At 38.3% G+C, this 115484-nt stretch overlaps 9 protein-coding genes across 11 annotated transcripts; 3 read left to right on the top strand and 6 right to left on the bottom strand.

Annotated features, from left to right (window-relative positions):
- Positions 1-13015: 13015 nt before the first annotated feature.
- On the bottom strand, positions 13016-39682 carry usp36 (ubiquitin specific peptidase 36). Its single transcript, XM_060891922.1, has 21 exons — positions 39557-39682; positions 33015-33273; positions 32375-32596; positions 31795-31905; positions 31334-31436; positions 31164-31231; positions 28802-28872; positions 28606-28688; positions 28362-28473; positions 28136-28276; positions 27699-27799; positions 27480-27615; positions 26323-26661; positions 25147-25368; positions 23835-23989; positions 18665-19372; positions 18364-18551; positions 16839-17024; positions 16360-16475; positions 16128-16264; positions 13016-14963 (listed from the first exon to the last, which is right to left on the bottom strand). The coding sequence occupies exons 2-20, from the start codon at positions 33262-33264 to the stop codon at positions 16136-16138; spliced, it is 3441 nt and encodes a 1146-aa protein (XP_060747905.1). The 5' UTR covers positions 33265-33273; positions 39557-39682; the 3' UTR covers positions 13016-14963; positions 16128-16135.
- A 1287-nt stretch (positions 39683-40969) lies between these two features.
- On the bottom strand, positions 40970-49015 carry timp2b (TIMP metallopeptidase inhibitor 2b). Its single transcript, XM_060892154.1, has 5 exons — positions 48674-49015; positions 44000-44100; positions 42665-42773; positions 42429-42553; positions 40970-42258 (listed from the first exon to the last, which is right to left on the bottom strand). Exons 1-5 carry the CDS (start codon positions 48798-48800, stop codon positions 42061-42063), a joined length of 660 nt encoding a protein of 219 aa, XP_060748137.1. The 5' UTR covers positions 48801-49015; the 3' UTR covers positions 40970-42060.
- A 15280-nt stretch (positions 49016-64295) lies between these two features.
- On the bottom strand, positions 64296-67755 carry LOC132861024 (galectin-3-binding protein A-like). Its single transcript, XM_060892360.1, has 6 exons — positions 67633-67755; positions 67412-67501; positions 66217-66423; positions 65947-66078; positions 65578-65845; positions 64296-65500 (listed from the first exon to the last, which is right to left on the bottom strand). The coding sequence occupies exons 2-6, from the start codon at positions 67488-67490 to the stop codon at positions 64462-64464; spliced, it is 1725 nt and encodes a 574-aa protein (XP_060748343.1). The 5' UTR covers positions 67491-67501; positions 67633-67755; the 3' UTR covers positions 64296-64461.
- Positions 67756-70566: 2811 nt separating this feature from the next.
- On the top strand, positions 70567-72194 carry pde6ga (phosphodiesterase 6G, cGMP-specific, rod, gamma, paralog a). Of its 3 annotated transcripts, none has more exons than XM_060892597.1 (4): positions 70567-70755; positions 71422-71462; positions 71569-71682; positions 71850-72194. In XM_060892597.1, the coding sequence occupies exons 1-3, from the start codon at positions 70574-70576 to the stop codon at positions 71643-71645; spliced, it is 300 nt and encodes a 99-aa protein (XP_060748580.1). In that variant the 5' UTR covers positions 70567-70573; the 3' UTR covers positions 71646-71682; positions 71850-72194. The 3 variants fall into 3 exon arrangements, with proteins under 3 accessions (XP_060748580.1, XP_060748581.1, XP_060748579.1); XM_060892598.1 differs by having other exon boundaries at positions 71569-71692; XM_060892596.1 differs by having other exon boundaries at positions 71569-72194.
- Positions 72195-72629: 435 nt separating this feature from the next.
- Positions 72630-74529, bottom strand: tspan10 (tetraspanin 10). Its single transcript, XM_060893096.1, has 3 exons — positions 74443-74529; positions 73469-74073; positions 72630-72951 (listed from the first exon to the last, which is right to left on the bottom strand). The coding sequence occupies exons 1-3, from the start codon at positions 74527-74529 to the stop codon at positions 72630-72632; spliced, it is 1014 nt and encodes a 337-aa protein (XP_060749079.1).
- A 9222-nt stretch (positions 74530-83751) lies between these two features.
- On the top strand, positions 83752-87680 carry si:dkey-282h22.5 (uncharacterized protein LOC107988040 homolog). The gene is made up of 4 exons (XM_060892915.1): positions 83752-83882; positions 84360-84454; positions 84788-84914; positions 86832-87680. The coding sequence occupies exons 2-4, from the start codon at positions 84361-84363 to the stop codon at positions 87091-87093; spliced, it is 483 nt and encodes a 160-aa protein (XP_060748898.1). The 5' UTR covers positions 83752-83882; position 84360; the 3' UTR covers positions 87094-87680.
- A 355-nt stretch (positions 87681-88035) lies between these two features.
- On the bottom strand, positions 88036-92228 carry LOC132861406 (protein NATD1-like). Its single transcript, XM_060892916.1, has 3 exons — positions 92005-92228; positions 91776-91894; positions 88036-88208 (listed from the first exon to the last, which is right to left on the bottom strand). The coding sequence occupies exons 1-3, from the start codon at positions 92150-92152 to the stop codon at positions 88092-88094; spliced, it is 384 nt and encodes a 127-aa protein (XP_060748899.1). The 5' UTR covers positions 92153-92228; the 3' UTR covers positions 88036-88091.
- Positions 92229-93316: 1088 nt separating this feature from the next.
- On the bottom strand, positions 93317-99092 carry dhrs7ca (dehydrogenase/reductase (SDR family) member 7Ca). The gene is made up of 8 exons (XM_060892837.1): positions 98964-99092; positions 97499-97548; positions 97221-97377; positions 97025-97137; positions 95428-95638; positions 95240-95332; positions 94184-94336; positions 93317-94070 (listed from the first exon to the last, which is right to left on the bottom strand). Exons 2-8 carry the CDS (start codon positions 97517-97519, stop codon positions 93862-93864), a joined length of 957 nt encoding a protein of 318 aa, XP_060748820.1. The 5' UTR covers positions 97520-97548; positions 98964-99092; the 3' UTR covers positions 93317-93861.
- A 1335-nt stretch (positions 99093-100427) lies between these two features.
- Positions 100428-114380, top strand: LOC132861350 (splicing factor U2AF 65 kDa subunit-like). The gene is made up of 11 exons (XM_060892836.1): positions 100428-100585; positions 101433-101547; positions 102252-102355; positions 104252-104403; positions 105223-105339; positions 107162-107300; positions 107509-107588; positions 109780-109902; positions 110098-110184; positions 110512-110754; positions 112929-114380. The coding sequence occupies exons 1-11, from the start codon at positions 100537-100539 to the stop codon at positions 113058-113060; spliced, it is 1341 nt and encodes a 446-aa protein (XP_060748819.1). The 5' UTR covers positions 100428-100536; the 3' UTR covers positions 113061-114380.
- Positions 114381-115484: the final 1104 nt, after the last annotated feature.

Below are 115484 nucleotides of genomic sequence, written 5' to 3'. Positions count from 1 at the left end.
GTAGAAAAACGAATTGTGTTAAAAATTGTCTTACTTAAGTTAATCAGTGGAACCGAAGTATGCATTTGAATTATTCATTGAGCTTTTTTCTGTGTATACACTGCTTATTTTACTGCTACCTCAGATAACATCACATTGTGTGATGTGTTAATGTACGCTACAATAATGAGACTGAGAATGAAGGACCTATTAGTGTTAGTGGTGGTGTGATAGTAAAACCATCATAATATTATGTATATTATGTTATATATAAATGGTCAGAGATTTAAATTCTCATGATAGACTAGAACTCACTAAAAATAACTAGAAATCACTAGAAATGAATAGGAACCAGTAGAACTGACAAAAATCAATAGTAACCTCTAGGACTGACTAGAAATAAATAAAAACACTGAAATCCACTGCTGATTTTGTAAGTTTATCCCCTTACAAAGAAATTCTAGAAAGAAGGTATAGAATTTTTATGCTAGATTTATTTTAACAGAGAGACAGAATATCAACAAAAACATTAAAGAAGGGTTATAAATTAACTTGTGTTTGATTGAGTAAAATAAGTATTTGATCCCCTACCAACTAGCAAGAATTCTGACCCCCACAGACCGGTTCTGCACACAAATTAGTCTGGTTCCTTTAGGAAAGTTCTCCTAAACTTAACTCATTATGCGTATAAAAGACACCTGTCACAGATTTAATATCTACTATTCAAACTTCTCCACTACCATGGGCAAGACCAAAGAGCTGTTAAAGGACATCAGGAACAAGACTGTAGACCTGTAAAAGGCTGTAATGGGCTTCAAGGCCATCAGCAAGAAGCTTGGTGAGAAAGAGGCGTGCAATAATTTGAAAATGGAAGAAATACAAGATGTCATTCACCCTCGCTCTGGAGCTCCATGCAAGATCTCGCCTCATGGGGTAAGGATAATTCTGAGAATTACGCAGGAGGGGCTTTCAAGGGAGCTGGGACCACAGTCACCAAGAAAAACCTTGATAACACACATCGCCGTAATGGACTGAGATCCTGCAGTGCCCACAATATCCCAATGAACACCAGGATGATTCTGAGAAGGCTTGAGAAATGTAATGTGGTCAGATGAGACCAAATTTGAGCTCTTTGGCATCAACTCGTTTTGCCATTTCTGGAGGCAGAGAAATGCTGAATATGACAAAAGAACACCATCCCTACTGTCAATCATGGAGGTGGAAACATTCTGCTTTGGGGCTGTTTCTCTGCTAAGGGTACAGGAAGACTTCACCTTATTCAGGGACATATGAACGTGGCCATGTACCATAGAATCTTGGATGAGAACCTCCTGACCTCAGCCAGAACACTGAAGATAGGTCTTCAAGCATGATAATGACCCAGAACCTACAGGCAAGGCAACTATGGAGTGGCTCAAGAAGAAGCACATTAAGCTCCTGGAGTGGCCTAGCCAGTTATCAAACCTTAAGTCTTTAGAAAATCTGTGGAAGGAGCTAAACTTTGAGTTGCCAAGAGAAAAAAACTCAAAACCTTCAGGATTTTGAGAGTATCTGTAAAAAGGAGTGGACCAAAATCTACAAGAAATGTCTGATCACTGTGCTTGCCAACAAGGGTTTCTCAACCAAGTATTTAGTCATGTTTTGCTTGAGGACCAAATACTTATTTAACTCAATCAAATAAAAATTCATTTCAACCTTTATGTAATGTTTTTTCCTGGATTTTTTGTCTCTTATTTTCTGTTAAAATAAACATACCATAAAAAATATGGACTGTTTATTACTTTGTAAGGGATTAAACTTACAAAATCAGCAGGGGATCAAACAATTATATCCCCCACTGTACTGTAGATGATGTGAAAGGCAGCAAGAGACAGATGCCATGTTCAGAAGAAAATAGGAGAAAGATGCTTAAGCACAGGCAGAATGAAATAAAAAGTCTGTAAAACACCAAGAAATAAAGATAAAAGATTCGATTAAAACCCTGCCATGGCACATGCACTGGAGCAGTCTCAGCAAACGCTGCAGCTGCACATCAAGTTAAGAAAAAGGTATCAGAGGAAACCATGACCATTTCCCACTGACTCAGCCAGGCTGTCACGCTTCACACGCTGTGTTTTTTCGCCTACACTTCCAGTTTTAGGTGACTCTGAAACCCTGAGTGTGTACTTCCACACTGATATCTGACATCTTGTAGATCTCACAGTGCACTAAATGTGCACTAAAAGCTCAGATCAGCTTCTATTTCTAATGATGAATATACTGAACATGTTGTCAGTCTATATGCCTTAATCTAGTGGTTCTTAAACCTTTAAAAACCAGGACACATGAACGCTATATAAATGTACTATAATATTTCACCTAGAAACAGCATGCTAAACCTAATTTAGCTTTGATACCAAGCATGATTTAATCTATGACAGTTAAATATGATAGTTAAAATTCCCATCAACCACATCCTCGTGAGATTTTACAATATAGTAAATTGTATAAATAGTTAACATTTATTCTATGTGAATTGATCACACTAACTCTACATCATTTAATCTGGTAATTAGAAACTAGTTTTAATTTTGTTTAGTAAAAAAAAAATATATGTTCTGCTTTTCCCCACCTGTCCTCAATCACCTCACAAAATGGTAACGAAATACTCCAAGTTTAAAATGTCTATTTTAGTAAAATATCAAGTTCTAAATCAATAATATCAGATAGAATCAAGTACCAAAAATAAAGAAAATTAAAGTGCAGTTGTGGTATCACTTGTTGACACAAAACACAAATGGGTCCCTCCTTTGCCACACTATATCCACCGTGAATCCAAGAACAAGACAGGCTTCATCATATTTATCACAGTAGATTGGTCCTACTATCTGTCTCCTGGCACTGAATCAAAGTTGTTGTTTTTTTCTGTGGTCCATGTCACAAATGTGACATTTGTTTGTTTGTGGGTGCTTTGATTGTATGAGCTTTTTCAGTAAAGAGAAGCATTAATGTAGATAGGCACAAAAAAAAACAACAAAAAAAAAAACAAAAAACAAAACAATCCTGCCGTTCATTAAGCCCGACCTGTCCTGCCTTTATTTACCCCCACACTTTGAGAACCGCGGTATAAACATTAAAATTAGGTTGAAAAAACTAATCTTTTTTATGTAAACTATACAGTACACAATCTTTTTTCTTATATCTTACTGACCATTTTTTTGCATTGGACTTATTAAAGCCATATAGTTTTTATCCCTTTATTACTTACCTTAAATGACACATTGATTCAATTCGGTTCAATTCTATTTGTCTAGCACTTTTAACAATGGACATCATCACAAAGCAACTTTCAAGGAATATAGAAATTCAGAATAAAAATGTTTCAAAACTGAATTTATATACAGTATATTCCTAATGAGTAAGCCATAGGCAATGGTGGCAAGGAAAAAGTGTGATTATAAATAATGTCCTTTCACAGCTGTACAGTACAGTATACAGGCAAGTGCAATCACAATTTCACTCAACTGTGAACTGTTGTAGAAAGAACATTATTTATATTTAGATTATTTACTGTCAAGTGTCACCCAAATGAGGATGGGTTTCCTTCTGAGTCTGGTTCCTCTCAAGGTTTCTTCCTTATATCCTCTCAGGGAGTTTTTATTAACCAGGCAAACAGGCTAATAAGCGCTCAGAAATAAACATCATACTGCATAATAAGAGTTTGTGATTTCCATCATTGAAATCATTTGAATCTAAAATCCTCACAAGCCGCCTGGTTTCACAGACCCCAAGCTACCCTCGTTGTCCCCAAGCTACCTCAGTGGTGTCCACTATCCTCAACTGTATCTTACAGTATATACACAAATTATTCTTAGTTCCTATTCTGGTGTCTGTAACAAGAATCTTAACCAGGAAGCATTACACATGAAACCTAGTTAGAGGTTAGACACAAAGTTGGCTCAATAAGGAGAAATCCAGCATTTTGTTAACACGTTGAAATGGGTTTTGAAGAAAACATGAGCACAGACTAACATGTGGCAAAATAATATTCTTGTATTCATACATCCAGGCGAGATAAACACTTACATTACTCTTATAACAAATAAGACTTCATTTACAGCCCTAACACATCTCTATCTCTTTAAACTAACTCTCTAAACTTGATCTAGGACACCTACTGTACTGAAGCACAGTGATGCTCCAGAGCATCTATAGAGCATCTAATATGCGGCTCGCATGGCAGTAAATAAACGATGATATGGTCATGTGGTTAAAATTTATTTTTCATTTAAATAACATTAAAAACAATCAGGGAAGCATAGAAAAACGAATGTGCTCTATTACAAATAATAATATATATTTATATATATTATTTGACTCGTCACTGACTCACTGCGTTCTGCGCAATAGCCAGTTTTTGTCGGCCTGCCAGAAGCTAGTTTGTGTTTCATGCTAGTTAACAACTTGTGTTTACTGTACACACGGACTAAAAAATGGATCGATTTCTTATCAAACAATCCCGCGCACAAAAAGAACAGCAACAAAGCAATGTGACAGTGACAAAAGAGGTAACTGATGGGAAGCATGCATCATCCGCAACTCGAGTAATTATTGTATTGCAATATTGTACATTGTATTTAAGCAGATAAGCTATTTAAGACTGAATAACTTGGCATACTTTGCGGTGAAAGTGGCTCTCCTATTGACTTTGTCCTATCAGTGTGGCTCACATGAAAAAAATAGTGAAGACCACTGCTCCAGAGAGAGTCATGGCCATGAAATTTTTGGCTCTTTATTTGCAAAAATGTTGCCTCCTGGTGGCCACTAAATGTATTACAAAGAGATCTGGCTAAACATCTGGGATCTTCCAGGTAACTCTTACAGAATTGGGCAAACTCATCAAGGGTGGACAAGCACCTGAAAAAAAGTAAAAAAAAAAAAAAAAAAGCTGCTACTTTTAAATTTTCTCAAGTAAATAAATGATTTTGTTTAAATGAAATTTAGTTAATGCCATGTTTTTGCACACACACACAATATTTAATTTTTAATATGTGTTTATATCGTGGATTACTTTGTTATGGTTAAGGTTACTTGTTACATCACGTCTTGTGATTATAAATGTATGGAGCTTTATCCTGCATTTGGGTCTAGTGTGCAATGTTTCCCATGACTGTATTATTCAATAACAAACTCTTTAATTTGACCACGTTTTGATATTCGCGATTTCTGATCTTCCCTGTCATTGTTTATTCTGCTTTATCATCACCTGCCCCTTGCCTGTTGTTTGACTACATTTTTGCATTACATCATTATCTTGTTTACTTTGATAATAAAGATCGCCAAGTGTCTTCACTTGTGTCCTCATATGTATCCTGACACATTTTAAATGATTTTTACCAAACGCTATATCGCCCGAAATCATAATTCAGTCTTGTTCAGTTTGCTAATCTCATGCATGACTAATGCTACACAGCTTGATCATGAATTAATCAGAAATGTAAATAACTAATATTTACCAATTTAAGCTCAAATTTGCCAAATCAGTCAATTATAGTCAACCCTGGCATTAGTAAAGAAAATAGATATTCAGTTGACATCAACAAATGAGCTAAATTTCAACAGACGTAGCTTATGCTTTCTAGGGAGACACTGGAGACTCCTCATTATATATGCATCTTTGTGTATTCCAGCCAACTGAAAAAGGTTTTACTGAGGTATAGCCACAAAGCTGTAGTGCTAACTTTATCACTGCTGAAGACAAATTGAAACAATTCTTAATAGTTTTTTTTATTGATGAGCTTGATTGGATGAGGGCGTGTTTAGCAGGCAGTGGTGGCTCAAGTGGTTAAGGCTCTGGGTTGTTGATTGGAAGGGCAATTGAACAAGGCCCTTAACGCTTAATAGCTGTCCCTGTGCTCTGATCCCGTCCTCCTTGGTCGGGATATGAAAAGAAAAGTATTCCACTGTGCTGTAATGTATATATGATGATGATAATAAAGGCTTCTATGCACCGATTTCATCAACTAGTAGCTCCAAGGTTGGGGGTTTAATTGCTGCTTCAAAAAATAATAGTAACTGAAACTGGTGTATGGAGTTAAAAAGTGACCTAGTGGGAGATATCGCACATCCATTACTCTATATTATGTCAAATTACTATGAGAGTAAAAGATGATAATTGGACCTAAGGATTACGTGCTAAACTGCTCCCAAGCAAATGTCATATTACCCTGATCAGGATAATGATATGAAATAATGATATGATACAATAGGATATGAGGGTTTTCCTTTAGGTTGTAAAAATTCTTGCTAAGATGAGCCACTAACTAATAAACAAGGCCTCCTTGACATCAAAGTCTGGCTACATCACTGATGAAAACACACACCTACACCCACCTACACAGTAAAGCTATGCAGAAAACATGTGCTCAGAAAAAACTGCTGGCTCTCACATCAATACAAGCTTATTCTCAAATATAATCACCTTTCCTAGAGACTTCTAGGATCTATATCAACACCCAGTTATAGAGGCTGATGGAGCCTCAATACATTAGACACTTTTCCTTTAATTTGTCATTTATTAAGCTTTATCTCTATCTTCTGGCTCACAAAATTGTGGCTTACTGCAGTCCTGAAAGCTTGTCTCATAATCCTGTGCCTAGACCCAGATCTAAAGCGACACTTAATCCCTTAGCAATTGCTGAACTATTTAAAATACAGATACATAAAACTGGCTAAAAACAACCAATTTTGTATGAACTGTTCCTTCCAAAAAGGATGATAAAGGTTAGGCTGAGGAAGTGAGACAGCCAGAGAAGAGCATGCTCTCATGGATATGGAGTAAAACTGATTAGAGCTTGAATTTCAGGGCTTAATGTCAATTATAAGATTACATAATGCTGTAATGGAGAGCCATCTCAGGGAGATAGGGGCAGGGAGACGACTGCAAAACGTTCGGGGGATAAAACGGACACAGGAAGTCAAAGATAGGATGAAGGAGATAAACAGTGTTTGTTGCATTTGGTGAGGTCAGCAAACTTGCAATGTACATAGCATGAAGTACTCAGAGTGAACTCATGCGTGTTAGGGGATTAACTGCATTTAGTGCACTTGAATTTGACTCCCACTCAGTAGTATTGGAGAGTGTTTTGTGTATTTTGGTGAACCGAAGACCAAAACTGTTGATTAGTATTCATTATAATAAACAGGAAGTTTATATAGCGGTGTTTTGTTAATAAACGAATCAGGGTTTCTGACTGAATCCTTGAAGTAAACGAATCATTTCAGTTCACTTCCATGTACAGACTCATGCATGTATAATACTTCTGACTTTTTCAATGCTATTTAAAGTCTGCATTAGTCTAGAGTGTGGGCTTTAAACGGCATGCCACTGGTTGGACCTAAAAAAAAAAGAATACACTTTTTACTGAAGAAGATTTGGTGTCGAGTCTGAACGAGCAGAGCACTGATTCCGTATGTGGCTCCTGTATGTGTCTAAAGGAACTAGTTTGTGAGCAATATAATTGCACCCTTACTTGTCAGCCATGAAGGAAAAGAAAGAACAAGAAACGCCATTCGTTCAGTTCGGATGCGAGTCTTCAGCTCTAGTGGATCAATGAGAAAAGAAGGAGGTGGGAGACATGCTATGAAGAGAATGAAGCACTCGAGCACTGGAGAGGTTTTATGTCTGTGCACGATGAATATGTAACAACTGATGATGGCTGAAAGTTGATTTGCAAATTGCATATATATGAAAATAAAATAGATCTGCTGCTGTCATTTGAGGTGATAAACATTTGGAGACATTTTATATAACAAAAAAATAACAACATTCTATGAAACTCGAAAGGGATTCTGTTAAAATATTATAAAATGATTTTTAGATTTTTGGGGGATTTTTTTTTTCTAAATAATTAAAACCAAATAAACAAAAATTTGCATGTTTTTTTTCCAAAAAACGTCTAATAACCTGCCACTTTATTAGGAACACTTGTGCACCTGCTCATTCATGCAGTTATCTAATCATGTAGAAGCAGCACAATTACATAAGATCAAACAGACACAGATGACTGTTAATGTTCACAACAAACATCAGAATTATGGGGAATATAAGTGTGATCTCTGTGATTTTAGGCCATGGCATGGTTGTTGATGACAGATGGATTAGTGTGAGTATTTCAGAAACTGCTGATCTCCGGAGATTTTTACACGTAACAGTTTTTAGTGTTTGCACAGAATGGTGTGAAAAATTCTGGTTCTAGCTGACAGAAAAGATACAAACTTTGAATCGTAAGGCAGAATGTCTACAAAAACATACAGACTACATTGGGTTACACTCTTGTGAGCCAAGAACATGTATCTGAGGCTACAGTGAGCAAAGGCTCACTGAAGCTGGAGAATGGACTACAGACTTAAATTGCCATGCGTTCAAAGATCAGGCTGGTTGTGGAGCATGTATTTTTGGCACACTTTGCAATTGCACCTCTAAATACCATGAGTGTACGGCTAATAAACGTGCAGCAATTATGTCACACAATCATGTCAAAACGTTTCCAACACCTTGTAGATTTCATCAATTTTGACAAGAAACACCGCATTTTGAGCATTACGCCGTGTATGGTTATGTAAAAATTTGAATCTGAAAATTAAAAATTCACAACGTTTTGATTCTTCCTGGACAAATGATCTTTCTTTTTTCCAAAGTGCGTTCAAATTACTGTTGTCATCATTTTAAGATCACACAAAATCACAAATCAAATTTTAGACCCATTAACATGCAGAAATCTTTAAGGCACTATGAGAGATGATCTCCTGCAATGGACTACTGCAGCCACAGTCTCTATTCTGAGATGCGCTATTCTGAGATGCATCATGCACTTTGCAAGCTGACCAATGAATAATTAAGATCTTTCCATCTTTAAAATAGCAGAGCAATGCAGTTTGGGCAATATGACAGACTGAGCATTTTCAGAAAGAAAAAAAAAATAAATTATACTGTAAACCACCGTGGATTTTAACAGTAACAGTAAAAAATTATGGATTAAGAGTCAACTGAAGAGCATAAAGGTTGTGGCATCGACTGAAAACGACTCTGCAACAGAGTTACACAAAGTTCTAGGCCACAGGTTCTGGTTTTGGAGTACCTTATGTCTTGCTCATGTTAATGATTTCCCTGCTCTCAGGAAGTGCTGTTGATTAGCTGAATAAGATATACAGTATCAAAAGCAGGAAAAAACGATGGAGAGGTACTCCAAGACCAGGACCTGATTTAAGAACCTAAATAAAAAAAAGGATCATGGTTATAGAACTTGATTATGAAACAGGACCAGGGTTGGGCACGGTCTTGAGGAAAAGCCTCGACGCAGCATCAGTTCAGTTAATAATTAACACCTCCGGGCTTTTCTAACCTCCATGAAGATATTAAACATGCTCTCTCCTCCGAAACTTGGCGCGCGCCTCGAGCACTTCGTACGCATTTAGATAAGCAAATAAAGAAACAATCCGCAGAGGAACGAAAGTGTGTGTGCACAAATAAAAGACGATACGCACTGCTACAAAAGACGATTCATTCAGTCACGACTCAAGTACGAATGTGCCGTAAAGGATGCGCTCTTACCGTGGCTTTCCGCCTCCATGCCGGCTGTGGGAGACTGGGACAGTGGAGAGAGTGGGAGGCGATGCTGGCGCAGTGCTGATGCTCTCTCTCTCTCTCTCTCTCTCTCTATCTCTCTCTCTCTCTCTCTGAGAGACTTCCCTGCACCACTGCTTCTATACTTGCATGATTTGATATGCTCTATCTATATATGACTCTTCCTTTCCAGAATGATGTCATGCCCTAAATACTATGTACAAGTGAAATACCTATTTCTTTATTTATCGTTGTCACAACAATAATATTACGTTCACACATTCAGCGACCGAAGACCATTAATTTTCAATAAGAGTTGGAGGCTATTAAAAGTGGGCGTGTCCGACGACGTGGGAAAGTTGAGCAAAGTTTCACTACAGTAGAGAGCAGAGCGCACGTGATCCACACACTGCTTCTCCTTCGTCTCATATATGATGCATATTCACACTTGTGAATATTATATACTAACGCTCTTCCACCATGAAGTTTCAAGAAACCTGATTTGTTGTCAAGTGAAATGCTAATTGCACCACCCACCGATGAACGTTAGTACTACGCAACCGGCTGTCCAAATACGTGTCAATATGTGGACGGTGTCAAGAAGTCTGGCTTTTACCTAAACGTTATTTTATAACAAGATAAAAATGTGTTTTAGAAGAATTATTTATGAAAAATTTGTTGCTATTTGTGGGGAGCACGTTCGCCTCACACCTCCAGGGTCGGGGTTCGATTCCCGCCTCCACCTTGTGTGTGTGGAGTTTGCATGTTCTCCCCGTGCCTCGGGGGTTTCCTCCGGGTACTCCAGTTTCCTCTCCCGGTCCAAAGACATGCATGGTAGGGTGATTGGCATCTCTGGAAAATTGTCCCTAGTGTGTGATTGTGTGAGTGAATGAGAGTGTGAGTGTGTGCCCTGCGATGGGTTGGCACTCCGTCCAGGGTGTATCCTGCCTTGATGCCCGATGACGCCTGAGATAGGCACAGGCTCCCCGTGACCCGAGGTAGTTCGGATAAGCGGTAGAAGATGAATGAATGAATGAATGAATGTTGCTATTTGTCAGATTGACTTGTTAGCCTTTTTAGTTGTCGTACACCTATGTAACTGCTTAGCTTCTGTAGTTGTTGCACCTACTGGTCAAAATGGGTATTGCAACACGAGCTAATAAAGGTCCAGTATGGACAATAATCTATATGTCCCATACTTGCTTTTTATTATAGGAGGAGCAACAGACAGGAGACATAGTGAGAGGGTTGCTAGATTAGGGTAGTTAAAAAATTATTAGTCACTAGGATTCATATCTTTTGTGTGGGATTTGAGATGTGGTTAAAACATGTCAACCGTGGCTAATGATGACAATGTTGTCTCTCAGTCTCTATATAGCCTATAGCATAAGTCAAGTGTAATAGCCCTTCGATGTCAAGTCATTTGTTGAAGTCATTATTGATGGCATCCTTCTGCACCAACAAACTCTATGGACACAAGCCACTGCTGGGGTATGTAGAAAGTATCCAACATTAACAATACAAGTATTTTAGGTTTTTAACAAATTAAATTGCACTTAGCTTAAGCATGAGTGGTGAAAGACTACTCAACTAAATGATTTTGAAACAAAACCTGAAATTGAATACAAGACTGGTAATACAATACAATACAATACACAATGAGTTCATTGGCATGAACTCCATCCTTATTACACCTATCCCACAAGCTCTCTTCATACCATTGTGTTTTTCTTACGATTACTGGTGGTGCTGTTGCACTCTGTGTGAAAAACTTTCTTGATCCTGTGTACTTCTTTTTGTACTCGTATCCCTACAGGATCCAGGCTGAGGGACATGCAGTTGGAGATTTTCCCTATGTGAGTGTTGCCTCTGTGAGATCTGAAATCTCAGAAATAAAAACTGACTGTTAAGCAGCAGGTTGGAGTATTCAGCCTTTCTGAAGGAGGTGGACGATGAGACATCTCAGGTCTGAACCAAGGTTGTGAAATGTTGACTTTTGTCCAAGCCAGGGATTGTCAATAACAGACTTAATACTAGAACACCTTGCTCAACGGTCAACAAATGATTGCAGTTGCATCCCTAGACTGATTTGCCGAGCTGTCAACTGATTACCACTTGGTGGTGAGTTTAATTCATTGCACAGATCTCCAGTCAACTGTGTGTGGCGAACCCACGAGAGCCTTCAAGGTTGCTTGGGAGATAGCTGCAAGATGTTATGCCCATCATGGCTGTAAACACAAGCTGCTCTAATGGACACAAGAGGTGATGGTAAATGTCATGTTGAACAAAAAGACCTTCCAATTAATGTTAACAGAAGGTTTTCCTGATTCAGATAGGAGGTATAGGTAAGGCTTAAGGGCTGCTACCTATGCAGTTGCAGAAGCAAAAGCTAAGACATACACAGTTTATAGGGCCATAGAAACCTGGCCCCAAACCCCACAAAATTCCAAAGATGTTTTACGAAGCAATCTCAATGGAGAATAAATCTATGTTAGATATTTCTAAGTAATGAATTTGCAATTAGAGGAATTGCTTAACCTAGGGGACATGCCCTCCTCTTCAACAGCCAGTGCCAGAAAACATCTGGGAATCCAGCTCTGTGGCTGAGATTATTATGGCAGTAATCTTCAAGAAATCTTTATAGTGGCAAGGGGTGGATAAGATTCACTGGACAAGGTTGGGGTTGTGTCACTAACATGCCGTGGAGTTGCACACCATGTTGAATGGAGATCTGAGGCAGTGATTCCTAATAATCCCATAATTGATCCCATAATTCCTTAATTTTAATTGTTTTGTGCAACCGTTTGTTGTAACTATTCAAGATCATGTAATCTTGTCGAAAAAGTGGTTGCGTTTTTTTTTGTTTTTTTTTTTACCATTTACATGAAATTACTATTTTAAACAGCAGACAATCTGATTGAATTCAGGAATTGATTCAAAAAGCGTCAAGTTCACACCAAGGTAAAATGACTAAGATTGATTTTCTCCAATAACTTTCTTCATGTTTGAAGTATATTTAAATGGACTTCAGGCAATCAAATTTATTCAAAGCAGAATCAGACGGTGCTGAAGGGCATTCCTGCTGACCCAGTTGGCATGGATTTCTAAATATTAAAAAAAAAAAAAGAAGAAGAAGAAGAAACAGCCCAAAGGCTGTGTTCCATTTTATAGGAAAATCACACTCCTCAAAAAAAAAAAAAAAAAAAAAGACGACACTCGCACAGTCATTTCTCAAGTTACTACCGAAGCTTACATTTCATCTAAATCCTTTAAAATACTGTGAATAATTGAAAATTTTACTTGTAACTGAACTGATAAGAGGTAGTCAGTTCTGCAATGATCACTTAAAGACAAGGGCTGAGAAAAGCTTCTTAATGGAGAAATAAATCAGTACTCCATTTTATAATTTATAAATGCTGGAGACTAACATGATTAAGATTTTCATTGTGTTTATTACAACTTATGCATTTTCCTGATTTGGACCATTACATTACAAATCCAACTATTGTCAATGTCTGTAATTTACTTGAACTACCTTATATAAGCCCAAACATGGAAAACTAACTAAAATCTTAATACATCAGTTAAAATAACTGGAACAGTTCAATGAAAAACATTTTTTTTGCTATTTGTTCACAAATACATTTGTAGGAGTAGCCTAGGAATCAAGGCCAAAGGAATTTTTTTTCCTCCTCCTCAAAAAAAAAAAAAGAAAAATTGAAAAAATAAAAGTGAAAAATTAAAAATAAAATAAAACCCACTTTATTGCACCTGTATATTTATATTCATATAGTCTCGATATTAAACATTTTTTCTTAGTCTTGAAAGGGCATCATAAAGGTATAGAACCAGTGGTGTAAATGATCATGAATTAAAGATCAGTGTATTCTTCAGCATTGGTTCTACTATAAAAGTTCAGAGTAACATTTCTAACACTAACACATTCAACAGTGTTCACAGTCCTTATGTTCCTCCAGACGCCGAGATCTGTGCAGCACTCGCGCGTCTGTCCGCTGAGAAAATTCTACACAGTCCAAAAACCCTTTAATATATTAGGCATTATTTGTGAAATACATGCGCATTTAAATATGCGTCTCACTTTTAAATGTTAAAGTAGATCTTTTTTTTAGGATCGTCTATTCGTTTTGTTTTTTTTAATTAATTCAAGGCAACTTTTTCTAAAATGGAAGTATCTGGGGGGAATAAACTTTTGACTACAAGGATGTTTAAGGAAGTCACACATAGCACAAGTGGGACTGTACAATGTTCTATTCCAGAAAGCTTCACATCTTACTCACTATTAATCTGTGGCTAGGTCTCTGGAGTAAAATAAATCTTTTTGTTCTAAAGCATTATACTACAATTCCAGAGAAAGGTTTACACTCTGGATTACGAATGAGCAGTGAAAATGAGGGATGAAGAGGTTGTTTGCACTGTAGGAAAGAAATGGAGAAAACATTTTTATAAGACCTGTCGGACTTGCATAGAGAGTAGAAACAGTGGCATTGGCATGTATAATGTAAAATACACACTAGAACCTTCCCTGCGGATTTCTAATGGACGGAGCTCTGCCGTCGCAGACCTCCGGTGATGAAATGGATGGTTATGTTTTTATATTAAAGCAGCCTTCGATAACCTTTAAGACAGGTAACAGATAGACAGTTTGTCCATCCATCCATTCTAATGGTGAAATATTAAGGGTGCATCAAGCTTGGAATTTTTGGATACAAGGTTATAATAACAGATATAATAGGAACCACATTTTCTTCAACAATATTTGTGGCAATCAGCAGGCAATATGGAGGATTCAGGGAGGATTCAATGACGCTCATATAATCATAATCAGTAAAGGAATCCATACTGAGCAAGAATGCAGGCCTTACATAAGCTTATATGTAGTAAACCACTGGCCAATGGGACAATATTATATTTAATACGTAATAAAACGAAACATCTTTAAGAACAGAGGGGAAAAAAGCAGATTCATTAATTGTCATTAGTCTAGGCAGTAGTGTAGGCCCAGTCTCTCAATAACCCAATAATAACAGCACCATTATCCACCATTTTATCTTAAATGCCTCCTTTTCCTGATGCAGCAGGATACAGTACAGTATTTCACCATAGACTCAATTTATATGTAGCTAAAATAGTTTATTATGGTGGTTTGAACCAGACACCACGACACAGTGGTTTGCTCAAACCCAGGCCCGATTGATTCAGACTTCACATACTGGACTTCAGCCCTTGCAGGTGGCTTTGGTCTCACCGGGTTATTTTACTTCCCACACGAGCCTCTTGCATTTCTGGAACATTCTCAGAGAGTTTCTTCTCCAATAAGGCGGTCAAGCCAGAGTGTGTGAACAGGATCTCTATCTCGAATCTGTAACAGATACAGAGACAATGTTCTATTCTCAGACATGCCCTTGATACAAACTTTGACAGCCGAACTTTAATCAGTTGAAAGTTTTAAGAGAAAACGGAGCTGTGTGCGCTTTTTTTTTCCCTTAAACATTTGACAAAATGTTTGCAATTTTAGACAGTCTATCTCTTTGTATTCATTCAAACAAAGCCTAAAAAAAACCATCTCACCATTAACTGTTTCAAGATTGATTTATCTGTTGTGTATCGAGTTTTTGTAGAGGAATGTTTAGGTGCACTCTCCAGTGTGCCATGATGGCACACGTTGGCACTTCTGTACTATACAAGGTTTCTCGAGGTGTATTTGAATAATTCGGGTACCAAAATAAAGGCAACACGTGTGCGATTGCTTCAGAAGTGTATACAGATATTACCAGCTCAGAGTAAGAGAAGATGGATCTATGGAAAAAGATGGAACAAAAAATAAAAAAACATAACCTCTGCCTGACAAAAGTTTATAATTTTTAGACAGTATATCTCTCTTTGAATTCATGCAGTAAAAGCCTAAAAACTCAAGATGTCTATTTTATAAAGTCTCACAATTAACTGTTTAAAGATTGATTTATCTATTGTGTATGAGATATTATAGAGAGGATTTTGTAGAGGAATGTTTAGGCGCACTCTCCAGTGCCATGTTAAACACCTCTGTATCTGAGTTTTCTCAGCTACCAAACTATGAAACTTAATTTATTCATATTTATGTCACTATAGGTGTTCATTCCACCCAAATATAACTATTTAGGGTTTGTTTCAGAATCTCTTCAGCCCGCGTCATGCCACAGCTGAACACGCTTCCCGGGTTGAAGAGACCTCAGAGAGCAACGCAACACTCCTGCTTGGTGCTGGAATTGGGATTTGTTTAGGTGGAAATGGAGGTTGGAGGAAATGGAGGAAATGGAGTCACATAGCTGAGTTTCTTCCTGTTTCTTTGGTATGCTGCATAGATACATTCAGGATTTGTTTGTTTTGGAACATGATTTACAATTTTAGCCCCGCCCCCGGAACCAGGGGAATCTCGGGTGGAAGAAGTTAAAGTGGATTACACCAGAGGGCCAAAACCCAAAACAAACAAAGACAGAAATTCACACTTTCTAGATTCTTTTTTCAGTCTCCACCGTATACTCACCCTTCATGTCAGTAGCGATGGCCCCAACTGTTCCTTCTGCCTCCTGGTGTGACAGACCAGATGCTGCGCCGATCTTGGATCTTCTGGAAGACGTTAAAACTTCTCCTTTCTTTTTTAAACTTCTTTACCTTCTTTACCTTTTCATTTGAAATGTGAAAGGAGATGATCAGATCAGCATAACTAATTGAAACATCAATAAATAAACTACAGGTTAAAAAAAATAAACCCTCACCTTGCCACTGTCAAACTCTTCATCCCATTCGTCGATTACCGTGTCATGTTTGGCATCAAAGGTGTCCTGCATGGCATCTCTACTGATGGCAGAGCACGCTCCATCCCAACTGAGGACTGAACACAGACAGCAACAACTCATGAATATGAATAACTGAAGGTTCCTTTTCGTCACATATCACAGAACATCTGTGATGTCATGGGAAGAACAAATACACAAATTAAGTCAGCTTAAGGTGGCGTCTCATTGGTGCCAAAGAAGACTAAGCAACTTACTTGCTTAGTTGCTGCAAGCAATGAACGAAGTGCGTTGAGGTGGACGGCATATTTGTGCCAAGAGTAAGAGGTTTCATTTGCTTAATTGCGGAGGCTGTATAACGGTCTCAAAAGGCTCGTATGAATTCACACGCTAGAGTCCCATCACTTTCAAGCTGAATGATTTGTGGGGAGTACAAACAAAAAGTGCAACATGAACCTCACCTTCAGTTCCGTACGCTTTGTCAGTGGCGTTCTTAAGCAGTTCCTCGACTACACTAGAGCTCTTTGTGCCGTCCCAGGCTGCGGCAGCGGGACGAGACTCTTTCCTGGATGCCTGCTCTAAATCAGCAGTGTGTTTACTGCGCTTATATCCGTCCTGAACCTGTCTGTCCCAGACCACCACGGCAGCTAGGACAAGTGAAAAGGAAGACTCAGCATTAGTATATAAAAATAGTAGAATAACTATTTAGTAGACGTATCCTTAATTTATGAGACGTTTCCATTTCATACAGATATCCACATGTCAAAATTAAAAACATGGAGGAAAAAAATATTGCAAGGTAATAGGCATGAACACACAATGTGATTACTGGCCACACTGGGTGTACTGGTACAGGCCCTCCACTAGACATTACTAATATGAAATAAAGTGATTCATTTTTATGAACAAGCAATCTTTCTAGTGCTATAACTTAATTTACAAAACATAAACAAACCGCAAGAACTATACCATCCTTCACTGAAGCATCATTCATGGCAGGACTATCAGAGAAAACTGATGTTCTTTGAGATTTGATTAGATTGTTATCCTCGTCTCTCTACATCTCTAGTATATAGGGGAATAGTTTTTAGGTTTTAATCATGATTGGATTCGTAGTGCTTTTGAATATTAAATTCTTTGGACAAAGACAAATTAAACAAACGGGGTTGTGGCATATTTCCCAGACGAATTATGCTCTTGTCCATTTCTCCTAACACTTCGCTTCAGAAGCCAGCTTAATTTTGTTTGACAAAGACATTTTTCAATGAGTTGTATACCGCTGGGCAGTAGGAGCCTGTATGAGCTTCTGAGATGGGGAAACTGTGAGACACTGTGTTTCAGACTCAATAAAATTGTGTTTTTGCTGCCTGTTTTGTACAGTTGTCACCTCCCACTGGAGTTTCAGGCTGACTCTCCACCCAGGTAGGCGGAGCTTGATCATGCCAGACTTCACCCTCTGGACTTTTAGTTAGTACTCCACCAGGGTAGGAGAAGCACAACCCAGTGAGCCTCTACACTCTGGCTGATTCTGCCTGTGTCATAAATCAAGAGGGTGTCTGACCAGATTAATTTGATCCCACACAGGGTAGGCGGAGCTTGATCAGGTCAGACTCCACCCTCTGGACTTTAGATTGAATCCACAAGGGTAGGCGGAGCTTTGATCAGGTCAGACTCCACCCTCTGGACTTTAGATTGACTCCACAAGGGTAGGCGGGGCTTGTTCAGGTCAGACCCCACCCTCTGGAATTTTGATTGAATCCACAAGGGTAGGCGGAGCTTTGATCAGGTCAGACTCCTCCCTCTGGACTTTTGGTTTTGCAGTGAGGAGTACAAACAAGGAATATGGGAAAAAAAAAATTGTGTTTTGAGACTTACTTCAAAAGCATATCAATACTTTAAAAAAAAAAAAAAAAAGGGGGAATTAAAACAGCTAACAAGTCTCAGTGCTATGTTTGTGGGAGCTGTGTACGGCGCTACAATTGGTACCTGTGCTGGGTTCGCAGGTCTTCTCAGGCACCACATGGTTGGTCCGACTAAGTGACTCGTCTCCAGCACTGTCCCCCAAAGCATCCTCAGCCTCTCTCTGGCATGCTTCTCTTTTCCTCTTTTTGGCTTTTTTCTTTGAAATGCTTGAATCCGGCGACTCTGTGTCTACGTGTGTCATCTCAGACTTTCTATAAAGGGAAAAGTGGATAGAAAGTGTTGCATCATGTAATGTTTAAAAAGTATATCATGTCTGGTTAGGGAAATAACAGAGTTGGGAATTACTGTAGTAAACACCACAAACCTTTCAGAAGTCTCATGCTTTATGTTCTCATCATCCAGCTTCTCTTTGTGCTTTTTCTTCTTCTTTTTCTTTTTAATAGTGTCAGAGTCATGATGGTTCTGTGGAGTCCCACACAACACTGGCTGAATTTGCTCTTGGGTCTCAGATGGTTTTGGCTCTGTGCTCCGTTGTGGTTGCTGTTTTGGCCTTTCTGAACTTCCATCTGGGTTTATTCTCCACGACTCTCCGAGGCACCAGTCTTCATCCTGACCTGCTGGCTCTGGACGGCACTGCACGACTTCTCTCTGCACTGTCAGGCTGTTTGGCCCTTCTTCTCGTTTCTGTTTCTTGCGCTTTTTTACCTTTCTCTTTTCAGCTGTGAGCTCTGGCATATCTTGCTCCTTTTTGGCAGGAAGCTCGGCAATGGGGTTTTCCATTTCGGAATGGCGCCTCTTTTTCTTCTTCTTCTTTTTCTTCTTCTTCAAGGTTGGACTGGTGAGGCCGTCGGCAAACCCTGTGGCAGATTCGGTGGTTTTTTGGCTCTGGATTGGTCCCCAGTTGCTGGCAGGACAGGGGTGAAGCCTGCTGACTGGAGAAGAAAGTGTGGGATTCTTCAAAAACGAGGAGGAGGAGGGAGAGGAGAAGGAGGAGGACGGCTCTTTAAACAGGCTTGCATTTTTAAAGAGATGAGGTACATGCTGAGGCTGCTTGGCAGAATGGAATGGAATCCTAGGAGAAGATAAAGAACCAGAATAACATGAGAAAAGGCCCTACGGATCATCAAGAAAAAAATCCTTCTGTAGACATGAAATCTAGCTACACTGGGATACAGCATGTGTCCGGATACGTTTTATCCATGATGGAGGAGCTTCTAATCACATTTGCTCTAACAGGAGCTGCAGTAATAGAAGAGAATAAGGACTTCACAGACCATGCACATAGATAACTAAAGTCTACACAGGGGACTCATGCTTACAGCAACCGTCTCAGGGTTGTTCCAACATAAAGAAGAGAAAAAGCAGATTATTACTGAAAACACCAGCTGATGCCCGCGGATTTATGTGATACTGTTACTCTGAATGGAAAAAAGCAACAGTGGAAACTAGTGAATTTGAGCTCACCTATAATTATGGTTGTGGTCTGTGTTCAAGTAAACATGCTATGTGTATTACTCACACTAAACTGCACACAAACAGCACACAGTAAGCAGTATATCAGCTCAGAGATTTCCAGCACACCAAAATAGTGCAATTGAGCCAAAATTCCAATTTTTCCTCAGAGCTACTGCTGGGATCTCACATGCCCCTTTTCCACCGAGGCAGTTTGAGTGCTGGTTCAGAGCCAGAGCCTAATTTAGAACCAGGAAAAGTGGTTCTTAAGTAGCACCAAAACGTTGCTGGTCTAGACTTAAGAACCGCTTACGTCAGGGGCTGTGGGCAGGGCTGTGGGGCGGGGCTACTGTTAGCGCATTTGATAATGTACCTTAAGTATACTAATGTTTAATACACTTTTACTTTACCATGATATGATACATTATCAGCACACATGATAGTAGGTCGCTACATGCTAAGGCTAAATTTTTTCTGTGTTAATAATAAAATAAATGTTATGTACTTTCTCGATAACAACCTCCATTTATACAGATTACATGGAGCTGCATGTACATGTTGGATTCGCCGCGTTTGGATGCCAATGTAGATTCACAAAGCCATGAGTATTAACAGTAAAGCAACATCCGCCATTGTTGATGCTGTGTTTGCCGCTGCTGCGCTAAAGTTGCTGGGACACGTGACACGTATACAGTGACGTCAGACTCGGCTCTGTGTTTGCTGCTGACAGCTTTCTAGGAAAGACAAACCGGTTCTTAGAATGTTCGCCAGTGGAACTTTGAAGCAGCACCGAACCAGCACCCGGTTCTTTTTTGGTGGAAAAGGGGCAACAATGCAATACAGTCATTATCTTCCAATTTAACACCAGAAAAGTGTGTGTGTGTGTATATGTATATGTACATACATACATACGTACATATACATATATATATATATATATATACATACACACACACACACACACACACACACACACACACACACACACATATACATATACATACACATATATAAGATTAATATTAATGCATCATGATTTTGTATTTATTAAACAACAGGCTAATTCAGGCTAAGAATGAATGATATAAATGAAGTTAAAGAGCACGATCGTCTCCAAATGGAGCACACTGCTGGGTTCGTGTCTGATCGAAGGCACTGATCTGTTTAAATCAAGGCCTTTATATGTGGTTGAGCTCCAGAAACTAGTTTAGGTATCCAAACTATTCATTTAAGCAGGAATTTGAGAATAAGGTCATACGAGTTAACATTTAAAAACACACGCGCATACACGCCCCGTCACGCACACGCACACAAAAACGCGCCCCGTCACGCACACGCACACAAAAACGCGCCCCGTCACGCACACGCACACAAAAACGCGCCCCGTCACGCACACACACACACACCCAGTCGCACACACACACACACCCAGTCACACACACACACACACCCAGTCACACACACACACACACACACACACACACCCAGTCTCACACACACACACACCCAGTCTCACACACACATACACCCAGTCTCACACACACATACACCCAGTCTCACACACACACACACACACCCAGTCTCACACACACACACACACACCCAGTCTCACACACACACACACACACCCAGTCTCACACACACACACACACACCCAGTCTCACACACACACCCACCCACCCAGTCTCACACACACACCCACCCACCCAGTCACACACACACACCCACCCACCCAGTCACACACACACACCCACCCACCCAGTCACACACACACACCCACCCACCCAGTCACACACACACACACACACCCACCCACCCACCCACCCACCCACCCAGTCACACACACACACACACCCACCCACCCACCCACACACCCACCCACCCACTCACACACACACCCACCCACCCACCCAGTCACACACACACACACACACCCACTCACACACACACACACACCCACCCAGTCACACACACACACACCCACCCACCCAGTCACACACACACACACACCCACCCACCCAGTCACACACACACCCACCCACCCAGTCACACACACACACACCCACCCAGTCACACACACACACCCACCCACCCAGTCACACACACACACACACACCCACCCAGACACACACACACACACACACCCACCCAGACACACACACACACACACCCACCCACCCAGTCACACACACACACCCACCCACCCACCCACCCAGTCACACACACACACACCCACCCACCCACCCAGTCACACACACACACCCACCCACCCAGTCACACACACACACACACACCCACCCACCCAGACACACACACACACCCACCCACCCAGTCACACACACACACCCACCCACCCAGTCACACACACACACCCACCCACCCACTCACACACACACACACACCCACCCACCCAGTCACACACACACACACACCCCCCCACCCACCCAGTCACACACACACACACCCACCCACCCACCCAGTCACACACACACCCACCCACCCACCCACCCAGTCACACACACCCACCCACCCACCCAGACACACACACCCACACACCCACCCACCCAGTCACACACACACACACACACACACACCCAGTCACACACACACACACACCCACCCAGTCACACACACACACACACCCACCCACCCAGTCACACACACACACCCACCCACCCAGTCACACACACACCCCCACACCCAGTCACACACAAGTGTCCCCAACCCACCCAGTCACACACACCCACCCACCCAGTCACACACACACCCAGTCACACCCACACCCAGTCACACACCCCCATGCCTAAATGTAAAGATATGAGTACCTGTGGATTTGCACACAAAAACGCGCCCCGTCACGCACACGCACACAAAAACGCGCCCCGTCACGCACACGCACACACACCCAGTCGCACACACACACACACCCAGTCACACACACACCCAGTCACACACACACCCAGTCACACACACACACACACACACACACACACACAGTCACACACACACACACACCCAGTCACACACACACACACCCACCCAGTCACACACACACACACACCCACCCAGTCACACACACACACACACCCACCCAGTCACACACACACACACACACACACACACACCCAGTCTCACACACACCCAGTCTCACACACACCCAGTCTCACACACACCCAGTCTCACACACACACACACCCAGTCTCACACACACACACACCCAGTCTCACACACACCCAGTCTCACACACACCCACCCACCCAGTCTCACACACACACCCACCCACCCAGTCTCACACACACACCCACCCACCCAGTCACACACACACACCCACCCACCCAGTCACACACACACACCCACCCACCCACTCACACACACACACACACACCCACTCACACACACACACACCCACCCACCCACCCAGTCACACACACACACCCACCCACCCACCCAGTCACACACACACACAACCACCCACCCACCCAGTCACACACACACACACCCACCCACCCACCCAGTCACACACACACACACCCACCCACCCAGTCACACACACACACACCCACCCACCCAGTCACACACCCACCCACACACCCACACACACACACACACACACCCACCCAGACACACACACACACACCCACCCACCCAGACACACACACACACACCCACCCACCCAGACACACACACACACACCCACCCACCCAGACACACACACACACACCCACCCACCCAGTCACACACACACACACCCACCCACCCAGTCACACACACACACACCCACCCACCCAGTCACACACACACACACCCACCCACCCAGTCACACACACACACACTAGTCACACACCCACCCAGTCACACACACACACACACCCACCCACCCAGTCATACACACACACACACACACACACACACCCACCCAGTCACACACACACACACAATGTCACACACACACACCCACCCACCCAGTCACACACACGCACCCACACACCCACCCACCCAGTCACACACACACCCCCACCCAGTCACACACACCCACCCACCCAGTCACACACCCCCATGCCTAAATGTAAAGATATGAGTACCTGTGGATTTGGGAACGTGAGTTGGGGGTCAGAGGGTGAAGTAGAGCTGAATGCGTAGGGTCACGAGACTGATGAGGCAATGATGAGGATGGAGCCTCAATGCTGCTGCTGCTGCTGCTGTTCAGGCTCAGGCTGAGGCTGGGACTGGGACTGGCCTGCAGTTATTGACATAAATAAAAACTTGGTGGTCGAAAAAAAAACAAACAAATTAAAAAAATAAATAAATAAATAAAAAATGAACCGTAGCCAAACAAATGTGACGAAGATAAAGGGATCAAACCGTGGCCGAGAAATCAGGAGCAAAACACAAAATAAAAATGGGGAGAGGGGAAAAAAATGGAAAGGGGACGATGGCAGAGAAGAATTACAAATGGTTAGAAAGAAAGAATCTGAAAGCAAAGGAAGACAACGAAATTCTGAAAATGGACAGTAGTGCCAACAATATCAACACACAAGAAGACATCAAAAGAGATTTACTGCTGCACAGCTACACAATCAAACAGAAGAACTCGGTCACAAATAATTGCTGAAAAAAAAAAGAATGAAGGGGCAGGCAGCAGGCGCAAGACAAAGAAATATACAATACATGGCTGAGCAACGACGTGACCTAACAAACTGTCATGGTATGAATCCTATTCCTGTTATTTGTTTTTCAGTTTCTCTCGGCCTCAGAAGAAATTGTTACTCTCTGAATCAACTGCAGCTTAGAAAATGATGCTTTTTGTCCTAGCAAAGGAAACATGAGGTCTAAATTTCATTATTTTGTTTTCTCCTAAATGCTTAAACTTGCTTTAAAAGCAAACAGCTACTAACAGGACAAACTATTAAACTAGTCTTTTAATTGCAAGTTGCATTACTATGTTTTTTTTTTAAAATAACAGAAGAAAGGCTACATTGCTAGAGAACTGGAGTCGCTCTCAGCAGGAAGTTGAACAGCGTTGTGGGTTTCACAAAAGTGAAAACAGATCAATGTTCCTACAAAAGAAATTTAAACAAAAAACAACACTCAACTAAGCAAACTAAGGCTAGCACGCCATTGAGTAAAATGTGAATTATATTAAATCAAGTCATTCAGTAGTTGAAGTTCCTTGCAATTTTTGACTGATATCAGATATATAAAAATTAAAGCAGAAAACAGGAGAATATGAGGTGCGAGTGCAGGAAGCAAGAGTCTAATTTATTAAAACTCTGTTTATCTTACAAGCTTGTGATGTTAGAAGCTGCAGCATTCAGGCCGCGTCGCCCGGGTCAATGCACACCTGTACTAAACATCTGGCTATGGGAGAGAAGAAGCAGAGCGAGTGGCTCTCACCTTCTTGGCAGACAGCGCCAGTCTCTTGGCAGGAGGGGGCGACATGGTGCTGGTTTGTTCGGATGCAATGTTGTTGAGGGCGGGAGGTTTCAGCTTGGCCGATTTCTGATCCTCGGCAGCAAGCCGCTCGGCGCTTTTAGCTGGAGAGGACGTTCTGTTTACGATGCTCTTGGCAGGAGTAGTCATGTCTCCTGCGGGAGCACTTCTGGTGCCAATCGATTCCTGAGTGAGGGTCAGAGGAGCAGAGCTTATTAGAAATACTAAGGATTAAATTTAAAAATAAAAAAAAAAGACCCACACTGCTTCATATGGGCTTTTGCTAGTTATGATTATTAGCTGCCATGCCCCAATGATAGATTAATATAAAAACAAAAATCCGATTTAAATCAACAGCAACAGCATATGTACTGCAGGTTTTCTGTTTTTTTGTTATTAAGAGTTTTTTAAAGATAAATGAACATTAAAGAAATTCCTTTTCAATTAGATTTTAAATTAAATTTAGTCTCTGCAAATTTGACAGAATAGGAACAGTCACGCTATCTTTTAACTCCGTTACTTATGTGGATTAACAGAGACAATATAAACATGTCATGTCCTCCCAGGCTTTCTATGACTGTGTACTGTTGTACCAAATGGTGGCGATGTCTCTGCTCTTCAGGTGCTGTTTTTGGAGTCTGTCTAGCATCTTCACGTGTAAGTGTGATGGGGCTGTGTGTTATGTTAGCACTGCACTGTCCTGTGTTCATATTCCCGATTGTCCAGTGTTAATGCAAGCCAATAAATATAGTACTACTGATGGCCAGACAATGTGCTCAGTTCATGCTTGTAGTGCAGCATGTGGCAGCGAGGTACCTTTCGCTAACGAGAGCTTTATTAGCCGACTGGAATGTATCACAAAACAACAGAGAAAGGGAAGAATAACAATTGAAGGGGGAAAAAAAAAAGCTGTGACATCCCTACTTAATCACCTTACTTAAGTTACTTGTCCATATGGCATGTACAATTTAAAAATAACCCAGAAACAGAATGTGCTTGTTCCAGACTCTGGTTATAAATACTGATATCTTGTTTATGTGCCTGGAAGTGCAAAGACACAGCTCCAGAAAGTCAAGCTCAGCAGAACAAACACCTCGGTGAAAGGCAGGTCTAATTCGAACACGCTCAGGGTGGAAATACCTTGGACTCAGACGAGGTGTCCGCTGACGAGGACTCTGACGCAAGGGACTTGAGTGAGGTAGACACTGCCAGGCTCCGCCCCTCGCCGCTGCTCCCCTTGTCCTGCTCGGACTTGGCGACGCCGTTAGAGGAGACAGGAATGTTGTTGCGGCTCTGTGGCTGAACAGGAGGCTTCTTTAGCTTCTTGATGGGTTCCTCGATGAGCGTTGGGCCACCCGGCACCCTCGGGGTACCGTTGGTCAGTTTGGGCGACTGGATGCCTGAGCCGTTACGGGCCAACGGCACGCCCAGTCCTCCGTCCACAGACTGGATCTTCCTCAGCTGAGCGGTGTCCACCTTCTGCAGAGACAGGAACGAAGAACAAAATCAAAAGGTTACAATCAGACCAGAGATCAGCTGCTTTTTGTTAACCGGAGGGCGTGTATTAAATAGGCTACACATGCTCGAAATGAGCATACAGTCGCAGGGATGAAGTCGTCACGAAGGAAGCGTAATAACTACCTAAAGCATGTGTCGGTCACATCCCTCATCCTTTTTCTCCTTAATATCAATACAAGATATTTTTCCCCCACATTAATTCGCATCCGCTGCTTTAGCTCCTGTCTCACTGTACTAAGCACTCAAAACACCTGAACATCAATAAATCTGTATTGTGCTACATCTACTAGGAACCATTTAAATTCAAATGTTTTTCATTTCTGATAAAAAAAAAAAAATGTATGTAGACTTCCGGCATGTAGACACCGATCCTAGACTGTTTTTCCGGTAAAAACAGTACTTTTTCCCCTCGGGTGCAGGAAGATGTTCTTGCAACACAGTGTTTCGTCATTCTACAGTGTGAGTCAGCATGAAGAATTAAAGGTTGCCCTTCCTCTACTATTCCAGTCATTAGAAAAGGCATTTAGTAATACATATATAATTCGTAATTACACTTACAGAAAAAAGTCCAATAAACATGTTAGCTCCTGTGACGATATAGCAGCGTAGTAGTTATCTCACCAGACTCTACTGTTTATCTCCATCATGAAGTTCATGAGAGAGAGAAAATGAAAGCACAAACTCACTTCTCACGTGTTGTTACACTTACTGAGGTTACAGTAGATTCTTACCATACTGAATACTGCAATATTCTACTGGTCCTAATGATGATCTTGTACCTTGGTGATCTGTGGCGAGGACAAGGGCCCGTTAAGTGGGATTTTCTTCAGCTGCTCGGGGGTCATGTTACTCCTTCCGGAATGCACCAAGTTCTGCTTAACACCTGAACTGTCCGTGTTCTTCTTTTCAGGAATCCTACAGCACAGGGGCTCGAAGGTTAGCCTCAAACATCTCTTAAGTGAACAGGTACGGTCAGTGCACCAAAGGTGTTGTTTTACCTCAGGTAAAAGAGGACGTAAGCCTGCTGATTGAGAACAACCTTGATGTTACTAGAATGTACCATCGAATCGTTCATCTGGTACCACTGCCCGTTGCTGGCCTAGGGACGATGGTCGACATGGAGGAAAAGGGGGGTGGGGGGGAGGGGTGGGAATAATGCACAGATGTAGGTTTTAGCAAATTTTAACCAAAATGAAGACGCATCGATTCCCAGCTTTGCACTTACTCCCAAATTTTGCTTAACTGCACCAAATGACTATGACATACAGTCAAACGGTGGCAGAAAGCAGACAGAATAGTGACTGGTGGTGAAGTCAAAAAATGACTTCAGTGTCCGATGACTATAAAGCTAATAAAAATGATTTCAGTAGCTCTGAGAAGCAAAATTAAGAAGTAAATAAATAACTTCAATAAAAAAGCTAGTGCAGTGACTTACCTTTACATAACAGTAGTAATGACCAGCATGACAGCTGTACCCAGAGTGCACCAGGACTGCATAAAGGCCATACATCACTGGGTCTCCTGAGTTTTGAGACATGTATGGACGAATGTTCAGGAACTCTGGATAGCCAACATCCTGAAGGAGAAAACAAAAAATAAATAAATAAAAATAAATTTGCAACAATTCAAATGCGAACGTGTTTTACTGGGATTCGTCTTACCTTGGTAATCTTTCCTCCACTGAAGTTGGCAAAGCGTTTGAGGGACAGTGTGAGAACGTTCGACGTCCGATGGACCGTGAATCGTTTTGTAGCCGGCACTTTCTTCTTACACCTGGAAAATGACCAGTTACTGTTAGGAAATTAAGCAAAAGCTTAAAGATTTAGAAATAAATGTTAGGCTTTTATCCAATGAGCATGTGTTTGTGTATGGTGGGGGTGGGATTAGTGAGGACAGACAACTAACTTGGCACACATGTAGGCGTTCTCGCCGCTCAAGACATCCGGCTTGACAAACAACTCCAGGGCACGAACAATGTTGGCTGCTTGCTGACAGTGAAACCACACACAGGGACAGGAGTGAGAGAACGTTTAAAAGGTGCTTCTTCAACTTCATTGTAGTTCACATTAAAAACATTAAAGCACGTCTACAGGAAACTCACCCGGATCTCGACAGCTATATCCAGGTAGGGGTCGTATGTATCGGACACACTTTTACAAATAGAACATTTCACTACGGAAAGAGAGAGAGAGAGAGAGAGAGAGAGAGAGAGAGAGAGGGAGAGAGAGAGAGAGAGAAAACGTCATTCATCATATCCTGAATATTTTATCTTGAAATAAAATAAAGGTTGCCTGAATTGCACTTAAGTCCCAAGACTGTATATAGGGAGACTATAACGCCCTCTCATGAGGAAAACACACTTCATCTAGATTTAGATCATAAATTTTAGAAACTAGAAAAGCCTGCCCAGATTAATATCGATAAAACCCTGCTTATTAACCGTATAAACGGATCAGAGTTACCTTTAAAAACACCTGACTAACATTGTGTACAGCTCTGGCCCATCGAGGCATGGACACCACCAGACCTCTGAAGGTGTGCTGTGGAATCTGGAACGCAGCCGTTAAGAGCAGATGCTTTACAGAAAGCTGTGATGCACAGTGTGACACCTTCCCATCACAGCCAGAGTGAACTTTTTCAGCAGTTTGTGTAAAGTAGGATCAGACCAGACAGGCTAACATTCACTCCCCATGAACATCGGAGAGTCCCACATGACCTGCTGTTTTAGAGATGCACTGACCCAGTGGTCTAGCCATCACAATTTGGTCCTTGACAAAGTCACTCAGATCCTTATGCTTGCACATTTTCCAACTCTGAGAGCTGACAGTTCACTTTGCTGCCTAATTTATCCCACTCCTTGACAGGTGGCGCTGTAATGGGATAATCAATGTCATTTATCCCACCTGTCAGTAGCTCTAAGCTGATCCGTGTAGTGTGATGGTGATGGTGTGGGGAAAAGCATTTTACCAGATGCAAGAACCTAAACTTTCTACAATCTGGATTAATGTTTGAATTCCTAAGCAACCAGCAAAGTGTGGAGAGCGAAGACGGATAAAAACACACATCAGGGCTAACATTAGCTACTTGTTTTATTTATTTATTTTTTTCCCTGACCAGAGAGAGTTTAGAGATTTCAGGTCTCATAGAAAATATTGACTTTTCGGCCAGAAGAATTTTATTCGCATTGTCTGCTGATTTATATCCTGTATCGCTGTACCAAGCACTCAAAGAATAATCATCTATGACACAGCTAACCAGTTCTGGTACAGGTTGTAGGTATCTATTGGGCTTTTTACACCTGGTCACTTCATGCGTTTTCCGTGATCGGATAGCTATAATCCGATCATTCAAACCACTTCAGGAGGTGGTCTGGGACGCATTTCAGATGAAACTGGACAAGTGTAAATGAATGTGGTTATTCAAGCCACATACGTCAGCGCTATACTCCTCCCAAACTGAAGTACGTCACTCGCAGGTGACTCACGAGTCGTGCATCGCACCAGAAACAAACAGTAAATGCTGTTTTTTGTAGCATAACCGTCATAAGTTTTTCCACCTTCTTTTTGATTGCATTCTGAAAACTGCATACACCAAAGCGTGTTCCATTTCAGTTACCCCGGAAATGAGGTAAAATATATATGCATTTTGGGCGGGAGCAGAAAGATCGGATTGATATCCGATTCGCCAAAACGCATTTATGTGGCCTAATGTAAATGGAACAGTTTTAACAAATCAGATCAGAGAAAACACATGAAGTGACCAGGTGTAAAAAGGCCCTATGAAATGAATGTATTGCCACATCTGGTTGGAAAAAATCAAGTTCAGTTTAGAAAGGGAAAAAACCCCCCCCCAAAAAAAAAAACCCCACAAACCACTCAGTTCTGATCATTTGAAAGGAGAACCTTAGACCAACGTAGCAGCTTTACCCACCCACATGAGTCATGACTGTTATGTTAATGACTGGAATGTTTGCACGAGTCTTCCTGTCTTCCAGCATGTAGACGCTAACCAGAGACCACTTTACGGGTAAAAACAGGACTTTTCCGCTTCGGGTGGGGGAGGGGGATTTCACCACGAGACTTCGTGTTACGTCATTCTATAGTGCGAGTCAGCATAAAGAATCAAAGGCTGCCTTTCCTCTATAATTATTGGAATTACTGCTTACCGTCCATCAGAATCCAAATACATTTATTTGTCTTGCTTTATGAACTCTTAATTTTATTATAAGGTTATAATAATAATAATAATAATAATAATAATAGTAATCATGCTACCAACAGAGGAAATCGATTTACAGATGTGCCTTTACAAATTGGGAACCTATCAGATGAAGCTAAGAATATTTTTCTTCTCTTTACAGGGTTCAGATGCTACTCTACTATATTTATCGGCACCCCCCCATATGCTCACGTCAGTAACATGAGTGTAATACAAACCACATCACAGAGGGAGTCATGCTTTACCTCTTGACCTCAGGTAACCCCCAAAGATCTGGTGAACCAGCGTGGTGGCCTGTGTCTGTCTGTCCAACCTGAAGAGCAAAGAACAGCAGGTTCACTTCTGTGCTCAGAGTCGAGAGAAAGCACAGAATGGACAGAAACGCAGGATAGGATGCTACTGGTGTGGGTCTTACTTTGGGTAACCGTTAAGGCAGGCTTTCTGCATGGCATCGATGGTGTAGCGCAAAAACTCGTGAGCGTCCTCCTGGCTGCCGAACCGGAAGTGGCGGGCGATTTCTGCAGCGAGAGCACATTTTGTATTGGACTGGTCACGTGTACAAGGCTCTAATAACAAAATCTCATGGTATGTGAACGTAGCTTATGTTAAAGTATTTTGAAGGGCAAAGATTCTTGCATAATCACAAGAGACATGGCACAGAGTGTGAGAGTGAGAGAGAGAGAGAGAGAGAAAGGAGATGGAGCTTATGACTAAACCTTTAATCACAGACTAGAGTCAGTGAGAACCATCCAAAGTCTGCACACACACTTCTTGATATAGCTGAGTCAGTGAGATGAATCATGCTTTTTTTGCAACCCAACAATAACATCAGTTTACAGCACATGCACCTGTCACACAGCACAGCTATAATCTTACTTTTCAAGTCACGGATAAATGACACGGGCTTGATGGCGTTGCCGGTGTTGGCAAAGGCTTGGATGATATGGTTCTGCATGATGCAGATCATACAGAAACCTGTCTGGTGGCCTAGTGAAGAAAGGAGAAAATCAGATTCAATCCTTTTCAGTTTATTTTTATATAATATATATCACCTTTATGAGGAGAATTTGTTTTCTAGATGAGCACGAATGCTATGGTCACCAAATGTTATTGCACCAAAAAGAATTAAGGCTTTTATGTTTCGATGAGTTATAAGGAATATCAATCCTTTACGTATATGAATCCTTTATGTAGGGTTAATAACGCTGGTGTGTTTAAGTAACGTGTAGATAATTACAGGCACATCACTTTGGTATACACCTCCACTTCGAAAGATTTCAAGAGATTTATTTTAGAAATATAATTCAACTATTATACAGATTATACAACTTTGCGTACAGCCTGATAAGGTTTTGGCTACACTGAATACTTATGCATTTAACCAGGACGCTGAAGCTCTAAAACTGAAAGCTGTGACTCGGTGTATATCTGGTGTTTGCCTGACTGCTGTACTTACAGGAGCGGCTGTGCTCCTTGGACAGCAGGTAGTTGGCGAGCGGCGGTGTGTATGTCAAACACTGCACGGTGGAGTTCAGGAAGCACGTGTTGCCCAGGTTGTGGAGGCCCGCTCCCACCCGGTACACTCGCTCCCACTTCATGGAGAGTTTGTTCCCTGGAAAGAGCAGCTTCTGAGGTGCGGGGATGCCATCACCCTGACCTCCACTGAGGCCTTCAGAGCCTGCGCAAAAACACCAGGTTAGGACCTGTTTTACAATCTGTCTGTTACAGTGTTATTTAAGGTTCTTTATTAGAGAGTAGCATAGAAATGAGTTCATATATCCCTATTTAAAGTACATAAGTAATAACCTCCTCTCTTTTGTTGCTGTCTTTCCCAGTTGAAACTGGTTTAGTTCAGATTTGGCATAGATAGATAGACCAATAAGTTCATAACTGGGTACAAGAGTGTATTTTTATGTCTCTCTCCCCCTGTATATGTATATATATATATATATATATATATATATATATATATATATATATATATATATATATATATATATATATTAATATATATTAATATTCCCAATATTCTATTAGCTGGACCACTCACATGCATTTAGCCTATCCTGAGCACACACTGATGGTGATGGCCTCACCTTGCCTCTTGATTGGTGTGGGCTCTGCCGCTCTCTGTACCACACCCTCGTTCTTGGGGTTCAAGATCACATACTTGGTCTTGAGCGTCTCCAGCTGGTAGCTGAAGCCTTTGGTGGCCGGCTCGAACTCGATCTTCTGCAGTAGCACCTTCTTGGCCGAGGAGGAGAGCAGCTTATTAAGGTCTCCCTCATCGGTAGAGTCCTTTCGGCCTGGCTTCAAGGCCTCCTTCAGCTTGTCCACTATGGGCATTGTGCATCACTGAAAGATCACATGCCGACAGTTAATGTCTAGCTTCCCATTCCATTAGTAAGATAAAACATGACTAATGTGCAATTCAAATGACATACTACATCCCACGCATTTTATATACTACCGTTTAGAAGGTTATCATCATCTCAAACAGAACACTGGAAGTTTAAGCGATTTCCATGATGGTAAATGATGTCAAACTAAAGTAATGCGATGCTGTTAGCTTTAGCAGCTAGTTTTGTAAGATGTCTTATCTTCCGGAGTCTTTTCAGCCTTCTTGAAAATATTTTCTCATCCTTGTTTTGTTGTGGGAATTTTCAGTGTGAACACACTACTAACTATTTCAACTACAATGCAGTGTAGACTTAGACACCGAGTGCATGATTTGGGTCTCATCTGAAGTCCAGTACATCTTTAAATTCATTTTAATCACTGGGAAATTAGATTGAGTCCATTTTAGAGAGATGATATGGGTCTTCTTTCTATACTTGTCGGAAGTGGCTGAATTTCTGTATGTATAGCATATCATATGCCAGCTCAAAGTCCTGCTCCAACATGCCCCATCCTGAAGTACAAAAACAGCCCGCTGGCACGGTGACGGACAGAAAACACAGTAAAACACAGTCAAGTCCTGTATTTACACGTACGAGTGAGGAAACTCTTTGAAGTTTCCAAGTTAGCGGCATGTCAGTCAGAAAACATGGATGTGACGTTGTATGATGCGGAACCATAAAGCTTACAGTGGATTCAGAGGTTAATTAAAAGCAAAACAACCTGATGTGCATTCTTTGGTCTTCATTGTCTTTTAGTTGATTGTATTTTAGTTTTTCAGTAGTGAGTAATTTTAGCTTTTATTTCTTGTAGGAAGGATAAAATCTGATTTACACTTCCCCCAGCGTGTAGGTGTGAGCATGACAGAGCGAAGGGTCATGTTTTATTGTAGGAATAATAAGGCCTCTGCAACATAGAAATTACTTTGGTGGGGGAAAAACCCTGCGTGTTCAATTATAAACCAAATCTATTCAAAGCGTTTTTTTCACACGAGGTGAAGCATTTCATGAATTAGTGCTTAAATCCACAAAAAAAATGCCACAGGAACTGATGGTAGACTTTATCATCATTGAGTTGCTGTGGTGAGAGAGCGCGAGAGAGAGCGAGAGAGGAGATTGTTTACAACTTCTAATGCAGCTAGGCTTTCAGCAAGACGCAATCTTGTGTCTCTACATGCCACCTTTAATCCTAACATGGGTAAATCCTCAGGAGTATAAATCTGGCCAATGGCATTTCTCTCTAATTATGGTAGAAAGCCGATTTAGCAAACGCACTCACGGATGTATCCTTGTTTGTGGAATTTGCATCATTACCCAGTTGCACAATTGTTTTAAAACGCGTAGCTAGCTAGAGTAGAAGCAACGCCGTTTGTGCGTTTATTATAGCAGAGCCACCGTTTTTCTTCATCCCGAGGGTAGATTTTAGATTGCTGATTACCAGGAATAAAAAATACCACTTGTCTTCTTAGACCCAAGAGACAAGACCTTAATGTATTAAAGGTGCTTTACGTCAAAGAACCTTCAGCCAGGCGCAGAAGCACTCTGCAGTATGGCATTCGGATGTATTTTAGATCAGCTTCATCCCTCGAACCATCCAAACACGCTCGAGTTAAACGTCTTGTGGGGGACGGAGGGGTGATCTGCAGTGTGCTAGAAAACACAGGCTTACTCATCATCAGCTGTGCTGCTGACGCACACCGGCAGGCCACACATGCATCAATGCACACAAGGACAGTCTAACCTTCATACGCTCTCCCAGATGCAAGTTATTAACACGCAGGGCCACCGATGAACAGCACAACAGAGTTCTACCAGGCAACCCGCTCTGCAAATCCTGTTTTCTACATTGCCAGAGTTTGGATAGATTCAGCAAATCGAGCTGAGTGAAGGTCATGGAGTCTAAACGTGAACATCAGGTGCAAAACAGGACTCCAGAAAGAGCAGTTTGCAGTGTCGATATCTGTCCACATGCGCTTTAGTACATCCTTCAAAATCAGAAGTGTGACACTGAAAGTGTCGCCTGGTCTTTTTGTCCAGTATAGCCACAGATTCCTGTTCTTGGTTGACAGGAGTGGAACCTGATGCGCTCGTGTGCTTTGTAACCGCTCTGAGATGCATTTTATGCTCACTGTGGTTTTATAGACTGGACATTTGTGGTCTGTGTAGCCGGTGGAGGTAGAAACAGGATGCTGTATTTGCAAGTAGCTTTATGCAAAAAGTTCCACCTCTAGAATCATAAACCTCAAAGAAATATTTCTTTGCTTTTTTTTTTTTTTTTTAATAAAAACTTTTACATTTAATTATAATAGTGAAAATGGAGAGAAAAAAATGTGATAGAAAATGTCTCATATGATGCTTTTCCCCCTAAGAAGAGAACGACGAGCTTTTCAGCTCATGTTCCGGAGGCTTGTGAATTTGTGTAACTGTATCTTTTGAATGAAAAGTGATGAATTGCTGCCTGAAGCAAACTGTTTTGTTTTTTTTATATGCAGCACTGCATCTTTCCTTGTTCAGGTTAATGAGCTTTTTCACCAGAGGGTCTGTTCACGTTCAGTCTGACTGCTCCGATCCTGTGAGCTGCTTTTGCTACTGAATCGATCCTGTTTTCTTAAGTTCATTAAAACAATCTTTTTACAGAATGTAAAGGATTAATTTGTTCATATCAGGTAGAATTTGACAAGAAACAACCAATGGAAGTATTTTAATATGTGACACGTGAACATGTGAATGAATGCTTTTGCTACTTTCAAGTTTATTAAACACTACACTAAATATATTCTGATAACTTGCTGTATGTGGATGGCTGTATTTGCGTCGCTCGTCTGACTGCTTCTTCGTCGTGCAAAACTTTTGCTTGTATTTCCAACGTTCTGAGGACGCATGGAGGCTTAGTGGTTAGGGCGTTTGCCTGGCACATCAGAAGTTGGGGGATTGATTTCCACCTCTGCCCCTGTGTGCACAGAGATTGAATGCCGTCCCTGTGCTGCAGGGGGTTCCCCAGAGTACTCTGGTTTCCTCCCACAGTCCAAAGACATGTGTTTTACACAGACTGTCATCTCCATTTTGTCTAGTGTGAGAGGTTAGGGTAACCCATCTAGGGTGTCCCCCTACTTCTGCTCCTTCAGGTTTCCTGCCTTGACAAACAGCACAAAACGTATGGACAGACGCGCACACAGAGAGACAGACGGACAGACAGATGCGCGCGCAGTGAGACGCGCACTGAGAGGCGCACTGAGAGGCAGACATGTGCTCACATCACAACACACTCAGCCCAAACTTTCTATGACTCGTGTTATTAACATGGGTACAGCCATCATAGACAGTCAGAACATGTGTATCTTCATTGGTAGAAGTTTACAAGAAGTAGCCAAAAAAAAAAAAAAAACCCTTCCATCCACCAAACCACCCCCACACGCCCCCGCAAACACCAAAAAAACGCCCACCCACAGTAAGCAAGTTTCATTACAAATTTTGAGAGAGACAGAGAAAAAAAAGCTGCATTATGAGCAACAATCACAAAAAACCTCAGACATCCTGTAGGGCCTGAATGCTGATTCGGTCCGTGTGTGCGCCACTACATCTGCATTAACTGTTTGCTGCAATAGTTGAACAATCTGTAATGGAAAATTGCACACAGTTAATAGATAAACAGTCCTATTCATAAATACAGAAATCATGTAGCTCTAGCCAGGAGTAAACCATCCGGTTCCAGTCCAATTTCCAACACAGTCAAATCAACCTCCCTGCTCAACTAATCTTCATTCGCCTGAAACACAGCATCAGATTCACACGAGCTTTTGAGAGGTGTACATGTGTCCTACATGAGCTTACCCATGATTCCTTTTTACTGTGCTAAGATGTAGAAATCAGCCTTAAGACGTTCGGGTCTGTCTCAACATGTTTGGAGTTTAGAATGCAGCATGTTGCCATGTATCTATTAAATCATTACACAAAAGGACTGTGGGCCCTCCACACTGGATCTGAACTTTTTACTCAGTGTTCCAGAGATAAGTTTCTCCAGATACACAGCTACCAAAGTAATATCACGTAGCTTATTGAGAAACTCTGTAACATGAAACTCTGAGAAACACGGAGCCAGCCACAAAAATCATTTCCAACCGCTGTATCAAAGAGCGGCACAATTCTTACAGTCGATTGTTGCTGCTTTTGATTCGTGCTTGTAGATGAGACTTGAGGTAGTAAAACCAAACGTGTTTGGAAACTAAAGTTGTACAATCTTTAAATAGCTTAAATGTTGTATCCGTTATCATTGTAGACTTTGGAATCGAATACTCAAAAAAAAAAAGGATTACGTTCAGCATAAAGAGGTTGTTGATTTATGCACCGTCATTTTACTCCATACCCAGTGTGCATGCACGAGCTCACAGACGCTTATGACTAACATTACTTTGATAAATAGACAAGAGATCGTGAGAACGCCAACCCTCCCACTCAGATCGCTACAAATTTTGCGGTATCATAACGCAACCATAGTGATGTAGAGTTCCTACAACTGTATAAAAATTTGTTTAGCAATAAAAAATAAATAAATAAATAAATAAATAAAATGCAGGTGGAATTAGTTCCCTCAGGAAATGTAAGCTTTTACATCTTTCCCCAGTTAAACTAATTAAAAGCACATCTCCCAAGCTCCAAAACAATCTTTTTAAATACACATTTAGATTGTTGCATAAAAACAGTTCATTCAGACAAACAATTTCTCTATACTCAATTCAACTTTACAAAGAATTAAGGACATGTGGAGTACAAAAAATAAATAAAAATAAATGCACAATTTTTGGCACTGTACACAAGACTAAGTACGGAAACATCACACACACAATTAGGCCAAATAAATAGAAACGCATTGTACATATTTCCACATCATTGATAACAGAATGGTCAAGAAGTGGAAGGAAAAGTTGACCATTACAAAAAGCAATATAGGAGCTGCGTGTATTGCATTTTCCCCCTCAACCTGTGTTTCACCGTTACCTGATTTCCTGTATTATTCCACTGATGTGGCGTTTACCAGCGTGCATTTGTGTCACACTGAATGATGGACGTTATCAGCGTTATGATGAAATAAGCACGTGCACCAGTTCCATCTGACGTCAATGTCCTCCGATCAACATTATTTTAATGACTATTTCGTAATATACGCTCGTAATAAAGCATGCATTTTGTTTAATTTTAAATAAAAGAAACAAACAAACAAAAACAATGTAAAAAGAAAATTATACGTTTGTTACGTTTTCACGACAAGACTGGAGTTGCTTTTTGAAGAGCACGTGCTAACAAAACGAGGCCTTCTGCCAAATATTGAGGACAAAATGAAAGCAATACGTGCCACTCGACCGTTATAAACAATGCAACATATAACGTTAGGGATAATTGTTCGGTATTCGTTTGTTTTTCATGCAATATCGCGCTAACAGCCTCTTTTTCAATCTCTCTCTCACACACACACACACGCCCAGTAGCCTAGTAGAGCTGGTAAACAAGACAGATGTGATTAGCTATTTATTCAAAGCTGGAGCACAAACATTATCATAATGTGCATAGGATGCATGAGGTCAGAAAAATAAAAATCTAAAATAAATAAATAAAGTTAAAAAACAGCACCACGAGGACTCTAGTGAAAACCACCACTAGTTTGCGGCAGCGCGTGCTAACACGTTGATAACACAGCATGCCACGCGCTAAGCTAACTAGTTAGCATTCGTGACTGAAATAAGCATAAGGCTTAAGATTAGCATACAGATGAGTTTCGTTTTGTTTCGTTCCTTTTTGAGAACACGTAACACACACTATAACACACAAAAAAAACTTGACTGGTCAGCTTTATCCCACCGTGTAACCCAGTAAAGCTAATAGCTAACTAGTTATCTGCTCGGTTTACTCGCTGTCGCTATTGCTAGCTTCCAGGAGTCAAACAACACCATAAATATCGACTCAGTCACATATAAACACCACCATAGAGGCACGTAGGCCGGATTTTCTTCACTACATTGTTATTTGCTTCACCGACACAAGGTGACACTGTGGAAGTTGACTGTTGCTAAGAGATCAGACTTCCTCACGTTCAGTGCTCTCGGCCTGTTACAGTACTAACGCGCTGCAGCACCATCATCATCATCACCGCCCTGAACTCTACACTCACATTCACAGAGGATTACAACAAATACCGTCAAAGTCATCCACACGGGTTTAATTCGCACAGAAAGATATCATACACATACCCGTGCGGAAACTGTTAGGAGCCTTTAATCTAGTTCTCTACTGAAGAGCCTCGGTTGCCGCGAAGTCCTTCATTTTGTTCCATTCTCTTTCTCCCGTGCTGCATTACCAGAGGGCGTGGCCACGGCTAATAGACAGAAATATAAACCAATCGGATGCAAGGAAAGGGCCGACGACACGTTTCATTCACAATATAAGCATCCAATCAGGAAACTAAGAAAGATGTCCTTCTACCTACTGCTTTAATCACGTTTTCTTGTTTACTATGGCTGAGGAATGGAGAGTGAACTGCCGTGTTTTAGCGTTTGAGAGACCATTACTGCAGTCATGGCATATTATAATAATAATAATAATAATAATAATAATAATAATAGCAACAACAACAACAACAATAATAATATCAATAATAATAATAATAAAAATAATAATAATAATAATACCAATAGCAACAACAACAATAATAATAATAATGTCAATAATAATAATAATAATAATAATAATAATAATAATACCAATAATAACAACAATAATAATAATATGATGATGAATAAATATTTATTTTATTAGTGTAAAGGCTGTACTGTGTATATTTTTGAAATCATATATTGAAATCAATTTGAAGACAAATCTAATAAAATTCTGAAATTGAAAGATACTCGAATGTAGTTTTTGGTTAATATGTATCTAATAAACATCCGATAATTTTAGTTGTCATTTTTTTATTAATGCAGTTAGAATGTATTTATTTATTTATTTCAGTTCATTTACTTATCTATCACATTTTCATTTTAAAATTCTTTCTTTAGCTACACTGACGAGATGATCTTGGATGTTCAGACTGTATTTTGGTATATATTGAAAGAGTGTTATAATTAAAAGAAGTCTGTAACTATTAGATAGTCACAAACTTTTGCCTTGTTGTCAGTTACTATGTATTGGAGCCACCTTACAAAGTCCTCAATAAGCAGATATATAATGGTAAATTTATCATATACAGCCTGATCTAAATACAAAAAAAAAATGTCGTTCTGGACAAAATCTGAACGTCATGAAGGTCTGACCAACATGTCCTTTCCTATTTTTATTTTACATGTCTGAGTTTGCTGTAAATGTTCTCCTTAAATAAATGCTCTAGGTTTCAAAGAATTCCTAAAGTGGATAATAGAAAAGAATGGAGGAGTTTATTAGAAAATAGCAGTATGATATATAGTTTAATATTTCTGCTCTGATGAACAGCAATAAGTGAAGCACAATCTTTTTGTTTAAAATATATTCCAGCAGTCATCCTGTGCAAAGAACTGATTACATAATATAGCAATATTTTATACTGAATATTTCATGCAGTAGACCCTCCAAGAGGAAACATGAAAAACCTGATTAAAGCCTGGTGTACAATGAGTTAGACAATAGGTCAGTGCTTTTTGTTTTCTTTTATTCATGAATATGGAACTGTTACACCAAGATGAATAATACAGGAGTATGAAAGGCATGCAAAGGCAAGGCATTAGTCTTCCCAAGTGGTTCCAGCACCGGAAGGCTCACACTACCTCTTTTCTCCTCAAGATATTAAAAAAGGACATTTTATGAATTTAAAAAATAATAAAAATAAAAACACGAACAGACAAACACACATATGGAAATTAAAAAAAGGATACCATGATATACAAAATGTCTGAATTAGGCCTGTGACATTTCCTACACATTTGTTGGTTGAATAACTGGAATACTGGATTCATTTCTATAATGGAAACTCGAACGTACAAAACGGTACCATCGCTTTGCACCAAAGTTCCACAAAATAAAAAAATAAAAACACCTAATGCAAATAAAAGCCCTATTTTCTAACCAATTACCAAAATTGAGTGTTTAGATATAAATTAGAAACATGTATATATTACAACATACATAAATTATTACAAGATGCCTTTTGTGCATAGTATAATAAGCAGTTTACATCTATTGTACTGTATAAGTCCACATTGTACACAGAAATCGAATCACTTTGGTTATTTCTAATAAGTTACTTTTCTTTATTTACTGGATCTGTATGTGAAATGTCAAATGATGGCATTTCAGAGAGACCATAACATCAAGGTATGGGGTAGATCAATCACTTATGCTTCTTAAAACAAATCTGAGCTATTCTATTCGTTTGATATTTTCTCAAAAAAAAAAAAAAAATAAAAATCAAGTCAACATAATCTCCTATATTTTAGTCATCTAAATTCCAACCAAAAACCTAAAACAGTGGTAATAAAAGGCAGTAAACATTTTTTTCCTAAACAGCAAGGTCGCATCTAGGTGCTATTGGGGACTCAAAGTGCTTTTTACAAAAAAAACAGAGAATGTTATCTCTGCCATATTCCTTTACATTGTCGCATCACCATGTTATCATCATGTTATAAAGCACAGAATGCAATTGAAGAACAGTGTGATTATTTCCTTAAAACTGTTAGGGAGCTGTTCTAAAAGGAGGGGGTGGCTGTAAAGTCAGGAGACTACAGGTTTATGGATCTTCAATGTCCATGAAATCCTTCTTTGGTGCAGCGGCTCCGCGGTACCAAGCGCAAGAATTGTCGTTCCTCTTTATGCAGGTGTAGTGCCGAGCCTGAGGACCCTGCACGGAGTTCTCCATTAGCCAGTCGGTCCATAGACACTCAGCAGGATCACTGATCGTACAGGGGACAGAGGCACAGTGGATAATCTGTGTAGAGAGAGACAGAGAGAGAGAGACAGAGAGAGAGAGCGAGCACAAGTGATTAACCATAGTAGTATTAAATACTTGGATGTAGTGACTGCTGAATTCAGGGCTCAGTCACAATCATGAAGGAGTCTGGCTAGGATGAACAGCTATATAAATGTTTTTCTACATACCCTGCACTCACAACCCATCTCGTAGCGTGTGTCCATGCCCTTTTTCTGAGCCATGGTCAGGGACTCCCATGGCTGCATGAAGTCACACAGTGTCACATGCATGGTGCCATCAGACTCCAGTTTACCTGCACAGAGCGAAAGGAGACATCTAATGAAATAACAGCTCCACTACTGCACTGATATTGCTAAGTACAACAGGTTAACAAGTCAGGATTTATCACGCGCAGCTACAGTACCTGTGATCAGGTATTCCTTTTTGTCATTGATGTCCAGATTCACACCGCACACAGCAGAAGAAGGGCCAGTGAAGATGGCGTCGATTTCTCTTTCCGGTCCCTTGAACATCTAAATATGAAGCGGAGCAGCAGTGGAAGGTGAGGTCACTTGTATTTGATTCAAATATTAATAAAGTTCATATTTTGCCATTATTGATACATTAGCAGTATAATACATGTTATAGAGTAACAGCCCGAGAATAGACTTCGCTGAAATAAGCTTTTTTCCTATATATTGCAATTACAAATATAGTTACAGTATGTTAAATTTAGTGAAAATGAAGAACATTTCCAGTTCGTCTGAAATGTAGACGCATCAACAACATTTTTGCAACTTGTATCTGATTTTCAATGCATTTAACCAGAGTTAAGGATTTACTTCACTGTCAAAAGCATGAAATCACATTGAACTAGTCCGGTATCGGACACTGTTGGGCAGATTGATCGTGTTCACTACCATATGGGTTAAACAGACTCTTTACCCAACGTGATTAACACAAATACATATCGTTTTGGTGAAATATATTTATTATTTATTAAGATGTCAAAGAGCAGAAAAACACAATTGTTGTTTTTTTTTTGGCTGGAGAAATGGCATAATTTTTTTTCCTCTTTAAATTTATAGATCAACTATATTACTACTAAATACTGCACTAAAGTTAGTGTTTAGTTTCAGTAGTGTCGCTGCATGTTCTGTAATTAACATACCAATCCCCATTAGCACCAATATAACTTCCATAGCAGTTTCATTTGAATTTTTGAACGGAATTTCAATGCCTAATAATAATAATAATAATAATAAAAATAATAATAATAATAATAATAATAATAATGCAGTAACTATAACATATGTTACATATTTCCCACTTTGGCTGAATATAAAGTTCTGAAAATAAACTGCATATTAGGGAAGTGATTCATAATATTAAAAATTATTTATAAACTTATAAATATAAACTTGCATTATTCATTTATGAATTTAATTGTAAAATTCATTTTAATTTAATTTCATGTCTTATCAGTCATTTAACTGTTCTCTGTTGATACGGCAATCATTTAGGTCATTAGGTCAGGACATTTGACTGCTTGTCTCTGTTCTTGGCTTTTCACACTTGTCAAATCGGGGGAAAGAAATTGCAGTGTGAGGCCAGATCAGCTCACAGATGAATAAACTGATAAACTGAAATATGATAAGTCATATTTGGGTTTGGCTCGGTTTCTTAAATTGCATGTGACGTATGAATCTCCAAATATCTTTAAGCAGCTGAATTAAAATCTAAGAAGTGATAGAAATACCTTCATCTGTTTAATGTCATACTGGATCCTCTTGATTGGATTGCCATATACGTCGTTGCCGGTGACAATTTCTTGCCGTCCAACCACTTTGGCTTTGAGAACTAGAGAGAGAGAAAGAGAGAGAGAGAGAGAGAGAGAGAGAGAGAGAGAAAGAGATAAGAAAATCAGCTGTTCAAAAAATGACTGCAGTCTTTTCTGAGTTCAGCAAGTCCACTTCCTGTGAACTGCATATGGAAAAGCAGGAGTATTTGATTAGTGTTGAGAGAGGAATGTTCTGGGCCCGGTGCAAAAAAAAATCCTGCCTGAAGCTCAAGAAGTTGGATAGAGGTTTTGCCACAGCATGCTGTTCACTAATTGCTCAGGCGCTTAGATGGCATCCAGCTGAGAAGCCAAGACATCAACAGATCACTCGCAGCCTGCAACTTGTGTGCTGCAGACGCATCTTGCGTCTTGTTAAAAATGAAGAAAAATGTCCCAGATGTGAAACGTTTAATGCATAAAGCTGCTTTTTGAACTTGGGTTAACCCTCGAATTTCAGGCTCCACCCACAGTAATGCTGCACAGCTCCAGCTCTTTTCACCAACCCATAAACCCTCGTTTCATTTTACAGCCAATGACTTTAAAGCGTATTATGTAGTAAGTACTGTATAATAATTTCTTCAGCAGCTACAGTGGGACTAATAGAAAATGTGATGTGGTTTGAAGAATGAGGAAAGTAAATCTGGACTTGTTGACAGAACAGTCAGTAAGTGTTTAACGGGTGAAAAGGTAACAGATCTGCTGGGTGGGTTTTGTGGAAGAAGAAAGTGGCTTGTCAGCGTTTTCATGGTAAACGCAGTACAGGAGAAAAGGGGCTCTAAAAATGGCAAACCGCTTCTTTTAAAAGACGAATGAGACACACCAAGGAAGAGTACACAATGTTTGTCTTTCTTTCAACCCAAAATAGACAAGAGTGCAGAAGTGCATACGGCTACACTTCTCCATTTCTGGCTCTTGCTCATGCACAAGCTCATTAAAGCACTTCAGGAAAATAGAGACGTGTATTTTGCTTGTTATTTGTCGTTAAGTTTCCGTCATTCAGTATTCAACACATCCCACTTTCCCACAAGGCGAATCCCGATGGCCTTCAGTGGCCTCTCTGTCTTTACAGCACACATGTTGGAGTGTGTTCTCAGAGAGGCCACTCACACCCTCCCCATACCCGCTCCTGAGCACAGAGCCGCTTTTCTCTCGACCACACACAAGCGTGGGATGCCAGCTACGCCCACAGGAGGTCCGCGTTTAGAAAGTCAAATCCGGTGCTTTCATCAGTGAGTGAAGGCACACAGGGCTGCAATGTTTTATCCAGGTTCAGGCACAGGTCCTTTTTTCTGCTCATTCGTTCCACTCCTCTTTCGGCTCCATGTTTACTGGAAGTGGAAATGTTCGAAATTCTTCAACAGAATATACTTTGCTGGCTAGTTCGTGGAGGTCATGTGGTCCCATATTTGTGGGAAATCGCATGAACCGACCTGCATGATAAGTGGCTGGTGGGTAAAATTTAGCAGTTGTAACTATCGTGTTTAACTTTAGTCGTATACGTTTTGTGAACAGCGCACATTTCTCTGAAGTGAGATCTACAAACAAACCTTTCGCTTCAGCAGTTTGAGGAAGCAGACAAATGTTTTATCCAGCAATGTGTTAGACTTCGAGATATAACAGAAAGAACTTCTGACCAGATTCAGCTAGCAATCCAGATGACTGACCAAATGGAGATATTTACAGTTATTGCAGGTATTTCCTGTTCCCACTGTAAAACTGCATATAAGCAGAACCCATGGAAAAAATTCCCTCAATCTAAGGCTGGTTCAGCTTAATGATCCATGTCAGATCCATGCAGCTGATATGCTGCTGAATGTGTTCACTGTCCTGGGTTTCCCTGCTCCACATGCTTAATGCCCAATCAGTTCTACTTTACCCATCAGGTCCAAATCTGAATAAGAGCCTAATGAACTAATTGAGAAAAAAAGCCCAACATTCTAACAAGGTATAAAAAGTCTCCAATATACACTTTACTCTGTTTATACTGTTAATCTTATATTAGATACTTATGTGTGCTTTTTTAATTGCATGTCTGCAAATGCATTAAACTGGACCATGCATTCATCATGTAAGGAACAGGAAAGTAATCAGTGACAGGTTGGTCAAATGTGGATGGGTTACTGTTAGTGTTTGATTGCTTTATAGCACAGCAATTAAAATATTAAACCTGTATTTGTAAAGTCAGTGTCGTACTTTTAACCAATTACAATTCTATTTAATGTTAATGAAACATCCACAAGTTTGTCCCTGTTTTCACTACTCTTATGGCAGCTAGTGGGTTTCTCACCAGCCTCTTATTTTTGTTCTCACTATTATTATGATCTATGTCTAATGTAAATTCAGAAAGGTAGCTTTTCGGCACTTATAAGTACACAAAGTTTGAAAAACAGGATATTTCCTTAATCAGTTGTGCAAGGTATTGGGAAATTGATGCCGAAATAATTGTGGTGCTAGCACAAATGCCCTGCAACTGCATCAGTGATTCTATCAGCATTAAGGCTTACAGGTCACAAAAAGAACAAAAAAAAACCTTCACAAAAAAGGTTACCCAAAAGTCCAGTCATTGTGACTAAAACAGACAGAATGCAGGTGGACACATGGCGACTGTGGCAGACCCCTTCAAACAATACCATTTGCTTGCTGTGGTATATGAAAGCTAGAACAGGAAAACCACATGACGTGGCATGGCTGGATTTTCGGGTGGAGGTTCCAGTGGAATGCAGCAATGTTTTCCCATCTCTGGAACTTCAATGAGCTGAGAGTCTGGGCGAACGATGATGACGATGACAAATGGCTTTAAAAAGGTGGTGATCAAGGACTGCCTTGTCACTGTAGGGATGGCTAATGCGGGATGTTGGGGTGTAGGACTAGGAGTCCAGTTAGCATGTTTTTTTTCTTTATATGCAATTCATAATATCCACTTCCGAGATAAAACCACCCCATCGTGACTTTAGTCATCTGGCTTCCTGTTCTCATCATCACACAAACCTCAGAGGCATGTGTGTTCAAGCAGATAATTTTAATCTCTCCTCGGCCCTTAAAATAACCCCAGTGGTCAGTTTGCAACAAAGCTACTTGATGATAAGGCTCGAATTATTTTTAAAAAACTGGGCAGTGCAACAGTAAAAACTCAGATGGGTTAACCAGACAAATGACAGAAAGAATAAAAATAAGCATGGTAAATTACATGATAAAGATGATTCATTATACCGATACACTCGTCTGAAACCGGCCAGAAAGACTTCCCAGTTTTATTAAGACAAGTCTGCTTACGAGTTGCAAAACATATACATTCTAATAATCAATCATTCACACCAACTAGAGTTACTAAAACTCATCTGTTAGTATGTCATGCCTTTCCCAATTGTTGGGCTCCTACCATTTTCTATGGTGTGCAAAACGAGCGCGTAATGTGATGCTCTATTATCCTTCTTTTGCTACATTCACACATACAGTGACTCACAGGTACCAAGTGACCAGGAGATCATTCAGTTTGGATGAGAATTGTGACCCTTGACTATTAGATGTGGGCATGGCAAAGATTGACTTTATGCAAATATGAAGCAACTTGGGGCTGCGACATTTTCAATTTATACAACTGAGTGATTGAGGGTTAAGGGCCTTGCTGAGGGCCCAACAGTGGCAACTTGGTGGACCTGGGATTCGAACTCACGACCTTCTTATCAGTAGTCCAACGCCTTTATGGGAGCGTTAAATGACTACAAATGGGAGTGAAAAACAGCAGATTACACGTGATCCATAGCAAAGAACACATACTGCTCCTCCTATAATATGATGATAAATACATCTATCACGTATTATAGAATTAAACATACAGTATGTTTCATTTCAATGGCAAGAAAACTGAATTGTTGTCAAAAGTGAAATGCCAGTTGTGCAACCTACTGAGAAACATTATTACTATGGCAACCAGTAGTAGGACCGCTAACTGGCAACATCATAGAATAGCTGTGATAGTGAACGTAGCTTAACTGTAAAAACACCAGCACAAATCGAGATTTATATTAATCAAAAAAACTAAAAATAAAATAGTGACAGAATCGACATCGAGAGTTCATAACTTCTGAATAACAGTTAACAGTAGCTTAGTCACGTGCACAACTAACAGGGTGTTTACATTTTAGATACAGAAATCAAATTCGGATCGGATTCGAAAAACGTATTTAAATCAAAGAATACAAATGAGAAAAACCGACTTGCGTTTGATTAATCATGCTTTATAACCTCTTATATGCAGTGGCGTTGAACCTGGGCGTACAGAAGGCGATTTATTTACTTGTGTCCAGCTGAACTTGAACGCTGCACGGGTCAGTCCTGGCTGTTAGGCCCAAAATGTACAATTATTCATCCCTAAAATCCTACAGCTTATAGACCAGCTGCAAACTTCTATTCTATTTATCTAGATTTTATAATCGTTAAGGAAAGCTGACCGGAATACGTGACAAACTACATTTTCTTCATCAGGGGATGTTTACACGCGAATAACACGTTAGAAACAGCAGAAAAACAAACGGTACGTTACTCTGTGGTGTTATTTTTTTAGCATTTTTACAGAGAGAATAATGATCTTACCGACATCAGAGTTGCAGTAAGCCTGTTGAGGATGTTTAGCAGAACAGCTGCAGGCTTCAGCTACCTCACCCGCCCTCCAGACCAATAACAGCAGCAACGGAGCACAAAAACTACTCGGTTTGGTCATTTTAGCAGAAAAAAGATGAAGTTTAACGACGTGAAAAACTCGAACTGACTCAAAGGATTGAAAACAAGACGTAAATAATTATGAAAATGGTGGAGAGAAAACAAAACAAAGGCAAAACCCGGTCAGGACAGGACAGGACAAACTTTCTAGAATTCAGTAGAAAACAGAAGCACCGACGCAGACTCTTCCTGAAGCGATGCAGTTCTCCGCTTTCGAGCGTCTGAACTGCTGCGTTTTATTTGCTTCAAGCTCCGCCCACACGTGACCGTCGTTTCATCCGACAAGGCTGCTGACAAATCTCAAAACCACGCCCGTTTGCGGGAAACCACGTCCATCTGCGTAGGCAAGAAATAATTAGTTTTACATGAAACTATTAATTAACCTGCAACATGCTGCTGCTGCTGCTGCTACTACTACTACTGCTGCTGTATCCCGGAAGTGACGTATTGTTAAGTGGCCTAAACAGTGAACGTGTGGTCACTTTCTTTCTTACTTACACTGCAACCCACCACCAGATGCCTCACATGGTCAATGTGATTCACGCTCTGAGAGGAACTGTTAAAAACAACTGTTCCCTGCCTTTTACTTACAAAATAATAAGTGTGTAATAATCATGTATGTGCCTATCACACTTTCTGTATATCAGAGAGTCTGGCTATATTTTAAAAAAATCCACGTCCACCTCTGATGACATCAATATAAAATTTAAGGATTTACATAAATGAACATTATTGATTATTTGAAAATGTTTGTAAAACTGAAGACAGGATTTTTTTATGACTAAGTCATAACAAAAGCAATGTTTTATCATTTAAAAAATCACACAAGATAAATGTTTGTATGTTTCATTTTACATCTAGCAGGTCAAAATGAAAAAAATGAAAAAAAAAATGTCCAAATTATATATATATATATATATATATATATATATATATATATATATATATATATATATATATATATATATATATATATAAAACACATGGTGACTATCATTATATATAAATACTATATATCAATAACAAATATATCACAATTAACAAGACACTAAGCACAAAGGATAAAGGAAACTTTTTGTTCAGCCTTATTTATATTTGTATTTTTTGTAATATCTAGGAAAAGATCAGATCCTAAGGGTTTAATCACATGATGTTGGTGGTTATTAATATCTTGTAAATTATTTAGTTTCCAGAGTTTATTCACTGGTCCCTTGAAACAAAAAGGTTTATCTAAAATAAATCTCAATATCTATAAAACAATCTGTATTGCATGTGATATCAAATGCATAATAGTGAGGTCATCACATACATTTGAGTGTACTGAAGGAAGCAGAATGCAAACCATAGTGAGATGAAAAAGTCTTCAAAATTGGATTTGGAATTAAAAATTATTAATATTATTAACAAAACAACAAAAAAAACAACATAGAATATTCATGACACTTATTTATTTAAACAACAAATTAGCACATACACCAAGATTCTGAGTATCATGTAGTCAACCTAGAAATTGACTTTACATGTATTTAAGACACAATAACCAAATATGGAGCCTAAAAGTAGACAACCTGTACATTACACAGTGCAGGACACATTTTGTTAATAAAAACAATTCTGATACTGTTACTAATTTTCCTTATGATGAAAACCATACGGGATGAATACTTCTTCATTGTCTTCTTCGCCTAAACACCCTGCAGCATGTTAATACAAAGAGGAGAACAAATGAATAATTATTTGTAAAGAGATTGTTGATTCTTGTTTAATTTTCCTGGACATGACGTTAGGTTTCATGTCCCAGTGGCTTCTGGAGAGTGTCATACTCCAAATGTCTCATAGTCCTGTGATGCAGACTTCCTGTCAAAGAAATGTTTCAGAAATTCTTGGAATTTTTCAGGATGAAAGTGAGAATAAACACCCATTACACTCATCCAACACACACTGGTGATAAAAAGAGATTATTCTGACATGAAGACATACATTTATACTGTACATGCTACTATTTTAGAACTATCTATCGCACTACTATACTATACCATACTATACGATACTATACGATACTATACTAGTATCTACTATACTATGGCATAGTATCTACTTTGAATATGTTTTATTTTCTATATTGTTGATAATATAGTTTACTCAAGTTTAAAAACAGATTTACATTAAATGGGCTTTCCTGGAATTTTAGGACTTCTTGTTGAATGAGCTGACATGAATCTGAAACCCATTCTTCAATTGAGTGACGACAAAGACATAAAGAAGAGACCACTCCTGTCTTTTCATTTTCACTGCTTGTTTTAGTGGTTTTTCCAAGGTTTTCCTGACTATTTCCTGCAGTGTTCCACCCATTTTTAAATAATCTCAAAAGCAACTACTGGGAATGTACACTCAAACAAATGGGAATGCATTATTAAAGTTTTCATTTTCTGGTAAAACCATTGTCTGAGGACTGTCTGATTACATGACTAATTCTTTGTTACTGTTTATTCTCAAGTACAGTGAAAGTAGTGCAATTTTGCTCCTGGGAAACCAATCTGTTGTGGATGACTTAGACTGACGTTATTTCTGAAATCTGATAAACTCATGTAATCAAAGAAGCAGACTAAATTTTCTCCATAAAGGAGAGCACATTGTGTAATCATGGAGTGTATCTTAGTGATATATGACTTCACTACAGATTGTTGCATGATTGGGGTGAGACATTGGGCAGGTTCAGACAAGGAAAGGAGCTGGTCAGTGTGTGTCAACCCAAACTATTATTCATTTTTCATTCCAGTCTGTTCTTATGTTATATTTTTTTTATGTTCCCAACCCCTTCAAACCATGGATGGATCGTGTTTCACTTGCTCTAAAGTCAAGAGCTTATCCACCTCCTCAATGACACTCAGGTCAGATTGAATTGCTTCAAGCCACTGATGAAACCAAAGAGATGTGTACCATATGTGGACAGACAACGGGTTACTGATCTTAAGCAAGGCCACCCACTCCATTCTTTGAACTTTACGGTTTGCGTCAGTAATTGTGAAACTCATACAATCATACTGGTCACATAAACTCTTCCACATGGCATCGACTTACTGTTTCATCCTGAGAGCAATTCTGTACCATGTATTTTTAAGACCTGTAGTTGTAAAATATATTAGCATTGGTGACAGGTCTTTGTCAATCGACACACGATTCTTTACAAACGTATTCACCAAGAATATTACAGGTTAACAATCAGTAACATATATCTTATGTGTCACTGTTTATGGTATGCCATATGGTAATGCATTCAAAACATTGCATTCTTTTAAATTGAAGACTGTATATTTACAGCATTTGGCAGACACTGTTATACAGTGCTACTTACATTATATATATATATATATATATATATATATATATATATATATATATATATATATAGAGAGAGAGAGAGAGAGAGAGAGAGAGAGAGAGAGAGAGAGAGTTTTTATATACACATTGAGGGTTAATGGCCTTGCTCCAGGGCCCGGTAGTAGGATTCACACTTACAACCTTCTGACTGGTAGCCCAATGATTTAACCAATAAGCTACCATATCCCACAGCCTCTGACCAAACACTATTACTCATATCCCTTTCATACCTTCCAGAGTGTTTAATATAAGAAATAAAAGTTAATTTATCTGAACAGACATCCTTGTAAAAACCTAGAGTTTTGTTTTATTGCCCATAAAAGGCAAAAAAAAGTTGAAAGGGAAATGACACGGCTTTCCTTTCTGCTGTTGTAGTTATTCATGAGTCAAAAAAATAGAATTCAACAAAGAGACTTAGTCTAGTTCTTTTTCCACTCTCACTTATACCCGTAATTACAGCCAGTTTGGTTGCTAATCAATCATTTCAAATGACACTAATGTGAAAATAATGCAAAAAGCTTTATGTCTCGCTTGCACAATTTACACAATCTCTCTTAGGCAGAAGCACTGTGTTAAAATAAAGCTGAGGTACAAAACTGGATTGATCCGGTTTTTACAGGCATTTAATCTAAAATAACAGAGCTATACAGTCAGGTCTATATGCGTTTGGACAGATTTCCCAACTTTGGTAATTTGTCCTCTGTACGCTAACACAATGGATTTGCTTTAACTCAAGATGTTTGACAAAATATTAGGTTTGTCCTAATTTGCTCTCCTATGCGTATACTATTCTATGACTAAAAGAGTGTCACGTAAAATGTGTAGCACTTATCCTACACAGAATTAAAAGGAGAAGTAATTTATTCCAGGAGACTCCGGAATAAATTATATATAAAGACTCCGGAATAAATTATATATATATATAATTTTTCAATTATATATAAATTATTCAAGGCACAATCGCACACACACTACGGACAATTTAGAGATGCCAATCAGCCTACAGCACATGTCTTTGGATCAGAGGAGGAAACTGATGTACCTGGTGAAAAGCCCTGAAGTACAGAGAGAACATGCACAGTCCACATACACAGGATAGAGGTGGAAATCGAAGAGCCATGCCTGGAAATGGGCATTCACTTAAATTTAGGATTGTAGTACAAGAAAGCAGTGCATAATTGCAGTACATTGTAGTACAAGAAAGCAGTGCATAATTTAGCAATTAAAATATATCTCATACTTAATAATGATACTGCACTAACATTAAAATTCCAGACAAAAATTCAATTCAATCCAATTCAATTTATTTGTATAGCACTTTTAACAATACCCATTGTCTCAAAGCAGCTTTACAGACGTATAGAAACAGAAGAGAGAGAAAAAAGAAATAAATATATATAATAATAATAATAATAAGAAGAAGAATAAGAAGAAGAAGAAGAAGAAGAAAAAAAATAAGAATAAAAATAAATAAATGAATACATACAATTAAAGTTTAAAATTTATTTAAAAATATGAATTCTAAATTTAAAATACTATATATCCATCCCTATCCCTGATAAGCACCTGATAGACCGAATAAATAGCTAAGGATAAAGTTGTTTGAATGCTGTCCTACTGCGTTTGCATGTTCTCCCCGTGCCGTGGGGGTTTCCTCCGGGTACTCCGGTTTCCTCCCCCGGTCCAAAGACATGGTAGGTTGAATGGCATCTCTGGAAAATTGTCTGTAGTGTGTGAGTGCGTGAGTGAATGAGAGTGTGTGTGTGCCCTGCGATGGGTTGGCACGCCGACCAGGGTGTATCCTGCCTTGATGCCCGATGACGCCTGAGATAGGCACAGGCTCCCCGTGACCCGAGGTAGTTCGGATAAACGATAGAAAATGAATGAATGAATGAATGTGTAAAATTTGCTTACTATTTACTATTAACTATAATGCTTAGGGAACCTAGTTCTAAAAAATACTGCAAGAAATATTGTAAATATTGTAAAAATATAATAAAAAAATATTGTAAATATTGTAAACTGTTTAATGTAAAACAATTGTGTAATTTGTATCTTGAATCACCGGGAGGTGTATTCAGAGTTGAGTTACGCACGCACCCAACAGTATTTATACTTCAGACAACTGCAGTGCTACTAAAGTATGACTAAAGTATGCCTTGGGCTGTAAATGCACTCAGAAATCTATGGGATGTCATTTGAGGCCGATATCAAATACATAAATGTGACATTACTAAATAATTAATAGTATTCTCTCTTTAGACTCCATGAAAGGTTTCCTCCCCTCGTGGTCATTAAAGGAGACAGAAACTTTATTGATGACCTAAGTTTAGAATTTTGACAGTGTGCACGCAATTAAAGGAATACATATTCACATAACTTTCAAGTTCAAATTCTAAATGATTTTGTACACCTAGGCTAAATAACCTCTAACTCAACCTTATCTAGGAGTCCACAAATTTCATGTTTCTTTACACCTTAGTCAGTTATCGCATCTACTATGTTCACATCAGAGGTAATCTTAAAATAATTCATTGAATTAGAGACAGATTGATTTCTACTTTGATTATCTATATCATGATTCCTAAATCTCTGTTGGGTCACCAATTTACATACACCAAGTCTTGACTATTCCAGGAATTAATGTGTTGAATTTTACAAGCATGTGATTGGTCAACTGGCATAATTGTAATTTAAATAAAATTGCGACTGTGGCGATATTTAGGCCTTTATTTAGAGAGAGTTCATATGAACCATAAAAATATTGCATACATCCATAAGTACAGTTTCTCATTGGGAACAAAAACCTGACAGTACCATAAGCATCTGTAAACACAGTTGTATTCAGAATATAATTCCTGACACAAATGAACTCCCAAGGATGTACAAATTTTGATCGAAGAGATTCAAAGTCTAGTGCCTCCTAGAAAATGCCCCTCCTCGAACCGCCACCTTATTGTGGTGGAGGGGTTTGCGTGCCTGAATGATCCTAGGAGCTATGTTGTCTGGGGCTTTCTGCCCCTGGTAGGGTCTCCCAAGGCAAACAGGTCCTGGGTGACAGGCCAGACTAAGAGCGGTTCAAATACCCCTTATGAGTAATTTAATAACGAGGTCCGTGACGTCGCCCGGTATGGCGCAACCGGGGCCCCACTCTGGAGCCAGGCCCGGGGTTGGGGCTCGCATGCGAGCGCCTGGTGGCTGGGTCTTACCCCACGGGGCCCGGCTGGGCTCAGCCCGAAGGAGCGACGTGGGGCCGATCTCCTGTGGGCCCACCACCTGCAGGAGGGACCGTAAGGGGCTGGTGCAATGTGGATTGGGTGGCAGTCGAAGGCGGGGGCCTCGGCGACCCAATCCCCGGACACGGAATCTGGCTCTAGGGACATGGAATGTCACCACGCTGGGGGGAAAGGAGCCTGAGCTGGTGCGGGAGGTTGAGAGATACCGACTAGAGATAGTTGGGCTTGCCTCCACGCACAGCTTGGGCTCTGGAACCCAACTCCTTGAGAGAGGCTGGACTCTCTACTACTCTGGAGTTGCCCGCGGTGAGAGGCGGTGGGCTGGTGTGGGCTTGCTCATAGCCCCCCAGCTCAGCAGCCATGTGTTGGAGTTCACCCCAGTGAACGAGAGGGTCGTTTCCCTGCGCCTGCGGGTCGGGGATAGGTCTCTCACTGTTATTTGTGCTTACGGGCCAAATGGCAGTGTAGAGTACCCGACCTTCTTGGCGTCTCTGGAAGGGGTGCTGGAAAGTGCTCCAACCGGGGACTCCATCGTTCTACTGGGGGACTTCAACGCTCATGTGGGCAGCGACAGTGACACCTGGAGGGGCGTGATTGGGAGGAACGGCCCCCCCGACCTGAACCCGAGTGGTGTTCTGTTATTGGACTTCTGTGCTAGTCACAGTTTGTCCATAACGAACACCATGTTCAAGCATAAGGGTGTCCATCAGTACACATGGTACCAGGACACCCTAGGTCGGAGGTCGATGATCGACTTTGTGGTTGTTTCATCTGACCTCCGGCCGTATGTCTTGGACACTCGGGTGAAGAGAGGGGCGGAGCTGTCAACTGATCACCACCTGGTGGTGAGTTGGATCCGATGGCGGGGGAGGAAGTTGGACAGACTTGGCAGACCCAAACGTTCTGTGAGGGTCTGCTGGGAACGTTTGACAGAGTCTCCAGTCAGAGAGAACTTCAACTCCCACCTCCGGCAGAGCTTCAACCAGATCCCGAGGGAGGTTGGAGACATTGAGTCCGAGTGGACCATGTTCTCCACCTCCATTGTCGATGCAGCCACTCGGAGCTGTGGCCGTAAGGTCTCCGGTGCCTGTCGTGGCGGCAATCCCCGAACCCGGTGGTGGACCCCGAAAGTAAGGGATGCCGTCAAGCTGAAGAAGGAGTCCTATCGAGCCTGGTTGGCTTGGGGGACTCCGGAGGCAGCTGATAGGTACCGGAGGGCCAAGTGAGCTTCAGCCCGGGTGGTTGCGGAGGCAAAAACTCGGGTCTGGGAGGAGTTCGGTGAGGCCATGGAGAAGGACTATCGGTTGGCCTCGAAGAAATTCTGGCAAACCGTCCGGCGCCTCAGGAGGGGGAAGCAGTGCCCTGCTCACACTGTTTACAGTGGGAGTGGGAATCTGCTGACTTCGACTGGGGACATCCTCGGACGGTGGAAGGAGTACTTCGAGGTTCTCCTCAACCCCACCGACATGTCTTCCATTGAGGAAGCAGAGGCTGAGGGCTCAGTTGTGGACTCGTCGATCCCCCAAGCTGAGGTCACTGAGGTAGTTGAGAAGCTCCTCAGTGGCAAGGCACCGGGGGTGGATGAGATCCGCCCTGAGTACCTCAAGTCTCTGGATGTTGTGGGTCTGTCTTGGTTGACACGCCTCTGCAATGTCGCATGGAGGCTGGGGACAGTGCCTCTGGACTGGCAGACTGGGGTGGTGGTCCCTCTGTTTAAGAAGGGGGACCGGAGGGTGTGTTCCAACTACAGGGGGATCACACTCCTCAGCCTCCCCGGAAAAGTCTATGCCAGGGTACTGGAGAGGAGAATTCGGCCGATAGTCGAACCTCAGATTCAGGAGAAACAATGCGGGTTTCGTCCCGGTCGTGGAACACTGGACCATCTCTATACCCTCGCCAGGTTGCTGGAGGGTTCGTGGGAGTTTGCCCAACCAGTCCACATGTGCTTTGTGGATCTGGAGAAGGCATTCGACTGTGTCCCTCTTGGTGACCTGTGGGGGGTGCTCTGGGAGTATGGGGTCCGGGGCCCTCTGCTAAGGGCTGTCTGGTCCCTATATGACCGGAGCAGGAGTTTGGTTCGCATTGCCAGCAGTAAGTCAGACTTGTTCCCGGTGCATGTTGGACTCCGGCAGGGCTGCCCTTTGTCACCGGTCCTGTTCATTATCTATATGGACAGGATTTCTAGGCGCAGTCAGGGGCCGGAGGGAGTCTGGTTTGGGGACCACAGGATTTCGTCTATGCTTTTTGCAGATGATGTTGTCCTGTTGGCTTCCTCAAATCAGGACCTTCAGCGTGCACTGGGACGGTTTGCAGCCGAGTGTGAAGCGGCGGGGATGAGAATCAGCACCTCCAAGTCTGAGGCCATGGTTCTCAACCGGAAAAGGGTGGCTTGCCCCCTTCAGGTTGGTGGAGAGCTCCTCCTCTAGTTTAAGTATCTTGGGGTCTTGTTCACGAGTGAGGGAAGGATGGAGCGGGAGATCGACAGGCGGATCGGTGCATCTTCTGCAGTGATGCGGTCGATGTACCGGTCTGTTGTGGTGAAGAAAGAGCTGAGCCGCAAGGCGAAGCTCTCTATTTACCAGTCGATCTACGTTCCTACCCTCACCTATGGTCATGAGCTTTGGGTCATGACCGAAAGGACAAGATCCCGGATACAGGCGGCCGAAATGAGTTTCCTCCGCAGGGTGGCTGGGTGCTCCCTTAGAGACAGGGTGAGGAGCTCGGTCACCCGGGAGGAGCTCAGAGTAGAGCCGCTGCTCCTCCACATCGAGAGGAATCAGCTAAGGTGGCTCGGGCAGAGATTCAAATGAACCCCGAGATAAAAACAGCTGATCACTGGCTTGTTCTCTAGGGGTGTTCTCTTGTTCTCTATTCTCAAATCTAAAACTGTTTGTCAAATAATGATTGACTCTGTCAATGGAGAAAAAAGGGTAATGCTTTAAATATGAAGCACACCATCACCACTGTGGAATGGTAGCATCATACTGTTAGTGCACTTCAGAATATAGTTGGCATCATGAGGAAAATATATTATTGTGAAATACTGAAACAAAACCTCAAGACATCTGCCTTAATATGAAATGTCTATAGCAACTGGGTCTTCCAGCAGGACAATGACCCTAAGCATACCCCCAATGCTTCAACAAAATGGCTTAAAGACAATAATGTAAAAGTACTGGAGTGGCCATCGCAATGCCCTGACCCAAAGAAATTCCCAAAGAAAAGTTAAAAGATAAAGGTTCAGTAAACTTAACTGAAAAACCATTCACAAGAAATGTGGTGCACCAGTTCCAGTGTATTACACCAGTTCTGTCAGGATGAATGGGCAAAGCAGTGTGAGAAGGCTACATCATGCATTTGATTCAAATTCAAGCAATTAAAATCAATGTCAACTTTTGACCCATTGAAAACTCGATAAAGTAAATAAAACTCTCTTAGCTGTTATTTAGAAAATAAATACCTCAGATACCCATATTAACCTAACACAGGGAAGATATGGCGACATTAATTGTGTGGAGTTGTGAAGGATTGACTTTAAATGTCTCAATATGTACAAACTTTTAACCTCAGCTGAAAGTAACCCTTACTTACCTAAACTGATATTGCACAAGAAAAAATGGATGGAAGTTACATCTGAGGTCAGAAGATTGATGTGTACAATTTCAGTATGAACTCTTAATACTCCCCTACACTTATTTAACTCAACTCTGAATTCTCCCAAAGTGTACTGAAACCCATAGGCGCATGCTAGATTTATCCATTGAATCATTTTCTTAAATAAGACAAATCAAAACAGTAAATGAAAAGCATTATAGTATAGACGATATTTCATGTACGATTTTATTTTTATTTCATTAAGATCTATCATGCCCATTTAGTATCTCGTGGCTCCAGAAATTATGTGATAATAGAAAAGATGATAGAAATAAATAAAAATAGCATTTTTAAATAGCATTTTTGTCCTAAAAAGTGCTATTTTAAAAGCTCCAAAATAAAGAGTGCTGAATCTATGTTGTTAAATTAAGCTGGCTCTGAATAAATTCAGCATCATAAATATCAGTATGTCTTGCTGAACCCAGCACTGAATCCCCAGCAAACTATGAATAAGAAACAAATAAATAAATAGAGATGTAAAATAAATGTATATATACAGTACAGTATACAGCTCTCACTTTGCTGTCTCAGACACAGAAAACAGAAGGAAGCAACTCGGCATTGCTCCAGGAGAGGGCTAACCAATCTCACATATCCTGCTTTTGTGTCTTAGCAACAAGCAGTAACAATAAAACACAGACCTGCAATTTTGTATTATAACAATTAATGCAATATCGAAGAGGGCAACCTATAATTTTGACGCACGTAGAATCTCTCTTCTCATTCCTCTAAAGATTTGTGAAACATCACTAGGGAATTCCGACTGATGACACACAACCTCAGTGTCATTTCTCAATTATATTGCAACAGTCTTTCAAGATCTTTCATTATGTCCTGAAGTGAGTTCAAATATTAATAATCGGGATACAGTGCAGTATTTAAAATGTTCATATTCACTCTATATTACTTAAAGAACCATGGTAAAGATGTACATGAGCTACCAGAGTCAAAATAAGTGCTGCCTTCTTAGAAAACAAATTATTTTATGTACTAGAAATAAAAATCTGATTCAGTCTAAAAAATGCAATGAAAATATAGATTTAGGTTCATTATTGTCAACAGAAAGATTTAGCCTAATGTGTGATTTGGACCAAAAACACAAGAAACAAAACAAAATATGGCTGTAATAGATTTTACAGCATAGTACAATCATTGTACTTTTCACTTATCTTTATATCTTAATGTCAATTACTATGATTTCTGTATCTTTGTCAGGAGCTTTTGGGACAGTTCCCTTTCAGACCACTAGAGGGAGCGCTGGCAGGTGTTTAACCATAGCCTATTTTTTGTTTAAGCATTATCCCTGTATTATTCTGCCTTCCATCCTGGTCACCAGTTTCAAATTTACCCCAATGTTTTGCAATATATATTCCAGCCCTTTTGTACCTTTCTATGTCAGTCATTGGTTTGTGTTTGTGTGGTACGGTGTGGCGCCACTTAGTGTTTCCATGTATCCATGTTGTAGTCATGTCCTCGTTACTCTACTTGTTCAAGTCTCGTTGTAGTGTTTGTTTAGTTTTAAGTTAATAAAGCAGTGTATCAGTTTTATCAGTATCCGGTATATGGGTCTACTCTACTCTAGAGATCCGAGTTTGTTTTTCGATTTATTCAGTGTTTTTCGACCGTTTAAGTAACATTTTTAATCTGAAAAGATCCACATTTGAAGAGCTGATCATTAATAAATAAATAAACAAATAAAAAGGAAAGTTGAATGTATAGTATCAAGGTTAGAAGGTATAATGTTTTTTTTTTTGATAGTATAAATACATGAACAAACCCTACACTGTAAAATCTGATGAAATCTCTTTAACTCCGTCATGATAAAAATTTTGTATACCGTACTCAGGTTTATAGGTTTGGAAAAGAAATTGTAATAGTCCTTTGTCTTTATAACTCGTGAGTTGAAACAAAGCTTACGTTTTTGTGTTTACTCAGATTTTTAAGGCAGCAAGTGAGCAAACCATCTTGAAATGAATTACAATGTACAGATGGAATATTTGATTAGCCTGGTGTATTACATATTTAAGGTAAAAATTTGACCAAACAGAGCAACAGCATACATAACATTAATACATAACAAGTAATGACTGTTGTTCGGTGGTGATTTTAATGTGTGTAAATTTTATGTAGCTCATAAGAATAAGCAAGGACTCAATAAACTGCCATATACTATAAACATAACATACAAATTGTCTTAGCAATTTTAGCCTTTTGTGTCTTTAGTGTTAAAAAAAACTGCTATAACATACAGTATATGTTAGTGGGGCACCATATAGTACGAGTATATGCAATACTGTATTTTGTATAAGACAGGAGATATTGTATTTTTCTAGAATAAACGACAACCGTATAACCTTTAATTTGTTTGGGCTGATATACTGAATCATGTGGTAACACACTGAGGTCACATAGAGGAAGTGATTCTAAAAGTCAGCAATTTGTGAAAACGAGAACAAAAAATACTGCTCACTATGAGTGATGACTAGAAGAAAATATAAAGACTCATTATTGGATTCATTACCAGAGGGAAAAAATACTGTATTTGCAAATAAACTAAACACAAACAACAAAAATTAGGAAACTAGTTGAGGATGTGTCCAGTTTTACAAATAAATTACAGTATGTGTATATTTATCATATGTGCATTTGTACCTTTAGTTCAGACACATGGTCAGACTTTAAACCAAAAACTGTCGTTGTATAATATAATATAATATAATATAAAACATATAGAAGCTTTACAGTTCCTGTGCCGTTAGACTATAGGGATTTTAAAGTAACATTGTATTGAGTGTTAGAAAATAGTACTTTTACAAAACTATTGTACAATTACTTAATTAACTAAATATGGCTCTGTAATCTTTTTTAGTGTATCTTAGATATTCATAGATTTTCACACACTTGGTCATTGGCTAATAATATTCTTTCAGGAACCACATAAGCTAAAGCAGCTATGCGTAGTAGATCTTTTATTCCCTCTTCTGTTCAAAGTAATCACATAATAAAAGGGACATTTCTGTCTATACAAGGAATTGAAGTAAAGATAATTTGTTAATAATTGTAAACAAACTACTAAAGACAAGACAATAAGAACCATAAATTGTGGATACAAAGTAAAGAACATTCAGGCTATAAGTGATACTGCATCACACAACAACAAACAGCAACTACAACTAAATCAAATCAAATCAAATTTTATTTGTCACATACACATACTGAACATACAGAGTACGACATGCACTGAAATGCTTTTTATCTCTGTCTGGTATTCAAACATAGAATGGAATGGATGCTACCACAAGACTGGTTGACACCCAAGTGGCGCAACATACCCTACTGTCTGAAGATTGCAAGTTTAATTGTTGAATTAATTCTCAATTCGCTGAGCCTTTTAATAAAGGATAAATAAGTTCAGCTAAGAAAAGAACCCATTTAACCAAGCTAGACCAATCAAACTAGGCACTCACAAACGTACTCACAAAAACTACAAACCTTATTATGAAATTCTCGTGATAATCTATGATTAAATTTTCAAATTTAAGTTTTCAAATTTTAAATTAAAATGACTTGTGACAGATTATTTACAAAGACCTGTATTGCTATATGGCTGAGGATATATTATGTAATAAAGACTAATAAAAAAAAAAAACGTTGTTAGCTATGATCATGTGCAATAAACACTTTTGAAACAGTATTATACAACCACCTCAAAAATGTGATCTCACTGATCTCATTGACTGTGCCTTGTTTCTTGGTGAGAGATGGACTGATTTCAGTATTTCAGAAACTGCTGATCTCCAAGGATTTGAGCTGACAGGAAGTCTGTGGCGACAAAATAGCCACAGTTTATAGCCAGGTTCCACTTCTGTTAGTCAAGAACAGAAATCTTACACAGCAAATACAGGCTCACGAAACGGAACATCTAATGATTAGAAAAATCCAGCTATTTTTGTCTAATTAATGAAATGAATGAATAAATAAATGCTATATAAATGTATGATCGCATAGTAGTCAACACACTTTCCTCACACCTCCAAGGCTGGGGGTTTAATTCCGTCTGCCTTGTGTGTGGAGTTTGTTGCCCTTGTGCTCTGGGTTCTCCAGTTTCCTCCCTCAGTCCAAAGACATGTTGTAGGCTAATTGGCAGCTTTAAACTGTCTGTAGAATGAGAATGTGTGTGATTATGCCCTGTAATCAGCGGGAACTCTATCCAGGGTGTTCCTATTGTGTGCTCCGAGTCCCCTAACCTTGTGTTAGATAAGCAATGCAGAAAATGGGTGGCTGAATGGAAATTCTATATTTTAGATATATGAATAATAACTAAATATAAATTTAATATTAACTGCTATTTGTTAAATGTTGCACCTCTAGTCATTACTTTTTGAAGTGAGCCCCAGACCACCATTTTCAATAGGACCAGGTTGGTTCTCTAAACCATTCCCAGACTCAGAAACAGCATTCACACATCAAACATACTAAACTCTGGGCTTCAACAGCCCCAAGTGTGAAAACCACATGATAAGTGCTATTGTAATCAGATATTTAAACTTTTGATTGAGGAGATGATTTATTTCAAAACTTTTCATAGCACTTTATATGTATATATATCTATATATACATATATATATATATATATATATATATATAAAACAAGACCTTAAAGAATGAGTCTTTATATTTTAAATTACATATATATATATAAAACAAGACCTTAAAGACCCTGAATAATTGTATGTGTTCCTTCAACAAAGTATTACCAAAATCTACCTAAATCCAAAAGCTGCTGACTTTCACTCAAAACAGAGACAATATTTGTCCTATTCCTGTTAATGTAAGACTTTGTATTTATAAACAAATGTGTTTAAAAAATTTTATGATTCATTTTGAGAATTTATTTTTCAATATTCTCAGCCACCTTTCCACCTGTTAGATCTGGGATCTAATTGTTCTTGTTTGGTAAATGATCCTAAGGTTTAAGGTTCGTAGTGACCCTCATTTTTGTCCTGGTATTCCAACCACATGTCAAAACTTGTCTTATGTATAAGCTCAGTGTTGTTTTTTTAATAATTCTTTTTTTTGTATAGTGTTGTACAATGTCCTGTTCACTGCATAATATGTTATTTTGTATTATATATTTTTTTGTGCATATCAATTGTTGTATAAAACTTATTGGACATCTGACAATTGGCCAAGTATGTAACAACTCAGTGATTAAAAAACATTAGTCAATCAACTCAACAATCTTTAATTTTAAACATGTTTTTTTTTTCACAGTGACAGTGGAGAACTGAAAAACTGAAAGAAATCACTATCATTGGCATGCCTATAATTTGATAGAAAAATTAGAACAAAATTGCAAACAGAGATCCACTAGTGTGCAGGAGAAGGTAATCAGATGTACTCTGGACTCACAACAACTTTAAAGCTATAGTCATCAGGGCAGGGATGGGACAGACCCATACTGCTGTTGGTGGGAACTACAGCTTTGTCATTTTTAAAATCTTGGACATTGAACACAATGTTTTCAGACTTGCATGAGAGAATCAGCTTGTTGTTGAAGCGAATTGTGTCCTTATAATTACTTAGGCCATGTTGGCTATAGAGTCTGGCTAAAGGCAAAGAGTCACAAATGAAACCTTGATTAGAGCATTCCCAACTATTTTTAAAAATCTGTGCTAGCCAACTGATTTTTTGTTCTTTGTAAGTCACACTGTTATGGGCAGGAGTCGCAAATGAGATAGAGGGAAAATTACCATAGGAATAATAATGAGAGGGATAGTAATTAGCTTGACTGTTTGAAGTGTAATTGATGACAGTGCTCCATGGCTCAGCAGTGTAAATCCTGGGAAGATATTCCTCAAAGTTCTTAAAATGGTCTTTGATCTTTGAGAAAGGCAGTGTATTAAATTGGAAGCCTTTCAGCAAAGCACTGCTGTAAAATGCTTCATTGCTTTGGTACATGCCAGAGCTGAACTGAATATCATAAAGATTTTCAACTGGAATCATGGGGAAGCGAATGGAACTTAGTAGGCTGACCTTGTCTTCTAAGCTAACTGTCTCTCCTTTCTCTTTGACTAAATCTTCCAAGACCTGAAGCACATAAAACTCATCTTTCACCACGATATCTGAACGAGACAGAAGTTCCTTCATCAAGTGTATGGAGACAGTTTTCCATGCTGGAGAGTCAGCAAAGAATTCAAAGTTCCAGGAGAGATACTGAAGAACATTTTCCTGAAGTAGCATGTCCTTTGTACGAACACCATACTCGTACAGGGACACTTGGGTACGGAAACTACTGTCCTGAATAAAGAGCAAAGTAAAGATTTTGCCTATCTCCTCCAAAAGCTGTTGCAACTGATAAATATAAGAAAGCTGGTGTAGGCACTGGGCTGAAGAGAGGGTGATGTCAATCTTGCGTGTGTAAAGATACCTAAAAGGAATTGCATGTCATTAGATCCAAAAATGAAGAATTTTGCTGAATGGGTTAATTCAATCAGTAGAACTTACCTCAAGAATCTAGATATATGGGGATGGCAGTTTTGGTCAATTTCAACTGTGAGGTCTTTCATGCTATCAGAGATATTAAACTGAGGGTAGAGAGATAATATCAGCCTATGGACACAAACTGTGTTCTGTTCAGCTTGGTCATCACTTGGGTCACGAACCACAATGCTGAAATCACAGTTGTCCCCACTATCAAAAAGTGTCCCAAGATCTTCAGACAGGCCCAGGCTGTGGTCCAGTTGGAACTTATGTTTGTTGTCCGTATATTTTGCTATAAATATTTGAAACAATATTTACAGACCTAGCATTAATTCAAAAAAGGTTACAAAACAGATTTAAGGCAAAGGCAAATTTATGACAGAAATGGCTTACCACTTTCACAGACCACCCCTGCATCCTCTTTGTGAGAACAATCAGTAACACCCCAGCCTTTAAACTTACAGCTGGACAAAAAGCTCTCTGATCCCTTGCAGCTCAGATCATCAAGCCAAATAGGACCAGAACCTAAACCAAAATCCATCTAATTAATTATATTAATAATTCAGAATTCATTATCTCATCTGCAGTAACTGATTTATCCTCACCAGGATCACAGTGAATATTATTTAATGAGCATCTCCACAATCACATTTAGAAACTTGCCTTCTCCGTATGTTCCTCCTGAACTAGCTGAGACAGCTCTAGGAAAACCAAGCTGCTGGCACACTACTTGGGCTTCAGTCAGGGTCCAATTATCATCACAGACTGTCCCCCATTTGCCATTGTGGTACACCTCCACACGACCTTCATTAGGCTGGTTGCCCCCCACCAACCGCAGTCCACCATCCTGGGGTGGTCCCTTTGTCTTGTCTCCAAATTGACATTGACAGTTCAAATTATAGGTATAAATATTTTTAAAACAAAATTTCAATTTTGATTTGTGGATATGTAAATTGTAACATAATTCAAATGAAAATGCAAAAATCAAATATTACTGTTTGCATTTGAATACCCCTTCTGTTTCTGATTTACCTCATACCAACTTTAGCTCCAGTAATTTATGTTAATAAACCTATTTGTTCTTTGTTTCCAAATGATATTGTCTCCACTCCGAATTGCATAGTTTACTAAAATAGATATATATTGGAAGACCATCTGGACTATCTGGACTTCTTTTAAATGTTAAAAGAAAGGACTTTCAAAATTTGATTCATTTCATTTCATTTATTTTGTTAAATGTCATATAAATACATATAAATATGTTAAAATCAAGCCACTGTTTTTAATCTTTGAACAAGATAACTATATTTAGATAAGACTAAAATAAGATAAAATAAGATGGCTATTAAGACAGTATTTGATTGTTCGACAGCAGCAATTGTCTGTTCAGCACATTTCCTTTGCCCTATAGCATGCCCTATAGTTTACTCTAAGCCCCAACACTGACTGCCCAGTTTCTGTACAAGTTATTGGAAATGCAAATGGTTTTTTGTGATTCCATTTGAATTTTGGCAGGCTCCATATTCCATACTCAGGAAGTGAAATAGCAAAATAGGTAACTGCTATTGCTATTTGAACATGACATGGTTATACAGTAACTCATAAGACAGGGGAAATGCAATTGCAAAAGGACTTTTCATTTGAAATTTGGCAGACATTGTATGTTTATATAATAAAAAATGCAAATGATGTGCAATTATTTCACAATTTATCTATGCACAAATAGAAAGTACAATTGCAGATACATATCGCAATTCCTTTTGAAAATGATCCTAAATAAAAATTTAAGGAAAAAAGATGCACACATTAAAAAGATGCACACATTAAAAACGTTTAAAACTGTTTGAAACATACTCACCAAATAGATTCCAGCTCTGTGTGGAGACATGAAGAGACAGCAGAGACCAGATGACAAAGCTAATTCTAAATGACACCATTTTAGGAGAATCTGTAAAAACAAATATTAAAATCTTAAGCATCTTAAGAACCTAAAAACCTTGTAATAGTACTTCAGAAGAAAACTTCAGATGGAACTATTTTTACATGAGCATATTCCTGCAGAAGGGAACTGTAGCTTACCTGTAGAGAAATAAGAAGAAATAATGAAACCTATGCAACAAGATCTCTTTATATAGAACCACTGGTGTTCAGTTAGAGCTCAGTGTTCAGTTGTGTTTCGTTTCACAGAAAGTCTAAAAAAGAAGGTGGGGTTAATGAAGAAATCTAGCACACAAAGTCCATTCTCCAAACAAAGTGCTAAGATCATATTACTTCCCTTTCAGTATAGAGGTTGGTGTTGTTCAAAACAGAACATGTTGAGACAGGGAACATTCATATCTTTTAATTTACTTTCAAGTTCTAAGCTTGTATTGAAAACACCTTCTACCCGCACGTTTAGTTTCTCGATTAGCAGTGCAGATATTTTTGTGGCGTTTTATATATTGTAGTCACAGTTGCATGAGCACAAGTGTGGTTATATTGACTATTGGTACGGCTGTGATTAGCTATGGCTCTTGGTTGCAGCCTTGTGCCTACAGCCAAATTACAGATGCGCCAAAATTAGTATAACCACACTCATGCAATATTGGTTAAATATAGTCTCTTGGCTTTATTTATTAATTTATTTTGCATTTCCTAGAAAAATAAAATAGTTCCGTCTTCAGTCTGCTATTTCTATCCTTGATTTTTTCCTGGATTTTTAGAAATTGTTTAGTGAGTAGTTAAAATGCACAGCTCTATACACTACTTAAAAAATCTGCAAATTATGTATGTGCAATGCCCTCTGATGGTACAATCCAGAGTATGTTCCTGACTTGAGCTTATTTTTTTCTAGCCCAGGCTCCAAATACACTATAAATTTGACCAGGAAATTTAATACTATAAATGATTTTTTTTTAATTTATCCTGTAGAAAAAGCTGTTATTTTCCCTACTATGCAAATGTGTCACTGTTACTTATTTTCACAAGGTAAAGTAGTGTGCACTCTGGTGGAGAAGGAACTAAAATAAAATAAAAGGAAAATATAAGACAAGGTTAAAGTCTCTAATATTGTGTTGCAGCACAAATGGCATGGAAAGCCAAGGGGTTCAAAAATGGCAAGCAAAGCCAAGACACCATCTGGAATCTATCATTAATTAGAAAGCAATCTTGCCCCTTGTCAGTGGAAATAATTATTATGTCAGCTGCTTCAGTCCCAACTGTTGGCCTATAAAGATAACTCATTACCAAGGTGTCCCACAAGAAACATCTCATGATGGGTAAAAGCAAAGAGCTTTCTCAAGACATAAAAGAATAAAAAAGCATGTTGAAGCTTGTTTAAAGTTTGCTGCACAACATTTAAACAACCCTGTGAAATACTGGGAGAATATAGTCTGGTCAGATGAGACTAAAATGTAACTCTTTGGATGCCATAATACACACCATGTTTGGAGGTCAAATGGCACTGCACATCACCTCAAAAACACCATACCAACAGTGAAGTTTGGAGGTAGGAACATCAGGGTGTGGGATTGTTGTTCAGCATATTGCACTAGCAAACTTCATATAACTAAAGGAAGGATAATAAAAAATGTTCTTAGACATTCTTGATAAAAATATGCTGCCATCTACAGTACCAGGATGATGAAGATGTGATTCTGTGAAGAATGGGCCAAAATCACACTTGAGCAATATCTTTTATCTTTTATTTTTCTTTCAGGTTCTAAGCTTGTACTGAAAACACCTTCTAGGTCCACGTTTAGTTTCTTGATTAGCAGTGCAGATATTTTTGTGGCATTTTAGAAAACCTTCTCAAATTTAAACAAAACATTTAGCCATATTGTGTCTAGAAATTCAATTACTCATCATTAATGTCTTGTTTTTAGTACTGTATTATAAATGCCATATTGTAGTCACAGTCGCATGAGCACGAGCGTGGTTACATGTATATTGAATATTGGTACAGCTGTGATTAGCTATGGCTCTTGGTTGCAGCCTTGTGCCTACAGCCAAATCTAATATCTGCATATATTTTGGAGAAGGTCAGTTCACTATTAGAGGAAAAACTGAATTTTACTGAGACTATGGATTGATTCAGGGACAGAAAACACGTGTCTCTACTGTTTAAGCTAGAGCGCTTGCACTCCGTTTAGCATTTTGTGCATTGTCCTTTCTCTAATGAGATTTATTAAATACCCACTAGCCAGGAGACTTGAGCCTTACAGGTTTACAGGCCCTGGCTTACAGGGTCACTGAAGGAGGTGGAGGAGGTTATAGTAATCCTGCTTCTGTAGCTTTGGAATTTGGTTTTATTATATTGAGTCTATGAGTCATCAAGTCTTGAGATAATAAGGAAGGTGGAGACTGCCCTTGTGGGCCAATATAATGGACTGTCCAATGGTTTTATAATTACTTCTCGAGAATACTGTAGCTTAAATATGACAAGAAGGAAAAAGTAGTCAAGTTTCCATGCAGAATGGGAGATTACATCCAGTAACATGTGCTTTTCATAAATACATTATTAAAAAAAATAAAATCTTAAAATTATGTATTAAAAATTTAATAGAATGAAAATTTACCAAGCACTAAAATGAACTCAACAAAGAAATAGAAAATAGAGGATGGTGTAAAGTATATTTACACAGTTATAATAAAGTACATACGTCTTTGTTTTTTGTTTGTATAATTTTGACATTTACTGAACACTAAGGAAAAATCCCTGCTTTTTACCAACTACAATTCAAAACAGATGAGTTACAATAATGAACAATCTTCTATTTTTTGGAAGTAATAAATTGACCTAAACCAGTTTAAAGCAGTTGATTTTAATTCCCAACATAGCAAAAACTGATTTAACACTTCACCAACTTCTGTAATAGTCCAATATACAGTATGTAGCACAGTTCACAGTGATAACATTACGCACCAAGTTCGGTGATATATAAGTCATTCACAATCCGACTTTAGCCTTATCTCCTTACTCTAATCCATTCACATCTAAATTACATGCAGAGAGTCTACTCTGTATCCATCACTTTCATCCATGAGTCTACAAACAGAGCCTGGATTCATGAACGTGGAGATGCCCAAGTCTGAACACAAAGCTGGCAGTAAGATGGCAACTCGAGCCACAGGGCCTGGATCTCCACACAAGGGTCCACCGCGTTTCAAACAGAGATCCACTAGACAGTTCAAAAGCAAACCACCCAAGAGAGGAGTCATCGGGTAAAGACATTTTTATTACTAATATTAATATTAATACTTTTTAATATGTGGATTTTGTGTAAAGATTTGCAGCTGTAACTGACATGTCCTACTTTGTTTCCTACTTACTACAGCGTGAATCTTGTGAATTCATGCTTGAATAACAACCACGTTAATTACATGTTTATGCATTAATTAAATGAAGCATGCTCTTTAAGAATGGATCTGATTTAAAGTATCATTTCTGATTGTTTATATAATTTGTCCTGCGCAGCCTTGTAAAAATTAATCATCATTGGAAGGTTACTTTCATCATTTACCACGATTCTTTTCAATGCCTTAAAAGTAAACAGGAATAATTCAATCTCAACCCGTTTTTTCATCCATTTCTCTTCAAATCCTGCTGTAGTACTAGTACCAGCTCTAGGTGACTCAGGGAGAGGGCAATGCTCCTTTCTACATAAGAACAAAATTAATACAGTAACATTTGTTTATTTAACAGACAATATTCTATGAGTATTTTGTGGTGTTTTAGACTTTAATGCTCTTGAATTTCTCTGACAAATATATAATAACATGTACTTAAGGTGGTCATCATTTATAAGCAAGTATTAATTTAGGTATTAGTGTATGATTATTTATGTGTGTGTATTTTGTGTGTGTGTGTGTGTGTGTGTGTTTTTACAGGTTTGGTGAAGAAATTCCTGGAATGGAAGGCTTGGGAACTGGTACAGTTTACATAAAAAACTCATTCTTAACTTCTTAAATCATGCAACCATGTAAAGACTATAACAGACCTAAAATTCAATATACAGATGTTGTTCTCTTTTGCAGATATCACTGTGATCTGCCCCTGGGAAGCATTCAGTCATCTGGAACTGCATGAATTATCTCAGTATGGCATCATCTGAGAAAAAAACCCTGCCTGTGCTACGTAGAGTTCCAGCGGTATCTAACAGTAATCAGATGATTTCTACATGACCTGTTTACCTGTTCATAACGTAGACAATGAAAAGGGTAACAATGGGTAAAATATAAGTCGGAGAGTAATAAGCATTAAATAAATAAGTTATTATAATATAATAAGTAGAATATGTTTATTTTTTTTGGTACAGATTTCTTCAGGACGCCTGAGATAGGCACGGGCTCCCCGTGACCCGAGGTAGTTCGGATAAGCGGTAGAAAATGAGTGAGTGAGAGAGAGATTTCTTCAGGTACATATTCACATGTTTTTTTGACTACTATTGAGATTCTGAACACAAGAAAATACTTGTAATGGAAATGTTTCTGGTCATGAACATGTTTGATGTTTTAAACAAAGATTTCTTTGTGTTTTACAATCATAGTGTGACTCTCATGTGCCACAAAAGAGCAGCTCTGTCAGTAGTGGAAATTGTTCATTTTTTTTTAAATGTACAGTCCTGATTGAATTTGATTGAGCAGAAATAATTTTGCGTAGAAAATGCTTATTTTATGTCTTAAAGCAGCTATTTGTGTTTTGTCTAAAATGAATTTAGTGCTGTGGTTGTTTTGTGTTTAAACGTACAATCATTAGCAGTACTGAAATGACTTGAACACTGAATAAAGCTTATTTTGTACTTTTTGAGGAAGCCTAAATGTACATTTGTTCGTAACATTGAATGCATGAAGTAACTAATTCAATAGCTATGTGTATTGGGAATGATATATTTGTCCTTTCAAACTGAAACATTAGTGAAAATGAAGAAAAATTTAGAATAGGAAAAGTGATAAGGAGAAATGATTATTCAGTTTTAAAACATATGGAACATAATGTGATAAATAGGAGCTATTATACAGCATATTGATACACGTCATATGGCAGTTTCTTGTACCTTGTGTTACTCAGAGACAAAAATGTTTGTACATCATTAAGATCATGCTTTTCTTTGCCATGCTTGTGTTTTGTTCCATTGGATCCTGTCCAGCAAGCATGTAGTAATGATCAATGTGAGGATCTGAACTCCGAGCAGGACAGCTGTTACTATGCCAATAACCTCAGAGTGCAGGCTGATCCAGCGTGAAATACTGCCCAGACAACCACCCAGGAAAATCACACTTTGAGCTGAGAACTCATCCAGCTGCTGTCCCCTAAGGCCACATTGTGAATTCCACACTGTGCCATTTTCCAGTGGATCCACGCAGCAGGAGGGAGGAACGCCACATGCCTGCACGCCAGGAGATGAGCAGTTAAAGTACCTGTAACAAAAAGGGTCAAAATTTTCAAAGATGGAGGGGAGAAGTGGCTTTTAGGTCAGAAGTATGATACTGTTCATTCATCCAAGTTGCCTTTTATGTACCTACTTAAAATTAAATATTATTATGCAGCCATTTTCTGTACCACTTATCCTACAAAGAGAGGTGAGGAACCTGCAGCCTATCCTAGGCTAAAGGCAGGGAACAAGGTTGCACAAGGCAAGGGGCTTCCTGAACAGGAACAATCACACACACCCATTCACAGACTACAGACAATTTGAAGATGAAAATCAGCATAGATCGCATGCCTTTGGACTGGGGAGGAAACCTGAGTACTCAGAGGAAGCCCCTGAATTTCAGGGAGGACATGCAAACACTGCTCATACTGTACAGGGCAGAGGTGGGAATAAATCCTAAAGCCCTAGGGGTGCATGGCATGCAGCTGCTGTTGTTGGTAGTATTATTGTTGATTAGTATTGATGAATCACTCTAATTCCATTTCTGGTGATTGTGTACTCACTGGTTGACCTCCCAGTCTCGGTAGTTATCCACCCCACAGCACTGCAGCCCAACCTGGATCTCGTCTGTGATAAACCTCAGGTCCAGGTCGTCCTGGTAGCGTGTCATAGCCATCAGCATGGCTGAGCTCAGCAGTTCGGTAATCCAGCCCTGCATGCTGTAGGCCACAATGGCCACCAGGAACTGAGCAGCTACAAGGACTAGAAGCATTGCAGAGAAAGTACGCAGCAGGCAGTAATTCTCCCTTAGTGCTCCCACACAGCCTGTCAGACAAAGAAGTGAAAGCAGCACACCAAGAAAAACTAAGAGCAGCATGGGATCAGTGCCAAGGCCATCCAGCTTCTCCTGAGCGAAGGACTCCTTGTTTGTAAGACCCCAGAAACCAATTCCTAAGGTGGCCAAGCCCAGCACAGAGAAGAAAAAGTTGCTAGTAAACAGCACATATTTCTGCAGAAAGAACGTCAGATCAGAGGGTCTTTGGGTCTGTAAATAAAAGGTCCAAGAAGACAGCTCGGTTTGCTCATTATGGTTTGATGAGCTTGAAACAGTTTGGCTCTCTGTGCTGATATCTGTGCCCTGGTATTGAGTGCCATTCCTATTGGTTACCTAGGAGATGTAATGGTTGTAAAATGTTAAGTAATGAAAAGTGTGTAATCGTCTTTACTTCATCGTTTGATAATAGATTCTAGGACATCATTTAAGACTAACCTTCATGCACTGTTTGGTCAAAATGACATTTTTGTTAGCATAAAGTCTAATAATATTCAAATTATTTCTCAATCTTTAAAGAGAAAGGGGTCCCATTAATATGGCACAGATATCTAAAAATCATATTAATATATTAAAAAATTCTATTTAAAAAATTATATTAAAAATCAATTAAAATCTGTACTAATTAACCTAATTAGGGTAAATAATAATAATAATAATAATAATAATAATAATAATAATAATAATTCACTGATACAATGTTACCTTTGTTATGAGTGGTCTTGTCACATCATCTTGTATTTTGGACCTCCAGAAAAAAGGAAATCTCTTTGAAAGCCAAAAAGAGCTCATCTCATATTGCTGGTTTGGGACACTGCACCCACTTGCATGCCGGTCAATACAAAAGAAAGAAGCATAAAATAAGGCAGAGCTAAAAAGAGTGTTTGTGAAGGAGCAGCAGTGTAAATGAGCATCGCTGAGATCTTGTGCATTCCTGCATCATGTGAGAGTCACAGTGCTGGGATTAGAGAAAGAATGTGTGTATGAATGAGATCATGCTTAATTGCCTGGAGATACAGTACAGTAAGAACCACAGAAAACTTGGCCATACAACTAAAAGGATTTGGGGGATTTAAATAATGTAAAAACATTATCGAAAATAATCGAATTATCCTTTAAATATATCAATCGATACAAATGCCTCCTACATTTCATCCCTGTTTCTGAAAATACTCATCTTCAGATCCAACTTGACAGGTTATTTTGGCAACAGTAAAGAGTAATATTTCTGGAAGCAGTAAACTACAAAGCTACTTCAGTAAATCTGTCACCTGTGAAACCTGGAAGCATCTGGGTATCTAGAACCTCTTCCAAAAAATTTTCTCACATCAGTATGCTGTAAAATCAGCTGTGACTCTTGTACAGAACCTAGACCTTCAAGAAGAAAACCTCCAGCAAGAATCACTTAATGCTTATTTACGCTACAGTTCCACATACACTATATATGAGGTATAAATGAAAACTCAAATCCCAGCTGTATAAATCACACAGTATAAATATAATATATTCTAATTTAATATGTTTCATATTAACTGTATATATTAATTTAAGCAAACTATTCTGAATGAGATTAATTTAAGTAATAGACAAAAACGAGGCAACTTTATACAATACATGAAACGTGGCAACTGAAACGATGCACGAATATTCAAAACATGGTCAAAAACAAAACACAACACAAATTACAATATTAAACAGTGCTTTGGCATAAACAATTAGAATCATAACGTAATTAATTCATGAAATACTTTCTTACTATATGTAACGTCCCTGTTCTTTTTTAATTTCAATCCATAGCTGTCTGCTTTCCTAAAATGTAATAAAAATGATCTGCATTTAATATATCTCACTCCTGACTTCTAAGGCTCCAACTTTTTGCAGCTCCTATAAAAGGGAAAACATTCCACAGACCTCTCTCTGAAATGTATTTTATGAGCATTATTCAATACTAGGCATATTAGACAAATGTGTGAAATCATATTCGTTTACTGGAGCCGCTGGAGCTTTTAATTCCTAAACTTCCTGTCTACAAAAGCCAAACCAGATATACTGTGTTAAAAACACACTGGAAATATTTTGTATCGTATTATTTACATGGTCTTCAATAAAGCTTTTTTTACTTAGGCTTATAAAAACCTACTAAGAACTATAACAACTAAAACAACTTTGATAGTAAAGAGTGCATTTGGTTTGCTCATTATGGTTCAGTGAACTCATTGTTAGATCTCTGTGCTGATATCTGTGCCCTTGTATTGAATGCCATTCCCAGTGGTTACAACATATTAAATAAATTTACAGAATGTCATGCTGTCATGACATACATCAGCACATGTGCCTTTTTCTTTGGCTACATGTCCACGCAGACAGGCAGGCTCTCCAGAGGAATCCAGGTCTTGGCCGTAGCCTCATATTGCACATATTTTGAAGAGGATAGATTCAGCATATTTAAGGAATAAGCTGAACAAATGTTCCTAACTTCCAGTTCCAAATTTCTCAATCAATTTGAAGGTCAGTGTTTCACAGTATAGTCTATAGGATCTGATATCTTCAGTATAAGATTCCTTTCATAATTACATAATGCTAATTTTCTTTAGTGAAGTTTTTCCCGCTTGCAGACTAAATGGACGGCTCTCAATGCACTGGCCTAAGCTTGATTCCCAGGCAGGGAACTACTCAGCCCCGAAGAGATAACACTCAGCGTCAGTCCCAAGCCTGGACAAAATGGAAGGGTTGCATCAGGAAGGGCATCCGGTGTAAAATCTGCACCAAATCTTAATGTTGGATTCCTAACATTTGGTCATGTACCATCTACCTTCAAGAAAGCAAGGGTTATCCCCATCCTGAAGAAACCTGCTCTGGATCCATCAGACATCAGTAAATACAGAACGATATCACTTCTCTCTTTTCTTTCAAAAATTCTTGAATGCATTATCTATAATCAACTGTCTATCTATCTATCTATCTATCTATCTATCTATCTATCTATCTATCTATCTATCTATCTATCTATCTATCTATCTATCTATCTATCTATCTGTAGCAGAACAACCTCCAAGATCCCAACCAGTCTGGCTTTAAAGCAGCATGTTCCACAGACACTGCCCTTTTGGCTGTCTCTGTGAGAGTACATGCTGCTAGATCAGCCAAAGTGTCAGATGTCATCTGTTCTCATAGTCCTCCATCTTTCCGCAACGTTTGATATGGTCAAACACAATACTCTCTTGTCCACCCTTAGGAGTCTTGAAATTGAGGGATGTGACAGGGGGAGTGACATCTGCTCCAAGCAGACTCTCAACTGGAGTTCCACAGGGCTCAGTACTTGGACCTCTCCATTTCTTCCTGTATACTCATGCTCTTTGTAAAGTTATTTCCTCACATTGGTTCTCATACCACTGCTATGCTGATGACACTCAGCTTTTATTCTCCCTCTCTCAGATACCATGACTTAGCATGTTTGTGGAACATATCGTGGATGACAGCTCATTAAACTCAATCCCAGTAAAACATCCCAAGTGATTCATCCCCAGGTCAGTATCTTTCAATGTCCCTACACAACGATATGATCTCCTTTTTGGTCACAGCTTGCAACCTTGGCGTAACCATGGACAACCAACTGTTCTTTTCCTGGCATGTTGCTAATGTGACACTCTTGTATTGGTTTCTTCTCTACAACATCAGAAGGATTTGACCATTTCTATCCACACAGGCTACTCAGGTACTTGTTCAGTCTCTTGTCATTTTAAGACTGGACTAATGCGACTGCACCTCTGCAAATGATCTAAAATGCAGCTGCACAACTTGTTTTCAACCTGCCTAAGTTCTTACATACAACCCCACTGCTGCGCTCCCTCCACAGTCTTCAGGTAGCTGCATTCAATACACTGATGCTTGCCTACAAAGCCAAAAATGGACCAGCTCCCTCCTAACTCAAAGCCCTTATCACTCCTGGCACTCCTCCTCACTGCCTCAGATCTACAGCACTGCTCGATTGGTCCCACCATCTCTCAGGGTAAGAAGTAGGTATACAGCAAGACTTTTTTTTGTTCTGGTATCTAGGTGGTGGAATTAACTTCCCCTAGATGCCCAAACAAACGAGTCATCTTCAAATGACGGGTAAAGCCCTACCTCTTTCTGAAACACTTAAACTAGAACTGTTTCCCTTGTTTGTTCTATGTTTATATTTTAAAAAAATCCCTGAACAGACATTAGGTTGATGGTATCTTACGTCTGTGACCTAGTGAACCAGTGTTAATGTATTCATTATTGAGGACTTATAAGCACTTTTGTACATCGCTCTGCATAAAGGTGTCTGCTAAATGCCGTAAATGTAAATGTAAATCAAATGCAGATGATTCCCTGCAGTGATTCCAAAAAGGGAGCAGCTGAAAGAACAACAACAGACTATAAATGCACCAGATGTTTTTTGCTCTTACATGACATCTAGTGTAAGACTAGGTAAACCACAGAATAATAAATAAATCTTTATTGATCCACCTACGGCTTAATTATTACAACTGATGCAGAAGAAACTTCTTGAAAGGAATCCACCCGTGATTAATACATTAGTACAAAGCACGATTTTATTACATTTAAATGTACATTTAAATATTTAGTACAATTAAATGCTGCTTTAAACTACTGATGTCATATGTCTACGTAGGTTTACAAAACAATCCTGGAGGGACTGAAGAGGGGTTTGGGGTATCAAACATGAAAGTTTAGCAAAACACAGTGTTTTCAAACTGCCAGATCTACACCTTTGCCTTAATAAAACAAATTTATTACGCAAAATCCCCAACAAAGCAAATAAAAAATTCTTATGCACAAGAATATACATACTTTGACTCCAGAAGGTCATAACTGATAAATAATTAAATATATAACTAAATTCATTTAAATATTTTTATTCAATTAAATACATTTTTGGATAGTCCTTGAGTGTAGAAATCTGAGAAACATAATTTCCTTTCAGAGTAGCTTTTATACAGTACATGAGGCTTTCAAGAAGTGGTGTTCCTTTAATTGTACAAAGAACCCTTCAGATCCCAGTGGTCCTATTTATTTAGGTCCTTTTATTTTAAAAGTTTGTAGGGCAGATTGTGCATTATTTTATCTGGCAGGTGTGGAAATGTACCCTCTTCTATTCTTTTCATTCACAGTTAAACCCATCTGCTGAAGCTGTTGAATGTGTCAAAGTTGGTGCACAAATTCTAATATATTAACCTAGTTTTAATTCATTAATACACCATCTGAAATAACAGAAATGGTAGACAGAAGCCAAACTTTTATTGGCAGATCAGAAATAAATGTATTTACATATATGGATCCACATATAACAGATGGAGATCAGATAATTGATTTGGCAGTAATTACTTCACCTGTCTCTGTTTTGGAGTTCATAGATCTGGAAAATTGATTGTCCCAATAGAGTTTATAGAGCTTTTTATGTCATATTCTGGCATTTAATCCAAAATTTCCACTTCTGTCTTTGACGTGCATGCACTCATTTTTCAGCAGGAATTTTCCAGTGTGGACTCTAATATTGTATTATATTATTAACTATTGTATCTTTAGTTTTTCATGATCTACAATATTATGAAAGCTTCCAGAAAACTGCACACTGAATGTCATTGCTAAATGAAAGCACAAATATTTGTAACGAGCATCAAACTTCAAACCACTCCAACACGTGAACAATAACTAGCACTAAAACTGTAGGCACACATGATGAATGCTCCAGAATGAATGTTGAGATGCATTCTAAAATGTTTTTAAAGCATTCCTGAAATTTGAAAGTCTGAATTTTTTTTCTGATTATCAAATAAGATGTGGCAAACATATGTGACTGAAATTAAATGTCTCTATTTGCTGCACTTATGCCTCATCTCGATGCTTCTACTCAGTGCTAAGATTCAAACTGATAAAATTAAGAATACAAATAAAACAAGAACAAAAATAGTGTGTGAGTCTGCTTTGACTTCTTGATGAGGTCATTCTTCCTTAAAGTTCAGGTTAGACTGGGCTGTGGAGAAATCCTGTCCCAAACAATGAAATTAACAGTGGATCCAATATTTAATATGTGCTTGGGGTAATGTGAAGGGTGACAACATAGAATTTCACATGAATCTGGAACCAGTGTTAACCCTGGCAAAATCTTAGGAACAGTCTTGGTGCTTTGCTTCAGACTATTCGTCATTCATATCATTCGTCTTCTCTCTCTGGAACAGGCTGTTAATCAGGAAAAATCAGAACTTAACTATTATAGCAGTTGGAATGTTAAAGTGTTTAATTGCTTTGAGAACTTTGTTTTTTTGAGTGAAGTTGCCCGAATCTGCTAGAATGCGTGCTGGTTGCTCTATAAATTATATATACAGAAAGCTTTTGTTTGTCCTCATGTGCATCATGTACTGTAGGTTGCTCAGTTGTGCTTATGAGGTATTTACTTATTTGTATAGCTAAAGGACAGGCCAGAGAATAAAAACTAGGAAAAGGGAAGCAGAGGACTGGCAGTAAGAAATGAGCTCTGCTCAATTCTGATTATTCATTTCCTGTGTTAGTGGACACATGTAGACTTGATGAAAATAGTGAATAGATGATGCATTGAAAAAGGTGCACAAACATGATGGAAAATATTATTTTAGCATAAAGCCAACAAATAACTGTACTTATGGTTTAAATTAGAGATATATCTACAATTTACTGAACCGCAACATACTGAAGCCTAAAATAAAATAATAATAATATAATGTCAAGTGTGAAAATTTCACTGAAGACATAGGAGAGAAGCAGTGATGAATTAATCATCCACATTAAGTGGGAAAACGGACATGATTGTGTAATTGAAAGTGAAACATGGGCATTGTAAAGATTATCGTCAAAAAATGTATTTATTAATACAAACAGATGTTGCCTCATTATAAGCCTGCTCTATTTGTCATGGGATATGATGCTGTGATCAGACATTTCCAGTGAAACTGAGCTGTCAGAGTACATTATCTGAAAACTCTGCTGTTTGCATGGCTACCAGAACAATTTTCCATTACTTAAACTATTAAGTGTGTTTAAAAACAATTTGCCAGTCAGTTTAGGTCAGTAAACCTTGGCTTGCACATAGAAGCTGTAGAGTAACTCTATATTAACTCTAGATTTTTTTTCACTGCAAAATGGATACCAGACTTGACAGAATGGCTGCGACTTGCTGAGTGCTGAGGTGGTGAGTGAAGAGAGTGACCTGTAACTTTATTTATCTTGCTGTAGTCTTTTTTTTTGACTAGTATCGTTCACAGTCTGGTCATGTTTCTGTATGTTTGCACTTGTAAAAAAGAATTAGATCAAATAATATGTAGATGATAGTGAGCAAGGATTCATTAACAGGCACAGAAATAAACAGAAAATGTAAATATGTGGATCTGAATAATATTAAGGATAAACATAAATGAAGTAACTAAGCAACAAAACAAAACTAGGCATACTGTAGTAAGAACTTGACAATGATAGAATGCCTGCAATGGTGTTACCACAAGTCAACGCAAGTAGATGCATGACTTCATGAATAGAGTTGCTGGCTTTGTTCTATTCCTGCGTTTCTAGTGAAGTCACCCTGCGTTTTGCTGCCATTTTAAAAGCCAAATATGGGACTGACTGTATCAATGTGCTTGTGTCTATGCTTTATTATGAATAGAGTGGTGAATAAATAATAGCATGCTGCCTTGTACCTATGTTAGATCGCTAGCTTTATGGGACAACTGGTAAGCTTATCTCAACAGCTAAAATTAGCAAAAGTTAGTTAGATATCAATTTATCCTCCCTAATGACTGTTTTATCTCCTCGTGACGAAACACCCTTTCTAAAGTAAGGTGAATAAATAAATAAAAATAAACATCCATGATACCACAAATCCAGATTTGGCAGCAAAAGATAAAAATGTAACTAAAACTTAAATGTAGTCTGTTAGACGCATGTGTCATTACTCAGGGTGTTGATTTGTGCAGTTAGGTTGAATACAGTAACATACTGATCCATGATATAACCTCTTCTGAATGCAAGTGTCTCTTGGTGTGATTTTCTATATAATAGAACTGATACAGCTACATATTTTCTCCTGCTGGTCAATTCATGGTCATATTTACTCCTGCAAGTGTTTACAGATTTATTCATACACACGTTTTCTTTTTTACCTCAGCCTCATGTGCGGGATCACATGGTCATCTAAAACCAAAATTACGAGGACAGAAATCCATTCCCTTTCCAATAGTACTACAAGCTTTTATTTGTTTCCACACTCCAGCCTTCTTCCAAGTCCAACTCCTTTGAGAACAAAACAACTTACCACACATTCACAATATTATCATTACGTAATTCAAGCACAAAAGTTTACATCTGCATGAGAACAAGAACGTTTCAGAGCAAAACACTGGTTTCTATTTTGGTTTCACTCTTTAAAACGCAGAGGTTTGTAAGCATCCATTCATCATGTCAACACTCTTGTTTGATGGAACATGTTCTTAAAAAGCTAGCTATAACTGTCAAAATATCATGTGCTAGGCATAATTTGGGATGAAATTGACAGTATGCGTTAAAAAAATCTTCTCTTTCTGTTAAGTTTTCTAAAGAATAGAAAAAAAATGGAAACAATGTTAGAGAAGTAGAAAAGTGGAAACTCTAAAGAAATCCTTCAGATCACTATGTGGGTCTGTATGGTATAAATATTGATATAACTTCTGCTATTCAGTCTCTCACACTGCCTTCAGACTCCAGTCACTCTCATGAACTTTTACATTTTAAACAGACAATAAAATATTCAAATGAGGTTTTTCATGGAGTTTATCAGTTACTAAGCTCCAGGTCTGCTTCTGTCATCTTTCCTGTTTCAGGCTGCTTGAACTCACCAGAAAGGCCCAGATGTTCAACAGACCATTACAATGAGACACGGGAATGCAGTGCTGGAATGATGCCCTTACATGAAGTTTTTTTGTACTAGAGCCGAGCGTGACCTCTGCCAGGACTGATTTTTTAATCGCACCTCTGGATTGAGTCAATGCAACAGAAAATGGCTGTGGGTGGGATACGGATCGCTTTTGATTGAAGTGGGAATGGGGTGATGCTACTAACTTAATGTCACAGAATCTTTCTCAGCTCCTGTTCCAACCCTACCACTGCTGTCAAATCCTTATCATATGAAGGACTGTTTCCAGGCTTTGACAAACTTGACATATGTTAAACTTGTTATATGACACCTTGGAGACCTTTCATTTTAGAAGGAGAATTATCCAAAATTCACTGCTTGCCTAAATGAATACAAAAAAAGTAATGTTTTCTTAATATACTTTAATGTACTAGACATTTAACAGAACAACTGGTTGATCACATTTACATATTATTAGGGAACATATTTAAAGACATTGTGGGTGCTGCCAAGAGAAAATTCCACCTGATCTACATTTTTCCTACTGGATGAAGGAAAGGCATTAAAATCATATTGGAAAGTAAAGCTGGTCTTTTGTTTTGACCTGTTTCTGGAAATGATTATACTTTTGGCTGTGATGGCTATTCTAACTGTGGTCTGACTCCTACTTTGGATTAGACATACCTTGAAAAAAGATCAATTAAATCCTTTATTTTTCTTTTTTGGTGAAAGGGGAAAGCCATGTGGATACAGGAAGAGTATAAAAAACCCCACAGAGACATTAGCCTGAGCTGAACATCAATCCAGAGGCCCTGGAGCTGTGCGGCAGCAATGTATAGTCAGATATGAGCTAGGCACCACTGTGTTTGCTAAGTAAATGCTATGTACTATAACGTGCTATGCATAACATCTACAAAAATAACAGGTAATATAAAAAGGAGAGAGGAAACAACTACTGTATATGGGTAAATGTGCCATTAGCTACTGTGAGTAACTGTGGTGTGGTACAATGATTCTTTAATATTATAATGTTCTCTCTCTCTCCTTTTCTCTGTTTCTCTCTCTCGAACTATTGCTGTGCAGTTCTGGAGGCGGGAGCAGGTTGAGGGATGGCTTTTAGGCTTTCGATGCTAATATAAGAGAGCAACTCAAGACATGTTGCTTCATCGTCAGCACACACAGTTGTATTAATCTAAACCTCGGATATCACTGACCACAAGAGCACAGTCATCACTCTAAGGTATTTGACTATGACCCAATCGTTTGCTTCTAGCATTATCATAACATTTATTATGTTAGTATATATATGTAAACTTTTTAATAAATGCTTATTACATGCCCAGTAAGGTCAGAGAGAGGAGTACATGTAGGCTTTAGACTATGAGACAGTGATACATCTGGTGTGTAGTTTTGTAAATTACTCAGCATATGATCTTTATGTTAGCAAACAGCCTTGATTTATGTTGTGCACTGCATATCAATGACATACATTTATGCGGTTATAATACAGCTCTAAACCTCTGTGCCAGACTCCGCCTAACATTGTTTTGTCGAGAACTCTGGGGATTTTTTTTTTTTAAATGTGTGAAGCATATGCTATTGTTGAATGAACTGAAAGCAGATGAATCAAGGATGTTGAGGGTAATGTGTTATATTCATACTGGCTGCATATCAAACGATTACACGATTTCAACCACATCAGTGTTGTGCTTCTAAGGATGATGAGATTGAAGAGGGATCTGATTCTACTGATGCTCCTCTCTTTATGCGGTGCTCAGAAGAAGGGCACGCAGGAAACATGGGAGCACAGAGGTAACAGCTTTCTTTACTAGTTTATCAGTTCAGTAGAATAAACATGGATTCTGTGGACATGACATCATTCTGTGTTGTTCTCTAGTCCTTCTTCAGCATCACTGCAGAAAAATGTTGATTATAATGTTTCATGCTCCCAGTGTTTTAATTTCAGGGACTTTTTTAAACTACTCAGTAAAAAAAAAAAAAAAAAGATTTCCGGTTTATACTGAAAACCAAAGCTAGAATAAAAGGACCAAATTATCAAATGTTGCCAATTATATGGGCACATACCACTCAATTGATTTAGTTGGTATAATCTGTAAATGGTTTGTATAACTGCTTACTTCATAGACAAAAAAAATGGCAAAAGCTGCTCAAACCTGACCCAAGTGCTGGACAACTGGAAATATGCCATCATGTATCAGGTGAAGGATCTGCTGGTCAATAATCACGCTTCAGTCTTACCTGAATATGTGAGGTGAGTAAATGGCTGAGCAGAATGCATATTTATTACATATTATCATTGAAAGTAAGCTGACCAGTCAAGAACAGCATCAGAAATGTGGTTTTCAACGAGTTACTTGATACAATTATATAATTGTATAATTATATAATACAATTATATAATTGTTTGTATTAAGTGAAATCAGGGCTACACTTTCGCTTGAGTCAATTTGTATAGATTACGAGGAGCCATGTGAGATCTATCTGAGCCATTACTTCTGCAAAAACAATTACTTTTAATGTGTGTGCTTGCTGTTTGGAATAACTATAATTTAATCTTACTACCTAACTTAACAACGCAATTTTATTACTTTGTGCAGACATGTGTTAAGTCGTTAATTTCTGGCGCAGCTACCACTGGAATTGATTCAGTCAATATTAAAAAGTGCCATGACTTAACTTCCATTACCTCATACAATCCCATATGAAAATACTGAAATGGCAAGGCCAATTCTTTTTTTTTTCTTCTCTACACTGAAGACATTTGGGTTTGAGCTCAAAAGATGAATGTGAGATGATAGATCAGAATTTCAAAGTTAATTTCCTGATATTTACATTTAGATGTGCTAAGCAACTTAGACCACGGCACCTTTAGTGACAAATTACACTTTTTTTTTTTTTTTTTTTTACACTTTATGCAGTACGCCAAAAGAAAAATTAAGGTAATGCATAAAACACATATTAAATTAAAAAGTCTTTACTTATGTACATTGTGTAATTTGTTGAGAACAAAATGATATAACAATGGAATCAATAGAAACCAAAATCATTAGTCAACTGAGGGCTGGATTAAAAATCACACCAAAAATCACAATAAAATTACAGGTTGGTGAACTTAAAAAAAGTATACATTTTTACCATAGCAGCTCATATAGTGTGTATGGCCCCCATGTGCCTGTATGCACTCCTGACAATGTCTGATGTCTCATTCTCCTGATAAGATGGCAGACGCTGTCCTGGGGGATCTCCTCCCAGGCCTGATTCAGGGCATCAGTGAGCTCCTGGAGTTCTGTGCAATCTTCCAAGTATATTCCCCCAAACACCATTGCTGATCATCATGATGGATGAAGTTACAGGCTGCATAATATTCCCCAATGCATCTCCAGATGCTTTAAAGTCTGTCACAAGGACCAGATACCAATTCTACTGCTGATTTGTTGCCCATCTATGGCCCTGTGCAGCTCTCCTAGTGTAACAGCTCATCTCCTGGTATCGCCTCCATACTGGGAGACAACCTCATTGCAATTTCCAATATGGAGAAAACCTCCTTGCTATGATACATATGAATGTGGCATTCTGGAGGAGCTTGTTGTAGGTACTGCCTTATGCTACAAGGAACTTAACAAAACACAAAACTAGAGACAAATCAGTCAGGAAGGATAAAGAGAGAGCTTTTCTGACCACATTTCTGTGGATACCATCTGCAAAGCCATTTCCTTTTTGGGGGTTATCATGCCTTGCCTCTCCATTGCATCTGCTGTCACTTTCATTTTCACCAGAACAGGTAAAACTGATTATAATCACTTGGCTTCCTAAGTAGACAAACTAATATCCCTCAAGTTTAACTGACTTAGTATTATACAGCGATGAATAGGCCATCCCTTATGTTTTTTGAGCAGTGTATTTGGTTGCATGCATCCAATCTAATTGGGAAGAACTTAATCATGCAGCAAGACAATCTAAAACACACTGCCAACACAACAAGAGTAAAAATTAAGAGCTATGAACTGTTTAAACAATAAATCTAATAGATCACACCACATCAAGAAAGGTATTTACCTTCCAGTTCCAGGACTTTCAGAGAAGACTGTACATCTTAACACTTGCTGTGAAATGAATGAGATCTTGAATCCAAAATATCTTTTCTGTACTTCTCTTAAATTGTTCACAGGATCAAGTCTCTGTCTGATGCAGTAGATGACCTCTACAAGCAATTCAACACTCTGAAAGACAGCCTGGGAAAACTCACCAGTAAATTTGACAAGGTGGAGGATTTCGTTGATGAGCTACAGGCAGGAAAAATACCCAACGCCTGGATGTGGAAGGCACCAAAGCGTCCACCAGTGAGCGTGCCAACTCAGACACCAGTGAGGGCCTCAGGTAGAGGACAGTGGGTTCGGAGGGCAAGAGCCAGGAGAATCCCTGGTACTTAGTGGACATTAGTGGGACATTTAGTAGGATATTGACGGGGGGGGTATTTTATACACTGTTAGTAAAAAGGTTCTTTAAATGTTCATTGGATAAATAAGGGTCCTTAGCATCCTAAAAGAATTCTACTCTGAAACATTCTATATTGATCTTTAAGGGTTTCTTCTTTGGTACAACCAAAGAGCCCATAAGGGTTTTAAATGCATTCGAATGTTTTTTTTTTTTTTTTACATTACACAGTACAAATGAGAATATATACCTTTATATGCATCACCCAAAGATCGTAAAACAAATGACAAATGCCATTAGCATTATTTTACACTATAAGACAAATGCCATTAGCATTATTTTACACTATAAGAACATAATCATTTCAGGTGACATTTTATTTTATTAAAATGCAAAGCTTTGCCTATGATACCTAGTTTTAGAATTAGCAGCTAAATCAGCGGGGCTGATTACACTTGCTTTGGCAAATGTATAAATAAATTTGGCTGTTTTTATCAGATACCAGATATATTTTTATCATATATTTTGTGAAATGTGTGCTACTATAATAAAATTTACACAATGATTTAAATGTTTTCTTTTACTCAAGCCTCTTGGTAATAATATATATAAGAAATACGGAAAGGTCACAAAATTATTTAATTCACTATTTTCTCAATCTAGGACAATGCTGTTTAATGCCTTTACTATAGCTGCAAGCAAAAGAATAAAACATGATAATAATCCAGGATTATTTTAATCTTTATTAACAGATGAATGAGAAGGACGTCAGGATAACAGATAAGATAAAAGTTAATAGGTTTTTCCTAAGCTTATTAAGCTGACCTATTCATATATACATATTTTTGTGGTCATGATACGGGAGTATTCTTATTTAGCCTATGTGTTCATTTGTAAATTAAGTAAAACAATGGTTAAGGATTCAGTGACCTATAGCCTTAATGTTAGAAAAGTTCTTTAATAAGAACTGTAGATCATTTGGCTGCCTATAACATTACTCTTCAATGTGCACCTGGTAGCCATGTTGAGGATTTTCTTCAACATATTTCTTAATATACCAACAAGATATGCTTGCTTTTAGTTTTTCTTCAACCACAAAGTCCAGTGCAGCCTGTAGCAAAAAAAAACACGATCAAATTAGGACACTTTGGTAGATATACAATATATACATGTTTAGCTCAATTTGTTAACAATACTTTTGATAAATGTGACTGAGCCGGACTTCCTCTGTGAGGTTTGGTATGCTGTTTATCAAGCTGTTATCTCAGGTTATCTGGGAAAGCTTGATTTATATAATTATTTAGCTTCTATGAAAGGATGTATCTATTCTAAGAAGAAATATTGCACGAACACTTATTGTAACCTGAAGTAATGGTAACTGATAAACAGAACTGTAAGCAATGTAAAAGTCTTTTTTCTATTGTGCATTTCCAGGTAATTAGATTTCTCATCCCCCTGCTCTTAGAAAATTCTGACCAATCCCTCCAATTTTCGCAGTTATTATCCTTGTTTGATAGATATATCTATGTTATAGTATAGTATCTATATTTTTATGCTATTTATTTTAATATTTGTTTCTGACTACACAGGTAATGAGATCTCCCATACAATCTCCCCTTAAATCCAAAATGTTGGAAATGCTAGTTTTCCTGTATTAAATCATTAAACTAGAATTAATCCTAAAACTAAAAATTAAATGTGATGTGCAATAATGGTTTGTATATGGATTTGTTAAAATCATATCTTTATGAGGAAAAAAAACAGAAAGTGACCTATCATTAACACATTGTGAATGTTTCTAACTGTATTTAGACCTATAATTTCTACTAGATAATTACCAGTATAGGGAAATTGAAGTGGGGTCACTGGCTTAAGAAGGGTGAGAACCCCGGCTATAGTACATAAAGGGAAGCCATGAAACGCCTAAGGATTTACTGCAGTACATCGGGATAACTATGATACTACTGTGGTTTTACTTCTAGGATTTCATCTTTAGAGGGTTTTTAGCCCTCAGTGAGAATTTAAAACAAGGAGAGTTTTATATTATATATTATATGACTTCATAGCAAGCCAAAAGTTATGGTATTATTTAAAATGGCAAAAGTGGACAATAAAAGTTTATGCATGATGTAATGATGGCAGTCTTGAATCAAATCAGTTCATGTATGTGTGCATTCTCTACAAACAGTGTGTCCAATGAATGCAGTCATTAATAAAATAAATCACAAGACAAAGACCAAATCAATAAATGTTATTTTTATTTAGTATTGAATGGATTGTTTGCATTAATATTTTGTTTGTGCTATCAACTCTGGTAATAAGAATAGTGAAATTTCACTGCGCTCTGACTGACTCTGTGCTTCTCTGTTCAAATAAAGCAGACAGCTGATGACGCACTTTTGAAAGACTAAAACGCATTCGCGTAAAAGCAAAGTAAAATAAATCGCTCTTGGATCAAACTGATAAATAATTTTCTTTCCCATCGAAAACATGTCCTGCATTTTAACGTAATTTTTAGTTTTTATTTTTGAAAGTAAAAATTATACTTATAGTTCTAGGGTGGCTGAGATCACAGACAGGGGGACTGGAGCCACCCTAAAAAAGGTCTCGAACCGCCCCTGCTACTGTGTTTTTAATGTGGTACTTCAGGGTAACTGATACTTCTGTGATTTTACTGTGGTACTTCAGGGTAGCTATGATACTACTGTGGTACTTCAGGGTAGATATGATATTACTGTGGTGTTACTGTGGTATTTAGGGTAACTATTATGCTACTGTTGTTTTACTGCGATACTTCAGAGTAACTGATACTACTGTGGTGTTACTGTGGTACTTCAGGTTACTGTGGTACCTCAAGGTAGCTATTATACTACTGTGGTGTTACTGTGGTACTTCAGGTTACTGTGGTACCTCAAGGTAGCTATTATACTACTGTGGTGTTACTGTGGTACTTCAAGGTAACCTTGATGCTACTGTTGTGTTACTGTGGTATTTAGGGTAACTATTATACTACTGTGATGTTACTGTGGTACTTTATGGTAGCTATGATACTACTGTGGTGTTGCTGTGGTGCTTCAAGGTAGCTATAATACTATTCAATTCAATTCAATTCTAGTTCAATTGAATTGAACTATAATACTACTGTGGTGTTACTGTGGTACTTTAAGGTAACTATGATATTTCTGTGGTGTTACTGTGGTACTTCAAGGTTGACTTGATGCTAATGTGGTGTTACTGTGGTACTTCAAGTTAACCTTGATACTACTGTGGTTTTACTGTGGTACTTCAAAGTAACAATGATGCAACTATGGTGTTACTGTGGTACTTCAAGGTAACAATGGCCACGTTCACACTGCAGGTAAAAGTGGCCCAAATCTGATTTTTTGTTGGGGTCAAGTGACCAGGTCAGACTTCTTCAGGAGTAGTGTGAACACTCAACTCTACCCCAGATCTGATTTTTTCAAATCAGATTCAGACCACTTCCATATGTGGTCCTGAATCAGACCCAAATCTGATTTTTTCCAATGTGCCCACAGTGTGAACAACCAAGGCGGATTTGATGCGACTTTTACGTCAATCTACATCGACATTCGTCACAATTATGCGCGGCGGGTACGCACACAAACGTGACTACGCCTACAAAATGGATCAAATAATCAAAAGTTGCCCTCGACATTCGAAAATTTTCATAACACTGAGTCTCTGTGCTGCCATTACACAAACATTTAGAAAGAAAAGCGAAAATGCTTACTTCCTCCATAACCTCGCCAACTTTACCGCAACGGCGTGCTGCGTGTGACGTCATTGTTATTGTTCGTTTGCGCATGCGGGTCAGTTCGAAACAGCAAACAGTTCACACTGGTATCTGATATAGGCCACATTTTAAAAGGTAATGTGAACAGCCAAACAAAAAAAATCAGATCTGAGCAAAATATCCGAATTGAGCATTGAGACTTAGAGTGTGAACGCGGCTAATGATGCAACTATGGTGTTACTGTGGTACTTCATGGTAACTATTATACTACTGTTGTGTTACTGTGGTACTTCAGGGTAACTATGATACAACTATGGTTTTACTGTGGTACTTCAAGGTAACCTTGATACTACTGTTGTGTTACTGTGGTACTTCAGGGTAACTATTATACTACTGTGGTGTTACTGTGGTACTTTAAGGTAACTATTATACTACTGTGGTGTTACTGTGGCACTTCAAGGTAGACTTGATGCTAATGTGGTGTTACTGTGGTACTTCAAGTTAACCTTGATACTACTGTGGTTTTACTGTGGTACTTCAAGGTAACAATGATGCAACTATGGTGTTACTGTGGTACTTCAAGGTAACAATGATGCAACTATGGTGTTCATGTGGTATTTATGGCAACTATTATACCACTGTCATTTTACTGTGGTACTTCAGGGTAGCTATGATACAACTATGGTTTTACTGTGGTACTTCAAGGTAACCTTGACACTACTGTTGTGTTACTGTGGTACTTCAGGGTAACTATTATACTACTGTGGAGTTACTGTGGTACTTCAGGGTAACTATTATACTACTGTGGAGTTACTGTGGTACTTCAGGGTAACTATGATACAGCTATACTTCAGTTTATTAATATTTATTATATTAAACCCTAATTTTTGTTATTTTCCCATGATGTTTTATATTGTACTGTACCTTGGCCAGACTCGCAGCTACCCCTTTACCTCTGAAAGACTCAGGTACTTCTGTTGATAACAAACGCACGTGCCCGTCAGTCCCATGTGAATACTCCAGCACCGCGTTTTGCACGTTACCTTCAACATTACAAACGACAAAAGCACACAAATGTAATTGCCCATGTGATTTATTTGGCATATGACATACATAAATACACATATTCGATATGAAAAGGGCCACACGTCACCTCCGTTGTCCAGTCTCACAGTAAAGCGACGTTGTTTCCTGTCATGAATCACTCTGTATGTCTCGCTGCTCAAAACACAAAATGGAGACGTATTTATTTTGATTTTGGTTAGCGTCCGTGCTCGAAAGAGCACTGTGTGTAGTCCCATGGCTCATTTCTCGGTGTTATTCATGACGTTACCGACTTGTCCTTGCTTTCAGCCTTGTTTACGGAAGCGAGCAGACGACAGCAAGACGATTCCTCAGTGGTACACAAGATGGCGCTGTTACTTCACTAACGTGCCACAAAGTCTCTCGCAAGCATGCACAATAAAGCTTTTCAACGCTAATTTACTCTAATTTATCAGCCTAACAAATATATCTTATTAATGACTCATTTCCTTGACAGAATTGTCTATGTTTAATATTATGTTTTTATCTGAATTCACAGTAGATTAAGCTGAATTGATAAATTGATCCTTTCAGAGTCCTTCCATCTTCAGTAAATGCTTTGTCTCTGTCAGGGTTGTGGTGGATCCACATCCAGGGGGTGAGGAGGGAATAAACCTTGGATGGGACAACAGTTCATCACAGAGTCCCTTCCTCCCTCCCTCACACACTTCCTCCCTCCCTCACTCCCTCCCTCACACACTCACACACACACACACACACACACACACACAGAGCTAGGAGCAATTTGTTATAGCCGTCCATCCACTAGCAGGCTTTTGGGAGGTGGGAAGAATCTGGAAAACCTGGTGGAAACCAATGTGGACAACTGAAGAGAATATTTATAACACCACATAGGCAATAACCTGAGCTCAGGATCCACAGTGAGATAGCAACTTTATCTGCTACAACATTGCGTCACAGTATATGGTGCCTTGATAAATACATACACTTAATTGTTTTAGTGTGCAGATGAAAAATGTCTGTTTTTTATATGAGGGGGGGCGGTGGCTTAGTGGTTAGCACGTTCGCCTCACACCTCCAGGGTCGGGGTTCGATTCCCGCCTCCGCCTTGTGTGTGTGGAGTTTGCATGTTCTCCCCGTGCCTCGGGGGTTTCCTCCGGGTACTCTGGTTTCCTCCCCCGGTCCAAAGACATGCATGGTAGGTTGATTGGCATCTCTGGAAAATTGTCCGTAGTGTGTGATTGCGTGAGTGAATGAGTGAATGAGTGCGTGACCCGAGGTAGTTCGGATAAGCGGTAGAAAATGAATGAATGAATGTTTTTTATATACATCTAGTAAATTCACCCCAAGCCCAGTCAACATAATTATTCTTACTCTATACCTCTAACTTCTATAGTAATGCTGAAAATGAAGAATTGCTCAAAATTCATTCATCACTGAAAACAGAAACATCATGACATTTTCTCCTGCCTGAGACAATACACTTATCTTTTGCTGGTTACGTGCAAAAGTTTATTAAAACAGTTAAACATATTTACCTCTGTAATAATGCAATAGGCTGTAACTATCAAGCAGATTGGAGTTATTAAAACACCTAAAGCATCCATTACCAAGATCTGAACTATCACATAGATGGAGAAGATAATATAAACATGAAAAAATTGCCATAAACTTTACCAACAATTATTTATAAATGGATCAAAACACTGACTAGCAAACACTGGAAAGAAAAAATAACAACTAGAGTCTTGGAGAAATCTGTAGAAAATAGAGATAGATCTTAAGAAAGGTCCTTAGAAGGAAAATGTGGAAAAAGGTCACATTTACTGTACATCACATTCAGGAACATAAATCTATTTGTTTAACTACAAATATTCCAACATGTTGTAACATTGACATTTCACAGAGTGAAGAGCACACTAATAAAAATTCTGAAAAGATTTTGAATACTCAATGAAGTCACATTTCACTGCACTGGCTCCACACTTGCAGCTTTTCTCACTCCTGCTGCCATTACAGCGAAGAAGAAGTTAGGAAAGAGAGAGCGGGTATAGATAGCTGCTTTTGAGATGGAGTGGGCCATGATGATTTCCTTCTTCTTACTGCTCAGAGCTTGTAGTATTGCATTGGCCATCTCTTTTGTTGAAATGCCATGAGGTTTCTGTCCTGTTAGCACTGCTGATTTCAATGTGCAAGAAACAATTGAGCAAAAGTTAAGATGGAGTGTGTGTTAACTTGGTTTATGACGTGCTTGGTTTAGGATGTATTTGATAGAGAGGTGGATTTACCTGACATGATGGAATTGCTCACGGTGGTGTGCTGGGTCGTGTTAGCGGTGTTTATGAAGGTATGACTGATGGTGCTAACATAGATGCCATACTCCTGCACCTCAGCTCTTAGGCAGTCGAAGAAGGCTTGTATTGCATGTTTGGAGGCAGCATCTAAAATAACATTATAATAGGATATTGGAAAAATTATTTGATATTAGTTCTGCTTTTTTTCAAGCATCAAAATCCATAAGCATATACATCAGTACTGTATTTCAGGGGTGATTGATTGTGAATATTAAAAAAACAAAAAAGCACTTGACTATGACATGGCATATCACAAGGCAGAAACATATAACAATATATCTTGATGTGTTTTATTCATCTTATACCTTTTTTCCCCAACCTATCTTATTTTTATTTCTTAAAGCATAAGGCATTGTTGTTTTTATTTTACAGTTAATTTTGTGTTCATGAAACAAGTTTGTTCCTCTTAATAAACAGTCATTCTGCTCAGTTATTAAGAAATGCAGCAACGCATGTACCACGAAGAGTGAAGCCGTCTTTCATTAAGACGTTCCCATGTTGGAAAACCTATGGTTTTACTCTAACTTTTATGAAGCACAGGTAGAAACTCCTTCCATAACTACTAAATGCTAAAAATTCACCTATAAACATTAAAATAAAATAAAAAACATAATATAATTTTTGTTTAATCTGTTTATTTGGATTACATATTAGAATGAGTGGTTTAGTATAAACCCATTAATTGTACAAAAAAACAAAAACAAAAAACAAACAAACAAAAAAAACACGTTCTGACCAATCGGAATTGAGAATTCATAGGCAGTGAGGTATCACCAGGTGAGACTAAATATTTAAATATAACTAGCTGATTATTTGCCATATTTTTAGATTGTTTTAGTTCTGAAGGCACCGGAAGTTCGTCATTATTGTTTGCCTTTAATCAGTTTAAAGGTCACTGATCCTTAAAAATAAATAGAGGCATTTAGGATTTAGTCACTGTGACAACATGAATGTGAAGCCCTCATTTCAGTGTCCTCTAACCAAACTCACAAGTTGTGCGGAAGGGAACGGTCAGTTTTCCCTGAATGCTGTTGACCAGGAGAATATGGCCAGACCTTCTGGAGATCATTGAGGGCAGAACACCTGCAATCATAAAACATCATTTCAACACCTCATGCCACATTTCAAAAGCAAGGTGATGAAGATGATGATGTCACACCCGATGAAGTAGATTATACCTTTGGTCAGTGTGATCGGTCCAAAATAGTTGACATCCATAACAGTCTTGTCCATTTCCAGAGACAGAGACTGTGCAGGTGCTTTCACTTTCATGCTGCTGTTGATGATGAGCATGTCCAGGTAGCCATAACAGTCAAGTACATCTGAAAGCACATCTGGCATCATGTCCATGTCTGTGAAATCCATCTCTATTAACTTTGGTGGGAATGTCTGGAAAATTGTAAATTAAACATGTAGTGAATTGGAGGAATTTACATTTAAACTGGAGTGTTAACAATTATATTCTTAAATAGTCAGTGTAGTACCAGAAAAAGCTCTTTAGATTGATCCCATTGAAGAACAATTTTGATTCTATTTTCAATTTTACTTGTTACAACATTCACTCATTTTCTACCGCTTATCCGAACTACCTCGGGTCACGGGGAGCCTGTGCCTATCTCAGGCGTCATCGGGCATCAAGGCAGGATACACCCTGAACGGAGTGCCAACCCATCGCAGGGCACACACACTCTCTCATTCACTTACGCAATCAAACACTACGGACAATTTTCCAGAGATGCCAATCAACCTACCATGCATGTCTTTGGACCGGGGGAGGAAACCGGAGTACCTGGAGGAAACCCCGAGGCACTTGGAGAACATGCAAACTCCACACACACAAGGCGGAGGCGGGAATTGAACCCCCAACCCTGGAGGTGTGAGGCGACCACTTGCTAACCACTAAGCCACCGTGTCCCCCACTTGTTACAACAATAAAGGAATAATCAATTTCCAACACATCTTTTCACATAATGGTAAAATTTATGGTGAGAGATTTGTTTGTAATTATCCATGGCTCTAACAGTATATCTATCCAAAGGGTGTTAAAGAAACCAAAGACCATCTGAGATGATTGTTCAACCTAAAGAAATATGAATCGTTTGATAATGGTGAATATTTAAATTCTGTGTGTGAGTGTGATTGGCAGGATCTTCCCAGCAGATGACTTTTATTTTCAGAAGTTCTTTTAGATAGAGAAATACAGGAGTGTAGTTTGTTGTTCTGTTCCCTTCCTGTCTAAATAAATGTGTGAAAGCCTACCCAATATATATCACAAGTTTTCATGTTTTCATAGCACATTGTGTAATTAAAGGGTCTTCATATGACAACTTATACAACCTATCTGTCTCCTCATCAATATATTAATCCACTTATGGCATCAGATCATATAATAGGAATCGATATTTAGATGTTTTTCTGAATGATGTCATGAACACAAGTAGGCAATGTTATATTAAAATGTCAATTGGCTCAGTGCAGTACTGTAGTGTTTAATTCTTAATTTTTTTCGCAAAAAAAAAAACAAAAAAATAAACATGCAATTAAATATGTCGATATCTTTGCCATAATACTTATAAACGATGTTAACTGTCTCACTTGCTTTTGTCCCTATTTTATTCTATAATACTATAAGTTACTTTGTATGTTTAGAAAATATACAGCCGATGTCACATCATACAATATAAAATATTTGTATATTGGGTTGTAAGATTAAAAAGTTCATGGTGGCTGTTGTGGGATTTGTTTGTGAGTTGTGTGTGTTTTTTCTCTACTCACTAAAATAGGATCCGATTCATTGACCAGCTGCTGTGCAAGAGCTTCAAGCTTTTCCCAGTTCTTGCCACAAAGGATCAGTCGGGCTCCGCGCTTGTGGAAGAGTTTTGCACACTCTTAAATAACAGAAGAGCGTAATCAGAACTGAAGGACAGTAATTAGCGAAATACATAATTAAATACATCAAATAATAAGATACCTATTCCCAGGGCTGACAATGAATCGGTTATTAGCACTACTTTGTTTTGCACTGGTGTTTTGTGCAACATTTGCAGTATCACACTGTACAGATAGAATATTCCTGCTGCCACGATTACCACAACAGACAGCAGCAAAACTGTGGTCAATTGTGACTCCTGAAAGACAAACAAGATAAAGAATTCTTGTTCTATGTGAAAAAAATTGCAAATTGTTTAAAAAAAAAAAAAAAAAAGAGTAGTCCGCAATATTTCATTTCTTTTCCATGTATTTACTTACTGCACTGTTGTGTTTCTCCATGGTAGTTTTAAAATTCCTTTCAGGTATCTCTGAATATAAAAGCAAGTCACATGATTCAGAAATGACAATGACAATTTATTTATATATCACAATTACTTACAACTTCTGTCGACCAATGTTCTTTCGATTAGGTAATTAAAAACAGAGAAACACACAACAAAACAACAGAAAAATCATACAGATAACCCATCAGCCATATGCGTTTGAAAATAAAAATGTCTTTAGCCTGGACTATATATAATATTAAGAGAAGAGGCTTGTCTAATGGACAGTGGCAAGGCGTTCCAGAGCCTGGGGGCACCAATACAGAAAGCACGATCTCCCCTGCACTTAAGCCTCGACTTTGAGGTAAACAATAGATCCTGTTTGGAAGACCAAAGGGATCTAGTGGGTTGAAACGCAATCAATAACTCACTGAGATAAGGGGGGGCCAAACCATTCAGATTTATAAACAAGGAGCAAAATTTTAAAATCCACTCTAAAACAAACAGGCAACCAGTGTAGTGAGTGTAGAATAGGAGTAATATGCTCCATCTTTTTACCCCACACAAGATCACAAACAAGAAAGCAAGAAATTTTCCAAAAGAATACATTTAGGTGAATTCAGATGGGAAGTTACAAACACTGTAAAAAGGTTAATTCAGGCATTTAAGTCATGGACGCCATTTCCTATAACACACCACTTCCTATAAACATGGCTGCCCTAGACTACACTCACCAGAATTCTTGCACCTTCACACGTTCACAGTCACCAGACTTTTAATGAAGTACACTTTGCTAATCAGGCATGCTTTAAAAACAGGTTCTCACTCAGTAGCACTCATCTTAACTGTGTTTCTGATGCTACCAAGCCTGTTTCTATCTACTATAAATATGCACATTCGACCTTGAATTTGTTCTCTGGATTTAGTCTTTTTAGCCTCGTACCTCCTGTTATCTGACCACCTGGCCCAAGCCTGTTTATGGCTTGAGCTTCTGCTTAGTGTTTTGGATTGTTGTCATTAAATCTGTGTCTCCTGCAGTTGCATCTGTCTCAGTCTCCATTGCATGACAAAATCATAGAAACTCTTTACCTAGATTTACAATCTAAACTGAAGAGTTGAGAATTCACAGCAGTCTTCATGCTTCAGTCGCGTCAATGTGCACAGCATCTGTGTTTAGAAAAGGCCTAAATATAATCCCCATCCCTAAAAATACTCCAAGCACAAATTCCGCTCATGCAAATGACCACCACTGAGGAAACAAATGTATACATTTACAAGTACAGTTATGTAAAATGGGCAGGTAAATGATTTTGCCTACTATTACTGAAACACTTGGATTCCTTGTGATAACAAATCGTGACAGCGATACGTCATTACAGTACAATCCAACATTCAGGATCTTCAATACACGTAAAGACATACATACAAACATTTGTAAGTTATTTCTTTGTGTGACTTACCAAATCCTCCAGAGATTTGAGAAGTTTGTCCTAGGTTAGTTTATTAGTATCTAAAAACTTTTCCCATAGCTCTACTAACAGCTTAGCTCTGAAACTCTGAACAGCAGCTCCACCGACAAGAGCTTTGGGACTTCTGTGCTTTTAATAGCACACAGCTGAAGCTGTCTGTCTGTCAAGTTTTTCAGGCATCCGAGTAATTTCTGAATTTATAGTAATAGTAAAAGTAATATGTCTAGGAAACAAAATTTGATAGATTTACTGATCACTAATCTGCATGGCTTAAGTGGCTAGAGAGATGAACAACACTGAGCATTGTGCTATTTCAAGCAAGGAGATGGGATTAAATACCAGTTTATTTCTGAAGACATGCTTTCAAAGGGATTCTGAGGTCGGATTGGTTAGATTTTGATAACTGACTTTTCTGTAACAGCAGCTCTAAGCGTCAAATATACGGCCAATTTAACATAACCAAACCACATTTTAGTGAAGTGGGAGGAAACCAGAGAAACCAGAGGAAACCCAAGTGGACATTGGAAGCACTTGGAACAGATAGTAATCTGAGCATAGGATTGAACCTGGTTCTAGGAGCAGGGAGATTGCAGTGCCACCCATTACGCTTGATTATTATACAATTACTGTTACTTTATTTCTGTAGTGTTTAATAATGTATGTTGATAAAAGTTAGGTTTTTATCCTTTCTTAAAATAAACATTGCATTTAACACACACACACACACGCCATCAGACTCCTTAATAACTGAACTGAACTGCACTGAGCACAACAAACACACGCAAACCAACTGTATGGACTGCACAGACACTACACCAAATACACACTTCAAGTATACATCCTTCAAACTGTTTACATGCTGTTTTGCACAGTTTTTGCTCTTTGCACATGCTGTCACACATTTCAGTTGACTACTGTTTTGCACAATACTTTACAATACCTCATGTAACTGCTATTATAATACTATTGTGTTTAATTTCAGTATTTCTGCACATGCAATATTGATTGAACATACAATATGTACACTGGTCGGCACTGATTCTGTTTATTGTCTTTTGTGTAATGTTTTGTATTTTTTGTTTGCACTGTCTTTTGTCCTGCACTGTTTGCACTGTCCTGTCTGTCTTGTTTATCTTGTCCTGCACTGTTTGCACCAGGTTGCACAGATGCACTTTATGTATCTAAGACTAACTTACTAAGTCCTTATCTCTGTCTTTGTTTTATGTAGCATCATGATCCTGGAGAAACGTTGTCTCGTTTCACTTTGTACTGCAACAGCTATATATGGTTGAAATGACAATAAAAGCTTCTTGACTTCACTTGACTTGCACACACACACACACACACACACACACACACACACACACACACACACACACACACACACACACACACACACACACACACAACTAAACATCTCACCACATGAGGCGCTATAGAGCAGAGTCTGGACCCTGCACAACCTCCTTCTGTAAGCCTGTTCCACTTTAATCCATCTGCACCTTCATCTCCTGATTAACTGCAGCTTTTCCTGTTGTAGCTGTGAACAGTTCTGCGGTGAAAAATGTCCGAATTTGAAGAGTTCGAGAAACAGCTGAGCGAAAACAGGCAAGGTAACATGTTTCCCTGCGTTATTTAATACGTGTCCTTTCATAATTTGCTGTCGTGTTGTTAAAACCTAGAACATTGCAAGTTGTCATTAGTAGTTACACCAATAACCTACCCGTTAGCTTGTTCGCTAGGTAGTTTACTACCAACACTAACTGAACGCAACAGGGCTGTGTATCAATCGACCGTCTACTGACTCAATAGGTACACTACGTTGCCTCTAAATTAACGCGACTCGCCCTATATCTAGTGCACTACATGCGGAATACAGCGCCGTTTGGTATGTAGCCATAGCAACCTGATAGTCTGTGCTGGGCCGTGACGTCAGCAATGTTTATATTAAATAATCTTTAGTTAGCTTTAAAGTATAAATGTAATAAAAAAAAAAACCGAACATTTCAAACCTCACGTGTTGTTATCAGGACATGTCTGTCTGTGTAATGTTGGAATGTTGCCGAAAGACAACATTAGAAAAGTGCAATACTTTACAACACTAACCTCGTTATCGTTAATGCACAGTTTAGCTGATTGTAAGTCACGTGACCGTAACACGTGTATATGAGTATAGGAATGTATATAAAACCTCCAGAAGCATTACATTACATCATCACTTAATAATCACTCACTTTTCCACTGCATACAGTGTTTATAGAACATTATTATATATTTATATTTTTATATTTTTATATATATATATATATATATATTTATATAGATATATATATATATATATATATATATATATATAATTTTATTTATTTATTTATTTTTAATAATTGCTTAGATTAATAATTTGAAGAACTGTATATGTGGAAAATCACCCACTATGTCACTTTTTCATTTCAAATGCAGAGAGAGAGAAGGAGAGGCACAGGAAAAGGAGCTGGAGTGGGGACAAACATCACAGCAGAGAAAAACGCAAAAGTCGTGATCGCAGGAGCAGCTCCAGAGATCATAAAAAACACAGGTGACTGTAAAAGATTTATTAACACACTCAGGTTTTGTTCAATATTTGGCTCAGAGGATCTGTTGAACTCATCCCAGGCTAATTTAAGAAGCGAGTTCATATCAAATGTGGATAATTGAAACACCAGATCGATGCATTTACAGCAGACACCCTTTTATCCAGAGCGACTTACATTCTCATGTTTATACAAGTGAGCAATTGAGGGTTAAGGGCCTTGCTCAGGAGCCCAACAGTGGCAGCTTGGTTGACCTGGGATTCAAACTCACAACCTTCCGATTGGTAGCCCGACACCTTAATCACTAGGCTACCACACACCTCAATACAGGGAATAGTTGTAATGGTGATAGTATGTGAATTGGTGTAAGTGTGTGTTTGTGCCCTGCAGTGGGTTGGCACCCTGTCCAGTGTGACCTGAGTCCCCTGGGACTGTCTCCAGGGTCCCTTTTTTTAGGATAAGCTGAATGAATGGATGGATATTATAATAACAAATTTGCATCAGTGTAGCATGAATATGTTGCTTTGAAGATCAGAAATTGCACTATGATGAAATTCAAGTCTATATTTATTTACAGTTATAATTTGTATTGATGTTTCCTTATGTGTCATTTACTTTATTCAGGTAAATAGTGAAATGTTAATTAGACCTGTGTAGGCTGGAGAAAGTATGAATCAGTTTCTGGCCAACACTGTGTTTTTTTCTTCAGTCATTCTCCACGGAGAACAAGAAAGAAAAAAGCATTCAAATACTGGGATGTTCCTGCACCAGGATTTGAACACACCACACCGCTGCAGTACAAAGCTATGCAAGGTACAGCAAATTTCCTTCTGAAGTCAGTGCATCATATAACGAGAACTTTGAGATTTTCAGTTGTTTTTTTCTGTTAAATATAATAATTATCAGTTTTTTTTGGTAGAAAGAAGATAATCAGTATTTGCTTCACTATAAGACAGTACTGTACATGATATTATGACATTAAAATAGTAAAGACTCCATGCTGGTGACGTTGAGGAGAGAGATTGCAGAATTATCTTGGATCATTATTATGGGATCATGTAATGATCTTTAATATTTTACATTTTATACAGACAAAAATGCACGTTGTTGTGCATTTTTTATTTATTTATTAATTTTTTACATTTTATTCTTTAAAAAGGTTTTGAAAATTGAATTGAATCATAAACGCAGTATTGTCAATTGAATCGCATCATGACTGGAGTATATTGTTACACCCCTAGTATTTAATGTATGCCTAATCTTAGTCTACAAAAATCTAAACAAACAAACAAAAAAAAGGTTGTTTCAGCAGTGGTGCAGTGCTTCGTCCCTGACTGCAGTCATCATTAAAGAAGAGAATGTTGCTAAATCACACACTATGGTTGCTAACAAGACACTAAGACACTTATTGATTAGCATATTAGAATATACATGGCATTAGAATATTGTTATTTTAACACTATGAGCTAAAATTTTACTTTTCTTTGTGATATACCGTGCATGGAAGATAAAAAAAATCTTTTTACTTTTAATTTTTTAATGATTTATTTTGGGTTTAAAATACTGAAAGCTAAAAATTAGCCTCACAAATTGATCATTTTAATTAATTTACATTTCCATCTGATGGGCGAATTCTCAACAAAGCTTTGTCCCAGACTAGTGATGAATATCAGGCTACACAGAACAGACACTGGTTGTTTCTTCTCCATTGTCAGACTATTCAGTCTATGGCATCACTGCTCTCACTCAAAGCAGTACAGGTACATACAGTATCTTAGACCTGGGGAAGGGATGCTGGCTGATTTGCAAGGCATATTTATACCCAGATTTCATGTGTGTGTGTAGTTACATTATATTTCATCAGTGTTGCCACCACTTTTCAGGGGAAAGTAGCTAGAGCATGCACAAAGTTATCAGATGATGACATTTTGTTTCTGAGTAGAAAAGAATAGATTATAACACTATTGTTTAAATAGCAAAACGTAGTCTTTGGTGATGGCACCACAAACTATCGATACATTTTTCAATCAAAAGGGCAGCGTGTAAGGTTTCAGAAACAAACGTACAAAGCAGAGAATGGATTCAAATAGACATCAAGAACAACTAACAATACAACTAAACAACTAAATAATAAAGAAATCTGAGCGTGGGAAATACAGTATGATTATGGTCAGTGATTGATCATTGGAAACAGACGTGGTCAGTGATTGGTCGATGGGAACATTTGCTCACTGAAATGCAAATTAGTCAACTGCGCACCACGGGTCTGCTCTCGTTCAATCAGGATTCCAATCAGGACAGTGGCTAACATATGTCCAAAAGTCTCTAAACTTGTCATTAGGCTCCATTTTGTGTTGCCAAATTTAGTATCTAGTATCTTCTAGAGATGGATTGCTATTTTACTAACCTTCCTGTATGTAAATCATTCTAATGTTTTAAAATGTGATGAGCCACAACTATGTAATTTACACTTTGCTACAAAACACATACAGAAAAATGTTTTGTTACTTTTTCTCTTATAATTTATCCTATAAATCATGTCGGGTCAGGAATTTAATATTGTAGCATTACTGTAAATGGAGGTGTTGTTTTTATCCACTGTTTTAAATGTGCACAAATATATTAAAGATTAATCCTTCTATTAAAGAACCAATGTTTGGAATCCCACTACCCAAAGTCTGTAATGTAACATTTATCCTCTTCTTGTAGCTGCTGGCCAGATCCCCAGCATAGCTCTGCTGGCTACATCCAGTATAGCAGGAATGGCTGTGACAGCAGCACACGTGCCTGCTGTTGGCAGCCAAATGACCAGACAAGCGAGACGTCTGTATGTTGGCAACATACCATTTGGAGTCACAGAGGTGAGCATCCTAAATTAGCATGATGAAAATGGATGTGTCATAGTTTGCTTCCTAAAAATTCCCGTAACACGGGAGCACCAATTCACACTATATTCCCTTACTGGAAATTGTGTCCTGTTTACTAAAAGCCTCTCATCTTGGAAAAAATTGCTGGAAGCTCTACTTGATGTATTTTTGCTATGTTTGCTTAAGTCTAATGACTTGTAAGTGTTAGCTCGCTAGCTTACAATCCTGCCTGAAGTTCCATTTGTTAATCCCCCATATGGGAAATTCAAGATTAAGCTAGCAAATGTACAGGATTTATAAAACCTACAAACTTTATATATTTGTTTTTTTACACTGACTGAAAATTGATTCACCCAATTTGTTGTGAGCCAAAGTCCGTACCAGTGCCAAAATTTGTGTACATAATATAACATAATATATAACAATACCCAATAATAATAAGGTATGGATGAAAATGGGAAATGAAGCCACTGTTTGTTGTGATTCTGCAATTTAACACATACAGGTGTAATTTTTGTTCAGCAATCGGCTCTCAGATTATAAATATATAAACCTTACTAAATATACTACTAAATATTCAACCTTGACATTTTGTTGTATACAGAAAAGTAGGACAGTCGTCTTCCATGTTTAGTAACTTGGCACCGTCGTAAATGAGCGCTTGCCCTTAAATCTCTTCCTAAAATTAAACAAATATTATTATCAAGACATTATTATTGATGACATTCAAGCACTTAAGCTGATCCCAAACAGAAGAAGAATACAAGCTTTACATCTTAATAACAAACCACTTTCTATCATATTTCTATTTAGGAATCAATGGCAGAGTTCTTTAATACTCAGATGAGATTTGTTGGACTTTCCCAAACACCTAGCAACCCTGTGCTTGCAGTGCAGATCAATCAGGATAAGAACTTTGCCTTCCTTGAGGTAAGAATACTTTCATACTGGGTTGCATGAATAAACACAACAAATCAAAGTGCACAATGAATTAAAGAATGAACAGTTTTGAACAGGTCCAAATTATGAAGATATTAAATAATTTTAAATACAAACAGACATTTTTATATTATTTTTATCTTAAAGCTTAGGTTTAAGGCTACTTAACAATTTTTGGGTCACTGTAGAGTTCTAAGATGAGGTTTCCCAAATGAAATCAATGTAGATTGGCCATAAGTGAGTGCTTTGCCTAAGTATTCTTGAAATCTATCACATTTTTTAGTTAAAACAAGAACACTACAACCATTTTTAGCCACTACATCCGTTTACTCCAACAGACTGCATTTTTCCCCCAAACGCAGGTATTTTTTTTTAACCAATCTCTTTCCCCCATTTGTTAAGCATTTTAAATTGAATGAGGTATTTTTACACATTGTTATTATGTGCTTATATATTAGGCTGTAGAGGTACCGTATTGGTCTCTGGTGCAGAGTTAAATAGACAAGATTTTTGATACTCAATTAGAGTTCAATCCAGTCTCATTGGTGTTGGGAGTACCAAGCAGAGAGAGACATTAAAACATCCACTAATAGAAAATTATATCATATTTTTTTCTTTGCAGCCAGAAAAAATAAAACGTTATAAAAAGGTGGCATAAGTTGTTTTTTTTAATTGATTCCACTAGAATGAGAACGTTTACATTTACATTTTACAGACGCTCTTACCCAGAGAGATGTGCTTTAAAGACACTTCTTCACTAGGACACAGGATTAGAATACACAGGCTTAGAAAAACTCTTTTTAGGTTTTTTTTTTAGTGTTAGTTCGATTGTTTTGGGAAGCAGTAAGTCTTCACCTGTTGTTTGAAGGTAGCCAGTGACTCAGCCTTTTGGACATCTTGGGGAAGTTCATACCACCATCTTTGTGCTAGAACAGAAAGGAGTCTTTAAAGGAGTATTTATACCTACCTCTTACTCAGAGATGGTGGGATCAGTCGAGCAGTCAGGAAAACAATTCTGTACATTTTGGATCCTTTATCTGGACTATTTAGAAACTCTTTTTGTTTATATTATATTATTCATTCATTCATTTTCTACCGCTTATCCGAACTACCTCGGGTCACGGGGAGCCTGTGCCTATCTCAGGCGTCATCGGGCATCAAGGCAGGATACACCCTGGACGGAGTTATATTATATTATATTATATTATATTATATTATATTATATTATATTATATTATATTATATTATATTATATTATATTATATTATATTATATTATATTATATTATATTATATTACAAGGAATATTGTCATCTTAAAAACCATGGAATTTTTAAGTTTTCTCTGTCTTATTTCTTATTTTTTTGTTGTTTTTTTTCTTTCTCTTTTCTTGTGAAAATTCTATATTTCTATATTTTTACATTTATTATTAAGCAAACCTGTTTGCAAACATTTGTGTAAGTCTGAGCTATTTTTTATTGTTCTTATTGTTTCTTTTTCGTTTTCCGTCTAAAACCTTGAAAAACTCAATAAATGTGATTTTTAAACTATGAATAAATATGTAAATTCCCTTTTATTCTATACTTCTGTGTCTTGATATTTCACCCATTTGAAAACTGTTGGTAAATGTCAATAGTAAGTCAAAAAGTCTCAAAGTCATACTGTAGATCAGATTGAGATCTACATCTGAAAGACACCTCGGCCTTATTGGTGCGTACCTTACGGACAACATATCCAGGTGACAGCAGTGACAAATTGTTGTGTTTTTTTAATGATATGCATGTGGATGTGCACGTTAAAATGTTTTCCTTCAGTTTCGATCTGTAGAGGAAACCACACAGGCCATGGCGTTTGACGGAATCAACTTTCAGGGGCAGGCACTGAAGATCCGGCGTCCTCATGACTATCGACCTCTGCCTGGCATTTCTGAGCAGCCTGCTTTTCATGTACCAGGTAAGTAAATGAGCTTCTAATAGATTAGCTTGAACAGCATACACTTAGTAATTAGCACATAATTCGGTCAGTGAAATGTAATCGCTGATAATAATGATCAGTAATCATCAGTGAGATGAACAAAATGTAATTTGATGTAAAATGAGTACCTTGTGTGCGCCTGAATACATATACTTTAATTATTAAATGTTTTTTTCTCTTCCACCAGGGGTTGTATCCACAGTTGTACCAGATTCTCCCAATAAACTCTTCATTGGAGGTTTGCCGAACTATCTTAATGACGATCAGGTATATATATTTTTATGACCTTTTTGCACAAATGCAAAAACAGTTTTTTTGTCTCACTCCATCCATCTTAGAATAGCAGTAAATAGCATGCATTTCCAGTTGTTTTGCTTATTTAGCTTGCATAGATTGGCAGTTGTTCAGTAATAAGTGCAATAAAGCTAGTGATGTTATAAAGGTATAAGATTTATCTTACAGTGATGGTAAGATTAAAAAGTAAATTAAGAGCTTTTCCATCTTGGCTCATTATAGCACCCGATTGAACATTGGTTTAATCAGCTGTGAAAAAAATATAACAAAAGGGTCATTTCTAAATAGTTGAAAATTAAACTATGATTTGGATTAATAAAAAAAAAAGAAATTTACACAAGGTCAATATATATATATATATATATATATATATATATATATATATATATATATATATATATATATATATATATATATATATATATATATATATCCTAAAAAATTTAGCTTTAGCTTGTCCAGCCTTTCTTATTCTTTGCATTTGATGATTTTTTATATATACAGTACTGTGACACAGTCTTCAGCTTTCAGAAATAATAAAACATTCATCTTTAGTCTTGCTTTGGATTGCTTGGTGTAAATTGGAGAAGCACTGATTCACACCTCAGGACAATTTAGCCTAAACAGTCCACCTGATGATGTTTTTTTTGGGTGGTAGAAGGCAAAACAGAGAAAGCAAAAGAAACGCACGCAGACACGAGAAGAACATGCGTTGAAACTTCACCTACACAGTAACCTGAGCTCAGCCAGCAATCACTCTCAGAGCTGCTTTAATAGAATAGCGCTGCGGTATAATATCGGATATATTTCTTGTATATTACAATATATAAACATGCGTACTGTACAGTATGTCAGTAATAAGTGTTTGGGAACCAAACATTTGCGTAGATTAAACGTTAATCGAAAAAATAAACACCTAGGAATGTTTGTCTTAGATGTAATGTCTTAAAAAATATAAGGGTGCATAAGACTGCACAGCACTGTATATGTACTGATTATATTGCCAGTGATATGTGTCATTCATGAATATGTAACTGATTCCTCAACTGTCCTTCCCATTGTAATTAGGCTACTTGCTATCACATTTAATTCTCAAATAGATAATAAGAAATGGCGTAACAGTAAATGCTTGTTGGTTTCTATACTGGGTAGGTCAATGACATAAATACTCTCTCATACATACTGACAACTTCTGTTTGTAATTTTGGATGAATTACATTTCATTAGAAATTTCATAAAGACTAATGATACAGTAAGCTCTCTTTCCTAATTGAAAGATAACAGTCAATGCAAACTACTAGGCTCAAATGGAGATTAATGTACTCTTTTTTTTCTTCTTATATTTAAAAAAAAAAACAAAAAATTGCAGTCACTGTTACTGCCCTGAAACTCACAGCTTTTTCGTTTTTGTTCCCCCCACTTTGTCCCCAGCTAGGGGCCTGTAAGATCGTTAAGTCTGCGCTCATAATTTGTTCACTATTACTGATCTACTGCTGCCCATGTCAACATGTAATACAAGGCAAGTAAGACGTTCCGTACTTCACACGGATCAACTTCCTGCCAGAAGGGGTATTTCCTCCCCTACGGCTGCCACTCTTTCTTCTCCCATCACTCCTTTTGGAGAGCGCAAAACCCACTCAGGGGTTTCTTGGGGGTTGGGGCAGGGTGGTTCAGGGCGGGGTGGTGGCAGGGCAGGGTTTGGAAGATGGCTAGTTATGGTGGGTTGATATTAAAGGCACAAATGTCTGCTCATAAACCTGTAAACTAGTGGTGGTTTTAGGAAACACAGCATTATTTCACACTATTGGTGGTATTTAATTTCATTCCTTACTATCATACTACACCCATTTTCTATCATAAAAACATACTCTCAGATTTGCTTGTCCTTTGAACATAAGTTTTTTTTAATCTTTCTGAACTTAACATATTATTAAAAACCACTGCTCTTTAATTATGTATTCACAGTATTCACAAGTCACTTTAATACTACATCACAAGTGATAATGTAAAGACTAGAGGGATGTGCCAAGGTTTGGGATTTTTGCTGTCATCTCATTGTACAAATTAATTTCTTTCTTTATTACTCAGTAAGTTTCTATTTATTCTCCTCTTGTCCTACCCATTGCTGTCATGAAAATCCTGGACATTCTTATCTCTTGCGCAGGTTAAGGAGCTTTTGACATCATTTGGACCACTCAAAGCCTTCAACCTTGTCAAAGACAGTGCTACATCACTGTCCAAAGGCTATGCTTTCTGTGAATATGTGGAGATTGGTGCCACTGACCAGGTATAGACATGATGTACAGAGCAAAATCAGAAAATACTGCTGTTTGTTGATGATCAGAGGATTTATAGGTAATTGATTGATTGCCCTGTCAAAAATACCAGTGGGTATATACTATGAATTTCAATTTAATGTTGCTTTATGAACACAACATACTAAATATTAATATAAAAGGCATGACTCTCATGTTGGATTTAGGCAGTGGCAGGGCTGAACGGAATGCAGCTTGGTGATAAAAAGCTCATCGTCCAGCGTGCCAGTGTCGGAGCAAAAAATGCAAATTCAGTAAGTACCAGTGACATGGCTTCATGAGCACTATGGGCTCTTTTTTTCCATTCTCTTTGATTACCAATAAACTGTATATTTCTCTTCTTTTGTACAGGTAACCTTTAAATTTAAGCAAATTCTGCTTTGTCAGTCAATGTTAAATCTTTGGATCTTTCTGTTTATGAATTTTAAAATGGAAACAAATTCCAGGTTCATAAAAAGGTCTCAATAATACATTCAGACTCTAAAGTCTTGAAAATAGTTTCCATTTGTATGTATGTGTTTTACAATGAAGCAACTTGTCATGAATCAAATGGATTTTTGTTAACATTTTTTTCCCTATAGACTGCGATCATAGAGAGTCCGGTGAGCCTGCAGGTTCCAGGGTTGCAGAGGCTACAGAACTCTGCCATGCCCACCGCAGTGCTCTGCCTCCTCAATATGGTGCTCCCCGAAGAGCTGCTTGATGATGATGACTATGAAGAGATCCTGGAGGACGTCAGGGAGGAGTGTTGTAAATACGGGAGAGTGCGTTCCATTGAGATCCCTCGACCTGTCCATGGAGTGGAAGTGCCTGGCTGTGGGAAGGTCTGTCCACACAGAGTGTGCATGTGTGCCTTTTTATGGCTGAGTAGCTGCAAGAAGAGCTTTTTGTAGCCGAAGGTAGAAGTCCGATTGTACATGAAAACCTTACTGTCATGGTAATGCTATACTAATATGGAAGATAACATCACAGCACTATATTCCATTAAGTAGCACATCCCTTTAAATATCTCTTTAAACACACTATATAAATAGATACATTCTGTGTACAACTGTGACCTGCGAACCTCCAAGTACACCGCTTCATGTTTTCACCTAAAAATACACTAAAATAGCCTTTTTCCCCTAGAAAATACCCAATAAGGCAATCATCATGTGAATCTAGAATGAATGGCAGTTGCTTAAGTGTTTTTGACACCCTGGAAGCCACAACACATTGGTGAGCTGTCATCTCCTCTTGATTTTCCTGCTTGAAAGATGCTCTTAAGCAACATCCTTGATTTCTGACCAATACATTTAGAATATTTAAAGCTTATTAATAAAAAAAAAAATCAGTGGGAATGATTACAGACACTGCATGGTGACTAATACGCTATATGACCAAATGTTTGTTGACATCTGACCATTACACCCATATGTGGGCCTTCCCAAATTGTTTTATGCTATAGTATATGAGTTTTCTTCTAGAGGAACAAAGAGACCCAGTATTTTTAAAGCATAAAAGTGATTCCTCCTCAACATCACATCATTTTGTGCCTTAGTGTATGATTTGGTTCTTATACATATTACCATAGGGGTCTGTCCCCATGACAAACTCCCTGCCATACAGAAGTCTTGGAACAAGAAGATGTTAAACAATATTTTCCTTGTCACTGTTCATTTTCTCACTGTACCTTTCGCCTGGAAATGTAACATGGGCACCTTTTTTAAAAATGATTTTATCTACAGAATTGTTCAGAATTGGTCTTTGTTGGGAAATTCCTTAACATGTAAAGGTAATTTCCATTTAATGTGAACAAACTAACAGGATTCCTGTTGTTGCGTCAGTCTGGAGTTGTGAGGGGTCGTGGGAGCTACTTGTTAAATTTAATTTTAACAATATTCTTGTTATGACTCGCCATTGGTGTTTCTGTCATGTAGTAATAATTAGTAGATCATTAAACAATGCATAAAACAACTCTGCACACCCCTGTTAAAATAGAAGCTTTTTGTAATGTACAAAATTTAAACCAAGAGAAATAATATCAGAACTTACGTGAACTTCCGAGGTATAAAAAATATATATATTTTGGGGAAAATAGGAGGAAAAAACTCACAATAACCAAGTTGCGTAAATGTGTGCACTTTGCTGAATTTGTTGATTTTATTACACCAGTCAATTTTTATTACACAATTTTTGGGTAAGAGTCTATCAGCATGACAGATCTTTTATTTATATATATATATATATATATATATATATATATATATATATATATATATATATATATATATATATATATACACGTGTGTGTGTGTGTATATGTATGTATGTATGTATATATATATATATGTATATATATATATATATATATATATATATATATATATATATATATATATATATATATATATATATATTATTTATTTTATTTATATTATTTATATCAGCCCGCTTTAGGTCATTTCACAGATTTTAGTCAGTTTCAGGTCTGGGTTCTGGCCAGGCCTTTCAGAAACCTTCATCGTATTTTTCCTAATGCCATTCTTTTGTTGAATTGGATGTATATGAAGAAACGTTAAATTAGTTTTTGTCTTCAGATCATGAGCAGACACCTGAGGGCTTTACACTTCAACTGGTATTGGTAGCTATTCATGATTTCTTCCTTAAGAGGGAATCGTTCTCTACTTTAAGAAAAGCCACATTTCTGCACAATTGTATATTAAATCAGATCCTGACATTAGCACCTGACCTAAATGAACTACAGGTCACATAGAGATGTTAGTTGATGGACAGGTCCAAACGGAGGAATTTGTAATGATTTTGATTTGTGAAAAAGAGAAGCGACTTATAATTTGTACATGGGAAAGATATGGTCAGATTTTTATCATTAAGCAATAAAAAATAGATATTTATAAAAGGTAAAATATGCTAACATTTTCCTGGGGATTAGTTTTGTTTGCACATTAATTATTGAAGCACATACAGCCTCTTATAATTTTGAACATCTCTGTTGCAGATATTTGTGGAGTACGGATCAGCAGCAGACTGTCAGAAGGCCATGCAGGCTCTTACTGGACGGAAATTTGCTAATCGTGTCGTAGTCACCAAGTACTACGATCCAGACTTGTACCACAGACATGAATTCTGAAAGATGCCAGGAGGACAAGCTGAATGTTCAGATTATAGTTTCTGACAGACAGGACGAAGAAGACAGTTTTTACTTTCACACATTTTGTATTACGTACAGGGTTGATGTGAGTAGAACAGTGTGAAAATATTTGAGCAACATTACATCATAAATAACAAATTTCACAACAGATTTTTTAGAATTCATCATTTGATAAGATTAAATGTGTCAGAATGTATAGTTTCTGTTAAAACGGAAACCTAGCTGGTTTTTCTATCATTATTTCCACTGAACTAATTATATTTACAGAAGACAAATAATAAAATAGTTAACTTATATGTATTACGTCTTATTCAGGCCCATATTCTTCAAGCCTCACAGAATCACTCTTAAAGTGTATTTATTGTGATGAAATAATTGTGGGAATGTTGTGAGAGATACTGTAGGTACTTAAAAGAATTTAATTGTTCTAAATTTATTGTTACGTGATGGTACCAGATCGTCCCATCTTCTCTCATCCTAACAACCCAACATGGCAAAGATTTTAAGCTCTAGTGATGTACATACCACGTAAAATCCAAGATCGGTCAAAACAGCTTTAACCCACTCATTAACCACATTTAGGCAGTCTGGTACATTTCTCTGAAGCTGAAAGGTGTGTGCTTTGTGTCTAAATTTACTCAAACATTATCCCAGACTTGAGAGACCACCCACATTAGTAATCGTGGTGGACATTTTATTCTAAGTAGGAGCAGAAGTACGTAGCTGTGATTTTTATGATGCTCGATGAATATTGGCTCAGATCTCTAATGCAGTAAATTCATTGTGTTTTGTTGCAGATTAAAACCTGGTATGATTCATTTGTAAAAGCCAAAATGCCAACGATGCTGTTATATGTCAGATAAAACATTTGCTGCTTCTTATATTTATTGAAAGGGGAAAAGAAGTGTGTTTGTATGCGTATTCAAAATCTACTAAGAGTGTAAATATTGAATTACAGAAAGACTCACAAGTATATGTGTGTGAGAAAAAATAATTGTATATAATTGTATTTATACTCTTGATCAGTATTTATTATGAGTATTTTGCACCTCAAGTTTAAATCAGATTCCAGATTTTGTCATGCTTCAGTGAGGTATGTAGATTTGAGCTGATTGAAGTAAACACTAATAGAAGTTGCAACAGAGAAACCCCAGCAATTTACTTTATTCAAGTCATATTCATGTTATACATCATGTTTGAACTATGATACACTCACATTAAACAGGCTACACAAATAAACTGAGAATCTGCAAACCTTAATCGTGTTACAACAAAACTGTTCCAAAATTAAACAATGCACAGTTTTGCAAAGTGAAACTTGGCAACTGGCTGGAAAAAAGATTGTATTCTGTGATACAGTAATCAGTCTTCTAATTTAATTCATTAATTATAGTTTAATGTATAAAACTATAAAAATATGTATATGTGTGATTTCCAAAAGCATCACTGCAACAAAATTCCTAGCAAGGTAAAATATTTTGAATATGCACAAAGGATGAATGTGTGTTTTGATGATGTCACTCATCATGCCCAAATATGATGAAAATCAATAGTAATTTAAAAAAATACAAAAAAAGCACAAAAACATCACTGAGTTGATTTCGCAATAATTTCTTTGATGGCAAAATCCTGCTTTTGACCAATTTATAGTTTCATAGAATAAATGTATTCATCAGCCTGGTGTAAAATCAGAACTCTTGTCAGACTGCTTGGTTATAACCATGGACCCCTTTAATTCAAATTGTATTTGTCACATATAATTATACACAGTATGACCTGTAGTGAAATGTGTTTGTTCCTTATTGAAGTAAGTAGAATTATAAGGAAAAATTGTAAAATGCGTAGAAGTACAGATACAATAAAAAATAAAAAGAAATGAAATAAAAATAGTTCTGTAAAGTGAGCAGTGAATGGGATGGAATGTGGATGAGTATGTTGTATTTGTAATTTACATATATACAAAGCAGATATAGCTGTAAAAGTCACTCACCCCCTTATTTTATGAACATTATCCAACTATTTAAATATTAGCCTTCCACCTTTTGACTTTATTTTTCAGTTTTTTCACCCTGTCTAGGGTAGGGTTAGGATTATCACTTTTGCTCTGGGAGAACGTAATGGCCTGAACTTAGGTTTTATATCTGTGTGGAGTTTTGCATGTTCTCCTCATGTTCTGTCCATGGCTCTTGTCCTTGTTCTCTTCTTTTCTCCCTCTTTTCAAAAAAAACATGGTAATTTCTCATTCTAAATTACTCCTTGGTGTGTATGAGTCTGTACACGTGTGTGATTGCACAGTGCCATGTGACTGGTGTCCCATCCAGGGTTCAGGTCTATTCCCACCTCATGCCCAGTTTCAGGCTGTTGAATGTGAAACAATAAAAAATCTAATGAAGTGTGTAAATG

This window comes from Tachysurus vachellii, chromosome 18 (assembly GCF_030014155.1).
Source record: "Tachysurus vachellii isolate PV-2020 chromosome 18, HZAU_Pvac_v1, whole genome shotgun sequence".
NCBI classification, from domain to species: domain Eukaryota; kingdom Metazoa; phylum Chordata; class Actinopteri; order Siluriformes; family Bagridae; genus Tachysurus; species Tachysurus vachellii.
The sequence above is the reverse complement of the archived record's forward strand: the minus strand, read 5'-3'. Positions and strand labels throughout refer to the sequence as shown.

Bases quoted from the DNA above. Each gene is read 5' to 3' on its own strand.
- usp36 (XM_060891922.1), bottom strand. From the start codon at position 33,264: ATGCCCATAGTGGACAAGCTGAAGGAGGCCTTGAAGCCAGGCCGAAAG. The intron at 28,277-28,361 runs GTAAGACGAATC...TTTCTCCTTCAG, and splicing joins GTGGAGGAAAGATTACCAAG to GATGTTGGCTATCCAGAGTT. The intron at 25,369-26,322 runs GTATTTCCACCC...ACCCTCACTCAG, and splicing joins ACACCTCGTCTGAGTCCAAG to GAATCGATTGGCACCAGAAG.
- timp2b (XM_060892154.1), bottom strand. From the start codon at position 48,800: ATGACCAAACCGAGTAGTTTTTGTGCTCCGTTGCTGCTGTTATTGGTC. The intron at 42,774-43,999 runs GTATTTCTATCA...CTTCATATTTAG, and splicing joins ATGACATTAAACAGATGAAG to ATGTTCAAGGGACCGGAAAG. The intron at 42,554-42,664 runs GTACTGTAGCTG...CGCTCTGTGCAG, and splicing joins AAAGGAATACCTGATCACAG to GTAAACTGGAGTCTGATGGC.
- LOC132861024 (XM_060892360.1), bottom strand. From the start codon at position 67,490: ATGGTGTCATTTAGAATTAGCTTTGTCATCTGGTCTCTGCTGTCTCTT. The intron at 66,424-67,411 runs GTGAGTATGTTT...GTCAATTTGGAG, and splicing joins ACAGAGCTGGAATCTATTTG to ACAAGACAAAGGGACCACCC. The intron at 66,079-66,216 runs GCAAGTTTCTAA...ATTTTGGTTTAG, and splicing joins AGGAGGAACATACGGAGAAG to GTTCTGGTCCTATTTGGCTT.
- pde6ga (XM_060892597.1), top strand. From the start codon at position 70,574: ATGAGTCTACAAACAGAGCCTGGATTCATGAACGTGGAGATGCCCAAG. The intron at 70,756-71,421 runs GTAAAGACATTT...GTGTTTTTACAG, and splicing joins CCCAAGAGAGGAGTCATCGG to GTTTGGTGAAGAAATTCCTG. The intron at 71,463-71,568 runs GTACAGTTTACA...TCTCTTTTGCAG, and splicing joins AATGGAAGGCTTGGGAACTG to ATATCACTGTGATCTGCCCC.
- tspan10 (XM_060893096.1), bottom strand. From the start codon at position 74,529: ATGAGCTCTTTTTGGCTTTCAAAGAGATTTCCTTTTTTCTGGAGGTCC. The intron at 74,074-74,442 runs GTAACATTGTAT...TACATCTCCTAG, and splicing joins CAAGACCACTCATAACAAAG to GTAACCAATAGGAATGGCAC. The intron at 72,952-73,468 runs GTGAGTACACAA...TTTTTGTTACAG, and splicing joins CGAGACTGGGAGGTCAACCA to GTACTTTAACTGCTCATCTC.
- si:dkey-282h22.5 (XM_060892915.1), top strand. From the start codon at position 84,361: ATGATGAGATTGAAGAGGGATCTGATTCTACTGATGCTCCTCTCTTTA. The intron at 84,455-84,787 runs GTAACAGCTTTC...CTTACTTCATAG, and splicing joins GGAAACATGGGAGCACAGAG to ACAAAAAAAATGGCAAAAGC. The intron at 84,915-86,831 runs GTGAGTAAATGG...AATTGTTCACAG, and splicing joins GTCTTACCTGAATATGTGAG to GATCAAGTCTCTGTCTGATG.
- LOC132861406 (XM_060892916.1), bottom strand. From the start codon at position 92,152: ATGGGACTACACACAGTGCTCTTTCGAGCACGGACGCTAACCAAAATC. The intron at 91,895-92,004 runs GTGACGTGTGGC...GTAATGTTGAAG, and splicing joins TGTGAGACTGGACAACGGAG to GTAACGTGCAAAACGCGGTG. The intron at 88,209-91,775 runs GTACAGTACAAT...TTTTTGCTACAG, and splicing joins TAGCTGCGAGTCTGGCCAAG to GCTGCACTGGACTTTGTGGT.
- dhrs7ca (XM_060892837.1), bottom strand. From the start codon at position 97,519: ATGGAGAAACACAACAGTGCA. The intron at 95,333-95,427 runs GTATAATCTACT...TTATGATTGCAG, and splicing joins ACCGATCACACTGACCAAAG to GTGTTCTGCCCTCAATGATC. The intron at 94,071-94,183 runs GTAAATCCACCT...TGAAATCAGCAG, and splicing joins GAGCAATTCCATCATGTCAG to TGCTAACAGGACAGAAACCT.
- LOC132861350 (XM_060892836.1), top strand. From the start codon at position 100,537: ATGTCCGAATTTGAAGAGTTCGAGAAACAGCTGAGCGAAAACAGGCAA. The intron at 100,586-101,432 runs GTAACATGTTTC...TTTCAAATGCAG, and splicing joins GCTGAGCGAAAACAGGCAAG to AGAGAGAGAAGGAGAGGCAC. The intron at 109,903-110,097 runs GTATAGACATGA...TGTTGGATTTAG, and splicing joins AGATTGGTGCCACTGACCAG to GCAGTGGCAGGGCTGAACGG.